At 36.6% G+C, this 122,584-nt stretch overlaps 1 long non-coding RNA gene and 1 other non-coding gene across 2 annotated transcripts; one reads left to right on the top strand and one right to left on the bottom strand.

The window, feature by feature from the left end:
* Positions 1-21,261: 21,261 nt before the first annotated feature.
* LOC141420921 (U1 spliceosomal RNA) lies at positions 21,262-21,423 on the top strand. Its single transcript, XR_012445645.1, has one exon. It is a non-coding gene; the product is annotated as a U1 spliceosomal RNA (small nuclear RNA).
* Positions 21,424-35,193: 13,770 nt separating this feature from the next.
* LOC141417329 (uncharacterized) lies at positions 35,194-93,791 on the bottom strand. Its single transcript, XR_012441855.1, has 3 exons — positions 93,655-93,791; positions 35,902-36,035; positions 35,194-35,518 (listed from the first exon to the last, which is right to left on the bottom strand). It is a non-coding gene; the product is annotated as an uncharacterized lncRNA (long non-coding RNA).
* Between the last annotated feature and the right edge of the window lie 28,793 nt (positions 93,792-122,584).

The raw sequence follows: 122,584 nt of genomic DNA on the forward strand, positions 1-122,584 counted from the left end.
CTAACCTTTACCAAATGAACAATTCATGCTCTGTGTGTGTTTGTGGCGTGTGCATGTACACACATGGAAGCTTTAAAATGCATTTGAAACAATATTATTTTCAAGAATAAGTGGGGGTAATCTAACATAAGAGGCAGGAAATGAAATAAAATCACTATAAAATCAGTACTCTAATAAAATGTCTTCACTTTAACACATTACCATAGGCCACAAATTTGGCTCTAAACTTTCTGAAAGTCAAGACAAGTGCAAAAGCATGATTGGTTGCACAATTTACAGCGCTCATAAGAATAAAGCAAAGGTTTTCATGAGAAGTTTAAATATTACTGGTACTGAATCCAGGGGAAAAAATCCTATTGGGTTTTTATAATGCAGTGAATAACATCCTCCAAATAGCTTTAGAATAAATGCAAGAATAAGTTTCCTATCATGCAATTCATGTACCTCAACATAAGCCAAAAGCACAATGTTTCAAAAGCACAGTACTGTAAGACCAGATTTGTAGAAGAGACTAAATGATATGTTAGGTACACAATCCCCTGATACGGGCTTAATGAACCTCAAGTAGAGGTCACACAGATGGATAGGAAATGGGAGGGAAAATGTATTTTCACTGTTCCATGGAGTTTTGGGGGAGACTTTTTCCCATGTGAATTCTGGAGGATTTCAAGAAAGAATCAGTTCATGCTTATGTGTATTTAAAAGATCTTGCTCTGCCTGCCTGAGATTCCCACTGAAAAACAGCCACTCCTTTGGCCATTTTCCTGTCTCTACCACTTCAGTCCTCAGCTCTGCCTGCCTGTGTGTCCCCTGTACCCCCATGAGTTTGTAACTGCTGTCCCAAAGGAATGAGTCAATTCCAGCATGTACCTCAATATTTGTCTCACAGCATTGAACAGCAGCAAAATTCTCTGTGTGTTCTTGAGAAAAAGAGTTCATCCTCTCTGAGTCTCCATTTCCTCATCTAAAGGAGATAATAATTATCATCTCACAGAGTTACTGTGGGGATTAAATGAAATGTTTTCAAAAACACTTAACTGCTAATTATTATTCAAATGAACCATATTATTACTGGAAATTATCCACAATGCTAATTTAATTTATCTTAATCATAATGGGTTTTTAGGAACATTTTCTTCACAGGGCTACTTCTGTCTTTTTCATGAATTTAAACCTATTAGAATGGACATTTCTCATATAACACTTCAAATTCTCTTGATCTGACCTCTTTTTACAACCGCTGCTACAATGACAAGTTTAATGGGAGCTCAACCAGTTTAGTAATGGTGCCACTGGACAGCCCTTTGCCTGGGGTTCATAAGACATACCTCTTTCTTGGGGCCCAGGATTCCACCAATTTGCAGCATAGAATGCAATCAGAAACCAGCTTGTCACTCATCATGCACATCTTGGAAGTTAATGCCCCCAGGAGCACCCTTAACAAACAGGTAAATAAGAGCTAATGGCTAAACAAGTACCCCTTTTGTCCTGTGGACAGACATTTGTGAAACACATTTTATAAAATTCTTCTGAACATCCCAGCAAAAATCAAACAACAAGACTAGAGGTGTAGCTCAAGCAGTAGAGGAGCTGCTGTGCAAGCACAAAGCCCTGAGTTCAAACACCAGTCCATAAAAAAAAAAAAAAAGAAAAGGAAGAAAGAGTTAAGTACTAGTACTCATACCCACAGTCACCCCAATTGCAGATCATCCTTTTGCCTTTCCCCCTTTCCTTGGCTGAGGATGCCTGTCCCTCACTCCTTTGCCATAAGATCACTTTCAAATGAACCATCTGTTTATAAACTTTGTCTCTATCTTCACTGCAGCAAAGCACAAGTTTAGATACTTTCCAAAACATAGGTAGAAATTACCCTTCCAAAGACCCCTCAAAAAAGTGAAAAGTAACCCACAGAATGGATGAAAATTTTTCAAATCATATTTCTAATAAGGGATTTTTATTTAGGAATATATAAAAAGTCTTATCAGTCAAGTATAAAAAGCAAAATAACACTAGACATTTTTCCTAAAAAGATACATAAATTAGCAGTCAGCACATGAAAAGATGTTCAATATTGTCAGTCACCAAGGAAATACTCTCACACACTGCTGCTGAGAATACAAAATGGTACAGCCACTTTGGAAACCGTCTGGCACTTTCTCAAAGTTTAAAAATAAAGTTTCCACAGGCACCAAAACACAGTTAGATAGAAGGAATAATTTTAGTGTTTTGCAGCACAGTGGTATGGCTATAGTTCACAATAACTTGTTACATATTTTACAAAGATCTGAAGAGAAAAGCACAAAGGATCCAGACATAAAGGAATGATCAGGAGCAGGAAATGCTAGTCACCCTGTTGTGATCAGGGATGTGCACGCATGTGTTGAACCCCATTAACATGTTTAATCCATACATGTTAATTAAAAATAAATTTTAAAATTTAAAACAAAATGAAATTGCATATAATCCAATAATTCTACATACATATCCAAGACATATAAACATTTTCTTACAAAAACTTGAACACAATGACCATGGAAATATTAATAATAGCCAAAAAGTGGGAAAAAAAACCCAAAATACCTATCAACTAGGCATTTTGCCTATCCATAAAATGAAATATTATCCATTATTAGAGCAAAATGCAATAGTAACACATGCTACAACACGGATGAACCTTGAAACATTACATTAAGTGAAAGAAGCCAACCACAAAAGACCATATATTGCTGAATTCATCTATGTGAAATATTCATATAGGTGACTGCCAAAGTGTTGGTGGGAATGGAGGAGTTGGTGGGCACGGTTAAGGGCTACCCTTTCCTGTTGGGGTAATGAGAGAATTCCAAATTTGATTGTGGTGATGGAAGCACAACTCTATAAACAGTAAAAGCCACTGAAATGTATTCTTGAAATGGGTGAACCACATGGTATGTAAATCATGTCAGTAAAGCTATTTCAAATAAAAATAATCATAATTTTAACCTACCACAGACTATAAGTTGTTATTACAAAACACCACTGAACTCTCCACTTGCCTATTTCCTCACTTGCTGAGAAAATTTCAACTTCTTTAAAAAGTAAGATTGAGAGCAGAAGAGGTTTCTGCTACCTCTACCTTTCTGGCTTTTTCGTAATCTGCTATTTCTGCTACCTCATATACAAAACATCTGAAATTACGACACAAGCTGTCCACAATCCTAGTTGTCCTTCATAATAGCTAAACTAAAGGACAGTCACATCTTCTCACCCAAGCCCCTACTGTACCTACTCTCACTATGACCGTCCTCCCCTCCCACATCCCCTTAACTAAATTTATCCTACATTCTCACAACCTTGTGATTAAATTCAGGCCCATAAGATTTTAAGGCTATTTCAATTGAGACTGAACCTGTGGAAGTGAGAAATAAGGTAGGCTATCACACAAATTCTGAATCAAAAAATAAGATGGCTAGTGGGCATCTCCATTTAGTCAACAACGGAATAATGTGGGAAGAAACCACATGGAAGGGGTGATAAAAAGTTCATCCTGTTGGTTTCACTATGCATCACTCTATATGACTAATGGCTTGGATTCCAATTAACATCTCATTCTTGAGAAAAAGAATCAATGAATGTCCATGTCCTTCTGAAAAAAAAATTTTATCATGTTCCAGCATAACAACAGAAATTTCTGACATTTACTTTTATCAAGTCCAAATCTTCTGTATTTCCATCAATGAGTATTCTTAGTCCTGGGCTGGAAGAAAGTTATACTAAAAAAATATTGTCATGGTAACAAAAGTAGATGTATTCCTGCAGTCTTAGTTCTTGATTAAATGAGTAGCCATATTTTTCAGACAGTCTAAATTTCTCAGTTTTAATATAAGGAAATGTTGTCTAGACAGTGAATCCCATATACCCAATGAGCAGAAATAAGCTGACTTAGTGCTTAGTGTCAGCACTGTGAGAAATGGAAACCTGATCTAAGAGAGATGGTTCAAGAATTAAGATAAGTTTCATTGAATGACACTAGTTATTTCTACTTTTATCCCTAATTTTTGCATTCCCTTTTATCCTAGGCCTTAGGCCAAACCTGCTGGGAAACTGGAAGAGTAGGAAACAAAACTTGCTTTTCATAATCTCTTTTCAAGCTGTGCAAGGAGTTATTACAATTTTAGTTCAGAAATAGTCTGACTTTGACTGCAGGAAGAAGACCTAGTTCTTACTGCCTCCTTTAAAATCTCAGGCAAAGACTTATGAAGGAAGGAAGGTGTTTAACTGTTCAACTTTTCCAAAATTTTTTAAAGACCATATTATAATCCACCCTATCAGAATATGATGCTTATGTTATATGCACTATAAACAGATGCAAAGATAGAAGTTATAAATCAAAATAGTAAGATGGAATAAATAATATTAGATCATTATTTTACCTATTAATTGTACCAGAACGTTTTTCTTCTTATTAACAATAATAACAATGCATTAGTGAGCTAAGTTAGGAGTAGCATAATCTCTTCATACCACAGCTAAATAGACCTCATGCAAGTAATATGAAAAGTATCTACTGTTTTATAGCTGTTCCATTTTCTTCTGATTATCTTCAATTGACAATTTATTTCCTAATGTTTTTTGGGGGGTGCTGAGGATTGCCCCCAGGGTCTTATGCATTCTGGGCAAGTGCTGTACCACTGATCTAGGTCCCAGACATTTCTTAAAATAATTTTAAGTCATTTAGTCATTTTTTGAAGATTAGTTTTGTTAAAATTAGCAAATATTATCTATAACTCTTCTTAACCTGCAAAGCAAAACACTCACCTGCTGCAATACACTAAAAACAACTCATGAATGGAAGACAAACACCAGTCCTACATGCTGAAGAATTTCCATCCAGATACATGATTGTTCAACAAACCAAATCAATGTGCCAGTCAATCCCATAATTTAATGTCTTAATCTCTCTATTATTAGGATATTATTAGACTTTAAAGGAAACATTCTAACCTTTTCCTCCTCTATGTTAGTGGGTTATCTTGTGCACATTGTAATATACTTACCTCATTTGAAGGCCTCTGCTGTAAAGGTCAGTCTAGCTGTAAAGGAGCAGCTCTTTGATTATATCAAATCCTGGGAATAAACATACACATGTCATTAGAAGTGGTTTTTGCTGCATGCTACAGAGAGCTCAAAGTAGAAAGGATTAAGCAAAATAGAAGCTTATTTCCTTCTCACATAAACAAAGTTTGGATATTAAATATGAAGTATATGAATATTTGAGTTTGCATAGCTGGTTCTTGCACCAGCCTTAGGTATTTCTACACTAAAACAAGTAGCTTAAAAATTAGAATATACAATATATTTAATAATAGCTTACATTTGTATACTTTTCTGGACCAAGATTGATTGCTCTTTGATGTACAATAGAATTGCATTTAAAATTGAGTGTAAAACTTGGGGATTAATATTGGAAACATGAGAAAAGAAAGTCAAAGCAAAAACTAATAAACTATTCTCAATAATTTATACTGACAATCCATTCTTATAACTCTATCCTGGAATTGTAGACTTGCTCATTAAAGATAGTAAAATAAAATAGGAAGAACAAACTTGGCAATCCATGTCTTTTCCTTCTGTTTTGCTCTTCTATTATTTTCACATAGGCTTTTCCTTCATAGTTCAGGATGAATGCTTGACTTTCAGACATCACATCTGTAATTCCAGTCAGCATTAAATGAAAATGCACACTTTTTATAGAAGTTTCATATACCACTTTGATAACATCAAAGTGAGTATTGGTAAGAATTACTCAGAAGTCCATATCTAGCTGTCAGGAAGAATCATGATTATAGTTTGCAAGAGGATAGCCAGAAGCCTCAGGCCACAACTCATAAAGATATATAAATATGCATATAGAGAAACGAGGGAGTTCTACTCTCTCAGCATCATCTTCTTACTCTACCACTGAAGTACCACTGCTCCATAAAAAATATTTGCCCTGAAAACACTATTGAGCCAAAACAGTCTGAACCAGAATACCTCCTCAAAAAGTATAATTCACAATCCAGGTAGGAAATGACCAAATTCCACCAGACATATTAATAATTATCCTGACTGCAGTATAGTTTGAGAACTATGGAATCTAATTGTAACAGATAACTTCTTTTCCAAAAATGACCTTATCTGTCTCCTAAGGGGAGTATAGAGCTTTGCTTTGATAAGAACTTTAGAAGTTTGTATATCAATTTTGCAAGTGGGAAACAGGTCAGAACTGAATTGTTGCATGAAATACAGGGCATACCTGAAATGAAGGAGGGCATAGGGTAGAACCCAGTAGGAAAGGAGAGGATGCAAAAAACAGCAGATATTGACGGGGAAATGAAAGACTTCATTGTTTAAAACGGATCTTTAAACTGTTTGCTGTGGGGTATGAAACATAAATCCCCTCCTTCCTTTACCATCCTTTAGTAAAATTTACTTGGCACACTCATGAATTTCTTGACTGACTTCTTGATGAGAAACTTCAAGTTCTGAATTTTGTGTCAAGTTGACTTTGGTCTGTTGTAGAACAGATTCTTGAAGCAGAAATTAAAGAATAAAGAAGAATCCACATCAAAATGACAAGAATAATGTGAAAATAAGAGTCCATCACATTCTCATTAAAGTCAAATTTAAATATGATTACACAAAAGTAATGGGGGATTATTCTTACCCTCCATATTCTCTCTAGTGAGCTTGAAATTAAATATAGATCTACTTACATGACTTGATATATTTTTGAATGCATTTCAAATTTACTTTGAATATTTTGCTTAAGGTCAGAGAGAGATTCACCACACTGTAAAATCTTTGGAGTTCAGGTAAATTAATGTAATGTGTTTTTAAAGAATTGAGTAGGAAACTTCCTATAAAAGAGCTGATTTAATTAAGCAGACCAGGAGGAAATGGGTACAGAGAAAATTATGCTGAATCAGGGAAGGGGAGGGAGCATGGCAAGACTGAATTAAGGACTTGAAGAGTGCAATAATTCATGTAGACACATGCTAAATTTTTTTTAATTTTTTATTCATTTATTCACATGTGCACACATTGTTTGGGCCATTCCTCCCCTCTTCCTCCCACCCCTGCCCTCTCCCCTGACCCCTCCTTGCTTCCAGGCAGAACCTGTTCTCCCCTTATCTCTAATTTTGTTCAAGAGAAGACATAAGCAATAATAAGAAAGAAAAAGCATTTTTGCTACTTGAGATAAGGATAGCTATACAGAGAGATTCCTAGCATTGCTTCCATGTACAAATGTGTTACAACCCAAGTTGATTCATCTCTAACTGATCTTTTCACTAGTTCCTGATCCCCTTCCCATACTGACCACTGTCAGTTGTTCCTTCCCTTTCTATTTCATGGAACAGTGTAAGAAGGGTTGGTATCAGTTCTGCTTTAAAGGTCTGATAGAATTCAGCTAAGAATCCATCAGGTACTGGATTTTTCTTTTGGGGGGAGACTCTTGCTTGCTGCTTCAATTTTATTTTGTGTTATAGATCTATTCAGGTGATCAATATCCTCTTGGTTCAATTTTGGATGATCATATGTATCTAGAAATCTGTCCATTTCTTCAAGATTTTCAAATTTATTAGACTATAGGTTCTCAAAGTAGTCTCTGATGATTTCCTGGATTTCTGTGGTATTTGTTGTTATCTCCCCTTTTTTACTGATTTTACTGATTTGGATTTTTTCTCTCCTCATTTTAGTCAGGTTTGCCAGGGGTCTGTCAATCTTATTTATTTTTTCAAAGAACCAGCACTTTGTTTGGTTGATTCTTTGTATGGTTTTTTTATTGTTGTTGTTTCTATTTCATGGATTTCAGTCCTTATTTTTATTATTTCTCTCCTTCTGCTTGTTTGGGGATTTGCTTGTTCTTGTTTTTCTAGGAGTTTGAGATGTAGCATTAGGTAATTGATTTGAGATCTTTCTGACCTTTTACTATATGCACTCATGGCTACAAACTTTCCTCTTAGGACTGCCTTTGCTGTGTCCCATAGGTTCTGGTATGTAGTGTTTTCATTTTCATTAACTTTCAGGAAACATTTAATTTCCTCTTTTATTTCATCAGTGACCCATTGATCATCGAGCAATGTGTTGTTCAGCTTCCAATTGTTTGCATGTTTTTTACTATTGTTTTTGTTGTTGAGTTCTAGTTTTAATGCAATATGATCAGGTAGAATGCATTGGATTATTTCTATTTTCTAATATTTGCTGAGGCTTGCTGTGTGCCCTAAGATATGATCAATTTTGAAGAAGGTTCCATGGTCTGCTGAGAAGAAAGTACATTGTGCTGAAGTTGGATGAAACATTCTGTAGACACTAGATAGGTCCATTTGATCTATAGTGTGATTTAGCACTAGAATTTCTTTACAGATTTTTTGTTTGGATGACCTATCTATTGGTGATAGGGGGATATCAAAGTCTCCCACTACCAATGTGTTGGAGTTTATATATGTTTTTAGGTCCTTCAGTGTATAATTGATGAAATTGGGTGCATTGACATGGGTGCTTATAGGTTGATAATTGTTATTTCCTTTTGGTGTATTTCTCCTTTTATTAGTATGGAATGTCCTTCTTTATCTCATTTGATCAATGTAAGTTTGAAGTCTACTTTGTCCAAGATAAGTATTGCTACTTCTGCCTGTTTTAGGGGGCCATTGGTTTGGTAACTCTTCTTGCAGTCTTCCACCCTCAGCCAGTGCTTGTTTCTGTCAATGAGATGGGTCTCCTGCAAGCAACAGATTGTTGGATCTTCCTTTTCAATCCAGTTTCCAAATGGTGTCTTTTGCTGAGGGAGTAAAGTCCATTAACATTCAGTGGTAGTATTGATAGGTATGTGGTGATTCCTGTCATTTAGTTGTTTTTATTGTTTAAGTGTTTGATTGTGTGCAGCTGAATCAATGTTACTCTCTGATTCCTTGTCTTCTCCTATGGTTTGGTGCTGCCTGTCCTCTCATGGTTTAGTTTGCTTTCATTTTCTGTTTGCAGAATTCCTTGAAGAATCTTTTGTAGTGGTGGCTTGGTGGTCACATATTGTTTTAGCTTCTGCTTATCATGGAAGACTTTTATTGCTCCATCTATTTTGAATGATTGTTTTGCTGGGTACAGTATCCTAGGGTTGAAGTTGTTTTCATTCAGTGCCTGGAATGCCTAACTCCATGCCCTTCTTGCTTTCAAGTTTTCTGTTTGAGAAATCTGCTGTGATTTTGATGGGTTTACCTTTGTATGCCATTTGTTTTTTCTCTCTTACAGCCTTCAATAATTCTTTCTCTATACTCTGTGTGTTATGTTTTAATGATAATATATCATGGGGTAGTTCTATTGTGGTCAAGTCTGTTTGGTGTTCTTAGCCTTCCTGTACCCAAATGAGTGTAGTTTTATATAGATTTAGGGGATTTTCTATTATTATTTTGTTGAATATATTATAAATTCCTTTTGCTTGCACCTCTTCTTCTTCAATGCCCATGATTCTCAGGTTTGATCTTTTGACGGAGTCCGTGAGTTCTTGCATTTTCTTTTCACAGTTCTTGAGTTGTTATCTAGTAGCTCTTCAGTTTTTCCTTTAATTTTCCATTTTGTCTTCTGCTTGTTCTAGTCTGCTGGAGTGGCCTTCCATTGTGTTTTGTGTTTCTGTTTTGGTCTTCCTTCTGAGGTTTTCCATGTCATGGGTTACTTCTTCTTTAATATTGTCTGTTTTTATCTTTAATTCATTTATCTCCCTATTTGTAGTGATCTTCTTTTCACTTTGGTGTTTATTTAGGGCTATTATGAGTTTATTTATTTTTTTCTTGTGTCTTCTTGTATTTTTTATTTTTGGTGTCTTGAAATTTCTTGAGTGCCTCTTGTACATTGTGGCTAACCATGTCTAGTATCATCTCCATTAAATTCTCAGTGATTACTGGCAGGATATCTTCTTAGTGTTCTTGTGGACATCGTTGGTTTCCTTGGCATCATTTATCTTTGTTTTTTGGAGTCCATAACTGGGTATCCATTTTCTTCATTTCCCTCTGAATTCTGTATTAAATTATTTTGGGGGAGGAATGGTTTCCATCCCTTTTTCTTCTTCCCATCATTCCTGCTGGTATTATGTAACTTTTCTTGATAGGCTAGTTGGTGGTTTCGGTGACCTGTTTTCATTCCCTTGGTTAAATTTTGTTTTGTGGCTATATTGGATTTTTAGCTAATTTTGTGTGTGCTGTTTCTGTCCCTGGTTTGGGTGTAATTTAGTATGAACTAACTCACAGTAATAAAGCAAAAAAACCAACAGAAAAACAAAACAAAAACATAAAAAACAACAACAACAAAAAAAAAAACCCAAAGAAATCAATGGGGAGAGATGAGCAAATAAACAAGAAAAAAACAAAAACTCCAGGTTCAGGATCAATTGAATTTCAGTCTTACTTTAAGTTCTGGTGTTACTCCTCCAGTATCCAGTCCTGGTGTTGGTATTTAAGCAGAAGCTCTGACTTAGTCTTGCCAAGTGGTTGTCCTGAGGGTAGTGTTTTTTTTTTTTTTTTCTTCTTCTGTCTTTCAGCAGCTGCTGCTTGGTCAGCCTCTCCTGCAGTAAAGTGTGGCAGCTCTGCAGTCTACTAGTTGTCCTGCTTTGGAGTTGGCTTATCTCTGTGCTTGTTTACTAGGGACTTGTGTCTTTGCCTTACCCCTGTTCCCTGGGGCAAGGGTATGGTCAGTGATCTGTCAGCCAGCTGCCCTAACAGCATGTTGTGATGGTTTGTTGCTTGCTCCTCAAAGCTGCAGAGCCCTGTGAGAGTGGGTGCCTGAGGTCTGAGCCCTGTAGTCTACATTCCTTCTCCAGAAGGTGCACTTTCAGCAAACCCCACCTCCTCCAGTGTGTGCTAGTTTTCAGTTCTGTTGTTTACTTAGTTTTTTTGTTGTTGTTTTTTTGGGTTTTTGGGTTTTTTTTTGCAGGGAGGGGATCAGTTTGCCCAGAGGGGTGTGCTGGTTTATCCCAGGAGTGGCTGAGGGATACTGTGTGATGCTTGACTCTCACCTGTTTGGTCTGCCAAAGGTCTCCCAAGCACATTCAGAGCTGGTGGCTGGCAGCAGCGGTGGCATGGGGGTGGTGGCCCGCCTGTTCTCTCAGTGTATTGTGGTGTGGAGAAACCTTCCATGGGCTAGGGGCTTAAGGTGCCAAAGTTTCAACTCTCCCTGTGCTTCACCTCTGCCAAGCATGGCTCCAGTGTCTCAGCAAGCTCCCTGAGTCATGGAGCTCATGCTGTCTGTGTCTGTATCCCAGATGCCATTTTGGATATCACTGGTTTTGCTGGTTTGCAGTAGCCAACATGTCACCAAATGTGAGTCCACAAAACTCCACCATCATATACCACACAAGTGGTTGTAGCAGGACTCACTCCAGAAAGGTATTGATCAGAGACCTGTAGGTTGAGATAGGCACAGCCCCTGGCCATGAAACAGGGAAAGCTCATGCTAGATCTTGGTTAGGAAAGAGATCATTTTTTAAAAGGGTGAAATAAAAGTTCCATGCACATATGCTGAGGGTTAGGACAAATGACCCAATAACACAGGCACAGTAGCTATTAAGACATTGCTAGCTAACACAGTTACTAACCACAGCAGTTTATCCCATCCAGAGATTGTGATAGTAGTTTTCATATGACCTCTGGCAAGCCAATCAGATATAAGCAGAAGTTTCTGAGTGGGGCTTTCTGGGAAAGATTTCTCAAAAGGAGATTAACAGATGGCATACTCTTTACCTTTCTCCTCCCTAGAAAGTAAAAGAAAGCTACGCCAGCTATCTTACAACCACAGAATGAAAAGTACATGTTAATGGAAGAAGAAAGAGAGTCCTGGACAATAAGGATGTCTTTGAGCAGCTGCACCAGCCTTGGACTTACAGATGTTAAGTGGAGAAAAGATAATCTTTATCTGTTTAAACCACTGGTGATTTTTTTTCCTACCATGAACACAGTTATTGATTGATTAAATCAATAACTAATTCAGATAGAATCTAGTGCCCTAGAATAGGCTATTGCAAATAACAACCCAAAATACAGAATTGCCTGAGGAGAGGACACACAGCCAACCATCAACAACCCAAACACTCCAGGCTGCCCTACAGATACTTTTGTCACGTAGTGGCAAAAATCATGACTTAACTTATTCTGGAACACAGATCAGGAGTTCTACACAGGATATAGTTTAGTTTTTTTTTTTCAAAAATATATTACTTGTTGATAAAAATTATACATACCATGTGATTTTTTTTTAATTTATTTTATTTTATTATTCATATGTGCATACAAGGCTTGGGTCATTTCTCCCCCCTGCCCCCACTCCCTCCCTTAGCACCCACTCCACCCCCTCCCTCTCCCCCCCACACCCTCAATACCCAGCAGAAACTATTTTGCCCTTATTTCTAATTTTGTTGAAGGAGAATATAAGCATTAATAGGAAGGAACAAGGGTTTTTGCTGGTTGAGATAAGGATAGCTATACAGAGGATTGACTCACATTGATTTCCTGTGCATGTGTGTTACCTTCTAGGTTAATTCTTTTGGATCTCACCTTTTCTCTAGTTCCTGGTCCCCTTTTCCTATTGGCCTCAGTTGCTTTTAAGGTATCTGCTTTAGTTTCTCTGCATTAAGGGCAACAAATGCTAGCTAATTTTTTAGGTGTCTTACCTATCCTCACACCTCCCTTGTGTGCTCTCACTTTTATCATGTGCTCAAAGTCCAATCCCCTTGTTGTGTTTGCCCTTGATCTAATGTCCGCATATGAGGGAGAACATACGATTTTTGGTCTTTTGGGCCAGGCTAACCTCACTCAGAATGATGTTCTCCAATTCCATCCATTTACCAGCGAATGATAACATTTTGTTCTTCTTCATGGCTGCATAAAACTCCATTGTGTATAGTTTTAAAACAGTTGGGACATTTCAGAATGTCAGAATATGATGATGTGATTTTAGCTTGCAATTTTCAGTCAAAACCTATCCCCACCCTCCCCAAGAAAGGATAAACTCAAACTAGAACAAGCCAGGCTGCTTGTAGAAATAGAAAAGAATACAACATCACTGAAGTACACTGTGCCTTCAGCAAGAAATCTAGACTAAGATTCCCCAGTTAGAATTCTTGCAGGGTGAAAAAGGTAATTGCTTTTGTACCCCATACTAGAACTGTTGCATATTGTGAAGTAGCAGCCTTAACAGAAAATAAGGTTGGTGACCCTGGACTTGCTAAGCACATTCCATTGAAAGTTCTCTAACAGGAAAATAAGGGAGGTGGGGATAGGCTCAAACCAAAGTTAAGTATGATCTCCCTATCAAAAAGGATATCCCAAATTGCTACAGAGAAACAGCCTTTAAACTAAGAAGAATGTTCCAACATAGAAGCCAAACAAAAATCCTCAGTCTTCAAAATTAAATGAATTTTTATAGTTGTTCACACTTAAATCTATTGAACTCAACCAGACCAGAAACTTACTAATTTTCTGAGAGAAACAAGATGCCAAAGAAAACCCAAGCATCCAGGCAATGACTAGTAACTGTATTACCCTAAGACAATCATCAGGACCATAATGACAACAGGATGCCACAAGCACAGAAAAATTCAGAGAAAAAGTGAGATCTCTAAATTAAAAATACAATAACATATTTTTAATTCATAAGAAGAATTAGAAGATTAAATTTGAAGAAATCAAATAAAAGAGAGTATTTTAATGAAGAAAATACATAGGAAAAAAGGAAATGAGAGGTACCAAACAATCCAACAGTCAAATAATAGGAGAATCAAAAGGAAAATTAAAGAAAAAAGCATTAAAGAAACTATTCAAAAAACAATGCTCAGGACTGAAGAATGTGAGTCCAAATTAAAGAACTCATCTATTTCTCAGCACTACTATACATGAGATAAATAGATCTCTACCCAACAGGTCACTAGAAAATTTCAAATCACTAAAAACAAAAAGGGAATCCCACAAGTCCAGAGAGGAAAGCAGATCATAGACAAATGACCAGAAAAGAGAAAAGCTGCAGATTAGAAACAGAAAGCAATACTTCAAAACTTTAGAGCAATTATTTCTATTAGGAAAAACTCCACTCACAAAGAAAGCTCAGGAGAAAAGTCTCAATTCCATAGAGCAAAGTTTAATGGCAGGCCCAAATTGCCAGGCTGGCTGGGGAAAGATGGCGCAGCAGCGAATCTGGGCCAGGCGTGGCTTTTACAGAAGAGGAAGGTTAAGGAAGTTAGCGCATGTGCAATAGTCTCTGGTAAGGGTGGGGCTGGGTGGGGCTGTCTTAGAGCTCGGGAATTTCTGTTAAGGGCGGGGCTGTCTTTGGGAGTTTCTCAAGTGAGGTTTGAGGATAAAATGGCCAATGATTTATAAATGGCGATGTTATTATTTTATCAATTTCCATCTAAGAATTTCCATCCAGCCACATTTGTAAGTGGAAATGAAGACAAGATCAGGCTTTTAAAAATTTTAAATTTAGCCTTTCTCTGAAAGGTGCAATGTATGCACTCCAAAAGAAATGAAGAAGTTAGAAAAAGGAATAGTTGAGGCACAAGAAATTGGAAATGTAATACCAAAGAGAAGTGCAGGAAATCATACAGATGGGAATGAATAAAGGTAGATGCTAGGACACAATTTGTATAAAAGTCTACCAGTCCATACTGGAGTAGGTTATAACCCTCTAGGAAAGGCTTTCATGAAAATTAATAAGGTAGAATATCTACTATGAATAAGAGAAGAAAACTTTAAAGTAATTTAGGATTGAGTTATTGATAAATACATAGAAAACTAAGGACTAGAAGTGTGGTTCAAATGGTAGAGCACCTGCTTTGCAAGCACAAAGCCCAGAATTCAAATCCCAGTTCCACCAAGAAAGAAGAAGGGAGAGAGGGAAGGAAGAAAGGAAAGAAAGAGAAAAAAAGAAGCAAACAAATAGAGAGAGAAAGGAAGGAAGGAAGGAAGGAAGAAAAAGAATTTTTTTAGAAAAGATATTCAATCCAAGGGAAACAAAAATGTTAAGGTAATCATAATTAAACATGGCTCACCTCTAAATATGCATTTTCAAAATAATGCAATGAATACTGACTTAACCAAAATAATGATGCAAGTAGGGTATGAGAATGGAAAGATGAGAACGTGCACCTGAAGGAATAATAAGGAAAATAAGAGCTGAATCTTCATATTCCACAATAGGACATAAATTTGTTAGAGTGTTTTAGCAAGGTAGTGATAAGTACCAGAGGAATTAAGTTCAAATTTTAGAAGTGCATGCCTCTAGGGAAAAGAAAATGGAAGTCAGAAGGAATGGGCACAACTATCGTCTTCAGCAAATTCTTTGGCTAAAGACTCCTTAAACAATGTTAATATGAAATTTTTATTAAAATAAGTGCATTAAAATTTAATAATAATAAGCTGGAGACACCTGCCTAGCAAGTATAAAGCCCTGAGTTCAAATCCCAGTACCACCAAATATATATATGAAACCAGTCTAAATGTCTCAAGTGCATTGAAACATTTCACAGAATTATAAATAATAATAAACATTTTAAAACTCAATCTCACTAGTGATTGAAAAGGTGCTATCAGATATTTTTACAATTACAATTAACATTCGTGGGAAAGATTAATATTAACAATGATAACCTGTTTGTACAGGGTAGATAGAAACATCATTCCACCATTCATGTAAATACACATCTATATAACCCTCAGATGGCCTCTTTACAGTAGTTTGAGTAGTTTCAAAAGTATTAAAGTACTCGTAAACTTTGATGCTGCCATTGGAATTTATCCTGAAGAAGTACTCAGAAACCAGGCATGGTAGGACACACATGTAATCCCAGCACTCAGGAGGCTAAGGCAGGAGGATTGTGAGTTTGAGAACAGTCTGGGCTACAGAGCAAGTCTGATGCTGGCCTGGGCCACAGAGTGAGACCCTTTCAAAAATAAATAAATAAATAAATAAAAAGAAGTAAGCAAAATGTGCCAAAGGTTTATACACAAGGTTGACTGACTTTCTCCACTTTGCTCATAATAGCAAAAAAAAAAAAAAAAAGCTAGAACAACTAATATATCCCACAAAAGCAGAATGTATACATACAATATAGAATGTACTATTTTGCCTTTATTAAAAGAGATGATGCAAGGTGAAGATTTAGCTCAGTGGTAGAATAGTTGTCTAGCATGAGCAAGGCCCTTAGTTCAATCCCTAGCACCACAAAAAAGATTGGTTTTTAATGAAAGTAATGAGGTAAATGATATTAACCTGGAGAAACGATCACAAATATTTTAGTTTTTAAAAATTAGGTTCACATTTTTGTTAAAAATAACTGGGCTTTATTAAATAAGAAAAATGATATGCAACAAAACTCCTTTATCTCTATCCACAGTATTTTAGACTGTTTTTAGTTAATACATATAAAACACTTAGAATAGTACCCAACATATAGTAGGCACTATCTATAATGTTTGTGATGACTAGCTATCATAATTACCTGTAATTTTTGATTTTTAAAAAAATGACTACTTTTTACTTAGACATTTAAAACTGTAAGTGGAAACTAAAAGAAGAAAGCAATGATTCCAGTAAGCCTAATTGGCAAAAATTTCACTATATCCAAGCAGAGCACACAGAATCCTTGTGTGCATGAAGACCATGAGAGTTCACAAAATGGGTGAATTGACTTTGTGATTCATGAGGGGTTTTTTTAATCATAAAGGGAAAGACCTCCATGGTGATTGTACTGGAAAAGGTAGAGAAATAGGGAGAAGAAGAGTTAGAAAAGAGGCATCTCTGGTAGTTAGAGCCCAAGTAGGAAACAGACAGCACTAGCAAATGGAAGTAGTATGTGCAATCCATCAAAAAGACCATTTACAAAAGTGTGGGTAAGACTTAGAGAACCAAAAAAAAGGAAGCTGTCATGTTCCCAGCCAAAACATCAGGATACAGTTACTGCAGTTCTGCCGGAAGGAACTACAAGAGGGGGCAGTTATCCCCATCTGAGAGAATGGCTATCGGGCAGTCTGGAGAAGATCCATGTCAGGAGCTGTGGCTCTGTGTAGATCAACAAAGGACAAGGCAACTCAGACAGGTCAGACTCACTGTGCAGAGACAGGCACAGAGAACAATACAGTGTGCTTCTGGAAGAGCAAAGGTAAAGCATTCAACAAGGTATCCCATATGGGGCATGAATTCCATCCCTCAACAATTCTTCTAGTTGCCATCCTAATCTTGGCAGAATATATCAGATGCCACATAAAGGAAATAGTCTACCACATGCCTACTTTTTATTAACTAGTGTATATTAAGTGTACAAAGTAGTTTCATTGCATATAATGTACTCTGTTCAAATTCACCCCCTCTATTACTCTTACTTCCCCACTCTTTTAAACAGTCTTTAAAAGGTTTCATTATTCTATTTTCATACCTACATCCAAAGTACTTCAATTATATTCACCCCTCATCATACTCCCCTTTCAAACAATCCCCATTTTACATGACTCAACTTGACTCAAGAACACAGCTAGCAGAAGGCTCTCTCAACAAATGTTTACCAAGCTCTCTAAGGCAAGGGAAAGCATGGTGAATTATTAAAACTCATTAACTCTTAAATCTTCTCTCTGGAACTACACACATCAATCACTTCAGATCACATTTTATTGTACAAAAGAAATTGTGGCTGAGTTCAAATGGGCAGAGTAAAACAAGCTTACCGATATGTGCAGAGTGAAAGAAATTTCATTTTTGATCATGCCTAATGACTAATGTGTATGTTTCAAGATATTTGTTTCACATTCTTCTTAGGAAACTATAAAATAAATAAATAAAACTATAACATGAGTCAAAAATGTTCTTAAAGTAACAAAAATTATAATCATTTATTATAGGTATCAGCAGATATTTGAAACTACTGTAGCAAGCTGAGAGATTTTTCAGAGACTGGACAGGGTCTAAAGACCTTCACAAAATAGTTCTTTCTTCCCTTCAGATTTCTCTTAAATGGATCAAACATTAACACTGGTAGTCACACTAGGAAGCAGCCAATCATGGGCCGAATATGTGTCCACAGAGGTTAGCCATGCAATAGAAAAAGGAGTCATTTTATTCTTTCTGATTTAATAGGGCATGGGAAATATGGGTTCTCCCCTCATGTAACAATGGAACTTTCCTACTTGCTCTGCAGGTTTCAGATAAAATGTCATTTGGTCAGAAACCTAACCTGAACACTTTACACAGAATGACACCCCTCCATCTCTATTTTATTTAATGCACTTTATCTTCATAGCCCTTGCCACTATCTGTTAGCTCTCATTTATTTATTTCTTCCTACTCATTAGAATGCAAACTGCAAGGATTTTCAATACATCCCCAGGTACTTACTAGAAAAGTTATTAGCACATAGTAGGCTCTTACTAAATATTTCCAAATAAATAAATTACTACATTAGAGTTCTACTTGGTGTGTGTAGAAAGGTTAGCTTTTAACTCTGAAGGGATCTCAGCAAATCCTTAGGAGGGCCTCAGCAAGAAGATCTCTACCTATAGGAGGAAGCATGTGTGATAGTTTGTAGGCTGCTAGACTCTGACTATGCCCATTTTGAACATCTCATATAGTGAACATCATTCTGACAATCCCGTGCCTTAATCAGGGCCTTGCTGAATGTTTTTTCTTAGTCTCAAATATTCCACTTCATTCATTCAATGTAGGTTAAGAAGAACATGTTGCACACACACAGACACACACAGACACACATATGTAAATATAAATATGGATGTATAAATGTGCGCAGGATCCACAGGAAACGCTCTGGACTAGAGCTGGGTAAGTGGTCACTGGTTCCCTTAGTCCTGGTATCCATTTTTTAGAGTCTTCCTAAAATCTGCTCTCCCTTCTATTGTCCGGCAAGTCAATGACTCAGGAAACATTCCCTGACCCCTGGACTAGGCCAAGTACCACTATCAAGCCTTCCTGTACCTTCTAAAGTGCCTCCATTGCAGACATACTCTGAGCTCCAGGAAATCAGGAAGCAGCATATCTGTCTTCTGCTGTATGTCCACTGACTTGCAGTGTCCTCATATCATATGTACCCTGTCAATAAATATTAAATGAAAATTTATGTGGTGAATGAATGAGTAAAGGAATTAATGAAATGGAATTATGGTAATCTAAGAAATCCATGACTTTAGATGTAGTGCAAATACAGCAATGTTGTTGGACTTGGGTCACGTGACAAGAGGAGAACACATATGGGAGGCGTGGGGATAGGTAGTAAATGCAAAACATGAAAGCGTTTGATGTCCCCACTGCAGAGGAACTGATACAGAAACCTTAAAGCCACAGAGGTCAACATGAGAAGGGGATCAGGAACCAGTGTAAGGATCAGTTAGAGATGATCAACTTGGGTTGTAACACATTTGTACGTGGAAGCAATGCTAGGAATCTCTCTGTATAGTTACCCATAACCCAACTGGCAAAAACACTTTGTCTTTCATACTATGCTTATGTCTTCTCTTCAACAAAATTAGAAATAAGGGCAGAACAAGTTCTGCCTGGAAATGAGGGGGGAGGGAGAAGAGGGTGAGGGTGGGGGGCAGGGGGGAAAAATGACCCAAACAATGTATGCACATGTGAATAAATGAATAAAAAAAAAAAGAAAAACACTGAAAAATAAAGAAGAAAATAATAAAGTAAAAAAAAAAAAAAGAAAGAAAGAAATCTGTGGGCACATCAGATGCTGTCTATATAATGAATCAGTAGTTCCCTATGTACATGTACTACATTTCAAATGTGTACAGATATTTCTGACATTCATGAAATACAAATTTACTTAAAAGGTATTGAAACTTGGTATGGTGGCCCACATCTAAAATCCCAGCATTTGGGGTACTGAGGCAGGAGGATTGCAAGTTCAAGGCCAGCCTAGGTAACAGTGAAACTCTGTCTCAAAAAAGGGAGGGGAAGTATTGAATTGATTGTAACTGTCTTGAAATTGTACATTTCCTCTAGTGAATACCTAAAGTACTATACTATCATCTGGAAATTCCAGTAATGTTTTGATTTTTTTAAAAGAAGAGTCTTATACTTGTAGAATTGAAAAACTTTTAAACTAGAACAAGATGCAATTAAATTCATGTACTGAAAGGTGTGATATAGGATGCAAATACACTGGCTCTACTATACAAGCATATGAAATTTACATAAAATTAATTTACCCATGATTTTGATTGACCCAATATGAATGGAGCAGATTCATGTTAGCACCTCTCATTGACTATAGACTTCATTTCCTTTTGATGGGAGTCTCTGAGATGCAACACAATTAAATATTGTCTTCCACATAGATGATTATTTTCTCGCCTCCAACACAGACATTCAAACAAATAGTGGTAGATTCACACATGTTATAATCAAACACAAATTCCTAAAACTTACTCTACAAAGTGAAAGTATCCATGATCTTTAAGGGGTCCTTTTTAGATTTAAATTTTATAACTTCCTAAAAACTGAAATGACAAGTTAATTTTAATATTGCTCAAAGGAGTATATTAATTAAATCAACTATTATATGGTCAATCTAAAATTATTATAAAATCTGGAAACAACCATACAGATTATTCATGCTCATGTATGCTTGTCTTCATAAGAACAGGGCCCAGACATTATTTTCAGAGAGGTGGTAGTCTTTCTGTTTAAGCAAGCTGCTAACAAATTTTGTACGTGAAATGGACTGTTGGAGTAAAGTAACTGTGAGCACAAGTTTAAAATCATGTAACCTAAGACTGAAACCTGCTTCTCTGTCACTTATGACAAATAACTAATCAGCCGCAAGGAATGACAAGAGGTAGTAGTTATCAGCACCCTGAGATAACGGCTGTACAGGGAGAGCCCGTATCCTATTGGTTACTGGACAGATCACTTGTGCTCTCTACCACTAGTTTCTTCACTATAAAATGAAAGTACCAATACTTGCTTCATAGAATGTAGCACAGTGCCCAGAATTTGGTGTGAACTAAATAAATGGCACCTTCTCACATACCCATCAGATATATTTTTACCTCATCAAGAGCAGGTACAATTGGAAGTTCTTTTCCCAGTCACTTCCTTCATTCCTAAACTGTAGAACAAGTTTGCTACTTTTGTACTGGAGGTGAGTATTACTCATTTTTAGGTTTCTTATTAGTTAAAAATAAATGCTTAGTACTTGGCTTAAATCTTATTACAGGACCTTCTTCTGAACACTTGGATGAAAAGTATACTTTGATACTTACCTGGCAGGGGAGATACCGTGATCACGAGGTGGTTTTCCCAGGGTGAGGCTTATCCATTGCACTCCGGATGTGCTGACCCCTGCGATTTCCCCAAATGTGGGAAACTTGACTGCATAATTTGTGGTGTGGGGGACTGTATTTGCGCTCTCCCCTAAAAAAAAAGTATATTTTCTGCTCCATAGTAGTGGTCCCCTTTTGTATGCCTATAAAAAGAAAAGGAAAAATCCTTTTCTGGTAGTCTGACATCCTGTAATTAACAAAAGGAGGGAAAAAAATCCTTTGGAAATTTTTACTCAGATGTGCAATATTCTGTTGTCTGGCCTTATCTGAGATATAAGTACTGTGTTTATATTTTGCTAACTACAGGACATATTTAAAGTTTCATGCATAGAGGTGTGATGCAGGTTGCAAATATATTTTGTCTCTATTTCATGAATATGTGATATTTATAGTAAGTTGATTAAGTTTTGATTTTGACTGGAGTTGTGGTTCAAGTGGTAGAGTACATGCAAGTGCAAAGCCCTGAGTTCAAACCTAGTTCCACCAAAAAAAAAATTCAGTTTGATAATTGACTCAGTATAAATGGAGATACAGAAATATGTATTACTAATTTAAATGTTGAATGCTATCATTTTATATCTTAAAGTAGAGGATTATTTACTGATCTCTGTCTTTGTTTCTGTCTCACATACACACACACACATTTTCATTTCAAGAATTCTCCAAAATAGCCCATAAATCTATATGAACAGGGGTTGAAAGTAAAATACTCAAAGAAACAATTGTACATCCCAGGGACATCTTTGCAATTGCTCTTTTTAGGTTCTAAAATTTGAAGCCACCACTAGAATCTCAAAATCACATAAAAGAATCAGGTAAATGAAGTCCTTTTCGCAGAAGGCTCTGACCAGAGCTTTTCATGGGAGAATCAATCTGAATTCTAACCTCAAGGATAGAAATGTAAAGTAATATAGCAATTTTTCTCCGGAGGAGAAAGCTTTTGATCCCTTCACCTATAAAATGCTATTGCTTCTGTTCTTTGCAGATTCTGGTTTATCCCCCTTCCAAAGGCTTGACTTTCATAGAAGGTTTAAGGAAGCCAGGTTTGTCATATACCTAATGCTTCCCTTACCTGTGGTATCTGCAGTCCAATGGGCCTCTAATAGGTGAAAGTATTTAGGTGAGTGAAGAATAAATCCCAGGTTAATTTGAAACTGGGGCTTCTAGTGGCTCTTTTCTAATATGTTTATCTTTGCATTATTGCATTGTGTTGGAGTTTTCTAGCTTTCATACTCATTTCATCAATTTCTAGTTATTCCTCCAAATAGAGAATATATTTCTGAAGGAAATTAATAAAAAGTGAGGAATATTAGGGAATTGAATAATGAAGTCAGCAAGTTTGATTTCAATTCTTTGCCTTAAAGTTATAGAACAAGAGATGTCAGCTGAGTAAAGAGAATTTCTAAAAGAACTTGTTGAGAGGAAGAGATAACACTACTGCTGAACCAGAATATTCATAGCTAGGATACATCCAGAAAATATGAACACTGACTTTAGAATCAAAAATGAAGGAAAGGACTGTAAAATAGGTACCATGGGGGAGTTACTTGTGGGAGAGGGAGGGTGAATGGAGGAGATGAAGGTGAGGGAATATGGTTGATGGACTTCCTATTCATATATGAAATAAAATGATGAAACCTCATTCAATTGTATTAAGTGGGGTGGGGAAGGGGTTGAAGGGGGGAGATGGTAGGGGCAATCTGACCAATGTACAAGGTAAGGCCATCCAGAATTATCACAATGAATCCCTATGTACAATGAATATATGCTAATAAAAATGAAAAAAATATTATTTCAGAAGAAAATACTTTTACCAATTGTCTGTTTGTTTAATAGTTTCGTGGTTTCTCATTAAATCTGTAACATTGATTATTGCACAATTGGATTTTTAATAAAAAGTTAAAATTTCAAATACAAAATATTTATAAACACACTAAAGTCAAAATTCAGCCTTTGTTTTAGTATTGACTGCAGTAAGTGATAGCATATTAGAGAGGTTGTCTAATTTTCCACATCAATGAAAGCATACCATGTTTTACAAGTTTCTGCTCCATTATTGTCTGTTCTAAATGCAGTATTTGTGTCTCATATGATGTACTAGTTGGCTGTATCTTTGATTGATAGGTGCATAATGTACCATATAATTATGCATATGACATATTCAATTACAGTGAGTTATTTCTCATACATTGTATGCAATTTGTGTTACCTAATTGCCCCATTTAAAAACCTAGCTGTATTTCGATAAGTATGTGGTTCTCATCACACAATTGTGAAATTAGGTAGCAGGTAACTAATGGCCACAATGATAGTGGAAATATATCTAATGTCCATTTCTATATTAACAAAAAATGCTTACAAATCAAAATGGGCATATCAAATCTACAGATATAAGACTCCATAATGGCTTATCAACCTAAACTGAAGAAGGAATTGATTAAGTGTGAAACAAATAAGCCATATATGCATACTCAGTGTGTAAACATATAGAACTAAAGGTCTTTACCATATTCACTGTTCAGAATCTGCTACATGGATGCTCTGTCAAACAAAGATTCACAGAATAAACAATCACCAACTATCTATCCAAACGTTGTGAATTTGATAGTGACTCCATCATTAAATGCATGAATGTAGTTGAAGGTTATCTAAAGAACTGCAGTTCCTATTGCTTTCCTCACATTGTGCTATCAATATAACATTGACAACCTAGGTAAGTTTAAATTTCATGTAGGTATAAGCTTGTACTTACTGCCAAGTATTCCCATTTGTTTACTTGATGCATTCTCAAGATAGCTCTGATTAGCCATCCTTTCACACCTGTAACTTTTACCTTCCTTGAAACCTAAATGAAACTCTTTGATAAGTAGGGTATGAATATGGTAAGAAAAATAGACTGATCTGGTTGTAATTTATTCTCTTGGGCAAGTTGTCCATTCAGAAAAGAAAAAATAAAGAAATAAAACAATACTGTCATGATAGCATGATAGAAATCCAAAGCTCTAAATTGTAACTTTACCTTCTTTATTGTTGCTGTCTACTCTTGTCTAGCCTGGTTTTATTTCTAGTTTAGGATCCTCCAACTTTTCCCTATTGTCCTAACCTGTGACACTGCCCACCCACCTACATGGTATCATGTTCATTGCAAAATTATTCACAATAGTCTACAGACATACCACCCTGAAGATACCTAAGCTTATCTGATCTCAGAAGCTAAGCAAAGTCAAATTTGGTTAGCACATGGATTGGAGAATTATTCACAATATCCAAAAAATGGAATCAACCAAGGTGTTTATCAACCAATGAACAGATAAAGAAAATGTGATTGGGATATGTGTGTATATATTCAAATATATACAATGAAACATTATTCAGACTTAGAAAAAAATGAAACTCTAAGGCAGGCACTGATGGCTCATGGCTGTATTCTTAGCTATTTGAGAGGCTGAGAATAGAAAGATTGAGGCTAAAGGCCAGCCCTAGCAAAAAGTTTGTGAGGCCCTCTCACTAATAGGCAAACATAGTGGCATATACTTGTCATCCCAAATTACGTGAAAAGCTGAGATTGGGAGGATCTTGATTCTAGGCCAGCCCAGGCATAGAATTAAAAAGTTTATGAGACCCCCATCTCAACAACAACAACAGAAAAAAGCTGGATATGCTGACATGTGCCTGTCATCCCAGCAAAGTTGGGAAGCTTAAAGTAGGAAGGATCATGGTCCAGGCCAGAACAGGGAAAAAACAAAGCCCTTTCTCCAAAATAACTATAGAAAAAAGGCTGGAGCTGTGGTTGAAGTGGTAGAACACCTGCCTTGCAAGCTCAAAGCCCTGATTTCAAGCCCCAGTACAAACAACAACAAAAAAAATTCCACCATATGAGACATGAATGAATGTATATATTGATTAATTTGATTATGATAATCATTACACAATGTGTGTATCTATATAATAAGATCATTTACAATGTATGTGCATGTTAAATCCTATATGCATATATGAAAATGTACACCTTGAATACATACAATGGCCATTTGTCAGTTACACCTCAATAAAGATGGAGGAGGGGAGTGAAATTTAGGATTTACTCTAACAGCACTTACAAATGCTACCTCAGATACCACAGCACTGGTATGAGTCATACAAAAAGCATTTGGAAATGTGTCAATTATCACCATCTCAACTGCAGGCAAAATGACTACAAGTACATTTCAAATATCATAAAGGGACAGCCTTGGGACCTCAGCTGCTGGTAAAAGTCCCACCTTACCCATGTCTGTCCATCAGGAACTGGGGAAGGTCCTAGCCACTTCCCACCGGTCCTTAAACATGCCCACAACATTTTCACTCACCCTGTGGGAACTAGAGAAGATCTTATGACTGTGGCTACTTGTACAAAAAGTTCCAGCACAGTCTATGCTGGTTCTATTCTTGTCTTACAACTCCAAGTTAACAACTACAACCAGTGCCCTAGCTCCACAACCACCTGCACTCACTTTGTTGAAACTAGGAATGTTCTCCTTTCCAGCCCATGTTCTTGGCATTACAACTGTTGTAATTTAAAAAAAAAAAAAACTTTGGCAGCAGCCAAACTTTTCACTCAGAGAGGAAGTAAGATTCTATTCATGCATCATAGCTCAGGATTGCAACTACCAATGCCACAAGCCGCAACTCCACTAGCACTTATGCTGCACAACCTGGGGACATTGCTATCCATGTCCTGCAGCTCTAGGACCACAGACATCAAAGCCATAAGCCCAAGTACCACCCAAGGGACCAAGGGATCTATGGAAGATCTCCTACATGTCCTACATCTCCAAGAGTATGGATGCCAGTGTCACAAGCCCAAACATTACCTGCTCATGCCCCAGGAGACCTAGGGAAGGTCTCTCCACAGCCCATGGACTTGGGGCCATAGGTTCTGATGCCAAAAGCCCTGACATCATTTTCAGTTGTCCCTTGGGACCTGGAGAACATATAATCTGCATATGCAGCTCCAATAAAGTGGCTACCAGCGTTACAAGCCCCAACATCACCTGTAGTCACTACATGGGAACAAAGGACAGTCTCCTCTGCATTCTGCAACTTCAAGTCCATGGTTACTGATGCCACAGACCCCAGCAACACCTATGTTTATCCCATGGGACCTGGTGTCACTTGTGCTTCCCCCGGGGACCTAGGGAAAGTCCTCTCCATTACGACACCACAGAGACCATGATCACTGCTTCCAAATGCCATCAGTGCCTGACTCTGTGGAGTCTGAGCCATGTGCCTTTGAAAACCTACCTCCATTGTGAAGTCATGCAATTATCTCATGAACTGGTGCACTCATAGACACTGCTAACATCAATCAAAGCAAAAAAAAAAAAAAATCACACAGAAGCTGCACTTTTTTCCTTTTTGTTAGTGTATATTAAGCTCAAGTATAATCAAAGCCAGAGCACCTACCCTATTCAATTACACCCTATATCACATTTACACACAAAAAAATATTTTCATACAAAACCCATGACATAAAATTGGGAGTAGAAACTATTATACAAAATATATAGAGTCAATGTAAGGACACAAGAAACATGAAAAGAAACATGACACCTCCAAGGAAAGCAATAACTCAACAGAAATAGATCCAATTTGAAGGATATCTATGAATGGTTTGAAAAAGAATATGAAATAATGATCTTAGGGAAACTCAGTGTGAAACAAGATAATACAGACAGACAACATAGAGAAATAAAAAATATAATAAAGGATATGAATGAGAAATTCACTAACAAGATAGAACTAATTTAAAAGATTCAACCAGAGTTGTTGGACCTAAACTTCAACCAATAAAATAACAAATGCAATGGAGAGCATCCATTAACAGTCTAGAATGAACAAAAGAAAGAATTCTTGAAAAGAGGTCTTTTTAATTAGCTCAGTAAGACAAAAAGAAAACTAAAACAAATGAAAAAGAATGAAGGAAGCCTAGTAAAACTGTGGGACAATATTATGCAAACAAATATTCATCTCATAGATATTGCACAAGGTAAAGAAAAGGGAAAATATATTGAAAACTTATTTCATCAACTAATAGCTGAGAATATCCCAGTTCTTCAAAGAGATGTGGACATCTAGAAACAAGAAGATCGAAGGAACCAGGTGCCAGTGGCTCACTCTTGTAATCTTAGCTACTCAGAAGACAGCGATCAGCAGGATTGCAGTTCAAAGCTATCCCTGGTAAGTAGTTCACAAGACCCTATCTCGAAAAAGCCTTCACAAAAAAGGGTAGGCTCTGAGTTCAAACCAAGTACTGCAAAAAAAAGAAGATCAAGATCAAAGGACCCCAGCTAGACTCAAGAAAAAAAAAAAAAAGACCTTCACCAAGGTATATTACAGTCAAAATGTCCAAAGTACAAGACAAAAAGAAATTCCAAAAACAGCAACAAAAAAGTGTTATCACATAAAAGGGAATGTTCCTTCAACTTATAGCAGATTTCTCAGAGAAACTTTATAGACCAGAAAAGAATGAATGATATATTCAAAGTCCTGAAAGGAAAAAATAGCAACTAAGAATATTACATCCAGCAAAACTATCCTTCAACAATGAAAGAGAAATAAAATCTTTCACTGATAAGCAAAAACTGAAGGAATTCATCACCACCAGACCAGCCAGACAATAAATGCTTAAGGGAGTTTTCCATTACTTGGTTCTCCAATATATTCTTGATCTCAAATTTGCTTTAAGATGCATCCTATCCTTGTGTTATATTCCTAGCTTTGGAATGTTAAATCTGCTTTGAAAATTTTGATAAATCACGTTTCACAGTTTATTTAACTAAAATTTTTCTACAGTTTCCAGGTAGACTTTATCAAACAAATAAACCTTGATATAGAATTTAAAAAGAAAAAAAGAGACAAAAGGATGACAACCACATCACAAAAACACATAAATGTACAAACTCACATGAAAGAGGAGAGAATCAAACCTTAGCATAACAGAAAAGTACCAAATTGCAAAAATAGATAACAAAAGAAGGAGAAAGGAAAATTATATACAAAACAAGCAGAAAAAATTATCCAAATGATAGGAGGAAATTCATACTTATCAAAAATAACCTTGAATTTATAAACAGATTTAATTCATCAAAGATATAGACCAGCCAAATGAATTTAAAAAAAGAAAAACTGGACCCAACAATAAAATATGCTACCTACAAGAAACTCAATTCCCTGGTAAAGGTACACATAGACTAAAAGAGAAGGGCTGCAAAAATATACACTACACAAATAGAAACCAAAAATGACTCATATCCAATAAAGCAGACTTTAAATAAAAAATGTTAAAAATAGAAGACACAGGTCATTATATATTGATAAAAGGATCAATTCAGCAAGAATATATAATTATAAATATAAAAGATCCTAAAATCTCCACCAAAAACCTCTTAGACATTATAAGCACTTTTAGCAAAGCAGCAGTATACAAAATCAATATATAAAAATCAGTAGCTTTTCTACACACCAACAATGAAATCAGGAAAACAACCCTCAATAGCCTCAATAAAGTGAAATACATAGGGATAAATTTAACAAAGGAAATAGAAGAATTCTACAATGACAATTATAAATCACTAAAGAAAGAAATCAAAGACTAAATCAAAAGATGGAAAGATCTCCCTATTCATGGATTAGGAGAATTAATATCATGAAAATGGTTGTTCTACTACCAAAAGCAATCTATATGCTCAATGCAATTCCCATCAAAATTCTAATGACATTCTTCACAGACATAGAAAAGTCAATCTTAAAGTTTACACGGAAGCACAAAAGACTTCTAATGGCCAAGGCAATACTGAGCAAAATAAAGGCAACTCAGAGTCACAAAACCTGACTTCAAACTACACTATAGAGCATAGCAATAAAAGCACCATAATATTGTCACAAAAACAGACACAAAGACCAATTGAACAGAACAGAAGACTTAGACATAAATCTACACAGCTATAGTTGTGTGATTTTTGACAAAAGAGTCCAAAACATATATACACTGGAAAAATGCCAGCCTCTTCAACAAATGGTGCTGGAAAAACTGTATCTCTTCATGTAGAAGACTGAAACCAGATTCCTGTCTTTCACCTGGTAGTAAGATCAATTCAAATTGGATCAGAGATCTTAATATAAGACCTAAAATTTGAAACTCCTACAGGAAAGAACGAGGAAAACACTGGAACATACAGGCATTCATAATAACTTCCTGAATAGAACCCCAATAGCTCACCAATTAAGAGAAAGGACTGACAAATGAGACTGCATCAAACTAAAATGTTTCTGCACAACAAAGGAAACAAAGATGCTGCCTACAGATTGGGAGAAAATCTCTGCCAGCTATACATATGACAAGGGACTAATACCAAAATTTGCAGGGATCTCAGAAAACTAAACTCCTAAAAAATCAACAACCCCATGAAGAAATAGACAAATGAACTGAACAGTTTCTTCCTTTTCCAAAAGAAGTACAAATGGCCAATAAATATATGAATGCTCAACATCCGTGGCCATAAAAGAAATGCAAGTCAAAACTACTTTAAGCTTTCACCTCATTCAGTCAGAATGGCCATTATCAACAACACAAACAGCAACAAATGTTGGCAAGGATCTGGGGAAAAAGGAACACTTACATACTGTTGATGGGAATGTAAATTAGTACAATCACTACCAAAAGCAGTATTGAGATTCCTCAAAAAAATAACAGACCTACCACATAATCCAGGCTAATGCAGGAGGATCATGAGTTCAAGGCCAGCCTGGGCTGCATAGTGAAGTAGAAGCCAGCCTCAGCTACACAACAAGATTCTGTCTCAATGAAAAAAAAAAAAAGCATCAATATTATATGTACAAGTTCATGAGTTTTGAAAAATGTGAAAAACCATGTAATCAACTAATCAACACCACAACAAATACAGGATATTTCCATCCCACCAAAAACTCCACCGTACACTTTTGAAATCTTCCAGTCCACAGCCAGGCTTCTACTAATCCACTCTTGGTATAGATTAATTTCTATTGTACAATAGTGAGCCAGAACTATAGATATTTTCATCAGTTTTAGAATTTCATAAGTAGAGTAAAACAGCTTGCACACTTTTTATCTAGTTACTTTTATTCAACATAACATTGCTGAGATCCATGTGTGTTGTATCTAACAGCTTATTCCTTCAAAATGCTGCATGCATTCTGCTATGTGATTGTTTATCCAATCTTCTGCCGATAGACATTTTGCTTATTAAAAATATTTTAGTGGCATACTGTTCCTGCTGCCAGCACAGCTGTGTGTGCACATGCCTGTGTGTATGTACATGTGGGGAAGGGGGTTTGGTCGTTAATAGACTAACAGGAGAGTGCAAGAAAATGAAGGGATATTTTCTAGTTACTCTTAACTTTAGAGTATCTTCCTAAAATTAGACTTCTTGAGAAATTTCCCAAGATTCAATTTGTTTAAATAAATTCAGAGCCTCTTTCACTTAAAATATTTTACTAACAGTGGTTCGTGAGAGCGGCAGCATGTGACTGTGGGTCACTTGCAAAGCTTCTCATGGACCAACCTTAGCCTCCTGAACAATCACAGCTCCTTCCCAAGATGGCCCCAGGAGAGCAAACACCAGCAGAGCTTCTCCCTTGCCTCTATCTGGCTTCATAAAGGCTGCTTGGGAGGGCAAATGGACCGGTTTTCTATGAAGAAATCTTCTCAAGATGACCTAAGAATGTGATCAAGGCCACCTGCTGGCTCAGGTGGAATTTTTCCTCTTCCAAGATGCTTCAAATGGGTGATCATAAATTCACTGGACCTCTGTACTAGATTCCTGAGGCTGCCATAACAAATTACCACAAACTGGCTTGCTTACAATAATAGATACTTAGTTTCTCACAGGCCCAAAGTCTAAAATTAAGGGCTGCACTCCCTCTTGAGGCTCTGAGGCGAATCCATTCTTTCTCTCCTCTGATTTCTGACAGCTGTCAACATCCCTTTAGCTGTGACCAAAGCTCTCCAACACCTTCACATTACCTTCTAGGTTGTGAGTCAATGTCATATCCCTTGGCCTCTGTCTTATGAGGCCACATATGAAAGCATTTTGAGGACCACTCAGATAATACAGAGTTTTCTCTCTCATACACAAAATAAAGACAGTTATCATATAGTTCTTTATTCACCAAGTTAAGTTCCAGGTTCACTTGTTTGTAGTCCACCACAAGAGAGAAAGGCTTAATGTCAGAGGCCCCAGTGCATTTCTACAACATAATAAAGTGAGTCTGTTCTTTTGAAGTTTTAAATCCAGATAAATTATTTTCCTCCTTGTTACTATACATGTATTCATCTATAATTCATTCATCAAATATTTATTTGCCTACTCTTTGCCTGAAACACTTTGAGGTATTAAACAAAGTTCCCACTTTCATGGAGCATATATTCCAAAGAAGACAATCCCTAACTAAATGTGCTGTCAGGCATTGGGTAAGCTAGAGAAGGAAGAAAAGCCTATAAAAAAGTATAGATAATATGAATTGGTTGCTGTAGCATCAGGGGCTCAATTCTGTCATTTCAGAATTATCTACCAAAGGACAAAGTCCTGGATTGTTTATCCACAGGCTCCTATCTACTTACTACTGATTGAAAGTTGTCTCCAGGACATTAACTTTCCTGCACCCCAGAGGGCTGCACTTAGGTGTGGCCTCAGTAACATTGAACAGGTGCAGAGAAGGCTCTGGAGCAAAAATAGTGCAGTCTTCAATGATGGCACTAGTATTTTGGAGGAGTCTATGCCTGCAACTAAAATCCACTAACTCCACAGCTAAAATTAAAAGCAAGCTAAGGGGATATAAACAGAGGGAAAGGAGACATCTCACAGCCTCGTCTTACCAAGGTTCACCACACTCTCCATGCCTTTGCACTTATTGCACATAATACATTAGTAATGTCTGTGAACTACTCAAAGCTGCACAAGTATGCATATCATCCAGGATGAGCAGACCACAGAGGCCCATGGTGGCTACACACAGTATGTGGTCACCATCACCATCTGTTGGTGAAAACCAGAACTGCTACGCTTTTATTCTGGATTGGAAAACATTTGAATGGTTATAAGCAGAGGAATTTCCATAATTCTTATCTCACAGGGTATGTGTGAGGAGTAAATGAAATAATTCATAGAAAACACTTTGTCTATTATAAAACATTATATAAATGTGTGTTTTGAGCCTCATAGCTAGGCCAGATTAAATCTTAGTGCATCATAGCCAAATACTCAGCAGGGAACCTAAAGTTTATAGAACACTGTTTTGACTTCTATCTGCAGCACCCTTTCCGTGATTTTCACCTGCTAAAAGTCAATGTCCAGTTTAGATGTCAGCCAAGAAAACAGATCATTTCCTTCCATGAATTCCTTTTGCGTGGTCACTGGTAGAGCACTTGCTACATTATGTTATGTTAATATAAACAATTCTCTGGCATCTCAGTTGTAAACTTTTTTAAATCAAGAACTATATGTGATTCGTCTTTGTATGCTTAGCACGTAGCATTGTATTTGGCATATTGTAGGCATTCAATAAATGTTTGTTGAAATTGTTGAATTAATTTGCCATTAAACAACAGCCTCCTTCCTACTTAGCTGTGTCTCACAGCAAGCAGGCAGGCCCAGCAGGGTGGAAGAGATGAAGGGAATTCATCTAAAATCAATTTATTTGGAGAGAAAATATACTGTATTCAATGAAATGATTCAGTTTCATCTTTTTTGTACATAGTTTCAGAGCTGCACATGACTGTAATTTTATGTCAAATATCAAGTCTCTTAAGTCATGTGGAGATATATTATTTTTTGTACATAGTGTAGAACCATAAAAACAATATCAACAATCCCCCAGGAACTAAATCTTAAAATTATAGAAAGTAAAAATACCATGAATTCACCTGGTAATGGCTGGGTCTTGCACAGTTTGAAAAAAATTCCTACAAACTAAGAGATACATAGATAATGCAAATGCTCACAAATTATCAATTTTAAGAATGACATCCCTTCAAAGGAGGGGAAAGCATCTAGCTCATTTTGAAATCATAAATTCCATTCCAATTAAACAGAGTGCAGATCAGAATACAACTCAAGGTTGTTGAGAGGGGACTTCATGGGACCCTTTCTTATCTTTTCTGAAACTGATGGGAAATACTTAGGATATGTCAAGCCATGGATCAGAAAAATATGTAAATCTTGCTGAGGGATACTCCACTAGTCAAAGGCCTTGTTGAAATGAAGCATTCTAATTGACCAGAATGATGCCCGAGTGTGGTTAGTTTAATGTAGTCATGCTCTAGATCCTACTTTCTTACCAAGAGATGAAAACAACTGACAAGGAGGATTTTTAAAACAATAATGAAAATAATGTTTTTTCCCTGTGAGCTTTGGGGATGATCTTCCCTGCACAAATAGCCAGATTTAAGTAGCTTTTTTGAAATAACATTTTAACATGAAGTCAATGCTTGTAGACACCCCACCCTAGACAAAGCTATAAAGTGGCTGGCCTCCTAGTCACTACTCTCCCATTGCAGTGCCTTTATTGGCTATTGAGTCTAAAGTCCTCTGCTAAGGAGAGAGCAGTGGCAAAGCCCCTCAGTACCTTCCTCATCACACTGGAAACCCTCGTGCAAAATGTGCTGCTTTGGCCACTAACACCCTCCAACTCACAGATCCCAGTCCTGCACATTCCATTCTCAAACTGGCATCTGAGCTAATGTGCTACTGCCTCCAAGGTAACATTTATTTTTAATAGAAGTTTTTCTGGTGCTAGTCATTAGTCATTCTAATGGTAGATACCACTGGCTCTATAGCAAGCCCAGGTCACAGCATAAGGGTGGGGGAACTGGAACATAGTCCCTCCTATCTGGCCCCCAAGAGTCTCTTTGTTACTTTCAATCCATGGTCCTTCCTTATAAATCATTCACATGCAAACATCAAAGTGGATCCTGAAAACGTGGAAGAAGGTTACAGTCTATCATGACTTGAATCTGAAATGTCCCCCAAAGTGTCATGTCCTGAAGGTTTGGTTAATAGGTGATGGGATTTTGGAAAGTGATTGGCTCCTGAGGGCTCTGACCTAATCAGTGAATCAGTCCCTTTGTGGATTCATAGTGATAGCCAATTCTATTGGGAAGTGGTAGAAAGTGAGGAGATAGAGCCTAGTAAGAAGAGGAGGCCAATGGGAAAATATCCCTTGTACCTATTCCCTTCTGGAAGTTCGTTTTGTTTCCTATCAGCCATGTGATAAGCAGCTCTTAACCACCATGCCTTCTCTGCCATGATATCCCACCTCACCACATGCCCACCAACAACGGAACCAAGTGACCATAGAGTGAAAACTCTGAACCCATGAGCCAAAATTATCTTTCTTCCTTTAAATTGTTTCTATCAGGTATTTGTCACAGTCACAAAACTTGAACACAGAGTCATATGACCCAGATATGTTAATGCATGTATGAAAATGTCACAATGAAACCCATTATTTTGTATAATTAATATATGCTAATCTAAAAAAGAAAACATCCCCAGATTCCAGAAAGTCTGAACATGAAGCAGTTTTGTCATGGCGTTCACTAATATCTCAGAATGTAGCTTGGAAAACACTGTACTTCATCGTGTGTATTTCCTGAAGACTGCTCTATATCCTTAGGGAAATGAAGAAAGGTACAAGTAGGTGGATGGGGAGATGAATGATTAAATAAATTAATTAAATTTTTAAAAAATAATTTAAGGAAAATATTCTTAGATGATTTGATTAAAAGAATGTGCTTTCTAGTCTCAAAAAGAGCTTGTAAAATTCAAAAAATAATTTTGTTGTTTTATTGATTTTTATTCTTTTTCATAAGTAGTATCAGGAATTATTTGGGATAATGGATATACATATTTCTTTGTTTTCTGGAGTAATAAAGGAATTTTTTTGGTAAACATAATGATTTGGAAAAAATCCTCTCCCCCAAAATTAGAGAGAGGCAGTATTATTTATTTTCATCCAGCAACCCTTTAAAAGCTGCAGCTCACTCACAGCTTAAGTTTTATTCTCTGAAACCATGTATTTATCATCTATTTCTTTCTCTTCAACTGTGTCTGCTATCTTCATATCACCCTTTAGAACTTCCATAAATCAATTGGGCCGGAAACACAGTTCTGGAATGAGAAGAAACAACCATGTCCTGTAAAGAATATCTGCTCAGACTCAGGACCCCAGCACATATGCCCTTCCCACAGACTACTTTAGCCTTCATTGTCTATCATTAGAACAATTCTGAAGAGAATGCCCATAAGTTTGCAATTGAAGGGTCTAGAAACCCCCAAACTCAAACACTGAGAACTTTGTGTAGTTTACCAAACTGAAATTAACCAATGGCATTCCAACTTTCCAGGAGAAAGACTGTAAATAGGCAGAGTCAACATAAATATAAAATAAATAAAGGAAACCTGAAAGAAAACTAAGACCCTAAAGTGGTACCATTTACCCAGCAGTTGCCAGGTAAAGATTACTCTGTGCCCAAAGGAGTGCATACACTTACCTGGGTAGTGGAAGTGGACTCATCAAGCCTCACTTTTGAATGGCCTGGAATTTCTCTGACTTCATGATGTCAAGTACCAATTTGATAATAAAATTGAAATTTCCATGTCCTTAAACACCAGGCAAAAAGATGCTCTGGAAGGAATACAAATAGGTAAAGAAACTGTCAAAATATCCCTATTTGCAGATGACATGATCCTATACCTTAAAGACCCAAAAAACTCTACCCAAAAGCTCCTATACACCATCAATAGCTCTAGCAAGGTAGCAGGATATAAAATTAACATAGAAAATGATTAGCATTTCTATACACTAATAATAAACAAACTGAGAAAGAATATATGAAAACAATTCCATATACAATAGCCTCAAAAATAATCAAATACCTAGGTGTAAACCTAACAAAAGATGTGAATGACCTCTACAAGGAAAACTATACACTTCTGAAGAAAGAGATTGAGGAAGACTATAGAAAGTGGAGAGATCTCCCATGCTCATGGATTGGTAGAATCAACATAGTAAAAATGTCCATACTCCCAAAAGTAATCTACATGTTTCATGCAATTCCCATCAAAATTCCAGTGACATTCATTAAAGAGATTGAAAAATCTACCATTAAATTTATATGGAAACACAAAAGGCCATGAATAGCCAAGGCAATACTCAGTCAAAAGAACAATGCTGGAGGTATCACGATACCCGACTTCAAACAATATTACAAAGCAATATCAATAAAAACAGCATGGTACTGGCACAAAAACAGACATAAGACCAGTGGAACAGAATAGAGGACCCAGATATGAAGCCACACAACTGTAACCATCTTGTCTTTGACAAAGGAGCTAAAAATATATGATGGAGAAAAGACAGCCTCTTCAACAAAAACTGCTGGGAAAACTGGTTAGCAGTCTGCAAAAAACTGAAACTAGATCCATGTATATCACCCTATACCAATATTAACTCAAAACGGATCAAGGATCTTAATATCAGACTCCAAACTCTAAAGATGATACAGGAAAGAGTAGGAAATACTCTGGAATTAATAGGTATAGATAAGAACTTTCTGAATGGAACCCCAACAGCACAGCAACTAAGAGATAGCATAGATAAATGGGACTTCATAAAACTAAAAAGCTTCTGTTCATCAAAAGAAATGGTCTCTAAACTGAAGAGAACACCCACAGAGTGGGAGAAAATATTTGCCAGCTACACATCAGACAAAGGACTGATAACCAGAATATATAGGGAACTTAAAAAACTAAATTCTCCCAAAATTAATGAACCAATAAAGAAATGGGCAAGTGAACAAACAGAACTTTCTCAAAAGAAGAAATTCAAATGGCCAAAAACACATGAAAAAATGCTCACCATCTCTAGCAATAAAGGAAATGCAAATTAAAACCACACTAAGATTCCACCTCACCCCTGTTAGAATAGCCATCATCAGCAACACCACCAACAACAGGTGTTGGCGAGGATGCGGGGGAAAAAAGAACCCTCTTACACTGTTGGTAGGAATGTAAACTAGTATAACCACTCTGGAAAAAAATTTGGAGGCTACTTAAAAAGCTAAACATTGATCTTCCATATGATCCAGCAATACCACTCTTGAGGATATGTCCAAAAGATTGTGACACGGGGTACTCCAGAGGCACCTGCACACCCATGTTTATTGCAACACTATTCACAATAGCCAAGTTATGGAAACAGCCAAGATGCCCCACTAATGATGAATGGATTAAGAAAATGTGGTATTTATATACAATGGAATTCAATGCAGGCATGAAGAAGAACGAAATGTTATCATCGATGGTAAATGGATGGAATTGGAGAACATCATTCTGAGTGAGGTTAGCCTGGCCCAAAAGACCAAAAATCATATGTTCTCCCTCATATGCAGACATTAGATCAAGGGCAAACACAACAAGGGGATTGGACTTTGATCACATGATAAAGTGAGAGCACACAAGGGAGGGGTGAGGATAGGTAAGACACCTAAAAAACTAGATAGTATTTGTTGCTCTCAACACAGAGAAACTAAAGCAGATACTTTAAAGCAACTGAGGCCAATAGGAGAAGGGGACCAGGAGCTAGAGAAAAAGTTAGATCAAGAAGAATTAATCTAGAAGTTAACACACATGCACAGAAAACAATGCAAGTCAACTCCCTGTATAGCTATCCTTATCTCAACTAGCAAAAACACTTGGTCCTTCCTGTTATTGCTTATATTCTCTCTTCAACAAAATTAGAGATAAGGGCAAAATAGTTTCTGCTGGGTAGCGAGGGGGTGGGGGGAGAGGGAGGGGGCAGGGGTGGCAAGAGAGGGGGTAGGGGAAGGGGGGAGTAATGACCCAAACATTGTATGCACATATGAATAAAAATAAATAAATAAATTCTAGTTTCCTAATATCCAAAAAAAATAGATGCTCTGGAAAGGGACAAAAATAATCAATCATTAAAAAACTAATCACTTCCTGGGTACTTATATGTTAGTCATAAGTTTTATACATCCTGTCATACAAGTTTGATTAGTTCAAAAGTAGAATTACCATATGATCCAGTGATACCACTCCTGGGCATATACCTAAAGAAATGTGCTCTAGGATACAACAGAGCCACTTGTGCACTCATGTATATTGCAGCACTATTCACAACAGCCATGCTTAGAAACAGCCTAGATGCCCCACAACTGATGAACGGATTAAAAAAAAAAGGTGGTATATATGCACAATGGAGTTTTATTCAGCCATAAAGAAGAATGAAATTATTATGCTTTCAGGTAAATGGATGGAACTGGAGAACATGCTGTTAATGAAGTAAGCCAAGCTCAAAAACTTAAAGATCAAATGTTTTCTCTCATATGTGGAAGCTAGACCATAAGTTAAATACACACACACACACATAGTGTGAGAGAGAAAGAACAAGATTGCAATTATAAGTCTGTCTGAGGGGAGTGTGGGAGATGGGAGAGGGAAATAAGTGCTATAGAATGAAAAATATTGAAACATCCCATCTACATATGAATATAATATCACATAAGTGTACTGTAAGCAGTTAAATAATAGAGGAGCATAGTGATAGGAAAAGACTAAGAAATAGGGGGTTAATCTAATTAAAGCATGATATATACATGCCTGAAATGCCAAGGCAAAAACCCCTTAGACTATCAAAAAGTATATATACTTTTAAAAAATGAAGGACAGGAAGGTAAAATGGGTCTTTTCTAGGGGTAGGTACCAGTGGGAAGGGGAGAACATAAGGAAAGGGTGAATATAGTGGATGTATTTTGTATTTATATATGAAAATAGAAGAATGAAACCTGTCTAAATTGCTCTAAGAAAGGGGGTAGAAGAAAGGAAGAAGAATGATGGGAGGGAGAGGTAAATCCAACTAAGATATATTATAAATGTATAGGTAAATATCACAATATATCCCCCTGTACAACTATTATATGTTAATCATAAAAAATTTTTTGATTAGTTCACATCTATAACTGTGTCTGCCTATAACTCTGATTGTGTCTGCCTAGTTCAAAGCTGACAGTCATACCCTTGAAACCTCCCCAACAAATAAGAGTTAACATCTCACTTGGTCTTACCACTTGCCAAATACTTTCTCAGTAATTCATATGCATTAACATATTTTATCTTCATAACAACCCTATAATATAAGGGTATGAATTATTGTTATCCCTTGTTATAGATAAGGAGACTGAGTTCAGACAAGGAGACTGAGAAGAGGAAAACTCCCTCCTCTTATAAAGCTACTAATCCCATCATGAAGGCCACACTCTCATAATCTCATCTAACCCTAATTACCTCCCCAAAGCCCCATCTCCACATACCATCTCACTGAAGCACATGAATGGGGGATACAATTATGTCCATAGCAGGGAAAAATGTGAAAATTCCATTGTGACCATAATAGCACATATTATCAAATAGGTGTCTGTGCTCTAATCAGTGTTACACACACAATGTGAGTCCATCTCAGGGCCAGATCATTCTCATTTTAAAAAAGCACATCTCTGGGCTTTCCAATGTTAGGGAATCCACAACAGGCACCTGAATGAAGTTAATAACTACTGAAAGTCTATCTACCCAAGACAGCTTCCCACAGATGTAATAGCTAACAGGGTGAACTCCATCAACCAAACTTCAGCTGCCTCGTATACAAAGAAGTGACAATTCCTTATCTATAAATGCAAACTGAACGTATAACATTCTGAGAGCCAACTTCTCTTCACTAAGGAATTAATAAAGTCCTCCAATCAAAGTCACCAAAAAATACTGTGTTCACTGTTCTGGTCTATAGTCTTCTTTATTCAAGTCTAGAGATCATGATTTTGTGCCCTGTACAAGTCCTATTCTAAGACTTCTAGCAAATTGAACAAAATATTTCACTGTCACTTCTGTACTGCTTAAAGTAAAATCATTAAGCCCAAGTATTATCCATTGATTCATGTTTTGCTTTCTTCCAACTTTCTGGAAAACATGGTCTTTCTTCTCTCTGCTTGCTAAGGGAAAAGGCTAAAGGAGTCAGTGAGTTTCTTTTCTTCGACTAACCACAATGCATTGAGTCTTTGTTCCATCTACTTGGATTAGCATCATTGTTCTCCAGGATAGTATCAAAGTATCTTTGTACTTTTTACCAGAAATGTCACTTCCCGATTAACATCAAAGCTGAAAACGTCTTCCTCTTGGTACACTCTTGAGTCTTTACAAGTAGCATCATTAACCAACACTCTACCCACATTACCCATCTCTAACCAAAAGAATGAATATGGATCAACAAGCTTTATCAATATATAATTTTGTTAATGTAATATGCTTATAAATAAGTTTTGTTTATCTTAAAGAAAAATAGTTGCTAAACACTGAAGACTACTTTTATTCATAGTATCTTGCAGACTACTTATATACATGTTCTTACAACACATTGTTCTGAGCCTCAGTTTAACAACTTATTATTTGAGGAGTTTTGACTATTTTTCCTAATTTTTCTACACAGAGCTTTTCATTTCCACATGGTAATTCTCAATGGCTAACTTCCTAAGGTTCTTCCTACTTTAGGTTGGAATAATTTGCTATTTCCTCAGGATTCAGCTACAGCACAGATCTGACCTGCTCATCTTTCATGTTTCCCATTCTGAAACAACTGCTTTTTCTTAAATGCCTCAATTGCATCAATATTATAGTTATCAAATATTTACCTGAATTATGGTTATAATCAAGCCTATTTTATTGCTGCCAAGAGTTGGACATTTTGCAGCAGATTTAGATCTAAGCAGTGTCATTCATTTTGCAGTGTTAATAGGATACAATATCACCCATAACTTTGCTTTCAAATACCTCTGCCCACTAAAAGGAACTGAGAATCCTTGGGGGGAAAAAAATCATAGGCTGGGACAAGGAAAGTACAAAGTTGATATGGGAAATCTTGTGCCAGAAAAAAAGAAGTGCTCAAAAATATAAGAACATAACCAAAAGATATAGCAGTTTGAAATGACTTTCACTGATCAAATCTATAAAAATTTGGCAAAACAAAAATACAGTGGGTGATACATTGTAAGCTATTGAATTAAATAAGAATCCCTGTGTCTTTGTTAATAACAAATGGATAAGTAAATAAATGGAAAAGAAAGATGCTCTTTCTCACAGTGAAATGCCAACTAATGAACATAGAAGGAGGAACAGAGTTAGAAAATCACTGTTTTACAATCATCCTAGTAAAAATTGATTCAGGTAATAATCATCAATGAGTGCTAAGTCCAATGGCAAAAAAATCTTAAAAGAACAGGTTATTTACATAGTCTCAAAGTATGTATGCACAAATCACTTACCAATTCCAAAAGAAAAAAATATGATTAACAGTAGAGTGGGGAGACTGGCAGAAATTTAAGCAAGTGATCAAAATTGAGATCATCAACAAGGTGTGTTTTCCAACATGAGAAGACAAAAATAACTTTATGTAGTAAATGTAATCATAAGGAAATATCAGAGATACCCATACAGATATTCTGTAGAATAACTATCCTAGGTTATCTTTTTAAATGTTATTGGTATGAAAGACAAAAGAGAGGCCAAGAAACTGTTCCAGCTTAAAGACTAAAGATATATAAAACTAAACTCATACATATTCCTGGACTGGATTCTAAACTAGAAAAATAAAATCTGTAAGAGACAATGTGTAGTCAGACTTCTCCAAAGGAAGAAAGCCAATGCCTAACTCCTTAAAATAATAAACCTCTTCCTATATAGAATTAACAAAAGCTGGCAAGTCCCAAGTTCTGCAGGCTGAGTCATCACACTGAAGACTCAAGAAAGCCAATAGTGCAGCTCCAAACTAAAGGCTAGCAGCCTCAAGTCTCAGGAAGAGGCTTTCTAGTCCAAAGTTAGGAAAAAGTCAACGTCCCAGTTCAAAGGCTACAAACAGGAAGAATTCTCTCTTACTTAGAAGGATGAGACAAGGGTCAGTCTATTCAATCTCCAACTGGTTGTTTGGGGTCCACCCATGTTATGGAGAACAATCTGTTTTCTACTGATTTAAACGTTATTCTCATCCCAAAACATCCTCATGGAAACATCCAGAATAATGTTTGACCAAATAAATTAGCACTCTGGACCCAGTCAAGTGAACACTAATTTGACACTATTGAGGAAGTTGACAATATTAGAAAATGACTTGCAGATTAAACTATTATTAACCCCAAATTATTAGGGATCTATATTAAGAAGATTCATATAATTTAATAAAATGAAAAAGGAGAACCAAATCCCATTCCCACTAAATCAGAAGCCTTAAAAATTCTAATTTTATTGTTTGGGGATAAGGCCTCAATTTGGGAGTTTTCAAAGCTCTGTAGGTGACTCAAAAGTACAGTCAGCGAGAGCACACAAGGAAGGGGTGAGGATAGGTAAGACACCTAAAAAATTAGCTAGCATTTGTTGCCCTTAACGCAGAGAAACTAAAGCAGATACCTTAAAAGCAACTGAGGCCAATAGGAAAAGGGGAACAGGAACTAGAGAAAAGGTTAGATCAAAAAAAATTAACCTAGAAGGTAACACACATGCACAGGAAATCAATGTGAGTCAATGCCCTGTATAGCTTTCCTTATCTCAACCAGCAAAAACCTTTGTTCCTTCCTATTATTGCTTATACTCTCTCTACGACAAAATTAGAGATAAGGGCAAAATAGTTTCTGCTGGGTATTGAGGGTGTGGGGGGGAGAGGGAGGGGGCGGAGTGGGTGGTAAGGGAGGGGGTGGGGGCAGGGGGGAGAAATGAACCAAGCCTTGTATGCACATATGAATAATAAAAGAAAAAAAATAAATAAAAAGTAAGCAGGCTTTAAGGAGCATTTATAAGAAAATAATAAAAGAGAAAAAAAAAGTACAGACTTGAGAACTATGTAATTAAACAATCTCACCTATCAGGTGATCTCACAATGACTTATATTGGGTTTGAGCCCTAAATCTTCTTCCTAATTTTTCAAATAAAGTCAAATTTAATCATAATTATAATCAATAAATACATTTGGACATAGACTAATTGAGAGAATATGAGAAAAGGTATTTCTGAGGCTAACTTTGTATATAAAACATGAATCCTGTGCCTGCCTAGCATCTGTGAGTTTTCTTTCACATTACCTATGGGATAATCATGCATGAGCTGAGCACTGAAGCCACATGCTCTGTATGGGTTGAATTCATTCCCAGAAGAAAATCACCCTTGCTTGCAGCTGTGTGAGTGACAAGAGCTCTTCTTTCTAAGCATGACAGTTCATCCTGAAACAACCAGCTGCAGACAACCTAGTGAGTAATGAACTTGAGCAGGTCAGTAGAGGACCACATGATTTACATTCATTAAAACTAATTAAAACCACAGGCAGGAACTAAAATCTGGAGATTTACAATCAACAAATATTGGACCATACTACAAAGTACTTCTAACAACTCTTCTAAAAACTTTCCTCTCTAAACAGTTAACTCTTTCCACCCACACCCTAGACCAGAAGAATGAATGTTGGATTTTATATTCTACCAGGGAGAAATTATTATTCTGGAATAGGCAATCATGACATTTCTCTGCAATGTAAAAATGTAGTCTAAACAGAGACTAATGGCTTCACTCGATCCAGTGGAGACTCCTAGTCTTCCTATGTCCCCTCATGCTTCCCACGGATATTTGATGAGCACCTAGTGTCTGATATAGTATGTTTGTGATCTGAGAACCACAATATTTGGAAGGGATACAGAGGAAAAACTCAACCTCCCTGCCGAAGTCATCTGCCAGAACTGTTAGATCTGGTTTTCAGCTGGTTTTTTCAAGATAAAGCTCTACTTTAATCTCTAACCCAACCTTCTAATCAATCAAGTGGAGTTCTTTGATTAGATAAGATAAAGAGCATCTCCAAGTCCAAGATCTTTAATGAATATTGTAATATTTATAAACCCAAAGTGCATTCCAACAAAAAAATTGAGTGATACTGTGGATCAATTTTTAATTCCACATTCAGTGATTATAATTCTACATCCTTTAAATAGATATTCAGCAGATAGTATAAGTGGTACACTAGATGCGTAAAAGATAAAGTAAAAAGAGCATTTTTAAAAAAAGATGAATAACTAGGTGTGGTGGCTCCCAGCTCAGGAGGCTGAAGTAGAGGATCCCAAGCTTGAGGCCAGCCTAGGGTACATAGTGAGACCTTCTCCCAACAGAAAAAAAAAGGAAAAGGAAAGAGAAAGGAAGGAACAGAGCAAGGGAGGAAAGGAAAGAGACGGGAGAGCGGAGGGAGGGGAGGGAGAAAAGAAGAAAAGAAAATTAAAAGAGGAAGGGGAGGGGAGAAGGGGAAGGGGAGGGGAGAAGAGGAGAGGAGAGGGAAATTTTTTAAAAGATGACAAAGGCTTAGAGATGCTGATGAACGGGGTTGCACAGCTATGCTATAATTTTCCACATGGTGAACCCACATTATCTCCTAATTGCAACCGTGCTGAATGAATCACTTGTACTCCTTGGCACACCTTGTTCTTCAACTGGGAATCCCCTTTATCTTTCTCTGCCTAGAAAAAAAAATGTCAACTAAAATAAAGCCTCTTCTTTAAGGCTCACTTTATCTCATAAATTATGTTATATTTAGTGGCCTTTGTTGTTTTTAGAAATCTATGCCACCTTATGTTATTAATTTTGTTTAAGATGGGAGTGAGTTATACTCATTTTTATAGCTGCAAGTACCTAGAAAAGTGCTTGACACAGTGTAGGGTCCTGATAAATGTTTGCTAAATTTGAACAAAATGAAACAGAATACTCTCATTTTGAATTATTGCAAAAAAGATTTTTCTGATCACTGAATAGATGCTGTTAGTCATGAAAAACATTTTTAAAAAGTATCTGTTCCTCAACTTTTATGAGGGGGAGAAAGAGGGAGGAAGAGGCAAGGAGAAGAAAGAAGGAGGGAGGGAGAAAGAGAGAGAGAAAGAAACATTGTAGGTACTATTCAACCCAACTCGCAAGACATATAGTTTATACACAACCCAATGTTTTTAAAGAATGCTTAAGGAATTACACAAGTAAGTCTCTTTCTCAATGACATGGATGATACATTTAGCTTTAAATGACAGCCACTTTGTGGCCCACGGTGAGACATAACATTTAAACACATAGATATAACTCTCCAACTTAAGGTTGTAGATTCAAATTTTTTAAAACAAATTAAAAGAAACAATTCGATGTTCCCTCTGGGGATTGAACCCAAGTTGACCTTAATAACTCCTCATCTTGGATTGTTTACTGATGTTTTTAGTATTTAGCTAGTTCTAGAAAAAAATCAGAAAGTCACTCATGAGTTCTATTAATGGTTAAATTTTCAAGCGTGAAGCCATCCTTTGCTTCGACTTTATTTTAACTCTTTATGATTCTAGTTTGTATAACTCCAGACTGAAGTCATAGTAGCCAAAGCTAGAGGTGTTAGGTCAAACCCATCTTTATGAATATTCTTGAATTCTTTCAAAAAAGATTGTATTTAAGAGTTCTTTGTTATTTTGTCCTATTCGAGGCCTTCTCCATAGCCAATGCAATGGCCTGCATTATTTGTAAACTAACACAGCAAACCAGAAGGACGTGATGAGTATGTCAGTAAACACTTAAATACCAATGTTTCAGATAAAATAAAACATTACAGGAAGAAAGTCCTGGTCTTTATCAATTTCATGCTAAACAATATATATCACAAGTAAGAATTCATTACTGCATTGCAGCTGAAACCAATGTTGAATTTCTTCCTTCTGCTCAATTATTCTAATTAAATTGATTGTCATTCTTTTTTCCATTTGTTCTACTTCTGCAAATCATCAGATAATGGTGAAAAAAAGGCCTAGACAGAATGAAAGATTGAGATTTATATTCCTAAAATATACTTTTTGTGGTTTTCTAGCTCCTCTGACTTCAGCCAGTAATTGAAACCACACAATGAAATTCAGTAATGAGAAAATTGTATTTTGTCCAAATAATTTCTTTATATATTTTCACTTCAAGTGTGAAATTGGAAAATGACCATTGCAGAATTCATTTCAATTAGAAATTAGTTGAAGAAAAGATAGACAGAAATCTACAGATTTCTGTGATTTTTTTAACTGAGTCATTGTCAATTAATCAAAACTTGAATTCTAGAAAAAAAAGTTCTAGTTCCAGAGGAGCCATGTAGCTCATGATATTCTTGAAATATTTAGCTACATAGCATTTAATCTTGCCCAGTATCAGTAACAATTAACAACTCTAAATGCTTCACAACTAAAACAGTAGGTATTACTATTACACTTCACACATGAGGGAAACTAAAATTCACCAAGGCTTAAATAAACTAGCCATTCCTAAATGACTTGAGAGGGAGCTGGAATTCAAGGTGAGGGCATCTGACTCCAAGACTTCCCCCTTTACCAGTCCTCTATATCCCTTCCAAATACTGCTTTATCCTCAGATCCAATCCCTCATTTCATTGTGAACGTTCCAGAAAGTAAGAAGGTACAAAGTAGGAAGAGTATAACAGTATTGGAGCATACTCAACAATTGGCTTTGACAATTCCAACAAATGATATGAACCCAACAATAATTAATTCACTTAATTTATTTCTACCCACTCTAAAACTTGATGCCTCTGGGTCTTTGTGAAACTCAACATTTTATGTAGTTCCATGATTTGTGAAAAGGCAGCCCTTTTATTTCTAAAAAATATTTTATTCCAAAAATCTTTGATTTATTGATCCAAAATGAGTGTGGGCAACATGACAAAAACGCACTATTCATGGGGAAATTCAAATTATTAAATTTCTGCCAAACAGAAGAGATCCTTTTAAAAGTGATAAATGAGAACAGTAGAAGGAGGAGCTTTCCACTGTCTTCCGGGCAGTGAGGAGGTATGATAAACAGATTCATGCTGGTGGGAGTTAGGAATGAAAAGACATGAAGGGATGTATTAGAATCTAGAGGTACTTTTGTTGTTATTCTGCTGCTGTAATGGTATGAGACGTGTGAAAAAGTGCAGTGAAACAGAGGAAATAAATGGACCCGATGCTCATAAAGCTGTGTCAAGCATTTAATTCAGTCCACCACTAAAATTGACTATCTCTTTGAATAGACAAAAGAGAAGAATCAATGGTATTTTTAAAACAGGAAAGAGAAAAACTGTCAGATCATTTCCTGACTTCAGTACTGTTGCTTGTTGCTAAATTAACAGAACATTTCATATGTGAACAAATTATCAAATCTTTAAATATAATTACGTACATTTTAAAATATCACTTCTAATTATATTTTCCTTTGACAAAGTAATTATACTTTAAGAAACTGGGATCAGAACAATTTCTTTTCTGCCAGATCTGAGAACAGAAGGTAGAAAAGGTGCTTTTAGATTATCTTACAAAAAGCAAGCTAAACTTTATATAACCTTCTTGCCTAGCCTAATAAAAGAAAGACTTAAAAATAGACTAACAAACACAAATTTTAATCTTCTTTCAAGTCACTCATTGATTTGTAATTCAATGTTCTTTAGGATAATGGTGGTCACATACTGTAGGCTGGCTGCCTTTCCCTCCATGGATTTGTTTTCCACATATTTAAAATCACAGGGTTGTGCCGGGAGCTTTTTTGTTATTAGTCCAAAACAAATGAATTGAACCTTAGGCCTCTATTTCCCAGGAGGAAGCAATACAATGCCCTCGGCTAGTACTTTCTACTTCAGATTTTCCAACAATTTGTCTTCCCAGGAGTCTGTAACTATTTCTTCCATCAGAGGTCTCTAGCCCCTTTCACTTCCCTATCCACCCCCCAAACTTATGTCTTAATGAATAAATGTTTCTCTGTTCACCTGAACTGGATTTATTTTGCCTCTCCCTGCCCTGAAATTGCTCCCTCAGGATCCTATCTGACTTGCCTACAAAATCCTTTCCACAAAGGTTTAGGGGCAGCCAACAGTTACCAAGTCCTAATATTCCTGTTTTATCCTTTTGTCAGTAGTTTTTCTTCCCTTCTGGCGGGGGAAGTCTATAAAATGCAAATGCATAATGAATAAACCAAAAGTACAGATGTACTAGTGAATTCATTGGTATAGATTTTTCTCCTTATAGTTAGGACAATTTTGAATTCAATTCATCCAGAACTTAGCAATAAATATTAACAATAATCTTTATCTTCTGAACTAAGGAAGAGGTTGTGGAGAAGAGTGAAAAGGCAAGGTTCATATTGCTGGTGAAAAGGAGGGAAGTAAGTACAAAAAGAAAGGTAGGACATAGTCTTTACCCCTAGAAGTCTTACATTCCTGAAGGGTATATTTATATACATGAAACACTTTGAAAAGGACAGGAGAAAGCACATAAAATACCAACTTGTGAAATACTTTGGCTTTTTTAGGTGGGTCAAGACAACTGAATAAGCCTCACTAAACCATCAGGTGCTTCAAGGTTTAGAGTGTATGTTAGGGAAAAATTGAAGCTGACACAAGTCTGAAAGTGGAAATAGAGAACAAGTAATATACAGAATTCAATGCCCGTGACTTTCATCCCCAGCAAAGAGCCATTCATTAGCCAGCATATCAATGATTTACAAGTAACACAGAGATTCCTCATTAAGTCACTTCCATTCTTACCCTGTTGGAGACCATAACTGCAAATGAATTTTTGTACCTGGGCTAAGAATAAAACTTTATCTTAGAACTGGAATGATATGAAAAACTCACAGCAAGCAATAAACTTTGCCCTCCTATTTAATGGTTACTAAACATTTTGGAAAATGAGTCATTTTTAAAGACTTCTAGATAGTATTACCTTTTTTCCTCTTTCTAAATACCTAGGGATGTTTGGCACATCAAAAAATAACTATGATAAGCCCATTTTATGCAACTGGCAATGCAGTTGAGTCAGTCCTGTCCCAGTAAGTCATATAGTTTATAAAATAATGCTAAAATTCAAAATACATACTTATTTTTCTCCTCTTCTGACATTTGTGTATAATTTGTATTCATGACAAACTACAAGGGCATTCTATTATTCATTTTTTAAAAACCTAGCTGAGGAGGACCTTGCTTCAACTTATTCATGTTCTCTCTTCAATGAAAAACAAAGCTCTAAAAACCTCCTTGATTTATTACATTACTGTATTATGTTCTGCGAGTTGGAACTTTATCCAATAGTTAAATGACTAGGCCAGATAATTTCTCTCCTGAATAACTCAGACTAGAAAAACAGTTTTCTTTTGTTGGGAATCACAAGTTTTGGGAATGTCAAGAAAATTATACTGGTTTCTTGACAAGGTTCCAGCATTATTTTCTACATATTCTGAAAATTCTAAAATAAGTCCTGGTAAATCAATTAAATTTTTGTCTTTTTCTTTACATTCCAGAAAACAATTGAGAAGACTTAGCAGATCAATTATGCAATTAAGAAGAATTCAGTGAGGCAGACTCTAGAGATATCTAATCGCTCCTAAAGTTATAAATCATGGAATTGGTGAAAGCCTCTAGAAACTGTACAGGAAATGGAAATGTCAATGCACTAGCTAAAGGGAAGACTGGTTCTTTGGAATGAGCTAAACATGCTATCTGTTCCCAGTTCCCAGTATAGGCTTAACACCAAGTAGAATGCCTGATACAGTCTCCCTGCTAACAATTCTTCTTTTCTTGGAAGTCTTTCCCCAAAAGTCTTGTCAGGTCCCATTGAAAACAGAGTTTTGGACCCCAGAACCAAACTCCTGGGCTTCCACATATCAGGTTCAGCCATTCACCCCTATAGGCCAAATAAAAAGACAGTAATGGTGAAGGGCAGAAAAAGATTTACTATACAATAGAACATGCTGTGGGAAGATGCAAAGTAAGCACTTCCACGTCAGCCCATATTCAGCCATCTTCAGGGTGCAGACAGGAGCTTTAGCTTTAAATAGACAAAGAATTAGGGCAGGGGACAAAAGGTATGCGTAGTTAAACAGTCCCAATAATGGGTGTGGCCTGATTGGTCATTGCCTCAGCCTTTATTCCTAGAGGGATTTCAGAGAAGTTGGTATCCACAGTCATTGTCACCTGGCAGATGGTCTACCTGAGAAGGCTCTACTATTAAGGTTGGTTTCTAGTCCCTTGTCATAAAGATGTTATCAGTTCTGTCCTTCCCGGATTCCAAGATGATTGCACAATGACTGCAAAGACAATGGCTTAGACCAAAGACAAATACAAAACCAAAGCAGAGATGCCAAGCTTTTCTGCTTTTAATTAATTGTGGGTCTGAGTAAAGAGGGAGTAAGGCATAAGTCTCAGCAACATCAGTTTAAGCACTCACCCATCACCTATGCTCTTGGGAACCTTTCTCTTACTGTGAATTCCTACCACACCTAAGAACTCACCCTGCTCTGGACTCTCAAGTGCTTGCCTTGGAATCTTTCTCAGATTTCTGTCTGTGCATCTCAACTTGACTGTCATAGGCAGAAAGAAAGCATTGCATTTGTTTTTTTTCTCACAGATGCTAGCAGAATCTGGACCCAGCAGTCATCACTTAATAGATGCTTCTGAAATAATGAATGAGTAAAGAGAACAAATGACTTATTCTAAAACATTTAGTAATCTGAAGGGAAAATGTCATGTCTGCTCATGCACGGTGCACTGAAAAAGTCTGCTTTACAATATATTTTTATTTGTTTGACTATTGTGTGTGTTATATAATCAGCTGGGTGAGAGACAGTGGTTTTTATTTGTTTTCACCTTGTTTTGCCCATCCTTACTAGCAACTATGAGAGTGCCTACTGAAGGAAGATACACAATCAAATATTATATTGAGTTAAAAATGACCAAATATCAGTAAAGTTGAGAGGTTCAATCTAAGAACTTCTTGTCTTAAATACTTTGCTAGCTACAGCAGTATCACTTCAACTGTGGGGTTTGGAAGCAGTGTTTGGGTCCTGGAGTCGAAAGGATTATACAAGAAAACCTAAACAGGTAGAACTCAAGAAGGGCTGCAGTGTTCTGTTCAGATACTACATGGTCTATTTCTAAAATTTAAAAAATAATAAATAAACTTCTGTTATAGGTCATGTTTTGTGACTTTTATTGTTTATTGTTGCTTATTTTCATGTGATGTTTTGCTCCCCCAGAGGATTATTGTATTTAATCTTTTCTCTTAGACTACAATGTCTGGGATCCCATCTATCTATAGGGAGGAAGCTAAAGAAGCCCTCAGAGCTCTAGAAAGGAAAGCCATTGACTCAAGCAAAGCCAGCCAGAGAGATCTGTGTCACAAACTGAGCTGTCTCTACTGAATCAACAATTTGAATTGCTTGGTTGTTATAGGAGTTCTGGGGCTATGACATTGCTTTTAGGTCAAAAACCTATTTAAGTTACTATCACACTAAGAGGTTTTTTTAATTCAATGTGCCTCTACAGGCTCTACAAGAAGAGACCTATTCAATGATGATTTAATAAAGATCATTTTTGCTTTGAGGGTTTTTTTAGTAAATAAAAAAGTATTTCATTTAGTTTTTGTTTCCCAAAGAACTCATTAATTATCTTATTATGCTTTTTTTCTTCTAATTATGTTTGCTATAAAATTAGTGTTATATATACTTATGGATATGCAAAAATACTATTTGATCTCATGAGGTTTTTTTCAGTCACTTAAGCCAACTGCCATGTGATTATCTTAGTCATCTTTAAATTCATTCTATTTTCTATTCCAAGAAGAATATTTACTCACATAGTGAAGCTGCATTCTTCTGCTGGGTCTTATTACTCAGCTTTCCAATACTGTAACTAACACCTGATAGACTCAGCTTATAAAGAGAAAACATCTGTTTTAGCTTATAGTTTTGGAGGTTTTTCCATGATGGGATGGTGTCATTGTTTTTAACCATGTGATAAAGCAACACATCATGGTGGGAGTATGGCCAGAAAGTAAAAAAGAGAGAGGAAGGGACTGGTGTCCCACAATCTCCTTCCAAAGCATGTCCCAGTGACCTAAAGACCTCCCAGTAGAACCCACCTTGAAACATTGCACCACCTCCCAAGCTGGGGACCAAGCCTTTAACATATGGGCTTTTGGGGAACACATGAAAACAGAACAACTATAACCTGATTACTATCTATTTAAAACTCAAAACAATATTCCAAGAAAATGTTGAAAAATATAATGTCCTATTTGGTAAAAGGGGAAACAATTTGCCAATTATCCTATTAACACAAAACAAAAAGATTTTTGAAGAAATGCATACCTTAATTTGCAACTAAACAAGTACAGATCAGAATAATTGGGGGGGAGGGGCAGCACTGGGTTTTGAACTCAGGGCCTCACACTTGCTAGGTAGAAGGTCTTACTCTTGAGCCACTCCACCAGTTCACAAATCAGAATAATTCTAAGGTGCTGTTACAGTGTTAGTAAACTAGCAAAGAATGAATAAAAGTTCTATGCCAACATTAGCAAGGTTGAAAGGAATGAGAAAGGTTGGTGGTTCCTTAAATTGTTCACTCTCTCTGGAGAGCAATCTAGCATGTTTGAGACAACACCTGTAAAATTAAGGTCAAAAACCATGTCTTTTTAATTTTTAGTAGTCACCATCACAAACCCAGCCCCTAACATAATATCTGATAAATATCAGGAAATGAATAAATATTTGAGTAATGGGTGAATGAAATATTTCATGCCCATTGACTTGTTAATTCCACTATGACAGAGTAAATCAACCAAACAATGTAAAGGAAAAAAATGAGACATTTAAAAACTTGAATAGTAGTTAAAAATTTTTTGAAGACATTCATATGCTCAATAGTAGGGAGATAGATGAACTTGATTAAATATTACACACCTATGGTATATAAACCAGGTATCAGCAGCAATAAGTATATATGATATATGTGTATATGATTTTCTTTACATACCAAAACTTGTGATTCCCACCAAAAGAAATATACATTAATGTAGACAATTTAATAAAGAATTAAAGTGTTCTGTTTATCTTTATCCACCTACAGCATGTCTTATGAGATTTTAGGGTATCCCCGGTCATAGTGTTAAACCTTTACAGTATGGATAAATTGTTCTTACAGACACAAATAACAGTTTTAAAGAATAGGAAAAGAAATGGCATTCACAAAACTAAACTCCAGGGTCTTTGCTATTCTGGTTTTTTGTTCATGTTCTGTTTGTTTCTTAGGAAGGGATGTTTGTTGCTATCGTTAGTAAATCTCAAAGAAAAGGAAATTTCTGTTAATTTGGTACATGATTCCTATTTGAGAAAAAATGGCTGTGCACGCCAAAATTACCCCAAATCTTATTATTTATAAGCATAGAGGAAATACTCTAAAAGTCAGCCAGAGGTGAAAGGAGTCATATCATACAGGACTAACCTGCGACCACAGATACTATCCTGGCACTATTGTATCCAGAAATAGATTTAATGCAGGGAATTAGGTCCTTACCAAACTGTTGGAAGGGCTAACAGAGCAGGAATGACCAAAAACACAGCCACAGAATTGCTCTGCCAAAAATTATTTTCCTACTGCTATACCCTGGAACTTGTGCCAAAGCTGCCATCAAGACTGGAGCCTCAATAACCCAGCCTACCTGATAGGTTTGCACAAACAAATCATGTTTCATTTCTAAATTCATGTCCTTCACAGGTTCTCCTGAGTGGCAGAACTTAACCCACATGGGAATCTTTGCTTATAAGGATGCTAGGAACTGAAGTGTGGGGACTTCCAGCCACTGCAATATAGGAAAGCTCTCTAAAGGAGATTGAAAAGATGCTGAGAACATCAAACCAGTGGTCTGCCACAAGTGGGCAGTTCTATTACTATGCTGAAGCCCTTGAAAATCATGAACATCCGATGTCCAGTCTTCAGTGCTTAACAAATTTAAAGGAAAGTAAAAATCATACCAGAGCATGGAAAGAGAATGTTACTCTCATACTTGTTGAATGTGTGGATGTGTGTGTATTCAAACAAATTAGGGAATATAAGACTAGAACAAAAGGGATTTTTTTTGAGTGGGGGAGTGGAGAGGTTGCTGTTATTGTTTGTTTTTGTCTTTGTTTTTTTGAGACAGGGACTTACTGTGTAGCCCAGGTTGACCTTAAATTCCCAATCCTCTTGTCTCAGTCTCCCAAGTAGCTGAGATTACAGGCATGCTCTACCAACACTCAGCTTTTTTGTATGTTTTTTTAATAAGGTTAAGAAGAAAAGAACAGATTCCAAAAGAGAATTACAGAGTAGTTAAAGAAATGTTTTAAAATTTGTACATATTTAAGCAATAACAAGTGTGTTATAAGTCAAGAAACTTTTCAGCTACAGATGTCCACTTCTGTAGCTCATAGCTGAATAAGTAGAGTGGTTGTAGGCTTGAATGTTAGGCCATTAGAAACTAAGCCTTATCATACATTAGCTTATTTTTATCTTGAGAAAGTAAATTCACCTCTTATAGCCTTTGGCTCACTTTCTAATCTAATTTTTAAAGGGGAGAATTCGGTGATAACAATTATAGGTCTGTTTTGAAAGATAAATAAGATAATTATATATTTTATACTTGCCCTTTCTTCAACAACAGAATATACATTTTATGATTTTTGTGTTAGTCAGCATCCTTTTACTATAGAGCCCCACGGGGCTCTACCTCCTAAAGTTTCTACTACCTCTTAATAGTGGCAATTTGGGGACAAAGCCCTTAACACATGGACTGGGGGACATTTATCCAAAACATAGACATTTCCAAAATCTATAATAATTTATTTTAATATTAAAAAAGGAAAGCTTGAACACAGCCATGCAGAAAAATAATTGTTGCTGTCAGGCAACTACAATACCTGTTTTTCAATTGTCATTTCAATTGAAATTTGGTTTGTTTGGTATTGTATGATTGAATTTTTTCCTAGACACATCTCTTGTTGTTCCTAAAAATAATTTCAGAAAATATTACACTAGTATTAAGCTTTAGTGGAAAAAAGTAATTGTGTAAAAGTTATTTCAAAGCTAGGACTTGTTGGTATGTCTAGTTTATATGTGGTGAAGGCCTGTAACAAAGTATTGTACATCTATTTAGCAAAGGTTTCCAGCTGAGTTTTAAGAGATGTTTAGTATCAAAGTAGACATATTCCATTAAGGAAAAAAATGAAACCACAGCTTATCTAAATACCATTACCAAGAAAATCCAACTATTTTCTAATATGTCTTACTACAATCCTAGAAATGCTTTTATAAGGTCCCAATTATGTCTATGCATGACTGGAAAGTACCACTAGTGTTGACTTGGGGGTTGCAAATAAATTTTATCAAGTAGGACAATTGGTAAAAATGGAATCCACAAATAATGAGGATCAATTATACCTGTCTTAGATAAAAGGAAAGTAGAACCTTACCTTGATTTTCAGGAAATCTTTATGAAACCAATATACAGTTAATGAATGTTTAAAAATTAGTCAAAATCACTTACTGATAGGACATTAAAGAGACAAGAAAAATGCTTAGCTGAGAAAATGTAAGCCTATTCTCTGTTAATGAATGACCTGATATACAGTAGCTATCTTAAATATTTCCTGAATGAATAGAGTTAGGTACTCTGTTCCCTTTGACCCTTTGCCTATAGAATATGAAAAAGATCATGAGGTTGGTAGAATTGGAAAGTATAACAAAATCTGATTATTTGCCCCGCACACACAAGTTATAAATCATATCAGGAAAATCTGAGTAAATTTAACTAAGAAATCCCGTAATAGTCACTCAGCAAGCTAGAGACCTGGGATGCCCAAACTTGATTTAGTCTAAATCCAGAGGCCTGAGAATCTGTGGGGAGGGGAAGAAGAGAATCTGGAGTTCTGATGTCCAAGGACAGAGGAAAAGTATATCCCAGAAGAGGGAGGAAGGAAGAGAGAAAGAAAGAGAGCAAACAATACACCTTTACACTGTTTCTATTCCATCTAGGCCCCTTACCTGAGGGCATGGTTTGGACTCACCTTGAGGATGTATCTTTCCTACTTAGTCCTCTCAGACTCACTTCAATCTCCTCCGAAACGCTCTCATGGATGCACCCAATAATGCTTTACCAGAGTTCCCTACTCAGCCAAGTTGACACTTAAAATTAAACATCACAAACTCCTTCTTCTTTTGTTCTACCCATTCCTCTTCCTTCTCTCTAAACTGAATTAGATCTAAAAGTGCACATCCATTCTCAAAATACTAGAAACATTTCTAGTTTAAAAGGAAAAAAGTAGATTTCAAATGCAGTAACATCTGTAGTCTGTGAAATTAATTCATATTAAAAGTGACTATCCTTTATTGGACACATACATGATATCACAACAATCCAAAAAGATAGGAAGTGTTCTTATCCCAACTGTATAGGTGAAAAAAATGAGTCCAGATTAGAAAGTTTAAGAAGTTTGCTGTAGGCCTCAAAATTAAGAAGTAGAAGAACTGCCATAGGTTACCAAAGCCATTAACTTTAATTATTATGTTGTGCTGCCTCCCAACAGATACAGGACAGTGGCCTGCAGAGGGATGCAGGGTCCCAGTGCCTCATTAACATTCCTCCCACTAAAAGGATCATCATGATTTTATCTCCTCTTAACATATTACTTACAAGGTTGTTTAAGTCCTTTAAAATATTAAATATTTAATTAGTCCTATTACAACATCTCCCTGAGGCAAATAGTTAGCCTGTATAATTGTTATGTTGGTTAAAAAAGAAGAGCAAAAGAAGCTTGAGCATAAATTAATAATAATAAAACAGATCGTTACATTTCATGCCTGGGCATTAACATGGATAACTCCCTTCTAGTAAAATTGTAAGGTGATTATTAAAATCAGTCTTTACAGATGACCTTAGTGATTACACTTTAACAATGTCTCCACATCACCAAAATGACCAGGCAATCCATTAAATATAAGGTTAGCATTCTCATCCATTATTTCTCAAAGTGCCCGCCAAAGACACCAGCATCTGAATGACTTGAGGGTTTTGTTTTAAATGGAGATTTTAGTGTGCTCATGAATTTTTGTTCTAAATTTTTAGCAAGCATTTCCAAGTGATTCTGGGGTAAAATATCAACCAAATATTTAGGGCTGTCATTATTCACAACTATGCATGAAACATAATTTCTACTAAAATAAAAGTTGAAAATTTTTTCCCTTACTGGCCTACAAACACCTTGAGAGTTGAAATTATGCTTTATTCAATAACCAATCCACTATTTAGCAGAGATACTGGAACAAACCTGGGTTTCAATGAGGAAGCTAGAAGTTGGGAAAGTTTGGGGCTCAGATAGGTTCCCGGGGGATGGCCCAGACCACCTGCACTTGGCTAGGAACCACCCATACCCCTCCCCACTTATTCATTATTGGGTGGGAATCTCCTGGGTCTGCCCTCCCTATGGGTTAGTGTAGGTTTTAAAAGCACACTCTTTGCTGGCAGACTCCACCTGCGCCCACCATGCTCCCTTTTCACTAACTTTAATAAATCCCATTTACACCCATGTGTTCTGCTTGGATTCTTCCATGCTGGAATGGAAGAACCAAAGTCTTTTGAAAACACTGTTTGCCATGAACATCAAGACTATTTGATCCAGCAATACCACTCTTGGGGATATACCCAAAAGACTGTGACACAGGTTACTCCAGAGGCACCTGCCCACCCATGTTTATTGCAACACTATTCACAATAGCCAAGTTATGGAAAGAGCCAAGATGCCCCACCACTGACAAATGGATTAAGAAAATGTGGTATCTATACACAATGGAATTTTATGCAGCCATGAAGAAGAACGAAATGTTATCATTCGCTGGTAAATGGATGGAATTGGAGAACATCATTCTGAGTGAGGTTAGCCTGGCCCAAAAGACCAAAAATCATATGTTCTCCCTCATATGTGGACATTAGATCAAGGGCAAACACAACAAGGGGATTGGACTTTGAGCACATGATAAAAGCAAGAGCACACAAGGGAGGGGTGAGGATAGGTAAGACACCTAAAAAATTAGCTAGCATTTGTTGCCCTTAACGCAGAGAAACTAAAGCAGATACCTTAAAAGCAACTGAGACCAATAGGAATAGGGGACCAGGAACTAGAGCAAAGGTGAGATCAAAAAGAATTAACCTAGAAGGTAACACACATGCACAGGAAATTAATGTGAGTCAACTCCCTGTATAGCTATCCTTATCTCAACCAGCAAAAACCCTTGTTCCTTCCTATTATTGCTTATACTCTCTCTACAACAAAATTAGAAATAAGGGCAAAATAGTTTCTGCTGGGTATTGAGGGGGTTGGGGGGAGAGGGAGGGGGCAGAGTGGGTGGTAAGTGAGGGGGTGGGGGCATGGGGGAGATATGACCCAAGCATTGTATGCAATCTGAATAATAAAACAATTAAAAAAAGAATCAAAAAAAAAAAGACTATTTAATGTCAAATCACCTTAAACATGGTCGACTGAATTTTTCATTTTTAAATATCTGGTTTTGTGGGTGCATGCAGCCATAGTTTTTATTTTTTTTGTATTTTTTTTTATGTGTTGCATACTGTTTGTTTTTTTCTTTTACTCATATGTGCATACAATGTTTGGGTCATTTCTCCCCCCTTCCCCCCTCCCTCTCCCTCTACCCCCTTGCTACCAGTCAGAAACTATTTTGCCCTTGTCTCTAATTTTGTTGAAGAGAGACTATAAACAATAATAGGAAGGACCAAGGGTTTTTGCTAGCTGAGATAAGGATAGCTGCACAGGGAGTTGACTTGCATTGCTTTCCTGTACATGTGTGTTACCTTCTAAATTAATTCTTCTCGAACTAGCCTTTTCTCTAGTTCCTGGTCCCCTTCTCCTATTCAGCCATAGTTTTTAATAACCATCCTTAAACCTCTAAGAAAGGTACTAAAGATTTGCTCCTTTAAAAAGAAAAAAAGGCGGGGGTGGGTTGTTGAAGACTAACTTACGTGCTCTCAAAACCCATGGCTTCCTCCATTATCTAATCAAAAGATGTTTGCAACAATGAGAGTTTCCACTAAGCGGAGAAAAACACTTTTCAGTAAGATGTCAACATTCCTGCCTGCATGCCTATATTCGAACCCTCCTTGAGCCAACAGCAGAATAGTTTATTCCTTTACCTACTCATCTGAAAATTAAAACTTACTGAGAACTAGCACTTACTAAAAAGCCCACTTCAAATCTACCTCAGATAACAGAAAGGTTCCATCTGAGAGATCTATTAAATTACACATTTAGACAAGGCTCTCAAAGTCTTGTCACTGTACTCAGTTGTATTTGATCATCAAGAAAAATACACTCCACCATATTATTTTCATCCCTCTCCAAAATGCACAAAATCTGACTTCAAAGTAATGACCTTAGCATTTATTGAAGGCTAACATAAGAAAGGCATATTTTTGATGCTTTTCACTTATTTTTTGCAAAAATATTACACTACCTTATGAACTTTCAAACAAAGAGATACTGAATACATCCCTTTTAGTACTTAGCAGCAGGAAAATATGTTTTCTCTCCAGATGAACATGAATGATTCCATTCATCCTACTTTGAAAACTCAGCAGCCTCTTACATTTCCCTGTCTGACTTCACCGCCCAAAAGATGAGAATTAAATTCAATTTTCAACTGCAGCAACTAATTCATTTAGTATGCATGATACAAATACATTTCACCTTCTTAAACTTGTTTCTATAATTTCTCTTTTATCTTGCCTCTTTTAAGCAGGCTTTACAACTGGAAGTCACTTCTCATGTTTTGAAGACATAAACAAAAGGAATGTTCAGTTTTTTTAAGAATTAAGCAAGCAAAGGTAAGTTTGGAGAGGAATGTGACAAGAAGATCACCTGGATACATGGAGAGATCAAGCAGTTAGGACCGAATCAATTTTTTCTGTTTTACAACCACAAGGCCATATTTAACTAACAATAATACCACCAAAACAGATCACAGCAGCCTACACAACACATGACCCTTGTCAAACAGGCTCAAAGCTAGATGTGGAAGCAGAACAGCTTCCACAGAGCTCACTGAAAGATACCTAACTCATAATTAAGTAAAAGTCGTAAAAGCCCAGAGACAAAAGAGTATTGCAAATGGAACTTTTTTTTTCAGGGCCTTATATTTAACTGCCTGAAACTATTTTTTAGAAACCATACTTCCAGTCATAAACTTTAATGTACATACAAGTCACCTGGGAATTGCCTTAAAATGTAGGCTTTACTTGGACCCCATAGTACAGAGGCAGCTAGTCTGGGATCGCACTGCAGAGTTTTGCCTTCAGAGCTAACCAAGGCTTAGTAAAATTCTAGCTTTGCACTTAAAAACTGCCTCATCCCTCAACATCTCAGATCTTCATTTCCTTATCATTTTTAAGTATCTACCTTGCACAGTCCAGGGAGGATATGAAAAGATAAGACTATGGTATAATAAGGCCTTCAATTGTTTTTTTATTTTAGCTATCCTTATTTTTTGTTGAAGGTATTTTTTTAAGTTAACATGAATTAATCATACATGGAGTACAGCGCGATATTTTGGAATAAACATAAATAAAATCAGGACAGTTAGTATTTCTCTCTTATCATTTCTTTATGTTTGGAGCCTTCAAGCACCTCTCCTCCTGAATCTTATAAAATATATAATAGGTTCTTGTGAACTATAGTCACCCCTACTGTGTTTTGGGATTCCAAAACTTATTCTTGCTACCTGTGTTTTGGTACCAGTTATCCAATCTTCTTTTATCGGTTGTCTTTGTTACAACAGGACATCAATTTAGGATTTAGAATGCAAAATAAAAACCCAGATTCTATCAAAGGAATTTTACATGTTAAAGACAGTTTATGGAGGGAGGGGTGTATGTGTAAGTGAATATACATTTTAAAAATGTTAAATGTTTCACACTGCTTATACTGATTACTATATAACCAAAGTCTGGAATATTACCCTGTTTTTTACCTAATAGCCAAGAATCTCGATGTAAGGTAAAAATGATCATGGTTTGGGGAGTAATTAAGAAAGAAGGGCTCCGTATTTAAAAGAAAAAAGATAAACCAGGCACCAGAAACTCCTGCCTGTAATCCTAGCTGCTTAGGAAGATGAGATCTGAAGGACTCTGGTGCTAGGCTAAACTGGGCAGAAATATTCATAAGACCCCACCTCTACCAATAGCTGGACATGGCATCCTCACTACATGGGAGGCTGAGATCAGGAGTATCACAGTTCCAGGTCAGCCTGAACAAAAAAAGTTCATGAGATCCCCAAACAGAAAAGGTTGGATATGGTGGCATACACCTGCTAACCTAGCTATGGCAGGAAAATTAAAATAGGAGGATTGTTGTCCAGGCCAACCTGGGCAAAAAGTGAGACCTTATCTCAAAAGTAGCCAGCACAAAAAGGACTAGAAGTATAGCTCAAACAATAGAGCACCTGCCTAGCAAGCATGAAGCCCTAAATTCAAACCCAAGTACTGCCCAAAAAGAAAAAAATCAGGATAAGGAAGAAATTAAACAGCAATCTTAACTCCATGGTTATTTTACATGACTATTAAATCCAAATTCTCATGTATGCACTCTTTGGGGAGAAAAAAAGCAGTGGAAAACCAACACAACGTAGGGCTTGTCACTTCAAACTCTTTGTAGAGCTAGGCAAGGAATAAATCAATAAATAGATGAATAGAATTTCTAAAATTGCACAGAACCATATTAATAACTTAGGCAGCTTAATTAAGAAATCTGTTAGTAATCACAAGAAAACCATCCTCAGAAAAGCTTTCTAACAGCAGCCAGGACAAGTTCTTGTGGGTCTTTCCACTATTTTTGACATCGGATTATATTCAGGGTTCAGGAAAAACATTTTTTGCTTTAAAAAACTAAACCATAGCCTGAGATATACAGAAACCTTGGAGAGTTTCATTGTAATAAGCAGAAATGGTGGTATTTTGCTACACCTAAAGTATGATGAAATCTCTGAAACTGCATAGCCAGAAGCAAAACCCTCAGGAGACTAATAACACTTTAACATTTCCTGTTCACATATGAATGTTAATTCCACTCTCTGAAGGGAACCGCCAAAATGGCATTCATTAAGATTAAAGCCATATTACTATAGAATGGGAAATTTATATGTATGCTTCCTATAAAATGCAAATATTACCAAAGAATGGGTCTCCACTGAGTTCTCTCTACACCTATTCCTTTGCGAAGTTAAATCACACCAGTGAAGCTCTTTCACAGAGGCAGTATAAAATTATTAAGTAGCAGGTACTTGATGCTCTGCTGCCAAGGTAACCCCACAGGTTGTTGACAATTCTGTGCACCACTGATGGATGCCCACGTGGAACAAGAGCAAGGCCCTGGTAATGGAGGAAGACAGGAAACATTTCAAATTTTTTGAGCCTGGAAAAGCGGAAGAGACTCTTGAAAAACACAACTTCTGATCGGCGCTGTCTTGCCCTTGGATCAAGCTTCTTACCTTGTTACGTCTCCTGAAGAATGTGATTTGCAAAGGCTTTTTTCCTTCCAAGGATTAAAAAGCAGCAACAGAAAAAAAAAAAAAAACAGGAAACAATAAAGCTATAATTTTTTTCCACTACTTTTTTAAGGCATTCGTTTTTACAGATTTTCTGACAAACTACTATAAGAAAAAACAAAATTTTCTCTGGCCATCAAAAATGTGGGTTTCGGTTTTTTCTTTTTTGTTGTTTGTTTGTTTTCTTTATGACACCCAGCAATTCTCCAAATTATCTGGACAGCAGCTGACATTGGTGTCCTGACACAATCAGGAGTTGTTATCAGATCCCACAGGTTAAGGGCTCAGTCCCATAAGAATGCCCCCATTTCAGATGCCAGTTACTAGTCCAGGCCTCCAGTACTTCTGTTATAGGAGATTTTAGGCTCCAGATCCAGAATCCTGGATTTCATAGATCAGGTCTGGCCACTTGCCAGATAGAGCTAAGTGACGGTGAAGGGCAGAGAAAGGAAGTTTATTATTCAGCACAGGTATACTGCAGAAAGAGGAAAGAAAGCATTTCAATCCATCTTCCCCATGCAGAGAGTAGCTTTAAGCTTAAATAGGAGGAAAACTTAGGGGCAGGTGAAGAGGTAACAAGTGTGTTCTGACAGTCAAAAGTGGCAGAAGACAGGTGATCTAGCAGCTCTCAGGATTGGTCAAGTGGGGCCTTGTTACAAGGAGAGTCATTGCTCCCCGTCGGGTGGTCTTTGTCTGCTGTTCCTATCCTTCCCAGATCTCAAGATGGCTGCAAAGTGAGTACAGGAGAGAATGGTTCAGAGCAAAGGATACAATTACACAGTGGAGGCTGGGATGGCTAGGTTTTATCCTGATTTCTGTTAATTTGTGGGCCCAAAGTAAGGAGTCAGTGCTTTTTAGCAAAAGCAGCTTTAAAGTACCTGTCACATTTTTTGTTTATTTTACAAAAAGGGATATGGAGCCATATGCAGTGGTATATGCCTATAATCCCAGCAACTCAAGAGGCTGAGGCAGGAGGACTGTGAGTTTCAGATCAGCGTAGGCTACACAGTAAGACCATGTTTCAAAAAAAAAAAAAAATCTCGAGAATACAGATGAGCAGCCAGATGAAGTGGTTGATAGGCAAGGTCCCAAGTACCCCATGTACAGGAGATTCCATCTTGCAGTTGTGTTCAACTCAGAAGCAGTACAGATTTTGCCTTCTAGGGATTGCTGTAAAGGCTTTCTCACATAAGTATGATGAATTATTAACCAATCCCCAGTCCCTTTCCCTGCAGGATGGAAGAGTGAGTGAAAGTTCTGAGCATCTCATCATGGTTTAGTCCTTCTGGTAACAGGCCCCCATCCTGCAGGTATCTAAGGGGCCCACTGAGACTCACTTCATTAGAACAAAAGGATATCAACCAGGAATTCCAAGAGATTAGGAACTCTGAGTCAGGAACCAGAGAAAAACGCCAAATATAAATGTCTCTTATCACTACTACAATACACAAATTGATGACTAATTACTAGTTACTACTTGGTCTAAGAGAATAAAAAGGAGAATGAGAAGAAAGAACATAGAATAGAAGAGGGAGTAAAATATGAGGGAAAAAGCGAGGAATAATAACAGGACTTAACACATATATGGTTTCATGTATACTAACTCATGTGATCCTTCTGAGAAGGCCACAATATGAGTAAAATTTGCATCATCCCAATTTTACATACGAGGGAACAGGAGCATGAGGTAGCCAAAGATCCATGAGGCCCCAAAATGTGATCTGATTCCAGACAGTCTTCCAAAACACCTCTCATTCACTGTCTGCCACTTCTCAGTGCTCAAAACACATATGTGAAATGAGTGAGAGATTTCCCATTCTACCAGACTCAAAGTCCTTGGGGGAAGACAACTTGTTCATCTTATCCTAATCTCCAGTACCTAGTATAATGCCAGTCAAACACGATAGATGCTCAAAAGTTGTTTGATGAGTAAATAAATGTGTGATGACAGATTCAGATAGTTATAGGTAATATGAACCATAAGCAGACTCACATTGCAAAATGGGGATGGGTGAGTATATGTAGTTTTCCACACTCTCAGTTCCATGTGGTCATCTAGTATAATAAATACAGTGATTAATTATATTCAGCTTTTCTTATTAAGCTACTAGCAAGATACAGGATAGAAATTCTAAATTCCTTTTTGTAAAAGAAACATTCACCTTCACAATGTATGTAACAGATTTTTGAAGAACCATTTTTGGAAATCTGATATGTCCAAACAAAGACAACTAAGGAAATACCCAAATCAAAACTGTATAAATTTAGGTACTCAGGTGGTACTTCTCTTTTCATCCTGTAAAATGATCTAAAACTTTCCTCAGGGGCGTTGCTAGAATCAGCCTTCCCCAGTAAAAATTTTCATTGAGGTCTCTTACCTTGAAAATTATCTTTTTATTCTAAGAAGTATATTTTACCACAAAAATAATGTTTTAATCACTAACCATTATGTGAAATAAAAGGACTACCTTCTTTGCCTTTAGTGTGTAGTACTCTGTGAAATGTGCTAGTTTATTTGGGAAACCACAGAGCACAGCAGCTGGTATAGACTTTCACTTCTAATTATTTCATCCAAACAATGAGAAGCAGATTAGAAATACAATGAGGAAGATAAAAATAGAGATCCAAAGTGAGCATAATGAAAGAAGGATGATTAAGTATGAAATATGGCATGTGTAGGCTTTGCAAATACTCTTCTTTAACAGCCTTACTAAATAGCCATATATAAAGGTAAACAAATACTAAAGCTAGCTATGAAGGATAACGCTCATGTTCAGGAAGGTTTCTGTTTCCCCTATGCAACATGAGAGGATTAAACTCTGAGACCCTGAATCTAGACAGGACCATGTGATTTTTCTTGACCAAATCACCTGAAAATCACCTATAACAATTTCAGGTAAAAGTGTTAATGAGTTAACATAGAATTTCCCATGTTTTCTGTTCTCTGCCGCACCAACTAACAAAGCCATCTCTTCCAAGGTAGTGCCACCTTCCTCAGCAGGGATTGCTGAGTTTTCACACAGAGATAACTCTAAGAGAGTTATGTACATGTACATTTGACTTTGAAGAAGAAATAAACATTTGTTGCATTAAGCCACGGAGATGTTGTTACTGCAGCACAACCTAGCCTGTCCCGACTAATACCATCCCAGATGTTAAATTCAAACAGGCCTGGCTCTGGAAACACTAAATAGTCCAGAATTATAAAGCAACAATCTATAAGCAATATGGCTATTTGTATTCTCTGCCCAAACGTTTGGGTGAATTGACTCATAAACTGTTAATTTTTTAAGTCTATCAATTGGTTATTTAGAAGTACATAAGCAGTCAGTTGACACTTTTCTTTTAAAACTACTTCATTGTTTATAAAGAGAAAAAACTATAAACCCTCTACTGATATAAATAATACTTGTAATTATGCTATGTTAAATATTTTATCTATTTAACTACCAGAAATCATACCACAAAGCAAATATAAACCACCAAAAAAATCATAGTAAATTTTATTAACTAACTTTCAAAATTCTAATGTTCTATTATTTAACATCTCAACAAATTTTGGAAGTTACATGAACTTATTTTACAAGGCTTCATCCATCTACGTCAGGGTTTCTTAACCTTAACAATGTTGACATTTCAGACTTGATTTTTATTGGGAGAAGAGGCTATTTCGTTCATCCCTGGCATCTAGTTGCCAGTAGCACCTTCCCAGTTGTGTCAATCAAAAACATCTCCAAACATTGCCAGTATCTCCTGGGGGGAAGGAAGTATGTTACAAAATTACCCACAATTGAAAAACCACCAATCTACTTAAATGATCCACAAAAAATAAATGTGAATTCCTAAGCCCCATTGCTAGCTTTCTAAAGTGACTTACGTAAAGGAAATATAACAAGATTTTGTTTTCTTTAATATTATAGCAGAAAGAAAAGTATATATTCCTTGTCAAAAAATAGAAAATAAAAACTTTCAAAGCTAACAAAATAAACTACTGCTTAAATCCATTTCAGTTACCAAGCTTACAAGGCAGGTCTCCCCAAATGCATTTGTTCTGCAGCTAGTTACTGAATAACTGCTTCATCCTGGGCACAATTTAGATATCAGAGATGAAGCACTGAGCCAGACAGACAGACTACAGCCTTCCTGGGGCTCACAGTTTTATGGGAAAAATAAGTTACATATCAATAACAAAACCACAAGTGTCATGAAGAAATGAAGGCGCCTGTGATAATATAGCATCAGGACTATTTAAGGTGATGTCTTCAGGGTAGCATCATATGTAGTCTTAATTGAACAGAAGGGTTTTGTCTAACAATGGTTACACTCAAGTAGTGCTTACTTCCTGCAAGGCATTTTCTAAGATGCTATGCATAAAAACTCATCCTCTAAACAACCCTATAACTTTAATTATTCTCCCCATCTTAAATACAGAGTACAGAGAAATTACATTCCTTGCCCCAGAACACAAAGCCAGTATGTGGAAAAAAGCTGAACTTGAACATGGTCTGTGTCCTAAGGCCTAGGAACATCTGCACTGTGCTCGGTAAAGTGAGCCAAGTAGAGGAGGAGGACACCATTGTCCTGGAAAGGGAGGTCATGTTGCTCTATTTTCTGAGAAAAGGAGGAGTGACCTTCTGGGCACCAAAGAAGAGAATACGAAATCCATCTCATTATATATTTATGGTAGTTTCCTAGTCAAATGCAGCCTCCTCAAATCCTTTCTTGGGAGATGATGGAGTATACATTATTTATAAATTAATTAATTACAGCAGGAATTAAGCAACAGAACACACTAATGCTGAAATTGAAAAGAGGTGGAAAGTTTCAGAAGGCTGAATTCACAACAGCAAACTACTCTAATACATGTTTTTGATTAGTCAGGAAGTTTGACAGAATTTCTGGCCTAATAAATTGATGCATCTTGATCTGAAATGAACACTTTCATTTTGCTTCTGTGTGCTGTATGTTTGCAATAAGCTAAAGGGAATGCTCCTAACTAAAATTATTCCCTATAACTTAAGTCACACAATAACTACAATGATGATGTGAGTAGTCCTTATAAATCGAAGAACTCTTTGCTATGATAAAAGGGATTTCAATATGAGTAGAAAAGGACTTTATATTACCATTCTTGTTTGGGGTACTCTTGCTTTAATTTCCACATGACCATATTATACATAAATTGTAAATGTTTCTAAAGAAAATAACAGAAGTAACTATATTGCTTTTTACTTCATCTCATATGGGGATGATTCTTTTCAGAATTATACAATTATATACAATTATCTCAGTTGATTAGAACAGCTTTGATCCACATGTCACCTTGCTCTGTGGACATTGCTGCCTTGGGTACTCTCTCTCTGGCCTTTGAATTACATCACTGGATTTCCTGAGTGCCCAGTTTATAGAGGGCAGATCCTGGGACTTCTCTGGCTCCAAGACCCAATACTTCATAATAATTATATTAAATATATACTGACTCTGTTTTTCTGGAGAACCCTTATGTACTATGTGAGAATGGGTGATTCAAAGGTTATAATACGGAAATTTTAAATGATTTCACAACACTGCAGATGGCAGTGTCAGAAAAGCATAAACTTGAATGTGTTCTCACCTCAGGATACACTCCAACAATTGCTTTAAAGAAAAAAATATAAAATACATATCCAGGCATGGTGGGATAACTTGTAATCCCAGTTATTTAAGAGACAGAGATTGGGAGGATTACAGTTCAAGGCCATAATGGGCAAAAATGTTGATGAGACTGCATCTCAAAAACAAGCCAGATGTGGTGGTACAACCCGGAATCTCATGTGTGTGGGAGGCATAAGTAGGAGGATCACAGTCTGAGGCTGGCCCCAGGCACAAAGTGCAAGACCCATATCCAAAAATTTTAAAACAAAAAACAGTTGGGAACATGGCTCAAGTAGCAGAGTGCCTGCCTAGCAAACAAGAGACCCTGCACTCAAACCCCAGTACCACCAAAAAAAAAAAAAAAAAAAACAAGAAAGAAAACTAATATCAATTTATTCTATCACATGCCCCATTATTAAAAAAAAAAAGAAGGCTAGATAGTCATGCCATTTGTACTTCTTTCAGGAATTACTTGTTTAATTTATTTTCTCATTTATTGAATAGGCTGTTGATTCTTTGGGAGTTTAGGTTTTTGAGCTCCTGGTATATTCTGGCTATTTATCCCTTGTCAGATGAATATCTCATAAAGATTTTTCTACCATTCCACAAGCTGTTTCTTCATTCTAGTGTCTATTTCCTTTGCTGTGCAAAAGATTTTAAATTTGATGCAATCTCATTTGCCAATCCATACTCTTATCTGCCAAGCTGCTGGAGTTCTATTTAGGAAGTTGTTACCCATGCCTATACCATACAGTCTTTTCCCTGTTTTCCTGTAGTACTTAGAAAATTTTGGCTCTCACATTAAGGGTTTTGATCTATGTTGAACTGATTTCAGTACAGGGCAAGAGACAGGGATCTAATTTCAATCTCCTACTAAGAGATATCCAGTATTCCCAACACCATTTGTTGAAGAGGCTGCCTTTTCTCCATCGGATATTTTTGGCCCCTTTGTCAAAAATTAGCTGACAGTAACTATGTGGGCTTATTTCTGAAACTTCTATTCTATTCCATTGGTCTATGTGTCTGTTTTTGTGCCAGTACCATGCTATTTTTGTTACTATGTCTCTGTAGTATAGTTTGAAGTCAGGTGCTGTGATACCTACAGCATTGTTCCTTTTGCTCAGGATTCCCTTGGCTACTCGAGGTGTTTTTGTGCTTCCGTATGAATTTTAGAATTGAGTTTTCTATCTCTGCCAAGAATGTCATTGGAATTTTGATGAGCATTATATTTAGGTTGCTTTTAGTAATACAGCCATTTTCACAATATTGATTCTGCCAATCCATGAGCCTGAGAGTTCTTTTCCTCTCCTAGTGTCTTCTTCAATTTCTCTCTTTGAGGTTTTGTACTTTTCATTGTAGAAGCCTTTCACCTCCTTTGTTAAACTTATTCCTACACTGTTGTGAATGAGATTGTTTTACTGATTACTTCCTCTGCCTGTTCATTGTTGGTTGTATATTGACTTTGTATCCTGCTACTTTACTAAAAGTGTTTATGAGATAATAAGAATTTTTTGGTGGAGATTTTAGGGTCTTTTAGGTATAGGATCAAACCATCTGCAGCGAGGGGTAATTTGACTTCCTCCTTCCTTATTTGAATCATTTTTATTTCTTTTACTTGCCTTATTTCTCGAATTAGGAATTCTAGTACAATACTGAATAAGAGTGGGGAAGTGGACATCCTTATCTTGTTCCTGAACTTAGTGGGAATGGCTTCAGTTTTTCCTCATTTAGTATGATGTTGGCTATAGGTTTGTCATATATATCCTTTATTATATTGAGGTACATCCTTTCACCTCATATTACTTTAGAGCTCTTGTGAAAAGATGTTGAATTTTGCCAGGTATCATTGGCTCACACCTGTAATCCTAGCTATTTAGGAGGCTGATATCAGGAGGACTGTGGTTTGAAGCCAGCCCAGGGAAAATAGTTTGCAAGATCCCATCTTCTAAGCAGAGCAAAAGGGACTGGAGGTGTGGCTCAAGTGGTAGTGCACCTACTTTGCGAGGTCCTGCTTTGCAAGCACAAAGCCCTGAGTTCAAACCCCAGTCCCACCAAAAGAAAGGAAAAAAGGAGGTTGAATTTTTCTCAAAGAGTTTTTCTTTGAGATGACAATGTGATTTTTGTCCTTGATTCTGTTTATGTGTTGTATTGTTTATTTCTTTGCATGTGTTGAACCATCCTTGCATCCCTGAAATGAAACCAATTAGATCATTGTATATGATCTTTTTAATGTGTTGTTGGATTTGATTTACAAATATTTTATTGAGAATTTTTCCTCTGTGTTCAAGGAAATTGGTTTTGGTACTAGAGTAATATAGGCTTCATACAATGAGTTTGGTAGAACGTCCTTTCCTTTGTATTTTTGGAATATTTTGAGGTACATTGGTGTTAATACTTCTTTAAAAGTCTGATATAATTCATCAGTAAATTCATCTGAGTCTGGGCTTTTCTTTCTCGGGAGATTTTCAATCTCATTAATCATTATAGATCTGTTTAAGTTGTTTATATCTTCTTGGTTCAAATTTGGAAGGTCATACATGTTTAGAAATTTATCCATTTCTTCTGAATTTTGTAGTTTGTTGATGTATAAGTTTTCAAAATATTCCCTAATGAACTTCTGAATTTCATTGGTACCTATTGTAATATCCCTTTTTTCATCTCTAATTTTATTAATTTGGGTCTTCTTTGTACTTTTAGACATTTTGGCTAATGGTTTGGCAATCTTATTTATATTTTAAAAGAATCAGCTCTTCATTTCACTGATTTTTTTGTATTCTCCTCTTTGTCTCCATTTCATTAATGTCTACTCTAATTTTTTTTGGCAGTATTGTGGGTTTAACTCAGGGCCTGTACTTGGCAGGTGCAAGTGACACACACTTTATCACTTGAGCTATACCCTCATCCCTTTTTTGCCTTCATTATTGCTAAGGAGCTCACTGTATGCTTGGGCCAGTTTGGACCAAGATCCTCCTATTTATGCTTCCTATATAGCAGGCATGACAAATCCTCCATGCCCAGCTTTTATTGGTCAAGGTGGGGTCTCATGAATTTTTTGCTGATCCTTCCAATTTTTACTTCTTGAGTAGCTTGTATTAAAGGCTTGAGCCACCATACCAAACTCTGTCTTAATTTTTATTATTTCTTTCCATCTACTGATTTGGGATTTTCTTATTCTTGTTTTTCAAAGTACTTAAGGTTCATCATCAGGTTATTTATTTGATATCGTTCTGATTTTCTAACATAGGCACTCATGACTCTATGCTTTCTTTTTAGCACTCCCTTTGCTGTGTCCCAGATATCCTGGTAGTTTTGTTTTCATTCTTACTTTAATCTAGGATTTTTAAAAATTTCTTTCCTAATTTCTTCAATGACCCACTGATCATTCAAAGTATATTGTTTAATCTCTACATATCTGAATAGTTCTGGTAATTTTCCTTGCCCTTGATTTCTAATCTTATTCCATTATTATCTATCATGATACAGAAAATTATTTTTTTCTCTGCATTTGTTAAGATTTACTATTTGACTTAAAAAGTGATCATTTTGGAGAAAATTCCATGTGCTTCTGAGAAGAATGTGTAATCTTACTACTGTAGAATGGAATATATAACATAGATATTTATTAAGCCCATTTCATCAATGGTATTGTTTAGTCTAAGATATCTCTGTTGATTTTTTTGTCAGATGTTCTACCTACTGATGAAAGTGCAGTGCTGAGGTCCCCCACTATTATTGTGTCTTGACCTATCTGATCCTTTATGTTTACTAATGTTTGTTTTATGAACTTGAGAGCACCAATGTTTGGTGCATGCATACTTACAATCATTATATCTTCATGATGGATTGTTGCATTTATTAATTTTAATATATCTCTTCTGCTTGAAATCTGCTTAGTCTGATATGAGAATAGCTACTCCTGCTTGATTTTTGCATTCTGCTTGCTTGGTATATCTTTTTCCATCCTTTCAGTGTGTGTGTGTCTTTGCTTGTGAGGTATGTTTTTTTGTAGACAACAAACTGTAGGATCCTGCTTTTTAATCCAACCAGACAATCTTTTGATTCTACAGTTCAACCCATTTACATTTAGGGCTATGGTTGAGAGGTATTTACTGCTTCTTGTGCTTCTATTATGTTTTGCCAGTTTGATTCTAGTGGCTTGTTCTCTTCTTTTGCCATTATTAATCTTCACATTTTGTTGGTTTGCTGAGTTGAACATGTTTGATACTTTACTAGTTCTTATGTGTTCTTCTACTCCTTTTTTGAATTTTAGTCTTTCCTAGTTTTCATGTTTGTGACTAGCTTTTTTCCTCTTCTGTGTATCTTTTTTCCTCTTCTGTATAACTGCTGCAATGCATGTCTGGTGGGCATAAACTGCTTTCACTTATTCTTATTCTGGAAGCTCTTTATATCTCCATCAAAACTGAAGGATAACTTTTCTGGATAGAGTATTCTTGGTTAGCAGTTATTTTCTTTCAGAGTTTGAAATATATTATTTCATGCTTCCCTGGCTATTAGGGTTTGTGCTGAGAGGACTGAGGTGATTCTTATGTGTTTATCTTTGTATGTTAGTTGGCATTTTCCTCTTGCAACTTTCAGTATTCTTTTTGTTCCCTAATCTTGGCATTTTAATTATGATGTGATGTGGCAATGTAATGTCTATTTGGGATTCAAAACACATCTAGTACAAGATTTGGGAAATTTTTGGCTATAATTTCATTGACTAGGTCATCTATGCCTTTAGTTTGTATTTCAACTCCTTCTTATACCCCAGGGATTCTTAGGTTTGGACTCTTCATTGTGTCCCAGAGTTCTTGAAGGTTGTGATCATAGCTCTTCATTTTTTTCTTTACTGTTGTCTGACTGCAATATTTCCTCCATGTTACCCTCCATCCCTGAAACTCTTTCTTCTGCTTGATCTTGTTTGCTGATGATGCTGTCTACTGTGTTTTTTATTTGATTTATTGAGCTTTTCATTTCTTCTTCTTCTTCTCCTCCTCCTTCTCCTCCTCCTCCTCCTTCTTCACAGTTTCAATTTCCTTTCTGAATTTCTCATTTATGTTGCTAACTTTTTTGTATAGGTCTTGAGTTGATTTCCTAACTTCATTTACTTGTTTATTTGAATCCTCTTTGAGATCATTGATCATTTTTTACAGTAGGCTTTTGAATTCTTTATCTGACATTTCAACTAATTAAATATCTTTAGGTTCCATTATTGAGTTGTTAGGAGGCTTTAGAGGAATGGTATTGACTTGTTTTTTTCATATTATTTGTATTTCTACATTTTGGTTTGTGCAACTATTGATGTGAGTTTCTCTTTTACTTCCTCTCAAATGAGAAAGAACCAACAGCAATAATAAGTTCAGCAATTCAACAATAAATTAGATATTTAAATGTAGTAAGAAACAATTAGAAACTTCAGTTACCTCTTCAATAAGGTAGTAGAAGAATGGAACTTGAGTTACTAAGGAATAAACTGGAAGTTTCTCAATGGTTAAAGGCATAGGTATTAAAATTAAGTAATAAAAGGATTGGGAGTAGAGAAAAAAAGAAAGTAGGAAGATATGGAAATGGGGGGAAAGGTATAGGAAATACTAGTACAAGAGACCACTGTATAATTATTTCAGAGAAATACAGAATGGTTTGGTAAGGAGGAGAAAAACAAAACAATCCAGTCTATATTTCTTGCTGAGGAGAAGTGTGGATACAAGCTGGGCCCTGTCCATGTGTCCACAATTTTCCCTGTCTTTGACCCTCAGAGATCTGTCTATGTCTTCCTAATGTGTTTAGTACTGATTCCCTCTGGGCACAGGCCTGAAGAAATTCCTACCTAAGTGCAGCCTGGGCACAAGGGTCTGTTGCGGTTCCATAGAAACAGCTTCAGGAGGCAGGGCTGCTAGAAGGACAGATCCCTAGCAAGTAGACCTCCTTCAGAATGACAGGTCCAAGCAGGTGCTGATTCCCAGCTCCATGACTCTTCTGATGGCAGGGACTCCTAACTGCAGGCAAGGCTACTTGGGGAGGCTCACTGCAGTACTTCCAAGTCCAATGCTTTTCTCAGCATGACAGATTTTTCAGTGGGCCAAGATGCCTAATTCTGTGGGCAGTGCTGCTTAGGATTTTGCAGTCTCAGTGGGTGAGACAAACAGGAATTCTATGTAGGTGGGGCTTCTTTCAGCAAGTGGTAGCTCAGAGGCTATGGGTTACTCATTCCACCCAAGGTTCATGCATCAGGAAACCTGCCCTTTTCTCCCAAGTTCACCAAATAAATTCTTTAGTCTCACACAGCACACAGCCCTCCTCCAAGACTCAAGCAGTTCAGAGTCTGTGAAAGGGTGGGCATCCCCACCAACTTGCTGGGTCCCCACTGACTCTCAGTGAAATCTTTTCTTGGTTAGTGTAGCTGAGGAGGTCTTTGGGATTGGAGACATAAAAGGAAAGCAAAACAAAAAATAAACAACAAAACAGAAACAAAGGCAAAGTCTGTTCTTCCCCACAGGAGGCTTTTCTTTAAGACCTCACTTAGGTAGACTCCCCTCCATGCACCTGGTAAGTGAGTGAAGATGCATCAGAGCTCCTGCTCTGGCTTGTGATTTCTGAACAGAGCAACCATCTTAAACTTTATGCAACGTGCCACGCACAGTCTCTGTCTTGCCAAATCCAGCACTGGATTGAAGGCTTGAGAAGGTATGGGTTTATTTGTAGCTGGAATTGCAGGTCTGACACCCACCAGGGCCCTTTGGCTTAAATTGTGTTCATGTCTTTAGTTTCCTTTCTCATTCCAAAGGGAACTCCGGTGGAACTTGAAACTGTTTGATACTTTTCACTGCTGCTTTTCTTTCTGCCTTGGCCTTTCTGTTGTCTGCACCTTTTTCATGACTCCCAAAAGTCTTCCTCCGTTTCTCTCTTCATTCTATAAATATTCTATAAATATTCTATAAATATTCTCATTCACAGAGTCAAAACGATGGATGCTTCTAGTCCACCCTTCCTCCCCACCCTCTGGGTAATCTATTTTTTTCTTTTTAAGGAAAAGGTATGAAGTAATTTTTCTGGAACTAACAAAAAACTTAGTACTCCTTTTACATTTAGCTTTCCTTTTACAAAAACATGGTTTTGTAATCATTTCTCACCTACAAATACAGAAGCCATTTAGCCCAATGGTTCCCAAAATCTGATCTGAGAAAAACAGCATTGTCACATCCTAGAAGCCATTAAAAATACACTTTCTCAGGTCCCATCCCAATTTACTAATTGAAAAACTGCAGTTGGAACCCACCAATGTTTTAGCAAGCCCTTCAGGTGATTCTAAGTCAAGTTTTAAAATCACTGCTTAAATCTAAAGAATATTTTGAAAGGTGAGGGAAATTGCCAAGTTTTGTTGTTGATGTTTCAGGTTAAGAGGTTCAGGAAGTCAGGTTCTTCCCATTTTCAACATCCTATTTCTATCTGCAAACTCTCTAATCAATGCTTTTTGAAACATTAGCACCAACCTGCCATCAATGAAATTGTCAGTGATTACTCTAGTTTTCTCTAATTTCATATGAAAGCGATATTCAGATATTATGCAGAGTATATGTGCATGTGATATGACTTTTTCTCAATAACCTAGAACAATTTGTTCATTCTCCTCACAATTCCATTCTGCCCACTGACTCACCATGAATGCCTCTACTAGAACCACCAGGTGAGGATTACTGTTGCTGCTGTTCCTCAACTGAACATCCTAGTTTGATTAGATTTTTTTAAATATGCAAATCATGCATGTATTTTTTCCTCAAAAAGAAAATATGTTAGTATTTTCCAGTGTTCCTGCAAATACTGTCATTACTAGAAGAATAAAATTTTATCAGTAAATTTCACTGTATTTTAACAAATTTCCTGGCAAAATGGAGAAAGGGCATAATGTTCTTTGGATAAACGGAACAGGAAATGGAGGCAGAAAGATTTCATTTTCTGAGGGTTTTCCATTTTGATAAATGACAAATACCCAACATTATAAATCCATGCAGCTAAATAGTTTCCTTAGCTGTTGTCCTTGTTTGCTGGTTGAAGGGCAGCAGGCGAGGTTGGTAAACAGGCAGGATTCTGCTCAACTGAGAAGGGGAGGAATGAAATGAGGTGAACTCAGGAACTGGAAGGAGATTGGTTAGTTATGTAGGGTAAATAATGAGGCCAGAAGTATTCAGGGACTTACTGTGAAAAGTGAGGATTTGTTCCTCAAGTGGGCAGAAACTATTAAAAGATGATACATAGATGACATGATCAATCTAGCATTATAGAATAATCACTTTACCAACAAAGAATAGAAGGATGGATTTCAGATAGAAAATGGTAAAAAATCAACTGTCATCAGGAGAACAATAAGAACCAAAACTGAAAAGCAGTGTCAATGAAAACAGAAGAAAATGGACTCTGTAGATATATAAGAGGTAGAATAGACAGATCTCCTATTGGGAGTAGAGACTTATAGCCCTCTCTCAAGGTTCCCCACATAAAAGAGAAAGAAAGAAAAAGGAAGCAAGGGAGGAAAAGAGGGAAGGAAAGGACAGGAAGGGAAAGGAAGGGGGAGAGAAGGAAAGAGAGAAAGGAAGGAAGGAAGGGAGAAAGGGAGGAAGGAAGGAAGGTCTTATGAGCTTAGCAAGTCACTGGTCCTACTGACCTAACTGAAGGTTACTGGAGATGCAGAAAGGACAAAAGATAGAAGACAGACATGCATAAAGTTGGGACCAAGTGTGCTGGGCACTCAGATGGAGATGCACAACAGCCTCATTACTTCTCTTCTACTTCTCTTTTACTTTGCTTCTTTTCCCTATTCTTTAAAACCTTACTTCTTTTCTATTCTTTAAAGTCTCAGTCCTTAGACTCCCACTGTCCCCTGTTTTCTTTAATCTCTTTTAAAGTCTCAGTCCTCAGACTTGCTTCTTTTCTTTATTCCTTAAAACCTTACTTCTTTTCTATTCTTTAAAGTCTTGGTCCTTAGACTCACACTGTCCCATGTTTTCTTTAATCTCTCTTAAAGTCTTAGTCCTCAGACTTGCACTGTCCCATGTTTCCTCTAAGCTCTAGCATAACTCCTAATTTGGTCCTTAGACTCACAGACACACAACAGCAGCTGTCAGCAATGTCTGCAGCAGCCACACCTCACAAACAGCCAGCAGCCAAACAATCAATCAACCAACCCCCTCACAAACCACCCCAGCAGTAGCTTCTGACCCTTGCAAGCAGCCAACCAACCAAATCCAATCCCCGTCCTCCTTCAGCAAGTCTTTTATATCCAGTGGTAAACAAGGAGGTGGAGCAAAAGTTCTCAGGAGGGGTGTGACATTGTAACAAGAGAAAACTGCTCGCTCTCTCTCTCTGAATGTAAACATCTAAGGAAAAGCATCTGTGCTGCATTTTGCCTTAGCCACCTTCTGCAGATGGGGCCATGCCAAACTCCACCTGCCAATTATTGGGCATAACTGTGCTCTCTCCCTTCTGTGGCTGGGGCTGTGCCAAATTCAGCCTGCAGATTATTTGACACAGCTGTGCTTATGTCAAGTTCTCATAGGCTTCTCATACTCTCCTCCCCACAGGAAGGAAGGAAGAAAGGAAAGGAAGGAAGGAAGGATGGATGGAAGCATGCTTGGGAGGAAAGGGGATGCCAATCCTCTATCAAATATAATCAGATTGTGTAGACAATGAGTTAATTTAGACATAGCTAGAGAAACCACACACACATACACACACGGGTACAATATCATTTGAATGTGGCCTTAAAATTGAGTCTGTGCACTGTGTACCCAGCCCCTACTTCCAACCTGCCCAATTAAAAGGACAGTCTAGTGGAATTGCTTTCCTAATTGCAGGTACCCCCACAGCAAGCATAAGCTTTCTGACCGCTATCAGTTTAACTTTTAAAATTCCATGAACCTTCACAGGCACCTTTTTTTTTTTCAATTCCTTTGCCCTTAATTGTCTCCATTCAAGTTAGCACTCTTCATTTCTCCATTTTTTCCATCTTCTTATTCTGCATCTAGTTGTTTGGAAGTTTTATTATACTTGCATTACTGTTCTATGCTTTTGCTTACTATTTGGGCAGCACTTGTGGTTGGTTGCCAAGGCCAAGTTACCATGGTAACATCACCAGATAGCATTGTTGCTTTTAGCAATAAAAACAAAAAAGTAAAAGTTTATTTTAAATGAAATAATGAACAAAACAGAAACAGAGTCCAGCCAAGAACTAAATGTCTTTGCTACTAAATAATTTCCATATTCTAAGGACACCATATTAAAAAAAAAGAAAACAGTCAAGGGAACCTTAAGAGGGATGGCCCAGTTGGTTGTTTTTTACTTACATCACTATTATTTCTGGGAAAAATACTCAGTCTGCTCAACACAGGATGGAAACCAATTAGTGGATATACAAGACAGTGGTAGAGAAAGAATTTTATATGATGAGCTAGCTGATGGGAAAATGGCAGACTGTTGTCCTAAAGGACCATCTTTACCCAGAGAATGACTTAGAGGCAACTTAAATAGGAGATGGGTGATTGCAGAGTGTTGGGTGCCTTCTCACAATGGAGGTTTGTGGCCAAATGGTGGACATCTGATCCTACTGATACTGTCATGAGATGTTCTTCAGTTCTGCAAATCTCAAGAACAAAGATCATGACTTCCTTGAGCTGTTCCTGTCACTGATTAGTTTTCCCATGGGTAGTTCCCGACATTACACAATGAGAAAACTAGCACTCAACAAGCTAGAGGGGGTAGGTGCCACGAGGCCCTCTTGCTTATCATCAAAATCCTCATAATGACAGAAAATAGACCTCAGCTGATTATTGTGGAAGATAAGGGTTAGGAGAAGTTAAATAGGTGGTAGTGAAGGCCTCATGCTTGCTAGGCAGGGATCTACCACTGGAGCCACTCCCCTGGCCTGTGGTGAGATTAAACAGGAAGTCAGGCATGAGATCTAGTCTCAGTACCTGACTTAACTATGTATTCGTCACCAGGGAGTATCGGCTTTTCAGTAGTTAGCCTGTGGTGTGGAAGGAATTGTTCCTTTTCCCCACCATGTTGTGGCTGACCTCTCTGAATGTCCGATTGAGATCAGGGTTGAATCTTTCAGTTCTTGAACTTCCTGGAGAAATTTGTTGAGCCATTCACTATTTTTCCTACTCTCTCAAGACTTCATGCACAGAAATCCTACTACAATAGAACCTCAATAGGGAGAATAAAAATAATGAAACACATCAGTCCTCTGGCAGCTAATACTAATAGCTGAGCTTATGCAAAACTAATTTCTTAAGTTGAAATTGGTTTATTGTGTGAGTTATGGTATTATATAATGTAATATTGAGCTGTCTTATTTCAATAAAAATTGTTTCTATTCTTGGCAAGTGAAAAAGTTTTATATTAAATTATGCAATTTCTATGCCTTTCAATTTCTTGCATGTCACTAGTTATAGAAAGTCCAATTTAAAATATAAATAAGTAAATAAAGGAATGTTATATGATGTACAAGTAGATATTCAGTCATGATCTAAACTCTCTTTTTCTCCTTTTAAAGTATCTGTCTTTTAAATACACAAGTGATAGTGCCTGAGTTTTTATAACATCTGAATTCTGAAGTTCTAAGCAGCAATCAAAGCTCCAGGAGCTGACCTACTGTAATTTTCCTACCATGGCAAAATCAGCCCCTTTATTCTGAGCTACACATTTTCAAAGACAATCTCAGCAGTACACTTTTTTTATGACTCCAGTTTATGCAACTTTTCCTTAGGTCCTTAATTCATCCATATATCTGAGATTTCTAGATGCAGCAAGCTATCAAGTGATAGTATTATTTTATTTTTCACCAGTAAAGCATGACTACAGAAAGACTATGTGGAATAAATTGGAGTCACAGAGACATGCTGGGCTTGTGCCTTCTGTGGCATCCATTTAGAAGTTATGAAAATGTAGAAGTTGACACTTGTACCTCTGAAAGTACATACATTTAAAAGATAAAAAGAAGAGTTCAAATCATTGCTGAATAGAGTGCATTGTGAATGAAGGACAAGAGGCTATAATGGATGCCACTGGTCAGAAGCTCATGAAGTTTCACTGCTAAAATTAATTATGAGCCATTTCTAATCAGAACTTCCAATGGAAAGGATTCAAAAGAAAAACGCCAGACTGAATGTGCTTTTTACTCCTGCCAGAAGCCCAAGGTATTACAAATACACTAAGATAACCAATGAGAACATAACTGGGATTCTCCCACTTGCAAAAACATCAAAGATGGCCCTGTAAAAGAAATGAAATGCAACCTCTTTTTCATGTATGGTAGCACTGGGCTAACATCCTGGGGGTAGAGGCAAAGACTTTTTTTTTTTTTAGCTCTTCCTTTGAGTGACTGCATATTTTTTGTGGTTTTTTTTTTTAATTACAATTGGATCTTTATTTTTTTATTATCTTTTTTATTGTTGTGCCAGGTGGGGGTAGAATGTGGCATTTACAAAAGTTCTTACAACATATCAAATATATCATACTTGAATTCACCCCCTCAATCATTCTCCTAATGCATACCAACATAATTTCTACATATAAAGTATCTGTCTGGGTAGAACATAAGCAGAATCCCATGCCATGATACATGGCCTAGAGAATACAGAAGTGTCTGAAAGACTTCATTTAGTCTCAAATACCAAATACTTCCTTACCTCCCACATGAAGAACTCTTCTGAAAATTGTGGTTCTAGGGATACCATGAAGGTTTCAAGGTAAAAGAGTTACTCATCAAGCAGATAAGATGAAATTCATTTGACTTTGGAGTGTGAGAGCTTAGCTGTCCACTAGAGCAGGTAACTCAAAGTGTCATGATTTTTAAGGAGCTTATAAAATCCAATTTCATCTTTCAGTAAAATGTAGTTGATAGCACTTTATGCCTTTATGGCCTGTGAATATATTCTAAGGGTAAAAAAGACACTGAATTTAATTTACAACTTTCTGTATAAACAAGAGGAGGCTTCCTTCTGAAATTAACAGAGAACATAGCTTGCTGGAAAAAAAGAATAGGCTTTTTCAGGAACAGATGAAGGTTAATCACACTAACAACCCAAAGGAATTATTTACCTGTTCAGTTAAAGTAACTGCCTTAGCTTCAATTACATAGTACATATATAATTGACTGGAATTTTTGATAGAGTAACTCAAGTAATTGTTTCAGTTACTACTACCTGATATTGTTCATTTGCCCTAAAGATTGGAAGAACTTTAAAAATAATGGATATACCTGTTCATTATTCATGGGAAAAATGTTGACAATGTAAGAATCAGTTTTACTTTCAGACCTTTACTACTGTGATTATACAGAGAAATTAAAAGAATCATTTGCCAACTGTTCTCTGCTGCATTTGTATGTGTGTTCTTTTGCTTATCATTGTAAACCAAAATATTTATCACCCATTCCTATCTGGTGAAATGGGTTAAGAATTGAGTTTACTTTACATTGATTAATGATTTGGATTTCTCCAAAAGCTAAGAGTTAGTTTTCAGCTCAATGAGATTATTTTATATGAAGTTTTAATCCAACAAAACTGCTGATAATCATGTAAATTTCAAAACACACATTAAGATGCTAGAACAAGTACTCATGAATTATCTATGTAAGTGCTACTTCCCCTAAAGGAAGACAATCCAAATTTACTTGAAATAGTAGTTTTGCTTGAACACTCACTCTGCATGTCAACCTGATACAGTAAATGCCAAAAAAAAATCTAAACTGAAACCTTTCCAAAGGAAGGAAATCATCAACCAGTAGCCTCTGCACAAATATAAAACTGAATAGGCTAACTACTTACATTCATCTCATGACCTTCCTTCTAGAAGACTTCCTTAAATTTCATAATAGTATCCCACTTACTCAATAGGCATACTTTTGATAAATCATGTTGTCATATTGAAATAAAAGATTTGTAATCAAATCATCCTGTTTTTTTAATATAATAAAATGAATATTTTATACCATATTTGCAGGAGCAGATATGTATGTTTACATCTGAGAACAAAAACAGAGCAGAATAAATAAATTTTCAAAATTGACAAACTAAATGCAGCATCTGTCAAGACATGGAAACAAATTGTTGAAAAGAGTGTTATTTACTACAAAACTTCATGACTCATTTTGCAATGTTTGTGTGGAGGAGGAAAGAGAAGAAGGAGTACATTAATTATACATGATGAATGACTTGACACTTCCCATGATGAAGATAAAGTTGTGAAAGGTTTTCCTGAAGGGTTGCTTCATGCTTCAGATGAATATGTGTTGCATCATATTTTAGCATTTTAAATACTTTTAATAAAGACGACAGAAATACTTTATAAATTTTGACGTGTAAAAATACACACACACATACACAAACATGATTTGCTTAACAATGGGAATGCATTTTGAGAAATGCATCATTAGGTACTTCCTTATTATGTGAGCATCATAGCACATACTTACACAATCTAGATGGCATAGGTCAATCACTCAACACAACCTCTTGATGCAGTTAAGAGAGACAATAAAGAGGATATGTGTGAAATTACTACTAATGTAACAAGGCATATTGCTTTATGGTAAACTTTTTTATAATAAGTAGAAAGAGTACACTCTAAAATAATGATTAAAGTGTAGTAAATACATAAACCATACATAATTGCATGTGCTATACTTTCACAGGACGGGCAATGCAGTAGGTTTGTTTATACCAGCATCACCACAAACCTGTCAGTAATGTGTTGCACTACAATGCTACAATCACTTACATCACTAGCTGACAGGAATTTTCCAGCTACATTAAAATTTTAGGGGACCACAACCTTACTATAATCTTGTGTGTAATACCACTAGTATTAGTGATCTTCCATGCACCAAAATGATGTTACACAGCACATAACTATATTTATATCCAATTACTCTCAACATAGAAAAAGTCAACCTCTAGGTTTCTGCAAGAAAAATGGGTGGTCTCCATTTATTCATATACCTATAGTAACCTAGTGATTCTGTTTCTCCCTTATGTTCCAGATAGCAGCTTTTATTTTGTCAGTGTTTGAAATTTTGTTCAAAACCATTTGACTAGGTGGAGGGGGTGAATTCAAGTATGATATATTTGATATATTATAAGAACTTTTGTAAATGCCACAATGTATGCCCACCCAACACAACAATAAAAAAGAGAAAAAACATGTATCATGCCAAAGTACTGTTAATGTGTACAGTAAAATTAGGATTACCTATCCAAAAGTAGATGGAAAACCAATCACCTCACATTTGAAAATGACATTATCCTGAAATCCTACTTCCAAGCATATCAATGTCGACTATTATTTTTAGGTGTTTGAGTACTGCATCATTAAAAGATAATTACACCTGCCTGTATATCTGCTATTTTTGAAACTATAAATTCAAACTATGACACAGGTTTTTTTTTCAATAATCACACAAACCGGGTATTCATACAATAAATAAGAAGAAGAGATCTAAATTCCCCAAATCTTAACTCATTCAGTTCCTCCTTCCAGTTGAATATGGAAGTGAAAATGTTACCTGCTTTCTTGTGGTATTGTCTTATATTTCAAAGCACATTGTAATTATAGTGATGCAACCCAGAGAGAGGTAGCAATTGACATGACAGAAATAATCATTCTGGTCATAATAGACAATACAAATTACCCCCTGAATCCCTGAAAGTAATTTACTGACAAAGTAGATTACAGTATACAGTGCCCAATTCCCCTCTATTTTGCTGGAGAAGATGTTCTGTGATGTGTAAGAGTGAAATAATCTTGACATAAAGCATGACCATGAGGTTTCTTCCTTTTTCTTACCTCAAACCAGCACTCCACCTAAACAACTAATTCATCACCAACCATATTGCTCCCAAGGAGAATGACTCCAGGAAGACAGTAGGCCAATCATATACCCCATGTGCAGACAGTACAGTAATCTCTTTGGTTTTGCTCATCTCCCTTCCATCAGTCTGAGAGTGGGAGCAATGCCTTTCTCTACTGGGTATCTATAGAATCCAGCACAGTGTCTAGCATGAAGCAGGAACAGAGCAATTTCAATGGACTGCATACCATTGCAATTGTAATAAATGAATTTAGAGCAGTGTCTGTTGGAGCCTGTGTTATATCTCCAGTCTTCAAAACCTAAAGGCACAAGGGTCATTTCCATTATATGTAATGGGCCAATATACACTGAAGATTCTTCACAACCTTGGCAAGAATCAGAATTTCTGTCTCTCAGAGAAGTGCTCGGTAAGGATCACTGATCCTATCACCAGGGAGAAGTTAGGGAGGGGAAGGCAGAGGACAAGTCAGTGCAGAGTGGAACAAGACATGCTGGCAAGCACAAGCTGCCCAGGGCTGCAGAATCTAAGGCCTGTAGAAGAGGCCTGGTTCATAGAGGCTTCTTCCCCCCACTCTCCCAACACCAGACCTACCTGATAACTCTGTCACTTGGAGGCTAAGGAAAGGAAAGCCCAGGTTCCTCGCCTTTACCACCTTTGTCCACTCTCTGGGGCACAGAGAACAGTGCATATGCTAAACACTGACAATTAGATCTGCTGCTATTTGTGGGTAAGAACAGAACAGGTGTTTATTTTTTTTTCCTGTTTATTTTCAGGTGAAAAATGTGAGTACCTAGGAAAAATCCTTTAAAAAAAGATACTTCTTTTGTCTTCTAACATCACTATCCATGTGTTTCCCAGTTAATTTATGGGTGAAAGTTCATTGAAAATGAAAAAATTACATTAAAATATAAAAAATGAGGATGGCAGGATTTTTTTAAAGATTCACCTCTCTACAATTATACTGGTTTAAATAAGTCCTAATGTTTCCAACATTTTCATAACTGTAACAAACTTCCTTTCCACTTATTATAAAAAAAAAATCTATTCAAGATAACACTTTCTATGACTTTTCCATGATTTCTTTCGTAGGTGTTTGTTTAGGGAACCAGTTTTAATGGAACTCAGATGGCATCAAGTTCTGTTCTAGGCACTAGAAAACACACACCTCCTCTTCCCTCTGCTTTGAGAAGCATGACAGGATTGCTTATGTTGACTTTCAAGCAAGCCCCAGAGTCCTCCTACTGAGAAGCTGTGCCAGTGTGATAGCCTTAAATGTGCTTCTGTCCTTCCTACCCGTCAGGATTTTGGAATCTCTCCCCACCCCTTCATTTTATCAGAAGGAAATGGAGAATGAGACATACTCTCTCATTTAAATAGCAATGTATAAAAACTGTTAGAATGCCCATCGCTGCCTCAGATTTTAGGATGTCTCATATAACCAGGACATACACTGTTCAACTGGAATAAGCCAATCTAACTTGCATGAGGGCCCCTCGGCCTCAAAGTCTGTCATTTATGTGGTATGTGCCACATGTCATGCTCTATGCGAAAGGCTTTACCTCATCTTGATCTTTTTAATCTTTACAATTGGCCTGAGGAGTTAAGCACAGTTGTTAACTCGACTACAAACCAAAACTTAAAGAACACAGAGTAAATGAAGAGCAGGGATTCAAACCCTGAACATTTCCAGTTCTCAGGCTGCTCTCTTAAATGTCTCTCCAACCCAAATAAAACCATAGCCTTTTAAATACTGAAAGGCCAATGTCATAAGAATGCTTTTCTTTTAAAAAATCAATTTGCTGTCTTACACATCTCTACATGTTCTATTTAAGCAATTTGCTGTCTTTTAAAGGGTGTACACTTGCTTTAAAATATGAGTTAGGCATTTATGTTGAGACACAAGTAGTTCAGGTCACTGGTGTTGCAATCCTTACTGCTCCCTTTACCACCCTCAGACTTCCAAGTGTCTGTACTACTCCTTCCTATGGACCACATCTGAGCGCAGTGTTTCTGCGCCACCTAGAGGCTCGGCTCTGAAGCTGTTCTGTGTCCAGCACCTGCAGACAAGGAGAGCAGCTAAGGACTAAAATCCACCATAGATTCCCTTTGTATTACCCAGTTCTGAGATTCTAGTCCTTTAAAAGCAAAGTTGCTTTCCTCAAAGTCTTCAAATTTCATGTTAACAGAGGCTAATTGTATTAAATAAAATATGAGACTGACATTTTATGGTAATGAGTTTGGGAATAGCAATCATAAGAAAAATAGCTCATTAAAGGCTCTATTGTTGGCATTTTAGCATCTATACACTGTTTTCTACACACAGTGATCAATTACCATATTATGTGAGCAGCGACTCATCCCTCTTTGAGTTTGTCCAATATTTGAATCTTCGTCATATTAGTTGTTGTTCTCAGATATCAATAAAAAATAAATATTTCTCAAATTATAGTAAGAAATAAAGTAAAATGGCATGGTCCAATTTCCTAATCTTTACCTTATGAAAAATCGTGAGGAAATTTTTCTAGTGGTATTTTATTTTTTCTGATGACTCATAACGATGATATGACAACTGGTGCTATGGAGTACCTGCTGTGTCTAGATAGTTTTGTGTATTTATATACTACTCCTACAACATAACAACTTGAAAGTTATTACAATCACCATTTGAGGAATAAAGAAACTGGGATCCAGGTAAATAATGAAATAAGCAAATTGCAAGTGATAACAATAAAGCTGGCATTTAAAACAAAAGCTTCCAAAAATGTGTTCTCTTTCCATTACATTACAATAATTTATAAATAACAAAGAGCTATTAATTATACAACTAAAATGACAATAGTAAGGTAATAAAATTCATCTGGATATTTTGTATTAGAAATAACAAATGAAATTATTTAACTTGATTGAAAGTCATTGAAATAGGAAGAATTTTGAAACAGTTCACAATGAAATTGCTTAACCTAAAGAATACTCCAGGGTGAAGACAGTCTAGGAAAGAAGCGGGTCATTGAGAAGGCAGAAGTGTGTATACATGGTAAAATGAATTTGTGAGATGTTTCTAAGCATATTTCAAAGTAAATCCATGTCTCTTGTTTTATAGCCAGGTAACTTTCTTCTAGATGGAGAATTAAGACTATAAGATCTTCCATTCCAGTAAGTCACAGTCTTTCTATACCATGGAGCTAGATGACCCTAAAAAACCAATGTATGTAGGCCAATGGCATGTCTACTTCTAATATCCATTCACTAGGTACCTTTGGAATCTGTCTATTATTACAGTTTTCAACTGAGATTTGCATTTTATGACATTTTGTTCACTTAGAAATATTTCCACAAAAATGAATTATACATGTTGAATATTTAATGTCCTGGGGGATATTGTAATGCAAATAAGGATAAATTATATTATGGTATAAAAATATAATTATATTATAAATATGAACAAATTCTTATACATTCCTGTAAAACATATACATCCTGCTAACTCAATATGGAAAAAAAGAATGATTATGAATATTTGGAGGGATATCCACACTAGGAAATGGGCACAATTATCTTTGCTAGCATATAAGTGTGGATCTTGGGTAACTTTTAAATTGTAAAAGTAGCATATGGGCATTATGATCTTAAAATGTTAAAACTAGAGGAGATGTAAATATCATCTATTCTAGTCAACATTACATTTTTCACAGATGAGAAAGCTGAGGCCCATAGATATGAAAGGACTTCCCAATACAGCCAGATAAGGGCAGATCCAAGAATAGATCCTGAGTGTCCCAATTGCCAGTCTTGATCTTTGGGTAGATTGCAAAATATGTGTCATACATGTATGTTCCATCTTAATTACACACAGTGTAGGTAAATTTGATGTATATCCAAGTGCCTGTCTTTGCTGGGCTATAAAACAAATGGTAGGTGCCTAGAACAGCAGTAGGAATTGGGGTTGGATGTCGAATAAGATTCACATATTCACCTGCTGAATAGAAGAGAGTACAGTGGAAAAAGTGACGACCAGAGGACAATTTTTGGCAAGAAACCCTCCACTTTTGCTCTTTATGTTATGGAAATGGAAAATTTCAGATATGCCATATTAAAAAAAATTATCAGAGCTGTGGATGTAGCTCAGCAGTAGAGTCTCCCCTAGCACGCCCAGGCCCTGAGTTCTATATCCAGTGAGTGAGAGAGAGAAAAGGAATGGAGGGAAAGAAAAGCAAGGGAGGAAAGAATGACTTCAACCATACATCAAAATCATGAAAAGGAAAATGTGATTTAAAACTACCCCTTTATTTACCTATTGCATTGCTACAATTTAAAATTGTGATAGCACTGTTGTCCAGGCTGTGGGTGAATGGGCACTCTCATATATTGCTGTTAAGATTATCTTTATGGAAGGTAATTTTTCAATATCTGTCAAAATTACAGCTGCATACACCCCCTCACCCTTCAGTTTTACTTCTGGAAGTTTATCCTACACATATACTTGCACTTGTGCAAAAAATAATGCTTAAAATTTTTCGTTACTGATTGCTTATGGTAGTGAGAGAATGTAACCAACTCAAGGTTAAAGGTTAAATAAAGCATTGCACATTCATATAATTGAATAATATGTATGGCTATGAGAACAAATAAGCAAACTCCCTGTGTATGACTACGGAAAGATCCCCCATGAGAAAATCACTGAGTGAAAAAGCAATGTGTTACATATCATGTATGGCATACTCCCTTTCATGTAAGAAAGAAAAAAGAAGATATTTGTGTTTCATATTTTTTTAAATTCTGTAGAGCATATAAGAAACTGACATTGTAGATAAGAATCTACAATGGTAGATTTATTTTATATCCATATATAAAATAAAAGAATAAAACCTGCTGAAGTTGTTTTAAGAAAGGGAAAATGATGGAAAGGTAAATCTAAAATATATTATAAGCACACATGTTAATATCACAATGTACCCCCCCGTATAGCTATTATATATTAATAAAACTTTTTAAAAAGGGAAAAAAAGAAACTGACAGCAATATTTAACTTGGTTTGATGGAAGAGGAAATGGGCAGACAAGAATGAGGCATGGGATTGTCACTGTGTATCTTCTTATTTCCTTTAAATGTTTTTTGAGGGGAAAGGAGCTATCCCTGACTTTTAAAAAGGAGACATAAGAACGGAAAATAACCAAACAACTTTAACATACTTAACAGAGATTATTCAGGGTGCTCAGACTTGGAGTGGGGCAGCTCTACAGAAGGCATTGGGGAGGGTCACAGCAGTAGTACAGAGAAGCAAAAGCTGCCCAGAGTCAAATCACCAAATTCACAACTGAACCAAGTTTGACAAGGGAGAGATGACTGGACATTGTACTTATCCTCTGATTCTAACACACATTTTGGTACAGAATCTGGATTGGGTTGAGTTAAAATTCAGTAGATCTTGAAAATATTCTCTGCTTTCAATGGACTACCTCCCAAGGCAGGTACCATGGGGGGTAGGTACTTGTAAATGGACATGGATATCCTCCCATCTGCATACAAGTTTTACCATAAGGCCAAATGTTGTAAATACTAAGTCCAATATATTGTGAATACAGTTTTATTTAACTCCAGAGAAATAACCTTATCAAAAAATGAAAAACAAAGCTGTGTACATGAAGATTTGTTGGCAGCAATATGCTAACAATAGCAATCCTTTCAATCCTACTCTTGGATACTATAAATAAGAAAACCATATGGATAAAAGGATGAAAATATGATTCTCTATTGCAACATTACTGAGAAAAGGCATAATTTGATTCCCAAGGTCTTTGGCATAAATAGTTAGTCATATCTAAAGACTTCCCAAAGCTATTGACAACCTGTTTCTCTTCAAATCTAAATGTTATTTTCTGCTTTGAGATAAAGTCAATATGAGAATTATACAATTTACACTTCACTTACTTTAACCATAATTTTTGAAGTATGCCATTAAATTTTGTGGTTTTGAAAATAGAAAGGCCTCACAATCTCTGTTCCTCATAGCCCTGAGAAGTTCACAGGAAGGCAGTTTTTCTGGCCACTGTCTACCAAAGAGATGGATATATATATAACGGTTCTAATATAGGGAAAACCTTCCCAGCAAAGATTAATTATAGTCATTCACATATTTTTCCCATAGGTAAGTTGTTGTTTGATTTTTGTTTTATGTTTTTTGAGATAGCTCTCACCATGCAGCCCAGGCTTCCCTCAAACACACAATCCTCTTTTCTGCTTCCACCTCCCAAGTGCTGGGATTACCTGTGTGTGCCACCATGCCCGGTTCCATATATAAGCTTTGTTCTTAAACTTTAATACTGAATTTAATCATGAAACCCAGGAAAGCTTCTAGTGTCCTGGTTCTCCACCAGGAGTGACTTTTGCCTCTCTCTTCCCATACTGTGATATTTGAAAAGGTCTAGAGATGTATTTGGTCATCATAACTAGAAGAGGGGGAGTTTGTAGTGTTATGGGCATCCATGGGATAAAAGTCAGGGATGCTGAAAACATCCTTCAGAGCACAGATTGTGGGTAAGCACCCACCACAGAGAATTCTCTGATCCTTAAAGTCAATAACATAAAGGCTGAGAAACCTTGATCCTGTGTTATATGAGGAATAATTTTATTTACATTTCTCAGATTGAATTTGGAATTCTGGCTACAAGACACATAAAGAATGCTTCCATTATCATAAACATTCCTAAGTTTAATTATTATTTTAAGTTTATCTTTTTTAATTTTTTAATTTTTTTTTTACTACAGGATAGTTATACAGGGGGTTTGTTGCCACATTTCCCTATATGCATATATTGTACCCCAGTTGGGTTCATCCCCTCCATTATTCTCCCTCTTCCCCACCTCCTTTTTAAAATGACTTCAACAGGCTTCAATGTTCCATATTCATACATGTATAGAAAATACATCAACCATATCCACCTTCTCAAATGCTTTAGAAACTGAAAATGGGATCACACTTTTAATATGCTTGGATTTAATGTGATTTGCATTTTATACTATGAATCACTTTCTTTTGTTCACAATGCTGAGTCACAGGATAATGATATCCTTGGAAACAAAAGGGAAACAAAAAAAGTGTTGAAGAATTTACTAAGTTTTTTTCTCTGATATAAATCACAACCAGAATTGTCTTTAGTTATGACATGTATTTCTATATTGTTTTACAATTTCATGTATTATGTACAGCATGCCCAAGATGTTAGTCATATATAGACACTGTGGTTCACAGAGTGATAAGAAACAACAGCCCTAATTGACATGTTTTCATACCACCATTATAGCCCAATAGTAAAACGGAGATTAAACAAGCTTACCAAATATTTTAGATTCATCCAAACTCTCTACAAATACACAGATAGAATTTTCAGATTCATTTTAACCATTGCCAAAGGATTATTGTGCCTTTTCAGATAATTTCTCTTCCCAAAAAAAAAAAAAAGCTTGACTTTTTAATCTAGGTCAACTGAAGATATAAACAAACAAACCAGTGACATGGGAATCCATTGACCTTTATTAAACTTTATACTGGGGAATCTGGAATTTACTAGATGATGCAAGAAAGGAAAATAAACATGGAAAAACCCCAAACTATAGAATAAATGATTTAGGAGAATGATACATTTAATGAAGTAATACATTCTAATAGCAACAGTTGACTACCAGAAAGAATAAATAGAAGTTTGATCTAAGCTTGCGATTTTCAATGAGATGAGTTTAAAAGTGGACTTTCACAATAATACGGAGATTCTATTTCAACTTGAATTTGAATGTGCTGTTGAGTTTGCATTAAGGTTCACGCATATGAGCTGTTCACAAAGTAGTTTAAAATATATCTGCTACCATGTGCATACTCAAAACACTTTCATGCCCTTTGGAAAAAGAAGTCTCACATATTGAGTCTAATTTTTTTTTTCAAATTTGGTAGCGACACCATAGACTGGATTCTTTCCATAACTTCTTCACCCTTTAAATATTGGTCGTGGGAGCCAAAGCACATAAAGTTCAAAACCTAACTGGAATCTATATCAAATGCCAGTTGGCCAGGTGAGAATCTGACCTGCATTCACACCCCGCTGAGTTCTGTGGAAGTTGCTGGGGAGTCTTTAAATGAATTCTCATCACTCTCACTGATTGGTCTCATTTTTATCCCTAAAGGACAGTACTTCTTTCATTCCTTACCCCACAGAACAACCCTCACAGAGTATGCTACAGCTCAGAATATGTGAACTGAATTTTTTTAAGCTTTTAAAGAGTGAGCCAGAGGGACCCAAATGTCAATAAAAGAAACTTGGAAAAACAGTGCCCTGTGCTTTGTAGAGGTTGGCTGAGAAAAATTTTTCTGGATCCCTTGTAAACTTTCCCTCCCCTTTTCAAAACTACTTAGATCATGCTCATCTCGTTCTAAGAGAACATTTACATCAACTCACTCTTTTCACCAATTTGTTACTTACAAATATTTTTCACTCAACCCTTCTAACAACCACAGAAGTGAAGCATTTTGTCATTACTAGTATTATTGTTATTTCTGTTGCTTTGAGAGATCAAAATAAGTACTTAAGATCAATAGGCTTGAGGTGGCATTTTCTGTATTTTTTCTGTATCAATTCAAGAAAGGTACCTTTACATCTCTGAGGATCTGTCTTCCTATAAATTAAATTTGACTAAAACAAACATGTCACACAGTTACAGGGGGAAATAAACAATGTGACATAAGTGAAAGTGTGCTAAGCTGTGCTCATAACACTGCTTATTTAATTCCATTTTAAAAATGGGGTTGGTTGGGTTGGATTGATCCTTTTTTTGTTTTGTTCTGTAAAAATGAAAACATGAAGACTTACAAAAATTATGGAATTTGCCCAAGGGCACACAGGCTAGTGTGGTAGAGAAGAATGGAATTTTAAGTCTTTGGAGCAGATGCTCTTGGACCAACCATACCCAGTCCATCATAAGCAAAGCCTTATCCCCCAACTTCAGGTAGGGTTGGTGACTGACAGCTCACAGCTGTATCCCTCTCAAGATACTGCCTCAGGACTAAAGAAGATGCATCCTCCAGGTTTTGTGTCCTCCTGGGACTGCCCACTACAAGATTAGAGGCCTGTCCCCCTTGCCTCAACTCTGTACAACCTTGAAAGGCTTTCAGAGCTACAGAGCTCCCTGTAGGATCAACTGAAACCTGTACTGCAATTACAGAGTTCAACCACTCCCTCTTTCCATCCTTGTTTCCTTACCTTCTGTCAGTAAGTGCAGTCCCCAAAATTCTCCCCAATAAACCTGCTGCTCACAAATGTCCATCTCAAATTTTCCCAGGGATGAGGCTTAATGATGTCTCCAAACTCCAAATTCCATGTTCTTGGCACAACACTACATGTGAAAGCAAGGAAAGTTTTCTTCACAATAAAATTATATCTGCCTGCCAAGTTATCAGCAAATCTTTTTTTTTTCCTTTTTCTTTTATTATTCATATGTGCATACAAGGCTTGGTTCATTTCTCCCCCCTGCCCCCACCCCCTCCCTTACCACACACTCCGCCCCCTCCCTCTTCCCCCCCCCTCAGTACCTAGCAGAAACTGTTTTGCCCTTATTTCTAATTTTGTTGTAGAGAGAGTATAAGCAATAACAGGAAGGGACAAGGGTTTTTCAGCAAATCTTTTTACAAATGTAAAATAGAACCTGTAATTTTAGATCATTCCAGGACAGCTTCAGGATCATGAAGAACAGAGCCCAAAGCAAAATTAAACACTATAAATATTCTCTGCTGCCTTTTTTGTGTGAGGAGATACAAAAAGTGATAAAACTGGCTCTGTTGTCAAAGAACCTGGAACCAAAATGCCTAGAATATCAACTCTCCAGAGGAAAGGAGAGCAGAGACATGGATCCTACCCAGAAGCCCCTGCTTCAAGGCTCTGACTCCATCAAAGTGCATTCACAGAGCACACTGGTGTAGCCACAGAATAGTCACAAATCATGCCATATACAGCTGTCTCTGTAGCACTGACTTTAAGAATCACCCAGTGAGGTTTCCTTGGAGAAGCTGTGTTTCTGCTATCATTGCTCCCTGAGGTCTCCTGAGTCAAACTGAGCCAATCACATTCTCTTTCCCAATAATTTGGTCTTTAGAATAAAGGACCCAGAGACTCCTGATCTCAATAATATGAAACTACAGAAAAGGGACCACAACAGCTTCTGCTATAGTCCCTGAGTAATTCTGCTTCCAAAGGACTAGATGTAAGTTTGCTAAAGCAATTTGAGTTGAATTTGGTTATTTGAAATCCAAAGAAACTACACTACTTCAAGTCCTCTATAAAGTTTTGTATTAAGCCCCAGAAATTTTAATTCTGGCTTTGGCAGAGAGAGAATTTCTATCTGTACAAACTGTCTCCCATATGGTGATGTTGATAAAAGAACAAGAAAACTTGGGAAACTGTCCACCTGTCTCAATGTCATAGGATAGGAAGATGAAAGCAGAAATAGAAAAAAATCCATAACAGCATCAAAAGGTTCGTAACAGATCATGTCATTTCTTTCTAAAAAGTCAACAATAGTTTCTCATCACACTTCAAATAAAGTCCAGTGCTTCATTGGCTGTACTCTACATTGCCTACCTTACCAATCTTTCATTATCTATGACCTCATTTCTATCTATTCTCCTCTTCACTAACTCCATCCAGGTACAATGGCATCCTTTTTCTTCTCAAGCACACATCTACCCCTAGACCTTTGCACTTACAGTTTCCCCATTAGGACTTTTGAATATCCTACAGATACCTCCATGGCTAACAGATATCTTCCCTCAATTCTCTGTTCCTATCTAGAAAAACTGGACTGAGCAACTCTTATCTGGAAAAATGCCTCCCATATCCTCATATTCTACCTAAATTTTATTCAGGACACTGTCACTACCTAACATTACCTTATAAAATTACTACATGTTTGTTATTACCTGTCACCCTTACTGGATTTCGGTTTCCATTATGGTCGTGAATTTGCATGCTTTCATTCATTGTAGAGTCCACACCATTTGGAAGTAAATGATACATAGAAGATTCTCAACTAATATTTCTTAATCAGATAACTAAACAAATGATTGAAATCTAAGCATTGAGACATTTCTACTTGCAGATAGTGTCAAAAATATGTGTGGAGGACTGTGATGACTTTGATTCAGCCCCTCCACCCCATCTCTCAGTTTATTTAATAGCAGCAGACATATTCCTCAGGAGAAGAGTCCTGATAGGCTGAGGCCCACAAAGGGAGCATTTCTCCCATCTGATGTTATTTCAGCACACACTTGTTATGGGCCAGGTACTGAGGCACGTTGAGACTTTAGGAAGGGGGACAGCCTCTTTGAGGTACAGAGTTAAGTGATTTTAATGGCTGGAACCAGAATGAGGCAGCATTGAATACTGATAAGGACCATCCCAAGTAGGAATGCAGACTTGGGGAGGGGACTGAGAAGATGTCAGACTAGCTTTCTCTGTTGAAATATCTGCCCTGAACATGTAAGATTTCTCCTATAGGTGTTTTTTTTACTGTTAAATGGCTTTTCCAATAACTCTACATACCTTAACCAGCACATTCCTTTATAGCTAAATCGGGGATGGGGGTTGTGTCTTCAAATCTGTTTTACTCCATATTCTTAATCCAACTGAAAAATAGTTTCCATTAGAGTCAAAGAAAAAAGTTGAGCTTTCATACATTAAATTTTATATCTCACAAAATGAATTTTGTTTGAGAGTTCTCTAACCTTCTTTAAAGGTCATTTGTTTGCAAAAGGATAGGCCAAATCAGTAGTTCAACTATCATTCTGACTAACAAGGCAATGGTAAATTGAATTTTGATATGATCTCTGAACAAATATGACTGAGGAACAACACAATGAGGCTCCATACCACACAGTGCAGGTGCCTTTCCTGCCATTCTTACCAAGCCCACTGGACACAGGTGCAAGAACCAGGGACGGCTTGGATAGGGAAGTGATCCTGAGAAATGGATTCACACCACTGCTAAATGTTAGTTTTCTTTTATAAAGTACAAGAGGTAAGAATAAATATACAGAATATTTGTGTTCTTAAGTACCTTTTAAAATCAATGATAGAGGGGGAGTGGGTGGTAAGGGAGGGGGTGGGGGCAGGGGGGAGAAATGAACCAAGCCTTGTATGCACATATGAATAACAAAAGAAAAATGAAAAAAAAAGAAAATAAATAAAATAAAATAAAATCGATGATAGACAGATAGATAAATTATTTTACTTAGTTGAAGATCATACTAGCTGATGACTGAATATAAGATATAGGTTGTAAAGAGCAACCAAAATATAAAAATGTATCTTAAAGGTTGAAAAGTTTTTGATTTCTTTGAGAAAAAAATATATCAAAAGCATCAAAAATATTCTATTTTTTTACTTAGCAATTTTATTTCTGGAACTTAGACTAAGACAAAATCATAGATATGGAAAAAGATTCTGTTACAAGGATGTTGGCTTTGTGTGTAATCATAATCATGAAAATTTGGAAATGACATAAAATGTCTCACAATAGGAGCTAAGTAAAATAATGCAGAGAAATATAATAAGTCATTGATGTTAAAATATTTAGAGGGTTTAAAAAGTAATTATGGTACTGTCTTAAGTTGTTATGTATTCTAACTTAATATGTTATATATCAGTTAAAATAAGTGTGCATTTTTACACATTAATTGTAAAAAAATTCTTGAAGGACATATGCTAAATGTTATTAGGTTGCCCTTAAGTATTTGAATTATCTATAATTTTTATTTTATTGCTTTTGTACCTTTTATAACAAAATCAAACATAATGAATATGTGTTACCTTTTAATAAAAATGCTGTGTATAAAACTATATGACGAAGAAAATGAACTTCATGTGGAGCAAAAGACTGAAAAGAAAAGCAGCTATTTGTTGCAATGACAGAGAATAATTTGTGTGATACTTCGTAGAGATATAATCCTATCTTGCCACCTTGAAATGATAATAAATAACAACCACTCTTACAAGGAAGCAATGTCAGAGGGCTACAATGGGGAGCCAAAGTAATATTAATAGTCCCAAAGTCATATGTCAAACAAATGCAAAAATTCCCTAGAGAAAGATGCTGGTAGAATAAATAATCTAGAATAGAAGAGTGTACTCCAGGTAATAATGCTCTTTGTGAGGTGACATACATGGAATAGGCTTGAAAGCACTGAAAGTATCAATCATTACACCAATTTTTGATGTATGGTGGTAAGTATGTTAAGTTCTGTTACTATAGTTGTATAACTACCACATAAAGAGTTTATGAAAAGAACATTTGGAAAATTTTGAGCCACATAACTACATTTAAAATCTTATTTGTACCAAATAAGATTTTTAAAGGCTGCAAGCTTATGAATACAAGCTGCAAATGTATATGCCTTTCTTTTCTTTTTATTCTAAGTTTGCTTAACTGCTCCACTATTCATTCTGTCTCTCTCTCTCTCTTTCTCTCCTCCCCCCCCATTAGTACTTTAGTACTGCCTTAATATCAAAACCAAGTAGTATTTCCCTGTAAATTTTCTGGTTTCTGGTAATCTAGTTACAATAAAGCCTAAGTTTTCTAATTTTGCTAACTAGGAATAATCAAAAAGAAATTGAGTTTCTTTGATTCACAAAACCACTGTTAAGCTTATGAACTCTTTTTCATTTAAATCACACTGACCATAAGTTGGTTAAAGAAGAAAGGAGTTTGAAAAAGTTTTGTAGAAATTGCTGCCTTTTCCTCATTTGTTGCAGAGAGGAATTAGATCAACTCTGCACATTGACTAAGCCTAGAACAAATTTTCCCAGATCTAAGGGTTTATAAAGGATTTTTATTGTCATACTGGAAAAAAAAAAAAAACAATGACCATGCATTGCAATTTAACTTGGAGAAACAGGGAGCACTTCAGACTAAAAGAGAATGTTCCAACCTGTGAGCTTGTTAAGGCTGAATGCTGCAAGTTTATTCAAATGGACACTTGTCTTTGTTTTTGCTCTACTTCTTGTTCAGTGCTCTTAACAACCCACAATCTCCATAAAGAACTCAAAAGAAAAAAGATTTCAGTGTGTGTAAGAAATAATTAAAGAGTCGTTTAGTCTGAGACCCCTAAGAAATAGATCCTGGTGCAAGAATTTAAATAAGTATTTATTAGGACGTTCAGGAAACTCCAGTAGCAAAATAGAAAAGAGATACAAAAAAAGGGAGTCAGCCAATGGAGAGTAAAGTCATTAAGCAAATGTGTTAGCTTTTGCTACATGAGAAACCACTGAAGCACTCACTGACTTTAAAAAACAAACATGTATAATGTCTCACTTGTCTATGAGTCATCCTGGTGGTTCTTGTCTGACCAAGACAAATATTCTCTGAAAGAAACTATCAGAAAAGAGTAGTAATAACATTATTACAATCATGTCTTGAACGAATAAGAATTATTTAAGGAAAAAAGCAACCTCAAAAAAGTGTACAAATATGCTTTATTTATATCCAGACATGAGTTGGTATCTTGAGGAAATTAAACTAAAAATTAAAAATAAGTGATGTTGACTTCAGTGTATTCTAACTTTTTCTCAATAATTCTTAGTAAGAAATAAATTTCCCATTGCACACAGACACCCATTTATAATAGTCACATCCACACCCACACATACACACATCAACAAAATAAACACATGCACTTGCACAACTTAAAAAAAGGTTTCATTGTAATCTTTACTATTGTCTTCTATTTCATTTTATCAAAGCACTGGTAGTAATCTATTAATTTCATTCACCGTCATAACCATTTTTGAGAAGTCCTATGTAACCAATTCTTACAATGAGATAAGTACAAGGGACAAATGTTTGTTCTTCCCAATTCTGGCTGTTCTTCAGCCCAGTCCTGCCCTATTGTCTAGCTCCCCTTAGTACAAAGAGAAACAGGGCTCTTGTAGACCTTCTCGCAGATTTCCAATATCATTAGGCTGCCCTGATCTTTAGTCCTGGCGTCAGCTACTCACCCTTCTCAGCCCTTCCCTAACTGTGCAAAACATGGGGAATGAATGTTCCTGCCTGGGAAAATAAAGCCTTCTGTGACCTGAAGTTCTTCTGCCTATTGGGAATGTGTGAGGCATGAGGCTGAAAAAGGCAAAGGTTACTATACTAACCTCTAGAGAGCTGTGAAGAGCCTCTTCCAAGCCCCAGAATAGAAATCAAAACCCCTGACATTTCATCCACTCTGTGGCCAAAGAAGCACACACACGCACATACACACACACACACACAGCACAACATCTAATTAAATTTTCACAATGAAACATATATCAAGGTTTTAGGAACTGAGATTTTGTAGTCACATAGATGCAAGCACAGATTAAGTATATTTTTAGGCAAATGATCTCATACCACAAAGTCACTTAAGACATGGTCTACTTGCTATCTCTGCTTTTTCTACTCATGCCAATCAAGCATCACAAAATTGTACCTTTAGTCGTGATTTACATTTCTTACGGTTGTTAAGTTAGCTCTACTCTTTGATATTCATAATTGCTAGGTTAAATTAGAGACAGGAAAATTTTACATCTCAAAACAATATTTAGAAAGAGTTCTGGGGATAAATGGTGGTGATGTTTGCTCAATATGTGAGTGTACTTAATGCTTCTCACCTGTACATTTTTAAATGATGTAAATTTATGTTATGTTCATTTTATCTTAGTTTAAAAATAAATTTTAGAAAATCCTAAATAGAAGTTCATTTGAATTTAAATCTTCCTCCTCTCCCCTCACTTGAGCCAAAAAAGGAAAAAAATAACAAGCAGGTCTCACATTTTACAGTTTTTAGTTAGGTAAAATGTAGTTCACTATTTAGATCTTTAAATCTGTCATCTGCCATCACTTCCAAGGTTTTGTGGTTTGGGGGAATAACCAGAGGAATCAGAAACATCCTTCTTAATCTCTTATGTAATCAAAAGCCTCCATGCATCCTTCTACCTCCCTACTGGTAAAATTCTCCATGATAAACATATATCTATAAACAGAATGTTATTTTTACTAATTCTGCAATTTTGTGACAGAGAACTAGTGACTTATTCAAAATGAGCAGTCAAAAGTCATAAAAAATTCGTGAATAATTAAACAAATATGCTGTTGCTGAAAATATGAAAATGGAAGACTTGGTCAACAATTTCTACTTGGTTACACCCTGAAAACCAAAGAAAACAAAGACATTTTATTTGGGTTCCTCTATTAAATTAGGCATCATTTTTAAGCAAGGCCTTGAAGCAAACCAGAGCCACAGTTCATTTAACATGTGTTTCTCATTGACCTTCTAAGGTATCCATCCAGCATCTTTAAGAAACAATGCTGGAAAAAGTGTGCTCTCTTACCTTTGAATTTTGATGACCTTAGAAGGCATTCAAGCTTCCCCTCTGTGGTTACTGTCTATCAGAATCTATTTCTAGTCACTTGTGAATAGCTTTGTTGTAGGTTCCAATTACCATCGTATATATGCTTCTTTCTCATGCTCAACTAGCTATCCAAGCTAAGCATTCTAGTTCCTAACAGCCAACTTACTGCATGTAACATTTATTTAAAAAATCTAACTTTAGGCTTCTTTTTCCCAGTTTTTGAATAATTCATTTAACATCTTGGTCTTAATTCTAGTCTTGAAATATACCTCATTCAAACATAATAGCATGTCAGCCACCCTCACACCCTACCTTACTGCTCTTGATTTCCAAAATAACTGATTATGTCAGAAACACAATATACCTAAAATTTAAGGCTGACTATACTAATCCCTGTTTGTTTGTTTTTTTCAATAGGTGAATCTGGTAAAGCTAAAGAGTTATGGTAAGGCATATTTATGGCACTTACCAAAATGAATTTCTAGATAAAAACAGCAAATAAAAGTTTCCAATAAAAATTCTGTAGTGCACAAGCACTATACCACAAGAACTTGGAGAAACAGTCAGATGCATCTAGAATTTCAAAGACAAAGCAATGCAAGCATCCCTGACTAGATTATATTTCATACAACTATCAAAGACCAAATTGCAATCAACAAGATGTTAAGATAAAAAGCTTGACTGCCAAAAGAAATTTTGCAATTAACATAAATATCAAAAGATGAAGAATTGTAAGTACATACCTTGAAAAGCAAACTTTTGTATATATGAGAAAATTTCAACCTTAAAGCTTTGAAACAAAGAAGTATAGCTCATCCAAAACTCTAGTGAAATTGTATGTGCATTAAAAAAGCAATTTAAATAGCTAAGAAGGATAAAAGATACATGTATTTCACATACTAGCCAATTCACATCTTTGGATACTCCTCCTGAAACCTCTTAGGCTCACATCCAGGAAACCTTTCCAAGTGACTCATATCTGTCAAATTCTTATTCTTATTCTTATTCTTATTCTTATTCTTATTATTACTCTCTACTCTGCTTAATTGAGTGACTTCCAAGAACTACTGCCCTTTCAACTCCTCCCCCACCTCCAATCCTCATACTGATCTTTCACTAACAACCCCTACCAACAAAACTCAAGATGAAGGAAAGAAATGGGGCTAAAAAGCTTAAATATGAAGGAAAACGGGGGTAGAGAATGTGAAGAAACAAGGGAAGGAAAAAACAAATAAAAATTCCATTTTTTCCTTTTTTCCCAGCTTACTAAACTCAATGCCCATGTGTTGAAATTTTTTCTAATAATATTAGCTGCCATTTGTCAAGAATCTATTAGGAGAGAATTCCAAGATGGCGGCTAGAGGTAGGAAGCAGAAAGCGACCCTCCTATAGTGAAATCTTGGAGAGACGCTGGAGACACACTTTGCAGGCATAATCACCGAGAAAAGGCATAACTTTGACTCCTCCACATCTCCAGCCGGCGCAGAGAATCTCCACTTCACGTTAAACGGAGAACCGAGGAGGGCCCCCGGGCCGCCAGTGGCTGGCGCCCATACGGCTTGGGAAGACGCGGACCAGGTGAGCTTGGCGGTACCGCGGTTCCCCCACAGACAAGCCTGGGCCAGAGCAGCATAGCCCCCTGGACAGACTGACCTCCACCCGGGAAAAAAAGAGAAACTGAGTACTAAGCAATAAGAACAGTTAAGACACGCTGGAAAGAGGGTGGGGCGCCCTGAGCGCTGAAGATTGGGGGAAGGGAATCCTTCCCGGGATTGTAAATAAACGAGCCGGGCGGGCCGGAGAGGCTCTGGCGGGGGCAGGGCGCGCCCAGCAACCAGGAGCAGGGACGCTTGTGAGAGGAGGGAAGACCCACTCCCCACGTGAACTGTAAATAAACACGCAGGCCTGACAACGCGGGGCAGTGGCACCTTTCCCAGTGCTTGGAAAGGGGAAAGCCTGTGGCAGAGGCCCCCCTCCCCGCACAGGAGAACTCTGAGCAAACAAAGCCTGTGGGACCAGGTGAGTGCTAAGCTCACCCCAGAGATCTGCATAAATAACGCCGCCAGCTACAGGCTGAGAGCAGCAGGCAGGCAAGCCACAGTTGCAGATACCACTCTCAGAACTGCCTCCAGACGCTTTTTTTTCTTTTTCTCCCTACCTTTGATGAGAGAACAACAGAATTACACCTGCAAGCCGAAAAACTTACTGAAACTGTATTGCATTTGAACTGGGGACACTTGGTGGGGCTTTTTTTTTTTTTTTCTTCTGTGTGTGTGTGAGTGTAGTTTTGTTCTACTTTATGCATCCCCTTTGATGAGACAACTACAGAACAACATCTGAGGCACCAACTCCAGGACTGGAGATTGAGACGGACATCCAAATTATTAAGACTGAAATTGCATTGCATATAAATTTGGAAGTATTTTGGTTTTTTGTTTTTTTTTTTTTAATTTTCTATTTTCCATTTTATTTTAATTCATTTTTATAAATAGATATTACTTTCATATACTTATTTTTTATTTTTTTTATCTTTGATTTTCAATCCTCTCTCTGTCACTCTATTGTCTGTTCAGCTTACTGTTGATTAGTACACTAACACTCCCTGTTTATACCTTTGAAACTCTCTTGTCTGATACCTTGTTCTGCTTTCTCCCTCTTGTCTGTATATTTGTTTTCCCCTTTTCTTTAACTTCTTGCTTTCCATCTCAGCTCACTCTTCCATTCTCAATATTACCATTGTTATTATTACAAGCTAGAAAATAGTTAATTACACACAGTACAGGGACAGTAACAACAGCAAGGACAATGACAGGAAGACAGAAAAAACAAGGAAACCAGTTTCCCCACAGCAAAAAATTAGTACAGGAACCAGAGGGGAATGAAGAGAACAGAAACTCAGAGCCAGACTCCAACAAAATGAAGATAAACTATGCCAAAGGACCCAATGAAGCCTGCAAGAATAATTTAAAAGAAGACATACTACAAGTACTCAATGAGAATTTTATAGAGATGATACTGGATAGGGTCAACCAAAATGTACAGGAGACACTCAAGAAATTCCAAGACAATAAAAATAGAGAATTTGAAAAAGCAAAAGAAGAAATAAAGGAAACCATAGAAGCACTGTATAAACACCAAAGTAAAAGAGAGAACACAATGAATAAATGGATAAATGAACTCAGGACAAAAATAGACAACAATAAAGAAGAAAACAGCCAGGATATGGAAAACCTCAGAAAAAAGAACGAAACAGAACTGCAAAACAAAACGGAAGGCCAATCCAGCAGAATAGAACAAACAGAAGACAGAATCTCAGAACTTGAAGATGAAATGGTAATTAAAGGAAAAACTGAAGAACTATTAATTAAACAACTCAAGACCTGTGAAAAGAAAATGCAAGAACTCACTGACTCAATCAAAAAACCAAACTTGAGAATCATGGGCATCGAAGAAGGAGAAGAGGTGCAAGCGAAGGGAATGTGTAATATATTCAACAAAATAATAACAGAAAATTTCCCAAATCTAGAGAAAGATATTCCCATACAAATGCAAGAGGTCTCCAGGACACCAAACAGACCAGATCAAAATAGAACTACTCCACGACATATCATCATTAAAACAACAAGTTCAGAAACTAAGGAAAGAATATTGAAGGCTGCAAGAGAGAAAAAACAAGTAACATACAAAGGTAAACCCATCAAAATCACAGCAGACTTCTCAACAGAAACATTAAAAGCAAGAAGAGCATGGGGTGAGATCTTCCGGGCACTGAATGAAAATAACTTCAACCCCAGGATACTCTACCCAGCAAAGCTATCATTCAAAATAGATGGAGCAATAAAAGTCTTCCATGATAAGCAGAAACTAAAACAATATGTGACCACAAAGCCACCATTACAAAAGATTCTGCAAGGGATCCTGCACACAGAAAGTGACACCCAACTTAACCATGAAAAGGCAGGCAGCACCAAACCACAGGATAAGAAAAACCAAGACAGTAGAGAGTAACATCAAGTTAGGTACACACGATCAAACCTTCAAACAACTAAGATAACTAAATGGCAGGAATCACCACATACCTATCAGTACTAACACTTAATGTTAATGGACTTAATTCACCCATCAAAAGACACCGTTTGACAAAATGGATTAAAAAAGAAGATCCAACAATTTGTTGCTTACAGGAGACTCATCTCACCGACAGAAATAAGCATATGCTTAGGATGAAAGGCTGGAAGAAGATTTACCAAGCCAATGGCCCCCGAAAACAAGCAGGAGTAGCAATACTTATCTCTGACAAAGTAGACTTCAAACCTACATTGATCAAACGAGATAAAGAAGGACATTCCATACTAATAAAAGGGGAAATAGACCAAAAGGAAATAATAATCATCAATCTGTACGCACCCAATGTCAACGCACCCAATTTCATCAAACATACCCTGAAAGACCTAAAAGCATATATAAACGCCAACACAGTGGTTGTGGGAGACTTTAACACTCCATTATCATCAATAGATAGGTCATCCAAACAAAAACTCAAGAAAGAAATCCAAGATCTAAAATATGCAATAGATCAAGTGGACCTAGTAGATGTCTACAGAACATTTCATCCAACCTCTACACAATATACATTCTTCTCAGCAGCCCATGGAACCTTCTCCAAAATAGATCATATCCTAGGGCACAAAGCAAGCCTCAGCAAATATAAGAAAATAGAAATAATACCATGCATACTATCTGACCACAATGCAGTAAAAGTAGAACTCAACAACAAAAGTAAAGACAAAAAACATGCAAACAGCTGGAAACTAAATAACTCATTACTTAATGAAGAATGGATCATTGATGCAATAAAAGAGGAAATTAAAAAGTTCCTAGAAGTCAATGAAAATGAAAACACAACCTACTGGAACCTATGGGACACAGCTAAGGCAGTCTTGAGAGGAAAGTTTATAGCCATGAGTGCATATATTAAAAAGATTGAAAGATCCCAAATCAATGACCTAATGATACATCTCAAACTCCTAGAAAAACAAGAACAAGCAAATCCTAAAACAAATAGAAGGAGAGAAATAATAAAAATAAGAGCTGAAATCAACGAAATAGAAACCAAAAAAACCATACAAAGAATTAATGAAACAAAAAGTTGGTTCTTTGAAAAAATAAACAAGATCGATAGACCCCTGGCAAACCTGACTAAAATGAGGAGAGAAAAAACCCAAATTAGTAGAATCAGGAATGAAAAGGGGAGATAACAACAAACACCATGGAAGTCCAGGAAATCATCAGAGACTACTTTGAGAACCTATATTCAAATAAATTTGAAAATCTAAAAGAAATGGACAGATTTCTAGATACATATGATCATCCAAAACTGAACCAAGAGGAAATTAATCACCTGAATAGACCTATAACACAAAATGAAGTTGAAGCAGCAATCAAGAGTCTCCCCAAAAAGAAAAGTCCAGGACCTGATGGACTCTCTGCTGAATTCTATCAGACCTTTAAAGAAGAACTGATACCAACCCTCCTTAAACTGTTCCGTGAAATAGAAAGGGAAGGAAAACTGCCAAACACATTTTATGAAGCCAGTATTACACTTATCCCAAAACCAGGCAAAGACACCTCCAAAAAGGAGAACTATAGGCCTTAATCTCCTTAATCTTAATCTCTTAATCTCCTTAATGAACATTGATGCAAAAATCCTCAACAAAATAATGGCAAACCAAATTCAACAACACATCGAAAAGATTATTCACCACGACCAGGTAGGCTTCATCCCAGGGATGCAGGGGTGGTTCAACATACGAAAATCAATAAACGTAATAAACCACATTAACAGAAGCAAAGACAAAAACCACTTGATCATCTCAATAGATGCAGAAAAAGCCTTTGATAAGATCCAACATCATTTCATGATAAAAGCTCTAAGAAAACTAGGAATAGAAGGAAAGTTCCTCAACATTATAAAAGCTATATATGACAAACCTACAGCCAGCATTATACTTAACGGAGAAAAATTAAAACCATTCCCTCTAAAATCAGGAACCAGACAAGGATGCCCACTATCTCCACTCCTATTCAACATAGTACTGGAATTCCTAGCCAGAGCAATTAGGCAAGAAGAAGGAATAAAAGGAATACAAATAGGTAAAGAAACTGTCAAAATATCCCTATTTGCAGACGACATGATCCTATACCTTAAAGACCCAAAAAACTCTACTCAGAAGCTTCTAGACATCATCAATAGCTATAGCAAGGTAGCAGGATATAAAATCACCATAGAAAAATCATTAGCATTTCTATACACTAACAATGAGCAAACGGAAAAAGAATGTATGAAAACAATTCCATTTACAATAGCCTCAAACAAAATCAAATACCTAGGTGTAAACCTAACAAAAGATGTGAAAGACCTCTACAAGGAAAACTATACACTTCTGAAGAAAGAAATTGAGGAAGACTATAGAAAGTGGAGAGATCTCCCATGCTCATGGATTGGTAGAATCAAAATAGTAAAAATGTCGATACTCCCCAAAGTAATCTACATGTTTAATGCAATTCCCATCAAAATTCCAATGACATTCATTAAAGAGATTGAAAAATCTACTGTGAAATTTATATGGAAACACAAGAGGCCACGAATAGCCAAGGCAATACTCAGTCAAAAGAACAATGCAGGAGGTATCACAATACCTGACTTCAAACTATATTACAAAGCAATAACAATAAAAACAGCATGGTACTGGCACAAAAACAGACATGAAGACCAGTGGAACAGAATAGAGGATCCAGATATGAAGCCACACAACTATGAGCAACTTATCTTTGACAAAGGAGCTAAAAGTATACGATGGAGAAATAGCAGCCTCTTCAACAAAAACTGCTGGGAAAACTGGTTAGCAGTCTGCAAAAAACTGAAACTAGATCCATGTATATCACCCTATACCAAGATTAACTCAAAATGGATCAAGGATCTTAATATCAGACCCCAAACTCTTAAGTTGATACAAGAAAGAGTAGGAAATACTCTGGAGTTAGTAGGTATAGGTAAGAACTTTCTCAATGAAACCCCAGCAGCACAGCAACTAAGAGATAGCATAGATAAATGGGACCTCATAAAACTAAAAAGCTTCTGTTCATCAAAAGAAATGGTCTCTAAACTGAAGAGAACACCCACAGAGTGGGAGAAAATATTTGCCAATTATACATCAGACAAAGGACTGATAACCAGAATATACAGGGAACGTAAAAAACTAAATTCTCCCAAAACTAATGAACCAATAAAGAAATGGGCATGTGAACTAAACAGAACTTTCTCAAAAGAAGAAATTCAAATGGCCAGAAAACACATGAAAAAATGCTCACCATCTCTAGCAATAAAGGAAATGCAAATTAAAACCAAGCTGATTGCACCTCACCCCTGTTAGAATAGCCATCATCAGCAACACCACCAACAACAGGTGTTGGCGAGGATGCGGGGAAAAAGGAACCCTCTTACACTGTTGGTGGGAATGTAGACTAGTACAACCACTCTGGAAAAAAATTTGGAGGCTACTTAAAAAGCTGGACATCGATCTACCATTTGATCCAGCAATACCACTCTTGGGGATATACCCAAAAGACTGTTACTCCAGAGGCACCTGCACATCCATGTTTATTGCGGCACTATTCACAATAGCCAAGTTATGGAAACAGCCAAGATGCCCCAGCACTGACGAATGGATTAAGAAAATGTGGTATCTATACACAATGGAATTTTATGCAGCCATGAAGAAGAACGAAATGTTATCATTCGCTGGTAAATGGATGGAATTGGAGAACATCATTCTGAGTGAGGTTAGCCTGGCTCAAAAGACCAAAAATCGTATGTTCTCCCTCATATGTGGACATTAGATCAAGGGCAAACACAACAAGGGGATTGGACTATGAGCACATGATAAAAGCGAGAGCACACAAGGGAGGGGTGAGGATAGGTAAGACACCTAAAAAACTAGCTAGCATTTGTTGCCCTTAATGCAGAGAAACTAAAGCAGATACCTTAAAGCAACTGAGGCCAATAGGAAAAGGGGAACAGGAACCAGAGAAAAGGTTAGATCAAAAAGAATTAACCTAGAAGGTAACACCCACGCACAGGAAATCAATGTGAGTCAATGCCCTGTATAGCTATCCTTATCTCAACCAGCAAAACCCCTTGTTCCTTCCTATTATTGCTTATACTCTCTCTACAACAAAATTAGAGATAAGGGCAAAATAGTTTCTGCGGGGTATTGAGGGGGGGAGCGGGAGGGGGTGGAGTGGGTGGTAAGGGAGGGGGTGGGGGCAGGGGGGAGAAATGAACCAAGCCTTGTATGCACATATGAATAATAAAAGAAAAATGAAAAAAAAAAAAGAATCTATTAGGAAAGAGCCAGACATTTCTCTACTCACCTTACAAATATCACCTCACTTGATACTCACAATGCTATGAGACGTTCTATTTTATAAACAAAGAGATTAAGTTCCTTGACCCTGGCCACATAGCTAGCAAGTTCCAGACCCATGACTCAACCCAAGCAAACTAGCTCTGAAGCTCATGTTTTTATATGTTGTTATATGGCTTTTCTATGTGAGAGGACACACTAACCACACCCATTTGTGGGATCCATTAAATTCTATGCACTTCTAAGGAAAAGGGATCTAAGGATTTAGGTATGAACTTGTAATAAGCAGATTCTATGCCATGTTCTGCTTTCACTGTTTGAAATGAATAGAAAAATTAATAACTTGTTCAAGCTTTGGATAAATTCATAGTCTAGTAGAGAATATATTGTGACGAGACAATGAAAACAGCTTTCTCTATAGGTGATAGACCTATATTTAAAGGACTATTGATAACATGAGGGCAGAGATGATAGAACCAACTACTTAGAAATTTTCAGGAAGATGTCACTGAGAAGGTAGTAAATGATCAAAGTTTTTAAAGGACAAATAGGAATTTTCAGGAAATAGAGACAGCAGGAGAAGCAGATGTCCATGTTTGGGATGATTTTTAATTTAAAAGCTTTGAGTAGCCAGATTCTACCCCAAGAGCAAATGTTAGAGAAAGAGTCTGCAAAGGGAAGGATGAAGTAGAAACACAAGAACATCACAGAGCAGCCACACAGTACCCAACCACTTGCAGTTCCTGCTCTAGTCCTTTGGGAACTAGTTTTATTCTTCGTCCTGTATCACATTTCCTTGCATCTACCTTGATTTGGTTTCCATTAGTTAAAATCAGGTTTTAAATGCTAATATTTCAGAAGAAGACCAGTTAATATTATTGTATTCTCTAGGACACAGTGACAAGAAAGGAAAGAAGAAAGGGAGGGAGGAAGAGAGAGAAGGAAAGGAAAGGATAGAAAGGAGAGAGGAAGAGGTTATTTTTATTATCTATTATCTATATCTGCCATGTCTCAAAATTCCCACTCAGCTCTACCACAGGGAAGGAAATAGTTTCATGGCTTGAGTTTCAGAGGGGTATGCATGTACTTCCTATAGGAACAATGGACTTGGTGACATTTTTTTCAGACTAATATTAACAATTCTTTGGAAAAATGAACCAGGTATATAGAAAAGAATAGATTTGGAAGTAGAAGGAGGGGGCTACAAGGGAATGGATAAGAGGGCTCAGTTGGAAATTTAGAAATGAGCCTTATTAAGAAAGAAAAAAGTGACACAAAAAATGATGACAAGGAAGCGTGGATGATACTTAGTAACTAACTGCCTGTGCTGGATAGTAGGGGAAAGAAAGAGTCAAAAATAACTGTTCCACCTGAAATCAAGATGGGGGGCTGGTATTAGGAGCTGGGGAGCATGCATTCATGAGGTATCAACTGACATCTGCGCAAGTTTCTACCAGCCCATGAGGAAAGACAAGATTGGAACTACAGATGTAGGAGTCATTCCACAGGGTTTCACCATGGACATAAGCTCACTTAGGCAGGGCATTACAGGAGAGGAAAGAATGATAAGAACAGAGCCTTTGGGAGAGTCCATATTGAGGAATGGATAGATGGAGAAAAATATGACTGGAAAATCACAAGAAAGGCAGCAAAAATCAGAACAGCACAATTTGCTAATGCTAAGAAATTTTAAGGAGGAGGGCCAACAGTTTTAAACACCTCAGAAAGGTCAGAAAAACTGAAAATTTGAGAATAGTCACCAAAATATACAAATTAGAATTGGGCTGGACATTTTCATAGGTTCATAAGAGAAAATTTCAGAACCAGGTAAGAAATCCTTTAAGTGAATAAGAAAAATAAAAAAGCAGAAAAAAGAGACCTGATTCTATGATAATGACCTTTTTTTTTCTTTTTCACTATTAAGGACCTAACTGAAGTGAGTGATCAGGGAGGAGGGACCAGTGCACTCGGACATTAAAAATCCATAAAAGAGAGTAAAGCTAGTAGAAACAAGGTTGTGAAAGGATAGAAACCACAAGTGAGCCTGAGGAGGAAAATCTGATTTGGAGATAAAGTCAGTTAAGAGAGCACAGTGTATTCCATCCTGTCTGTAAAACTGCAAGAAAGTCTACCTCCAGGGACGGCGATGTCAGCATATGAGATACCATCCACAGCACAGGCCTAAGACACAGTGAGCACTTAAGAACATTCGCTAATAAATAAAAGATACTGCAGCACAAACACATCTGTGTAAATATATGCATAGATATTTCTGTTGCTGATGGTTTTTTAAAATTACTTCAGAAAAGAAAGAACATTCTACAGCCATTAGCCCTAAACAGAGCCAAAAATAACATTAAGCTTTGTGCACATGGAACATCGGAGAAATGGAACATAATTACATGAACAAGTGGTAAATTGGACCATACCTACACACTCGGAGAGCCATACCATCCACAGAATAACTTACCATTATGAAAGGTAATATAAACAGAGAACATTTTCATTTCTGTAAAGGAAATTCCATGATACTCTTTCCAGATGACCTTCCTCTGTTGTCATTGCTATCCTACAAAATGAGCCTTACAGCACTAATATTTGCTTCCCATTTCCAGTGACAAATCCAATAAGGTAGGTCAATATATGAGCAAGGTGAAGTAAAGAGATTCTCACACATGCAAAAACCAAACCAGAGCTGCAGAAGATTGAGGATTATAACTAGTACACCTTTTAGCAAGAAATCTTAAAAATTGCTCAGTGTGATAGCAAAAAGAGTTGTTATACAAAATGCAAAGAAGATATAAAGAAAACACGACCCTGGGTCATTTGGGGAAAACTGGAATCTGACTTATTGTTATTTGTCATGCCCTTGAAAGTAAATATGCTAAATAACCCAGTTTTCTGAGGGAATAAGCAAATAATTTCCTAGTCACAGACTAAATTGTCTTTCTTTCTAACAGCTTTTTAATGGGAGTTAAAACTTTGGGTACCATATACCTCTTTGGGTGTTTTATAAACTTTTTATTTTATATATGTATATATAATATAATATATTTAACATATATTATATATGTATTTGTTATATATATATATATATAAAACAAAAGCTACTGAAATTAATTGCAATTGAAATACAGCCATCAAAATATTAAGAAAAAATTTGTAATATAATAATATGTAATATCATTGTTAGTATATTAAATAACATAATTGGTAGTAGAGCTAATAACTACTATAATTCTAATATGGCAATTAGCATAATATTTCTAGATAATTAATATATGTGAAGACACAAAAACAGAATCTTAGGTATTTACAAATATGACATTATTCCAGATTGGCTCCAGATTAATAGTTGAAAGAAATTTTCAGTTTCAGTTTGAGCTCAATAAAGATCTTTCCTCTTCATTTGAAAGCACAAACACTAAGTTAATAACTCAGGTTGTCCCTTTGATAAAAACTACAAATATTCCTTGTGTTCACTGGCTGTGATTACAGACTAAATTAGCACGTGTGCTCACTTTCTAGAACTACTAAGACTTCACTGGGTTTTCAGAGAACACAGAAATAGAACTGTCACTGCAGCTGCAAAGGGAAGATTGAAGTCCACGGATGTGGAGATTTTCTGATACACTCTGAAAAGTAACATCCAAGAAATTCACTTTACCACAAAACTGGCTACCAGAAGGCCCTAATGAAAACTGAGTGAAGCGGATTTCCCTCAGTTGCCCTGGTACAGCATGAGTTCCTCTCTGTGTCCTGAAAACCCATCGTGTACAAATGGCAATCTTAAGTATCTAAGAGCATGCTGTCACTTATATTTTCTCTCTGTGGTATTTTAATTAAAACTTCTCTACACATTCTACTAAAAGAAATATTTTAGTTTCACCAAAATCCTGTAAATCATTGTTCACTGAAAACATTACTAAAGTATGACCACAATGAGAATTTTCAAAAAGCATATATAAAAAGCATGCATAAAATAGCTAAGTAGCAAAGTCACAGAGATACAGACTTTTCTTTATTTGGCTGGTTAGTTGATTGTTGCTGATATTTGGTTGTTTTTACTATAGAGGGTAAGAGAAATTGCCCATATGCCAGCTAAAATAGGCATTTCATTATAAATGAGACAGGAAACAACCACAAAGGAAACACTGGCCAGTAACAGGAGAGAATCTTCAAGGCATCACTGAAGCCAGAATTTATTATTTCTCCACCTAAAGCCAAGTGAATTCATTTCCTAGAGTTATTATAGCAAATTATCTAAAACAACAAAAATTTACTCTCTCACAGCTCTAGAGGCCAAAATCTAGAGTCCAAAATCAAGGTGTCATTAAGACGCCCACCTATAATCCAAGCACTCAGAAGTAGTGCTTCTCAGTAGTGCATGAGGATGTGAGTTCAGGCCAGGCGGGGCTACACAGTGAGACCTTGTCTCAGAAAACCAAGGGCTGCTGATGTAGCTCAGTAGTAGAGCACTTGTCTTGGGCATGACCAAGGTCATAGGTTTTATCCTTGGCACTGCACAATTAATTAATTAATTAATTAAATTGATTGGTATAATTGATTAATTAACCAGCAGGATCAGGTTCTCTATGAAGGCTCTGAGGGGAAATCTGTTCTATGCCTCTCTCCTATCATCTGGTGACTACCAGCAACTCATGGCACTCTTTGTCTTGGGGCAACATAACCCCAATCTGTGACTGTCATCATATGGTCTTCTCTCTGTGTCACTGTATCTCAAATTTTCCGCCTCCTTTCCCGATAAGGATATCAGTAATTAGATTTAGGGTCACCCTAAATCCAGGATAATCTCATCTCTAGATCCTTAACTAATCACATCTATAAGGACCCTATTTCCAAATAAGGTCACGTTCACAGGTACCAGGGATTAGGAATAAGACATATCATCTTAAGGGATACAATTCTACCTACTATACAAAAGTTCCTGAAATTACATACACTCTTATTAGAGAAAGTTTTTAGCTAAAGACGAGTCATGATAATAAAAAGCATAAGCATTTTTATTCGTAGACACTTCAATTTTGTTTTTGAGACAAGTCTCACTATGTTGCCTAGGCTGGCCATTCTCCTGCTTCAGCCTCCAGAGTGCTAGAATTACAGGTGTGTGTCACGATGCCCAGCTACCTTCTACTTTTTTTAAACTGTGCATAGCAGATTACCAGTGTTTTTAGATTCCCACCAGTAAATCAGAGAGTATATATAGTCAGACAATACAAATAGAATTGATGCAAGCTATGTGGTTAGACAGAAAGTTAAGATATTTTAGGGACTTAACTTTGAGAAATTATAGCCACAAACCGGGAATTCTTGGCAATCACCTCCGAAATGAGGTGTGTCTGACCGTGTCCTGGAATGAGTGAGCCAGCAGAGGATGTAAATGCAGTTTGAAAACAGACAGCCCCTCAGTCACCTCAGTCACCACTGCTAAGAGTGTCCCCAGCTCGTGGTGGACAAGGCTAAGTATCACCCAGCCCACACCGAGCTATGCCTGAGTTGTTTAAGACATTGTCTATACTCACGCTTCGTGTAACTCTTGGCGGGTTTTTAAGGACTCATAGTTCATCTATCTAGCCAGTTCTTCTAAATGAATACTTTCATGTCTATATAGTCCTCGAATAACTGTAGAAAAGGTTCTGAACATAGTACAAAAGAATGGTATCTGAACTGTGTAGACCAATTACTATTTGCGGCTCTAGTTTTCAGGAAGGGGAGACAACATGATGCAAAAATGAGTATTCAGCTTTTGATCCACGCTCTTTACATATTCTAAGATTTTTACAGCTAGGTGCCAAGGTACGGTGATGTGGTTTTATCAATGTATCCAACTTCATAAATATTTTCTGTCTTTGAAATAGAAAGTATATTATCACCTAAAAATTGGAAATGCACATGCAAATGTGGACTGGAAGTGTGGCTCAAACAATAAAGCACCTTCTTTGCAAGCATGAAGCCCTGAGTTCAAACTCCAGTACCACAAAAAATTAACAACTATTCATGCAAATGTGTAAATACTTTATTGACCCACTTGTTCATTTTATTTAATGATATTGTGCAATTACCTACACATGTACGGTAATTTTAGCTTACTAAATAGAAGAATATTATGCCTTTCTAGAAAGGATCTTTGTTTCATTCTTATCAGGTACCTCCCACAATGCCTAACACAGTTCCTGATGTGCAGTGAATCCACGGTCAATAGTAGCTATCAGATTTCCTAATATTTTCTATTAAATGGCTATCTTTCTTATGGAAAATACCATTTACACATGTGATGATGCCAAAGGAATACATGTCAAACAAATATTGCTCAATATTTTTACCACTGAAGCAACTGTGAAGCTGAGTTTAGGGATTACCTAGTGTTACTAGTATTCTATGCCTCAGTTTCCTGATTTGTAAAATGGAAGTTATAATCATACCTACTTCAGAGGGTTATTGCTCCTGTAAGTCATTATTGTAAAGTGTTCAGCAGAGTTCTATATAAGCACTTTTATTAGTAGTGGTCTTGGTATTGTTATAGTTAAGACATCTCTTAGTGACGGTTTCAGGGATGTCTTCAATTGAACTCCATTGATTTGACTGAATCAGTGTGGGTTTCTCAGGTGGCCTTTACTTGGCTTCCTTCCCTTTTGGACAAATGAAGCTTTATTCTTTAATGAGAAGAGGTCACAAAAGCTGACATATGTCAATGCCTACTGATAGTAATAATTTATCTTTCATTTCTAGAGAGTAAATTTCGATGAGATTTGACAAACTTCTCTGTTTAAATTTCTGGTGCTCTGTCAAAATTAGTCAAATCAAAAACTTCAATGAAAACTTCTCTCACTTATACCTGTTCTTCTTGGGAAATAACCATTAATTTATGAAGGACCCAGATTTAAATCGAGAGTTAAAATAGTTCTGGTATAGGGTTTTAATTAAGTCACATTAATGACATAAAAATTATTATCTTGCCTGTTACCATGCTTTCCCTCATGGCCTTTCTCATGTATAAAATCTATTGTAATCACTGCTTCCCTTCTTCATGCAGCCATCATACAAAAAGACAAGCTGATTGTGAGAAATCAAGTCAGTCTCTGCTGTGCAGTTCCAAAACATGAAGGGAGAAATGTCCACTCCTTCCTTGTATTGAATTATGGTGGACATCCTTCCATGGCCTGTTTACAATTGCTGACTCCAGGGACTTCAGAAGCAATATCTCACTACAGAAACACTTTCAGAAAAAAAGGCCCTGGAACTCTATTATATTTTCACAAAATGCTATTGCAGACATAGGAGATATGGAGTTGGGAAAGAAGTAATTAAATGAAAAGGTTATAGATGAAAAAAGAGTGTAGAAAAAAAAAAAAAAGCAGAACTCGGGGAATAGCAAGAGCTAAAGTAGCCAAAGGCATTTGGCCTTTTCTTAACAATGTTAAAGCAGGATGTTTGGCAATCAGTAGAGATGGTGACTGGAGCATTCTGCTTTAGGTGGTGAAGCTAAGCTTTAACCTCACCAATGGGTTGAATGGTTTCAAAGATTTTAAATTTCTACATACCTCTTTTGTGTAGAATCCCATCATTTCCCCTTCAAACCATCCATTCCTCATTCATTCAAGAATATTTATCGATACCCTACTATGTGCCAGTCACTATTCTAAATGATATATATACAACAAGGTACGAATTACACACACACACACAAACACATGAACTTTATCCTCGTGGCTCTTGAGTTCCAGAGGAAAGACAAGCAATAAACCTGATAAATAAATTTCACTGTGTTAGAAAGTAATGAGAGATATAGACATAAGGTAGAGGGAAGTAGAGAGAGTTAGGTGTGTGTGTGATTTTAAATAGGACTGACTGCCTTGACAGCTCTGTTATGAATGATCTCCAAGTTACATTGTTAAGGGGAACAAGCAAGATGCAGAAGAATGTAACTACCAGGCTGTCACTTGTTTTTTTAAGAATAAATATGTTTTCATATGCATTGCCTGTATATAACAAGAGCCAAATAATTCTCACCATTGTTGTCTATAAGGAGGGGAACTCACTGTCTAGGAAAAAAATCTTTTTAATGTATCAATTTGGTATCTTGGATTTTGCAACTGTGCATAAATTCTTTAAGTATTTTAATAATTCCTTAAAATTAAGTCCTATATACAGAGAAAATAACCTACAGTAGTTAAATCAGTTGTTTGGCAAATAATCTCTAAGTATAAAATACATCAGCTATATTTGATACTGCCAGATCATCAATATTTAATTCTATCAGCATGATAGCAAAAGTTTTATCATTATCTTCAAAGCAATTCCATGAAAGAAAAATAACTGTCAACAAGTAATTGATCTTTACAGTCAATAATAGGCAGGAAAAATTACCTAATATTTTCACTCTTCTTTTGTTTCCCCTCCTAAGATCTGTTTTATGCTAATTTCCGCTTATTCCATTTTGAAGTGAACAGGACTACATTTGTTTGTTTTTTATTTTTGTCTTCTTTTAAGCATGCGAAAATCTAACTAACCTTTACTGGCAGTAGGTACAGATAGGCTGAACTGGAATTGCCTTTACCAATAATACTTTTAGTACTAAACAGTAGCCACCACCAGGCTGACTCACACCTCTGTCAGCAGTTAAATACATCAGGAGGCTGGGCCAAACAGAGATGGCCACTCTTCAGTTTTCGAGTTACTAAAAGAAATAGCTACATTTATCAAAAATTAACTCAAATGTTTCCCCATCTCTGCACACTCTTTTGAACAACTTGTTCTTTGATAACATAACTTATTTCCTCTGAGATCAGCAGGTATAGTTGGGTTACCTCCAGATTTCCAGACCTCCCTGCCAGTGTCCCAAGAGCCTCTAAAATTAGCACAGGTTTTGTAACCCACTGAGTCAGAGACCCAGATAAGGAGGACAAGGATTTCTTGCCCATTTTCAAATGCCAGATGTAGCAGCAGCTGCCCCTCACTCCAGGCCTTGTCAGTAATTTCTCAAAATATTATTTCTCATTTACCTCACACACCCAACTCTTCCACTTTTACCTTCTCTTGAACCACAGTCCAGTTCTCTGGGGCATGTCTTATTTTTAAATTCGTTATTGCTGTTCCTGACCACCACTTAGCCCAGTCTTCCAATACTGTCAGTGTCTGGAATCTTCCTATCATTACTTTTTCTGGGTACAAGTGGGTGGTAAAATGTTTGGTTTTGCTTCCTGATCTGTGTTGGCAAGAGTCCCACAAACTGGTTAAAACCGGGTCAATAACCTAGATTTTTCACTGTACCCTTTATAATTTCAGAGCACAGAGAAATGGAAGAGGAGGATTCTTTTTGCCCACTTCCCCATAGAGTAGCCAGGAAGTAGCTGAGAAACTTCAGCCACAGAAACCAACTGTTTACTCAAGTCTCAAATCTACTACAAGAAAACTCAGGAAGGCTTATTTAAATTTTTTTTTATTTGTTTGCTTCTTGTTGTTGCTTAATAGTAAATGCCATCCTCATTCTGATTGCATTTTGCAATGACCCCCTCCCCCAGCCCCAACTAGCAGTATGATCAGAGAAGCATGGCTGAGCAGGGACCGTTCCCCTCCTATTATTCCTATGTTACTAGTCAAGCCCACACAAATAACAGACACCCTATTGTGGACTCATATAACTTAAAAAACCCAAGATCTAGAGCCCTCTTCAGATATACACCTTCAGCAATTGAAAAACTCTGACTTTTTCCATCTCTTTGTTGCCTTTCACCTGAAGTAACTTCTTTCTCAGGCTCATTTTTCTCCTCACCTATATTCTACCAGAGCAACCATGTAGTCAAGGCTCTGTACTTTGATTGCATGGGCCTAAGTCAAGTGCCTGCTCCTAAGGTCCCAGTAGTGGTGTCAATTCAATCTGACCCACAAGGATCAAGATTGTAAAAGGGTACTTAAGAAAGGTAAATGAAGATATAATTAGTATGAAGGGAAATAGATACTGCAGGGTCAGGATCACAAGAAGCCAATAAAGTACCAAATAAGCAAAATTTGAGACTCTCATTTTCAGGGTCTTATAGGATGGCTTTTAAGAGTGTCTCCTCCAACTTTGTGCCCTTATCCTAGTCCTAGCTGTGGATAGGAGGCAAGCAAAAGATACAATATTCATGATACCCATACTCAAAAATATCTCCTGGAGGGCCTGAACTTCTCACCATGAAAGATTCACTTTTTAGGTTAGGCAGAAACATCTCTAGGAGTACTTTAGTTTTTTTTCTTTTTCTTTTCTTTCTTCCTTTTCTTTTTTCTTTAAAAAACAAGTAGAGGGCAAATCTTTAAGTCAACAAGAGTTTCCCATACACTTGTTAATGATAGATTATCACTTCTAGGACCAGAAGCAGCAGGAAAGTAAACATGGAAATTCCTAAACAGAAACTTTTTGATAGTGTTCCACATCTGGGAAAGCTTATCTGGCTAGGCTACAGAAAGAAGGATGAATCCTGCCACCAAAACCTCCTTAGGTATTCTGGATACTGGCATCTTTTGGAATCTTAATTTTCCCCCACAGCAAGGGCTTAAGGAAAAACTAGGAGAGTTATGAATTGTGAGTCCCTTCTAGGTCTAAGGGCAAAATTAATCTTTAAATCATAAGATAAGTCAAGTTCCTCTTAAATTAAATATAATAAAGGCAATTTTTTCCATCCCTCATATCCTGGTAATTTAATCTTCATTTTCTGGGACTCTGGTTGCCTTTAGCAAATAAAAGAACTTACATAACTGAAATACATTTGCTTCTCATAACAATCATGCTTCAAAATTTTCCACCAGTCCAATAATAATAAATATATAAAAGAATGATTCTGGTATTAGTTGGAAGCTACATTGGGGAATATGGTTGTCCATTATGTCAACTCATAGTGGAACCAAACATTACGTAGAAAAAACACTGACCTACTCCATAGATGCATCTTTACCAATAAGAGTTTATGAATAAGAGATTCCCATTCACATGTTAATAATAGACATCAATCAGTCACCTCCAGGAACAGCCTCATCCCATTATAAGGCATGGTACATTGAAAGAAGAGATCCAAACAGAAGAGTCTCTGAAGAAAAGAAAAGGCCTGATTTTTCTTTTCAGTAAGAATTTAAGAAAAAGCTAAGAGAGCAATGAATTATTTGTCCCTCCTAGGACTAAGGGAAAAATCGATTTTTAAACCTCATGACATAAAGTACCAACTGTGCTTGACAAAAAATAAGAAAATCATTTATTCTGACTCAAATATGAGTAAGCATGGCCTGGGAACATGGAGTCAAGTTATCTCAAATGACATGTTGTACTGTGGAAAAGGTTATATGAACTTTGATAGTCACAAGAAAGAAAGTCATGAATCAATGAGTTTACAAAATGCATAGAGGGGATCATCAGGTTAGCATGTTAAAGCAAGGCTGGGAAATCCATGGGATTTACGTGTTCTCTTTATCACATTCATAGCTTTAGGATTGGTGGCGGCTATGTCTGGCAAGCATAGTGATACCTTCTAAGAATTTTATCTGAAACTCATGGGGATATTAGGTTGGATAAAGAGATAGCCTGAGTCAATTTGGCTTTTGACCTACAACATTCTATCTCTGCTCAATCATGGTGTTCCACTCAGCAAAGATCAGGCACTCTCCAGGATCTTTAATACAGGTGCAGCTTCAGTTCACAAACCCCAGTATAAATAAGTCAAGTGCCTCTTAAGTTTACTAATAACGGCAACTTATTATTACTTATTTTAAGTTATGTCACCACAGACACAGCTGACTGTCTTTATAAGATGTAAAAGAAAGAATCTTATCATTTGGAATTTTATAATTCACTACCCTATTTACTGAGAATCCTTGAGCATATAGAATAACTTACAGAAGAAGTACCCAGAGAGAGAATGTGGGGCCAAAATGTCTGGTGCTCTCAGCAATTGTCTTTTCATAGTTTTATATTCCACTGATAACTAACAAATATGTATTTTGGTTGTAAATATTGGGTTCAGTGTGTCAAGAATCAAATTGCCATAACCAAAAAGGCTTAAAGCCAGTACTGGAATGGGGGCAAATCATCAGAGCAAAACACTTCTGCCCTCCACAATTCTGCATCCTAAACCTAAACCTGGTTGGCCAACAAGTTGACCAACCATGAGGACTCTTAGGGACACACCTCCTATAGGCCTTTCCTAGGCATATAACCTTCTTTCATTTACCAGTCTTCAAACTGGGAAAATTAGATGTGACAAAATCAATGAATACCTGTTTAAGTTCTTCCTTGGCCTAAGAATACTACAAGATAACTCTTTGAAAATGTAATGATTGGCAGTAGATTTGTTCATGAATGACTGCAATAAGTACTTATTATGTACAAAGTACTGTGCTAAGTGTGATGGAGAATTTAAGACTGACAAGGATAGAGTGCCAACCCTTGGAGCTTGCACTCCAGGAGAGGAGATACATAGTAACCGTGTAAGTAAGCTGTCCTAACTGCTGTGTTAAAAATATAAATTACACTGAATGAAGAAAAGATTTAATTACAACTAGTGGGTCAGAGAAGACTTTTTGAAAGACAGATGGTCTAAACTGACTCCATGAGATACAATGGGGAGAGTTGCAATCCGGGCAAAAAGGGAGGTTGGCTTAGAAGTGCTGGGAACACGCCTGGCTGGGAATCTGGACCTTGGCACACACACCAGGGAATTTATGGCCAGATGACTGGGCAAAAGACAAATTGGAAAGACCTATGTTTTGGACTGCAGAGTTTGGGAGCACAGGAGTGCTTTTCTCCACAGGTTATCGTGATTATTTAAATCTTAAACTACCATGGCTATGGTTTTTGAGCTACTCTGATACAGAAAGACACACAATCCAATTGCATATACAGTGGGCCCAACACATTTGTGGGTTCCATCTCTGAGAATTCAACCAACTGCAAAACAAAATATTTATAAAAAATTTTTTCATCTGCATTGAATGTGTAAATGTTTATTTCTAATTTTGCTACCCAGACACTACAGTATAGCCCCTATTTACATACCATTTACATTGTATTAGGTATTACAAATAAGGTAGAGATGATCTAAAACATACAGGAAGAGGTTCACAGGTTACACAAGGGGCTTCAGCATCCTCGGATTTTGGTGTCCACAGCAGTTCTGGAACAAATGCCCCAACGACACAGTGGGACAAGTGTATATGATAAGGTGCCATGTCCCTCTTTCATTTGGTTAGTTTCTTTTGAATGATTTATCTATCTAAAACCTGAAAACTAAAGATCATACAAGCTATGAGCCATAACATCCAGCACTTCCAGGCAGAAAGGAAGATGT

The sequence above is a fragment of the Castor canadensis genome, chromosome 2, assembly GCF_047511655.1.
Source record: "Castor canadensis chromosome 2, mCasCan1.hap1v2, whole genome shotgun sequence".
NCBI lineage: Eukaryota > Metazoa > Chordata > Mammalia > Rodentia > Castoridae > Castor > Castor canadensis.